At 45.2% G+C, this 124,677-nt stretch overlaps 1 protein-coding gene across 3 annotated transcripts; it reads right to left on the minus strand.

Moving 5' to 3' along the window:
- Positions 1-35,189: 35,189 nt before the first annotated feature.
- On the minus strand, positions 35,190-117,367 carry CRADD (CARD and death domain containing adaptor protein). 3 transcript variants are annotated; one of them, XM_075428527.1, is made up of 3 exons: positions 117,218-117,367; positions 113,464-113,769; positions 35,190-38,456 (listed from the first exon to the last, which is right to left on the minus strand). In XM_075428527.1, exons 2-3 carry the CDS (start codon positions 113,759-113,761, stop codon positions 38,161-38,163), a joined length of 594 nt encoding a protein of 197 aa, XP_075284642.1. In that variant the 5' UTR covers positions 113,762-113,769; positions 117,218-117,367; the 3' UTR covers positions 35,190-38,160. The 3 variants fall into 3 exon arrangements, with proteins under 3 accessions (XP_075284642.1, XP_075284643.1, XP_075284644.1); XM_075428528.1 differs by lacking the exon at positions 117,218-117,367 and adding an exon at positions 116,401-116,718; XM_075428529.1 differs by lacking the exon at positions 35,190-38,456 and adding an exon at positions 112,543-113,361.
- Between the last annotated feature and the right edge of the window lie 7,310 nt (positions 117,368-124,677).

The raw sequence follows: 124,677 nt of genomic DNA on the forward strand, positions 1-124,677 counted from the left end.
GGAACGGAGGAAGGGAGCAGACAGAGAGCTGCTGAGAGGGGAGGGACGTGGGCGGCAAGGTGAGGTGGGAGTGCAGGGAAAATGTGGATGAGGAGGAAGGGAATATGTGGAGCACATGATGCCATAAAGCAGCAGTTTCTGCAGAAGAGCTCACAAGTCTGGAAGGGCAAACAGAAGTAGATGAGTGACTCAGGAAGCTGGATTATAAGTGAAAATGCTGGGAACTCTGCTGAAAAGTTATTGAAGTTTAGGAACAAGTAAGCAGCCGCTGCTCTGATTCAGTATGGAAACCTTGTCATGTCCTCCATAAATTCTGGCAGCAGAGGCTTCTGGGGAAGGTGTAAGAGCTATAAGTGGGTGCAGAGGTAAATGCAGCTGTGCTCAGGTTGGGAGGAACAGCCTGACAGCATTGCCCTGGTATCATCGGTGGTCAGAAATGTGCCACACATGGGAGAGTTGATTTGGGGCTCAGAAAGCTTCCTTCGCTCCTGCATAACAGATACTCACCTTGGAAGGGTAAGCCACTATATCACCTCATGAGTCACCCTGGCATTGTATTGTTAGAGACCGGCATGAGTTTCGGAGAATGAGATTTAGCATCTTTATTCAACACTGTTTTCAGTACACATGCTGTGTGGAAATGTACTCTATCCACATCCACGCCCCATGAAGCTTTTTGAGTCTTACATCTCAGTTAAAAAGAGTTCCCATGGCAATGAATGGTCTAATGATAAGTCTGTGGAAGAAAAGGCTTCCTTTTATCCATCTCAAATTTCTTGTCTTTTACATGTCAGTCACCTATTATTAGAAGGGAGAAAGAACTACCCACATCTTCTACCTAACATAAACAATCCAGATCTCCCTTCTGCTTTCACAGTCATCAAGTTCGCAGAGTAAATAGAAAAGGAGAAGATTTACACAGGCATGAGCACAGCAGCATTTTGCAATAGCAGGAAGATCAGATGAATGCGACATTTTCTCAGCAACTTATAGAACCACCCAAAACATGAGACTTGGTATTAATGAGATTAACTCCTACACAGGAATTTGCTAGATGAGAAAAATAGCAGGGTAGAGACAGTCCACAAGATCTTGGGATGTGTTGTCAGCAGCATTGTTAATGCAGAGGGTGGAGAAAACATCTAGAAGTGATACTCTTCTTCATTTGATTCCATATAAGAACATTTAAGTGAAGGTGACCTCTACAAGTGTGACAGTGATATGACATATCCTAAAACTCTTGGAAAAAGCAGGAGGAGAAAAGATCAAAATAAAGAGAACTGACTTATGAAAGCAGTCCTCACCATACTCCAAGATCCAGCAGGCAAGATGAACACAGAAAACAGATGTAAGACAGAAAGGATTGAAGGAAAATGGAGAGTCCCTGAATGTTACAGTAAGGTCACAAGGATGATCCATCCCAGTGAGGAGGACAGCTAGAATTCTGTGTCAGAGGCAAACTTGGATACATCACAAGCCTAAAAAAAGGTCAGCATAGTTCTCATCATTATAAGGGAACAGGGGAATTACAAGGCAACCAGCTTTTCTTCAATTCATAGAAAAATGCTGGAGTAACAAATCAAAGAATTTGAGACATCTGGAAGATGAAAACCAGGTGAACGACACCTAACAAGGATCTGTCATGTCAAACTAATATATTTTAACCTCTGTGGCAGGGCAACAGCTCTTGTTGGTTAGAAGGAGGAATTTAATGGCACACACTTTTAGTTTATTAAGGCTTTCAACATTCCTTGTATGACATTCCCATAAGCATGGAAAAAAGAAGTAGATGAACGTTAGGAAGTACCATAACTGGTTAAAACAGTGTACGCAGAGAGTAGTGATCAACAGCTCATTCTCAAATTCGCAAAAAATATCTGCTGAGGTTCAGCAGTGTCTGTATTGTGTCCAGCACTATTCAAGACTTCCAACAGTTACTTACATGAGAGAGAAGGCATATGCTTTTTAATTACATGAATGACTAAACTTGGAGAAGCTGCAGCGATTGACAGAAGACAAGATGGGAAAGTAGAACAATCTTGACAAATTGAAGAAATGTCTTGGAAGAAATCGGATGCAACTGAAAAAGGATAAATAAAAAATTTAGTAATTAAATAGGAATAGAAAACTCCAGAAACATAGGAGGGGAATGACTGATTAGTGCAGGAGAGTTCATCTTGGGGCGTATAGTAGTCTGCAAATTCACTACTAGTGAAGAATTCAGACACAGAACAGGCAACAGCTGAAATATGATGTAATTCTTTTGTTATTTGTGGTGCTGGTAAAGTTGTGTCCCACTTAGGTCACAGTGATTCAAGAAAGATTTGTCCTGTGGGGGTTGGTAGTGAGAAGGGTTGGAGGAATTTGGCTGAGTGTGGAGGAGACTCCAGTGAGAGATAATGAGTCCTTAAATATCTCATTATGAGTCCTTAGACACACATAAGTCACTAAACATAAAAATAATTCTTTAAATATACAAAAGATGAGTCATAAGAAAGGAATAAACTCTTCTTGGTGTCTGCTGGGGGTTGGATAAAGAGTAATGTCAGGCATCACAGCAGAGAAGACAGGTTACTCATGAGGAAAATGTCTGCAGTAGTGAGGACTGTGCAGCACTGGAGCAGACTGGCAAAGAGGGACAGTGAAGTCTCCATCACTGCAGCTTTTAAAAAAAGAATTGGACAAGCATCAAAGGATTGGGCAAGCATCTGTCGAGAAAGTCATGTGTTTAATTAATCTTTCTCTACTTCCTTCTTTGAATCACCTGTAATTTTGTTACCTTACAAGCTGCCCTGATTTCCAAAACAGTGATAAATATGGTGAATAACACAGGCACCAGAATCTTCTGCCTTTCACCGTTTTGCTATAATGAAAATAAACCTTTAACTCTACCTTCTGCTTTCTGCCTCCTGCACAGTTTGGCTCATGATAACACTCTGACTCTCACTTTTTCACTATTTAGCTGCTTCAGATAAGACCTGACTAGATCCCTGTAGAAATCCAAACAACTTACTCTGCTTCCAGGCATCTTATTGCTCTAGTTTCAACGACAGTTTCAACAAGTTCTGAGGTACAAATGCAGCAATTAGTGATCATCACCAGATTTTTCCTTGTCTGTGGGTAAATACTGGATAAGCTTGCCACTTGAAGTTCTCAGGCACACAAAAAGCTTGCTTGCTTTCATCCCATCAGCCTCCTCGAAGAGTGGGGTGTCTTCCCAGTCTTGGATATACTAGCTGAATGTAGCAATGTACAACTTTTTCAGTGTGCTTCAATATCTCGTTTGTGGTATTTCCTCAGCAGCTTCATCTCATCCTTAGGAACACCATCAGTGGTAAAGACTTGCACCAAAAGATATATTTACTTCTGAAAAGCACTCTTGCCTTCCTTCAGTGCTCTCACAGCCCTGTGGATTCTTTCCTATGGCTATCATTTCTGACAGACTTCAGAAAACACCTTTTTATCTTCATTATTTTTTTAGCTGTAGTCCTTTCAAGCCTGTGTTGATGCTTCTGATTTCCTGATAATTTATCACCTATCATAATTTATAATCTTGTTTATTACCCTCAGTAGGGTCAGATTTCCAAATCTTGAAGGACTGACTCAAATTACCTCTTAAATCTTGCCACTCGGCATTCCTCTGCCCAGTCTGGTTCCCTTTTATTCAGCCCTAGGCATATCGTCTGACACTATATAACTGTTTTGAGTAGGTGACTTTCTAGGCATTTTATTTTAATTTAAATTTTAAAGCCTTTTAAACTAACCTGTTCATCTTATTTTTTAATGCTTATCAGAACCTTGTCACTTTCCAGTGTTTTATTTTCCCTTTGTGAGTCTAATTATACGGTTGTCTCTAATAATTTGATATTCACCTACTGTAATTTTCTTTGAATTAACTCCTGTGTGTTAATTAGGACTGAATCAGGAGTAGCTTTCCCTCTGATGTGCAAGCTTTTGGCCTAGTTACTCTGAGATCCAAAACTTACATCCAAGAAACTGTCTGTCTACGGTTGGTGCAAGCTGTCGAAGCTGCGGGTAGGATGACAAACGCCCTTGCCATCGCCTCTTCCCTGCTGCTGGGCTCATTTCTCTCTGCACTAACTTTCCTTCCTTTGATCTGGAAGCAATCGTGTGCAATTTTGCTGTGATTTTCCTATCAATCCAGCAATGCCATTTTTCTCTGCATTCATGATGACATTATAATCTTTCCCTTTCTTTCCAAAGGCTGTGCATATCTGGGTTTTGCTCAGGTTGGTGATTTATTAGTAACACCTACTGGTTGTGTCTGCATCGCCCACAACTATTAATACAAGAACACAGTGGCCATGGCGTGCTGCTGGGCAGGAGGAAAGCCCTGCTTCCCTTGTAAGCTCTGGAAAAGCTGCTGTTTAACACATTTGTCTTGCAGAGGCAAGGAGACCATGTGTGATGGTGGGAAAAATGACTTCTGTGGCAGAGTCCAGTCCTGGCGTATGAACAAGGAAGGACAATGGCTTGACTCACCGTGTTTCACTTGGCCAACAAAGAGTCCTTCAGAGAAACAGTTCACTGCTGTCAGCGGCGCTGGGGCTGCCTGGGCTGGTGTGCCTCTATTTCAGTCCTAGGCAGATGATCTGTCTCGTTAAGGGGAGAATACAGGTGACTATTACTACACTTCTCTTGAAGAGTTCTCATTTGGGGAGTTAATCTCATTAAATACATCTGCAGCAGTCTGGGCAGTCACAAGCATCTGCTCAAGAGGCTGTCATGATGAGGCAATGCTTTCTCCCCACTCAGCTGCCACCAGTGTGGCCTCACCGCCACGCATTGTCCACCACACGCCGTCGGCGACACACGTCCCTCTGTCTTTGGCAGGAACACGCTGCACAACATTCGGCACTAATCAGGAGGATGCGCTGGGTGCGTGGACACATAAACCCTCCCGGCGTCAGGTTACGTGTTACACAGCTGTTTAAATTGATGGGAGGCTTTCCCTCGGTGGTTCTTTTATATGGTTTATATGGTGTGAAGGGAGCATTAGTCTTGAAGGGACTTACAGATCTTGGCCCGGTTTGTCTGTGGTCTTTAAAGATCCCATGACGCTTTTTGCAAGAGCTGGAGAATTAATCTCGTTGTGCTGCTTAAATTTCAGCGGGGAGAATTATATTTTGCTTTTCTATCCGTTCTTTCTGTGCTCTGCTTTGTAGATTCAGGCATTATTAATACCTTTTATAGCATTTTAAACGTACACTGTGTGTGGCACTGTGAATCAAAATCTGAGGGGTTAAACTCAAAGGAAAATCTGAGCCTGAACAGTTTATGTGCTGAGAGAAGATCATGGTAACAGGCAAGAGGCAGCACTGGAAGCTGACATATGGGCACTGTGAATACTGAATAAGAAAGGACATCAAGTTAAAGTGCTGTTAAACATATAAAATATTTTTTAATTCTGATATGATTTTCAAAATACTTTTTTATTTTAAAAATTAGTATTTTCTTCAAAAGATTATTTCTTTGACATTATGATGGAGTTCAGAGGATAACGAACCTCACATCTGTAAATACAGAATACCATGACCAGATGGCAATAAAACAATTTGGTTTATGTCAGTGTGAATGAAAGCAGAATCTGTCCCGCAGCAGCACCTACATGGCAGAGTGTGTTAGCTGGTCGGTTGTCTCACACTTGGATTCTTTCTCAACATAAGAAACAACTGAATGCCAGATTTGAGGAAATAATTTGCTTTTGCGTAACAGGTACATAATATCCACTAAATCAAACGTGAAAAAATGAGGGGAAATGAAACAGAAAAAGTTCTTCAAAAATGCAGGAAGAAAAATGCGCCACAAGAAAGAAATAGCCTCAAAGACAGGATTTTAAAACTCTCAGTTAATTTCTAATAGCAATCATAGGACATGCCTGAAGGTTTCTACAGTAAATAACAACTGTGATTCTGTTACTGAGGACAGAAAGACTATCAACATCACAGACTGCGTCTGCCCCCAAAAATGGGTTTTCTACCGAAAGTGGTGGTGCCTTCCAGACCAGACTCTGGCTGCTGTCTATGCCAGTCCTAGCAATCACGATGTGCCCTCAACGGCACGTTGCAGAGCTTGTTTTCTTGCAGACATGCCAGCCAGCAAGCCATGAGCTGTCTGCCACCCACCTCTCCAGCCCCGCAGCACCCCAGCACGGGCTGCACCCCCGGCCAGGCTCTGCTCATCCCCACGGCCCCCTTCCCCACTGCCTCCTGCACGGCCGAGTTCGGGGAGCAGCGTGTGGCACCTCCCTTTACTGCAGCAGACGACGCAGGGGAGCGCAAGAGATGCGTTTGGGCAGAAGCCTGTGTGCCAAGCCATGGTGCGCGGGGACCCAGCTACACCGAGAATGGAAGTGCTCTTCTAAAAACACCAGCAAAGAGCCTTGAATGCAAACAGCATGTTCCCTCTCCTTCAGGAGAGACCCTGGTAGGAGCAGGGAGGTGGAATGCCAGAAATGTTATTGCTTCATGTCTAATAAGCAATAAATAGATTTTATTATTTGCATTAAATCATAACCCCTATGCTAGCTTTCAGAGCTGCTACAATCTGAGATAGCCCGTATATTAGATAATATTCTGTCATGGGGAAATATATGGCTTCCTGAGGTTCAAACTGCCAAATCACACCCAATCGCTATTGTTCGAAAATTGCATGAGTGTTATAACTGTAACAGATGACACGGAGAAGCCATGTTGAAGCGCTGTAGTCAAATATCATCAAGTATTAGTAATCGCACAGTGGGGCCATTCTGATTTAACGGAAGCTGGAATTCAGTTTTGAGCTGTATATCCTGATTTCTCTTCGATTTAACATGGGCCATGATATATGTCGTTAGTGTCTTCCAGGCTGCACAGAGGAAGCCTTCAATCTAGTCAGTGGGTTAAAAATCTAATATGATGCCGCCACAGGAAAACAGAAGCTTTTCAGCAAAGTTCAGGCTAAAGGCTGTTATTTATTCATAGTCTAAACACACAAGGCTAGTAATTATTCTAATACTTGTCCTATAACGCACAGAGGCCGTGTGGCTTACTCGGGCTGCCACGGGAATAGGGAAGGGAGATGTTCGTGCAGTTCAAGACTGTATTTTCCTGCAGGAACCAGTCAAAATCTAGAGAAACAAATAGATATGCTTGTTCCTAACTTTTGCTTTGCAAGTCCAGCTTCCCGACGCGCACATCTGACATGTGACGAGAGGTACGTAATTGCTGGCACCTAACGGAGCGGAAGAGGGTTTGCGGCAGACTTATTTGTCTAATACAGGGCATTTCCACTCGGTGTGAAAGAGACAAAGTATCAGTTCCCAACGACTTGAAAGGAAAGAAGGGGTTATTTCAATGTTTAGGAAACTTCCTTAGTTCACTGGAAAAATTTCACAACTATAAACCAAACACCTTCTTCGAGCCTTGCAAAGCGTGTAAGCCTTTCCTCCAGACACGCAGGCCAACTCCTACTTCTGTGCAGACCCAGCTTGCCGAGGGGAGGGGGCGGCTCTGGCTCCCCTGCCAGCAGTCCCAGAGCCCCCGGGGGCGGTGACCAGCAAGGCACCCCAAAATTTAATGTTCCTGCGCCACCGGACATACCCAGTGACGGTGGCCATGTGGTAGTGTCAGGGCTAGAACCGGCACTGAGCTTTTCTGTGTGACGTGCCGTTTGCTGCCTGCTCCCCCAAATGGGGCAATTTAAAGTGATTGGGTTGTTCCCTGTTAGGGTGAGGCACTGCCCCCAGCCCCTTATCCCAGCCTGCAGAGCAGTGCTATCGCCCCCACCACTAAAAGCGAGTCCCTTCACCAGGTATAAGCATTGATGGGACCCTTCCCTTGTCAGGGCCAGCAACCCAGGACAGGTCTGGTTCTGGGCGAAACATGGTGGACACGTGCCTTGCCACAATTGAAAAAGCCCCAGCATATCACTTTGGATACCTCTGAGCAGTTTTTCCTTTAGCTTTATTCTACCAATTACAACATCAATGACTCCCCCAGTGCTTCCTGCAGAAGTCAGTTTTTGAAACAGACTCAGGCTGTGCATTCAGTCTTCCCAAATTTTGTATCATTCATTTGATTTTGCTAAATGCATTTTCAAGTGAATGCTAAATACTATTTTCATCTTCTCACAAACACTGCAGACAGACACAGCTGAGTGTCTGTAACCTTTCCATTGCACACAAACCATAGATTATTAAAACCTCATTATCATGCATTTTGAAAAGCGTAGTTATTTTCTCCATCTTCCAAAAACTGAAACATTTATCCACAGCTGCTTTTAACAAACCCTGATTTGTGCACTTCATTGCATTTGAAAAATGTTTGCTCCAGATGAATATAAATGAAATGTGACTGTGAGGAGAAAACGGGCACTCGCGTGTCCCCCCTCCTACATGCACACAAACACACACATACCGACAGTTAGGAAACTGAGGAGCCCAGTGTCTGTTAAATAGTTTAATTTGCACTTCCTTGAGCCCCTGTGAATGTTGATAGATATTCTATGAACTATTAGTACAAGAAAAATTAAGCTCAAAATTATGGTACACCCCCCCCCCCCAACATACTCATACTCTGAATGCTAATAGCATTAGGTATTGTTTTTCATACCCTGCACTTTGTAATCAAAGAAGATAGCTAGGCATTGTAATTTTGAGTCTTGAAAGCATTTGGCTAAGGTCTGCTGCCAGTTGTAGCAGCACTAATCCAAAATAATTCTGTTACATGCAGTTGTTTCACATTTGCTCCACAATGTGGCCATTAATTTTATCATCAAGGAAGCTTACTCCTACTAGAATTTAATTGATAGTAGCAGAGCATTTACTGCACAAGGCTGTACATCAGCGCAAGGAAGCAAAATAATGAACTCTGCACTGCAGAGAACCGGGAAGGGCACACTTAAATAATCAAAAAGTGTCCAGACAACTAATGGCAGAAATCATTATCTATCCTAGGGTTTCTTTATCCGATGGAAATGAATGATCTCCATGCAATTTCACCCAGCAAAAGACTCTCCCAGGCTCCTGTAAAACTGCCTGGCAGAGCTCATTGCAGCCTCAGCAGAGGGGCAGCAGTGCCTGGATGGACAGACCTGGCCTGCGAGCCTGGGGGTGACGATTAGGGGGTGCTGCGGGGGGAAGAGTTACCTGGCTGCTCTTCAGGACAGCGCCCATCCTGAGACATATTTAGGGTTTCTAGCCTTGTAAGGTGACTTCACACCATGTGCTGTTTTGGGGTTTTTTTTCCTACAAACCTCTCCTTTTCTTCATGCAGAGAATCACATTTTCACACTTGTTTCAGTCCGCCAGAATCTGCGTTTCCATTTGCCTTTCGCTTAAAGTGAAATCCAAATGTGAAGCAACGTCCTCCCCTGCCCAGTGTGGTGTAAATTTGTTTGGTACATAGACCAGATCCTTGGATGTTAAAGACCCTTGGACCCTGTGGTTAGAGATAAAACTTGACACACAGTTTACCTGGTTCGCAGTCATCACCCCCCCAATGACGTGCTCAGCGATGGGCCCTGGGAACCAGGATTTTGGCCTTCTTGGCAATGCCCCAACCTGCCAGGTAACAGGGTTGCCATTGACAGTGATCGAACAAGCCATGGTTTGACAACGTGCTCCCTGCTCTCCACAGCTTGAGTGAGGCCAGCGGGTTGAAGATGTCAGGTTCTGCGAGACAATGGGAACATCTGACCAGTCCAAACTTATCTGGTAAAGGGAGAAACCCTCTTCAGATATCCATCACTCCAGCTGTGCTCCAGCAATCTGCATGTGGAACCGGCTGTATTTTAGGCTTGCTTTCGCTAATTCGTTATGAGGTCCTCCAGGCAGCGGTTCGCCTTTCTGCTTTGGGTTAGCTGTCTATGTATGACCAAAAACATCTCCTTTGGCTACCCCTTCCCCACCTTGCAGCTCTGGAAAGGGTGCTGCAGTTCAGATGGTCAGAGAGCTTAATGATGAAAAGCCACTAGTGTTATTCAGCCCTTATCCAGGCTTGGCTGACCTGATAACCTTAAGTGAGCAGTAATTACAGAGATTTTTACTACTTTGGCTAAAATTTGATGTGCCTTATGACTTATTTTTTACTAAGTTCTCTTTAAAAGCCCACACTGGAGTTACACAGTGTCTGTCCCACCTGCCAGGCGGCAGGGCAGCAGGAATGGGCAATGCCCACGCTGCCAAGCACCCTTCTTCCATCTCCCCTTGCAATTTCTCATCCTCCCCCCACCCATCCCCTCCTTCTCAGGCTCCTGCTGGGAGGCATTACCACACAGCGTTCTTACAACAATAAATTAACAGCTTTTCTTTTAATTTACCTTGGGCTCGATCAGGTTCAAAACCTCTTACTGTATTTCACAGAGTCTTTTGTAGCAGGATCAGATACGGCCGTGCAGTAGCAGCACCGTAAATATGTTATGACTACAGGGAAATTTTTTACTAGAACACCTGTCTTAGTGATCTGTCATAACTCAGGGTGAGCTGCCCTTCCTGACCCACACTGACTTCAGGCCATCAATAGCCTTGCAGCTTTACCTGTGTGGGCTGCAGTGTTTCTGCTTTCCGGTTACATCAGACCTTTCAGTTTAGCTTCCAATCCACTGCTGAGCTTAAAGCCCATTTTCAAAAATCACTTGAGCACCTGGGAAACCCAGACTTACCTCTACCTCTTACTAATTTTATGTCTGTGTACTCTTCATGGATTTTCAACTTTTGCTTCAATTTTCCCTGTTAAGACAGGAGGAACATCCCAGCTCGGGATTCAGAGTTGCACCTCAGAAGCAGAGATTTTCCATAATCAGTCTTAAGCTGGTGATTGCAGCAAAACCCTAAAGACAGGGTATAGTTGTACTGATATCAAAGTGCTAAAAAGGGACTGTTTCGCTGTAGGGCCAGCTAAACTAAGGTTTCCCAATTGAACTCTGCCCCTGCAAAACCTTTTACTGACATAAACATATATGAAGAAAAAAAAAAAAATCAAAACCATAGGAGATGCAATTTTATCAGGAAAGACTCCATTTCTTAAGGATTTCAGGCGTGTAATCTCTTTTGAAACAAATGCAAATTAAAGGCATTTAGATGCCCACCACTTACAGATTTTAAAGCTTATTACAGGCTTGCACACCTTTAAAGGGCTGCTTCTAGGATTATTTTTGGTCTCTCCTTGCTTTTATTTAAAGCCAACGGTACTGAAGTCGTGCTGAGGATTTTGCTGTAGCCTCTCTGCCGTAAGGTGAAAATCTACTTGCCGTTATTGGCATTGGCTGCCCAGTATCTGGCTCTTTAGGAATGAAAATATTGTTAGGGTCACTGTCATCAGTGCTACCTAGTTCGTTGGGTTGCCAAAAACTGAACAATGCTCACATCAATACAAATTAAAAAGAGGAAATCTTCAGGAACAGATGCAATTTTGACAACATTCAGTTTTTGATGAATTACCAGCACCAAGAGTATACCAGGGGACAGGTCTGGTGCCATTCCTGGTCCCACCAGAAGGGCATATGCCCAGGAGGAAGAAGGGCAAAGCATCCCATCACGTCCACATCCCTACACCCAGGGTCTCCAGCTGGCCCACGGTGCAGGAACCTATCAAGGTGGCTGCCCGGAGACACCTCAGGTGCCACGTAGCCCCATGTGGGGTGGTCCCTCTGCACAGAGCAATGCCCCATGCCATGTGTGGGGCATGATTCCACACAGGGGCAACAACCCCAAGCACCTTCCAACATTTGCAGGGACGCCTCTGCTACCCGGTGGGGGCTGCTGCCTCCTCTACACCCCATAGGGCAGGGCTGAGCATGGGTTTTTGGAAAGTGTGCTTCTGACAGGTCCCATACTCCTCCAAACAAGCCCTGTGACGCAGGACCCCGTGCTTCAGGGTTCTAGAAATACCACCTCACCGGTCTTTGCTGCTCTCCTTAACACGGCAGTCCTGATTTAGGGCCGCAGCTGGACTGGGAGGCAGTGGAACACTTCTCATCGTATTGTAGGACATGGGGACAGACTGCAAAGATGATCTCTGAATGACTACACACAGCAAGTTTATAGCATCAGACGCTTCTCTTAGTGCTTCTGGCATGCAGACCCGCTGCGGAGGGTAGCCAGAGCTGCAACGCGCTCACTGGAAAACCACACATGCAACCAGAAGAGGTGCACGCCCTCACTGACTAATGGGCAGAGCTTATAAATTATGTTGTCTATGGGAGTGGAAGGAGCTTTAGCTATTGAGAAATGGGTGGGGGATGCTTGAGCATCCCCAAGGGCGCAGGTGGGGTTGGACCTGTTGGAGCCCTGAAAGGGGCTGGGGGTCAGGCTTCTTGAGAGGGATGGTGATGGTCCTGCTGCCTGTCATGGCCACCAGCCTGGCTGTGGGCTGGGCAGGACAAAGGCAGGGTGGCACCCAGGGCTTGACAAAAGTTTGGCATTGGAAAACCGCACCCCATCTTTGCTGGGGAAAGAGGCAGCAGGGATACCTTGGGGCCAGGGGCAGGCTGCTGCGGCAGGCTGTTGCCTGCTTTGCCTCCCTAGTGCTAGCTTTAAATAGAGGAGCTTGCCTGGTGAAAGCATCAACTTTTACTGACTTCCTAAAGGAAAAATAGTTTATTGCGATTTTGCATAATCGATGGTGTTATCTGAGAGGATAATTGCTGGGTGTAATAGCAAACATTCCTGTTCTCCACACAGCCAGCAGGTTTTGGGAATGAATAGGGGATTCTTGTTCGAGCAGTTATCCCTGATGGGTTCCAGCTCCTTCCCTGAGACATGGCTCACTGCAAGCCGCACCAGCTTGGGACTCCCATGTCTCTCAAATGCAGCGTGTGTTTCAAGACTCTCCCAAAGATCAGCAAGCCCACAAGGCAGCGGTTGTGATCCTCACCCTCTCCTGTGTTTATTTTTAATTAATATGGATTATTTATTTGGTTGTGGCAAGGACCACAGTATAGAAAAGTCTAAAGATCACCCCACAAGTCAGCTACAAGACAGTCATCACAGGCTTTTTTCCAAACACTCAGGTGGCTCTTCAAGCCCTCTCTTATCCCTTGCTGCCTCCATAGGACAACCAAGGGGCGGCACTTTGCCACCACCATGCCAAGACCCAAACCAGCCCAGTCTGGGTGAAAGCAGAGTCAGGAGGGAAGGTAAATAAAAAGGCAGCGGTGGAACAAGAGAACAGGCCTATGCACTAGCAGTCCCACTGTCTATCAGGTTGTACGCCTGCTCCAGCCCAAGTGTGTCCGATGAGCCGGTCAGTGAGACTCCTGCTCCTCTGCCAATGTGCCATGGATGTGAGCCATCTTGGGATCAGTCCTGTGTTAGCAAGCACTGACTGCAACATATTAAGCTGGCAGGAGCACAGCGACACGCCATTTTGATAGCAGGGCTTTGGGACAAGGACTCGCATCTGTTTTCTCCTGATGGCAAAGACATGCTTGGAAGTGAGGGTGGGGACCACTCTGTGAGGTGAATTTTGCTTTTCTAAGATTCCCTCTTCTCTTGTCATTGTGTACTAGCGGCTTTCACAGATTTGCTGCAGATTTCCCTCCACCGCCTGTGGCCTTGGGCAGGTGTAGCCGGCTTGCCAGGCTAGCTCACCTGGTTGTTATTTTTTCCACAAGCTACCTTTCTTCCTTGTAGCATTGCAAAAGCTGGATGTGAGTGTGGACTTCTGGCTTCTTGCTTGACAAGGCTATCAAAACTGCTGTCTTCGCTTCCTGGTGGCAAAGAGCACGGGCAGCATGCCGAGCACGTGTGGGAACCAGCAATAAATGCTATAAAAAAACCTTTGTGCACGGTAGCTTCACATGTTCACGGGCATGCATAGCGCTGTCCTAAACTGTCGGCCGTACAAGACCCTTGAAAGTGTAAAGGCCTCTGGACAACCGCTTTGGTTTTGCAAAGTTGCCGCAGGCTACAGCTGACCCAGGGAAAGGGTCAGCTGCTGCAGGTGTAAGCGACCAGGCAGCTGCAGCCCAGCGTGTTCGCCTGCACGGTCTGTGCAGATCTGTAGAGTCTGTCCCTACACAGGGCTGGGAGGAGAGAGGGTGCACCCCCTGCTCGGCAGCAGGAAGGACTGTGAGTGAGCGAGACGCAAAGAGCCATCTGAGCAGAGAGTCTGCGAAAACTTCCTGCCTTCTCCCTATGCGTGTCTTCTTTGCTAAGGGAGCAGTTATTGCCTTTGCCTCCTGTGTTGTCTCTGTCTATCTTGTTTTAATTTCTCTTCTTCCATAACAAAGCCAAGAAAGACTTCATTGTGCTATGTTTACTGTGCTAGGTATCTGCTTCAGCAAGGCTTTTGACACTGTCTCCCATAACGTCATCCTAGGGAAGCTAAGGAAGTATGGGCTGGATGAGTGGTCGGTGAGGTGGATAGAGAACTGGCTGAATGGCAGAACTCAGAGGGTTGTCATCAGCAGCGCTGAGTCTAGTTGGAGGCCGGTAACTAGTGGTGTCCCCCAAGGGTCAGTACTGGGCCCAGTCTTGTTTAACTTCCTCATCAATGACCTCGATGAAGAGTTAGAATGTACCCTCAGCAAGTTTGCTGATGACACCAAACTGGGAGGTGTGGTAGACACACCAGAAGGCTGTGCTGCCATTCAGCGTGACCTGGACAGGCTGGAGAGTTGGGCAGAGAGGAACCTAATGAGGTTCAACAAAGGCAAGTGCAGGGTCCTGCACCTGGGGAGGAACAACCCCATGCATCAGTACAGGCTTGGGGTGGACCTGCTGGAGAGCAGCTCTGCGGAGAGGGACCTGGGTGTCCTGGTGGACGACAGGTTAACTATGAGCCAGCAGTGTGCCCTGGCTGTCAAGAAAGCCAATGGGATCCTAGGATGCATTAGGAGGAGTGTGGCCAGCAGGTCGAGGGAGGTTCTCCTTCCCCTCTACACTGCCCTAGTGAGGCCTCATCTGGTGTACTCTGTCCAGTTCTGGGCTCCCCAGTTCAAGAAAGATGAAGAGCTACTGGAGAGTGTCCAGCGGAGGGCTACAAGGATGGTGAGGGGACTGGAGCATCTCTCCTACAAGGAGAGGCTGAGGGAGCTGGGCTTGTTCAGCCTGAAGAAGAGAAGGCTGAGAGGGGACCTAATAAATGCTTATAAATATCTGAAGGGTGTGTGTCAGGAGGATGGGGCCAGACTCTTTTCAGTGGTGCCCAGTGACAGGACAAGGGGCAATGGGCACAAACTGAAGCACAGGAAGTTCCGTCTGAACATGAGGAAGAACTTCTTCCCTCTGAGGGTGATGGAGCACTGGAACAGGCTGCCCAGGGAGGCTGTGGAGTCTCCTTCTCTGGAGATATTCAAGACCCGCCTGGACAAGATCCTGTGTAGCCTGCTGTAGGTGACCCTGCTTCGGCAGAAGGGTTGGACTGGATGACCCACAGAGGTCCCTTCCAACCCCTGCCATTCTGTGATTTTGTGGTTCTGTGATTCAGTGAGTAAAGGTACAGATTTTGTAATTCCAGGACAAGTCAGCAGCGAGTCAACCAGTGTGAGCAATGGAAGAGAGAAACAGAAGAAACCTGTTAGTGGGGACTTGAGCATAGGAGACGGGGAGGAAGAGGTATTCTGGCTGTCAGTAGTTTGAAATGTGAAGGTGCCATCCTCTTGGGCCACAAAACACGAAAATCTCAAGGGGTGGAAAAGGAGAAAAAAAACCTTGTATTTTTCAGATAAGGTGTCTGTGATTTTCTGTGCCCATTTGCAGTACAACATGCTCACAAGCACACCACTCTCTGTAACATAGTTTCACAAGCAAGTCACTCTGGTAATGTGTTCTTCCAATAAGCAGGGAGCAAAGGTTTCAGGAGGCTCAGGAGTTGCCTCCAGCAGCCATCTCAGTGCAGCATCTTCTGCATCAAGCAGAGACAGCAGAGGCAGGCAGAGGGGCTCCAGCCCCTGGCAGCACACCTGGAGGGTTGCTCAGTGCTGGGGCCCCGGGCAGGACGTGTGCTCCCCGTGCCACCCGCCTTGCTCCAGCACTGCCCGTGGCCACCTGGTGCAAAGGGTGGCTGGGGTGAGACATCACATCACAGCATCTGCTCGGGCCCTTACGCTGCTCCAAAACACCAAGGGCTATGAAGCGCAGTGAAAGCTTGAAAACATTGCCCAGCGTTTTACCCCTGAAGCCTCCTGCGAGATCAAGTGCTCATTCCAGACTCAGACCTAGCCAGATGTGAGATGGCAAACATTGAAATGAATTTCAGATCTAAAGCACTTCTTTTTCTCATTCACACCATTCAAATCTCTCTGGTTTCAGGCCAAGGTTGTTTTTAAAAAACCCACCTTTTTATTATAAGCACATCTCTGCAATTCTTTCTAAGAGACTTCAAGCAGAAAATTCTTATATGAGTGTACTAGAAGAAAAATGATTTTCAAAATCACCCTTCAAACCAACTGCAAAAAAAAGGCAGAAAGAAAAAGGAAATCAGGAAGACAAAAATGAACCCTTGTTACACGAACAGGCATGAAGCTGCCATTTGCTCTGCAGTTCTTGGCTCTTATGTGAGCCCAGTATGTTCCAGCAGCACCTTCGACCCAAGCATTATTTGATTAGGAAGCCTGAATTGAGTGGCTACTACTTAAAAAGTAGCCTACCAGACTAAACTATGGGATTTTAATTAAGGCACTTCCTTAGGAGGTACAGTAAAGGGCGCTGGGAAGAGGAGCTGTTTAGTGGATTATCTCCCAGGTGGGAGCCATGTCTCTGAAGGGGCATCAGCTGGAGGTCCTTTGGTCTCGCCCTCTGCCCACCCCTGAGCTGTGCAAGCCTGCCGATGCTGCGCGCCTTTCTGCACCGCCATGTTGGCGCGAGCGTTTCGGAGAAGGAGCCCTGGCCACACCTGCTGCTGGTCTCGCTGCCTCACATGCAGCGTAGGCAAGCCTAGTCTTGATTGCAGCCCTACAGCAGCTCGCTCCCGCCTGTGCAGGCCCAGAAAGGAGCAGCAGCGCAGAGGGAAGTGTACTCTTTAACAGAAACAAGGAAAACTGCTAGACTGCATGAAGGGGACCTCTTTCATGTGGACCTAGAGGACTTCATGGACATCACAGTCTGCATGAAGAAGGGTAAAAAATTACATCCGTGGTCTACAGGATAGGGTGTACAGGTGATTTGTGGTCAATGGTAGCTAGGCAGAGGTGTTGAAAATAGCAGACTGTGCTAACAGGAGGTGAATAGACTGACTCTGACTCAGCGACAGGGCCCGTGGGCTGTTGCTGCTTGGTGGGCAGGAGATGAGGAGTGGAAGATTAGTGTAAGGGGTGTTAAAAACACGCTTTGTGCCAGGTCCAGCAGAGTGGAGGACATGCCGCTTCCTTGGGGATTTGCGTGCTTTGTTCCTTTCTTCCCCCACCTTTGTCCCCTTGCGCCACAGCAAATCTGGTTCCCATCTTCAAGCTGCAGTGACTGCTACTACTGCTACAAGACTTTCAATTCCTCCAACAGCTCCTTGATTCCTCGATCCCCTCATACCCTTATCCCCTTTCTGTATCAACTGCTTTCAATGTCTCTCAACTGCGACCTGGACAGGAGGCAGCACATACTATGCTATATACAGCTATAAACGTTAGATAAAATATTTGCTCCACTGTACAGAAGCTTTCCTCTCAGAAAGACCATGAATTTGGGTCTCCTTCCTCTCCAAAGCTGCCTGTTATCCCAAGACTTGGAGGATCTTTGAGATCTCTACCTCACTGTCAAATATGGTGGAATCTAGTCAATCTGGTCAAATTTATCAAGAAGAGGCTGACAGACACATAGGGACAGCACAGTTGCATTAATGAAATTACCTTAGGAAATCAGTCTACAAAAGAGCTCACTGCTACATATGAAATAAAATAAAGAGCTTGGTTTCATTTGCAAAGAATTTGCAATCTGGCATTTGTGGTTTTTGCAGAGAATACTCTGATAAAGGTTTGAATTCCAATCAGGGTGTAGGCAGGATATAAGAATTAGTCTTCTCTTTTAAATGATGGGAAATATCAAACTGGCTAGCCCAGCAGACTTGTACAATGAAACAATTTTCACATCTGTGCTCAGATAACAATGACCCAGTGTGTCCAGATCCCTCTGCAGAGCCTTCCTACCCTCAAGCAGATTGACTCTCCTGCACAACTTGGTGTCATAGCTGAATTTCGTACTCATGACTGTGGCACATGAATGACAGCCTCCACAATAAATTGCAATAGCTTTGCAACCCCCATCATGATTTTTGTCCATCAAAGGTCTTATTTCCCTTTGTCACTGGCACAGGCATGGTGATGATTGTCTTAACAGAGCTGAGATCTATCTATACACCTTGCAGCACACATACTTTGACAGGCATTTAGGTTTTCAGTTATTTACTGTATTTACTACCACTGGTTTCCAAACTCATCTAAGCTCCTGGTTATGCACTTCCAAAATTCATCCCAATTCATTGGGCTACACATAAACCTCTGTGTTATCCAAATAATATCTGTAGTTGTTACTCCTATGGCACCCCAAGCACTCAATGCTTGAAGTGTTTGTAAGTGACCTGCTTTGTTCTGTGCTCAGCTTAAACTGCTTGCACATAGCAACTAAAAGAGTTTCCGAGAGTCTCTGTCTATCTGGGAAAGTTGGCCTTCAAAACTACAGTCCCCTACTCCAACAGGATGTTCAACACCATTGCATTGCTAATGCAATGAGAATGGAGCCCTCTGGGGAACAAGAATGGTCAAAACCTGCCTGTGTTCAAAAGAGGGTCCTCAGGGCCGAACTCCTGCTCTTCCATCACATTTCAGCTCTCTGATTCTCACTTGCAGGTGCTAAAGCTCAAGGCTAGGTCCACACTGGATAGCTAGCAACTGTGCAACACAGAGGGAAGAGGTGGGGGCAAAACTTGGAGACCACTCAGATATAATGGTGCAAACTGATACCCACAATGAAGCCTCCTTACCGGGAAAACTGGAAGAACAAGCACTTAACTCAAGCCTTTCTAGCAGATACCGTGGCGGGTGAACTGGAGTCGCCCAGAAGGGCGCTGGCAAGTCAGCCAGCAGCTGCTCATGGTTTGGTTCATTCATTTAGTAAAGAAAGGACCTCAGCTCTTCTTTTAAAAGGACAATAAATTTAATAATAATATTTTAAAAACCCCAGAATTGGAGTGGCATTGCTAGCCATGCAACAAAGTGAAAGCTGTCACCTGTGACAAATGACTCTGTGGCAGACAACCCGCTGATGAAGAGCTGTCCTTGTAGATAAATTCCTTTATAGACCCCTGACACTCAGGTGGTGGCCTTTTCCACCACTCCCATTTCATACTGGAGTTTCATAGCATTCCTCCCTCCGCTCGCAGTCCCCTCTACCTTGTGTTGAAAGCGTCCACATGTAAGGTGGACTTAGCATCAAGCTCCGGGGCTCTTTGGAATCACCACAACAAATCACAAATGATGCGAACTGGTGGTGTGAAATGAATAATCTCTGCAAACGGCATGGTGTACTAGCCTGTTTGCTGCATTAGTCAGACACATACGCTTCAGTTCAGCAAAGAGCTGCCAAAAATTCTGACCACACCCAGAAAGACACATGAAAATATTCCTCCCAGGAAAACAGAAAGCTTCTTTTAGTTAATTTTTGAAATGAGATGGTGGCCAGCTAACTGGATTTGACACAGAAAGAGAAAAAAAGAAAGCAGAACAGCCTTCCTTCCTCACAAAGGAATTATAAATCATTCAAATGGTTTTCTAATTACCGGGTCATTACAAAAATGCAGACAAATGCTGAATATGTATGAACATATACAAGTGCATGTGTCAATTTAGGGGTAAAAGCACGCATAGATCCTAGACAAGTGCACTGCGTATCATTAAGGTCCCCTTTCAGAATGAGTGGGGAAGAAAAAAAAGAAAAAAGATCCCTGTTAGGTCAAACACAGGCCCAGCCAGCTCGGTGTCCTGACTCGGAAAGTCGCCAGTAACAAATGCTTCAGAAATACACGAAAGTAAGCAAATATGGAGCGATCCTACACTTCCAACAGCCAAGCAGGCGCTGTGGGGACTTTCTAAGCTGGAGGCTACATCTGGAGCCCAGTTTTTAACAGCTGAAGAGATGGTTACTGCTCAGGTGGTCTCTGCATGCTGGGGAGCTTCGCCTTGTAAACAGTGATGGAGGAACGGCCCCAGGGGCTGCGCTGCGCTGCTGCAGAAAGAGCCACCACCTGCCCCTGCTTCTCCAGGGATCCCCCCCCTCAGGGCACAATCAGTCCTGGGTTTCTTTGCTGATACAGCCAACAAAACTTATTGTAATTAATATAAATTGTGGTGATGGACTCCCTAATTCTGCTCAGAGAGGTTATTATATAGCTATTAGACTGCAACAAAATGTGGCCACTACTGATCTGGGCTGGTTTGAATTAATGACCCAGAAATGAAAGACTCGATATCCTATTAACAGTCTGCCAAGCCATGCCAGATCCCATTACTTGGGTTTATTTGTAACCCATCAGGAAGGACCCAATGCAAATCCAGATCTGGAGTGGATCCAGAGCAGCTCCAACAGGCACCTCTGCAGTCCCTCTCACACAGCAGAGCAGCGTCTGCCCGGTTTCGCCCAGCAGTGGGGAAATGTTCATTTCCATGGGGTTTTTTGCATGCAGACACATGTCAGAGGACAATGATGGGAAGGGACCGGTGAGGCATGAAGAGGGACTTGGACCCCCTTCTTGTAAAAGCCGTTTGCTGCACTGGTACTGCATTGTGATGTGTAAATATGAGATAACTACCTTAAATTTCAGCTCTGGTCAGTGCGTGACCCCGGTTTGTATTTTGCTGGTTCCAGTTGGCAGAAGAGGCAATGACAGGGGTGCAGGTCACGGCATGCACCGTGGAGACAGGGCCCAGCAGATACACCCCGTCACCTGCGACTTGGAAGCCCTCTCCCTGCTGGTCAATTGGAGCTGGTGGGACTCTCCAGCTGGCTTAGGGCCACCATGACAGGACCTTCCCAGGACACGTTTCAACCTCACTCCCCACTCTGTCACTCTCACAGGGAGTGAAACCTCGGTACCACAGCGATAACTTCAGGTTTACCATGTTAATTCCAGCAATAAAGCAGTAAGCGAATACCAAGAATACCGTGCTGGGAACGAGTTATGGTCACGGGGCCCTGTACTGGTCTTGGCAGCTGAGGCTAGTGATTGTCCATGGAATAGCCCAGGTCAGTTGTGCGCCGGGCTGACAGCCCAGTCGCGTGCAGCACTGCAGGTTTTCCGATCTGCTGACTGCTAGAGGCTGCGACGGAGGAGAAGCATACCAGGGAGCTGAGACGATCCGCAAAAAGAAATATCACCCCTTCCCTCCCTGTCATTCCCACCTGATGTGAGAGGAGGAGGAGAAGGGAGAGAAAACGCAGCCCCCCCCCTTCTCCCCAGCCCCCTGGCTGCCCAGCTCGTGACAGGGCTGCTGCAGCAGCGTCACCACCTCGGCGTCTGGCTGCAACCTCAATCCAGTCCAGGCTTTCGGCAGATCCCTACTGGAAGGAAGCCATTTTTCTTGAGTGTATTTCCAAGAAACAGTTGACAGGCTTGGCACAGCTATTCCTGGAAATGTTCAATAGGTCATCTTCTGGAAGAGAGTGCTGACTGATGGAATTGAACAGATCTTGTTCTGCACTGCGCGAAGGTGAATGCCAAGCTATTGAGAGGGCTCTCGCGACGGCTTGGCATTCGCCTGCGCACCGTGCCCAGGCCCCCCACCCCCCTTGGCCTCCTCTCCCTGGCACCGCACTTGCACCCATCCGGCTCTGCACCGCAGCAGCCCACGGGACTCGGCGCACTGCGAGCCGAATTCCCCTCCTGGCAGCGCTGCCATGGCTGCCCTGCGCTGCCAGAACCATTGCTGCATGCAGGCGAACGGCCCCGGACCGCAAACTGCAGCGCTGCCCCTCGGCACTCACACCCAGCGGTGCGGCGGAGCCCCTGCGCACACACGCACACGCACACACGTGTGGACGCGTGGTGAGGCGGGCTACCCGACAGCGCTGTCCCCGCTTGTCCCTGGCCGTCCCTCTGCGCTGGGGCACACGCCGGAGACGGGCTTGTCGCTTTTGCGGCGTGCTGCTGTTTGCCAGCAGCGAGGAAGCGCAGGATGAAGTCATGCTAGGAGAAAGTAGCTTAAGGTGAGGCACGCCAGCGAGTTAAAAAAAACGAGGATACATGTCAGGCGGTTTCTTCGGCGCTTCTCCTGCCTTTAACCTGTTCCTGGTTGTAATTGCCCTGGCAAGATCTGTTTCCTTCGCTGATTTTGGGGCAGATCCTGGCACCTCTTGCTAACTGAGGAAAAGGTCTGGGACAGTGATCCCAGCCGGAGCCAGGGCAGGTCAGGATGCCTGGCTGGCACTGCCACCCGGGGCGAGGGGCTGCTGCCATGGGCGGCAGTGGGGAGGGTCTGGAAGCAGGGGCAGTCATCCAGCCCCCCCCCAACCCATCATCTGCCTGCCAGCCTGGGCATGTGGGGAGTGCCGGGGGTGGTGTCCTCGGGGCACCAGCCAGGGAGGAGAGCTGCTCTGTCTCAGAAAAGCACACCGGTCTGCTCCCCAGAAGGTGCCACAGCCAGGCTCTGCCACCTCCCGCCCCAGCTCAGCTTCAGAGAGCTCGGGTCCCTCCCTGCACCTTAGCTCCAGGGTCAGGCTTGCCCTTCTGCCCACGACAGGCTTTTTCTCCCCATGTTCAGAGAGATTTAGCATGTCTGGCTGTGTTTAATTCTGGCCTAGACAGCTCTTTATCGCGTTCAAGGATCTTTGCTTGCATGGGTATATGCTGGTACCACCAGCAGCAGCCACGTAACACTCGCTGTCCCACGACAGGAGCACGAGCAGGGCTTGTCTTCATGTCCCTCCCCAGCAGCATGAGCTGGAGCAGGGCCAGGAGGGACAACCGAGGTTCTTGGCTGGGATGTGGTGCAAAGAGCTGCCCTTGCCTCTGCGCTTAGGCTCTTGCGATCCTGCAGGGTAAATATTGCCTCTGCCCTGAGTCCCACGAGATTTTTCTTTCTCTTCCACAGCCTGTGAACGCAACTGTCCACTGCAATTATTTTTAAATAATGCTCTGCAGGTTCTGTGTTGTCCTCCTTCAACTCTATCCACAAACAATATACTTGCTTTCTGCCAGGAATTAAATTTCATCCGTATCTGTAAGAGCATCGAGACAAAACACACTCGGCTCAAACAGTTGCCAGAGCTGGCACCAGACCTGCTGGGTCCCCAGGCAGAAGCTCGGAGAAGCCTGCCGTTTCCCCCTCTCACGCTGTGGATTCATTGCACTGCTGCTTCGTTTCCCCCCTGTTGCCCCCTCCTTGATTCCCAGTGGCCCAGAGCTCACCTTCTCTAGGCTGTGGGTTCCTAAAATTAGTTTAGCATACAACTGCAGAGGTACTTTAAGACAGGAAAAATAAGGACTGGAAGGCAGTCTTCGTGCTAGCAATGCAAACGGGGATGAACACGCAACGGCCACTCGGTCCCCGCACCTCTGGAGCACACCTGCTTCACAGCTTCCCACTCGCTCTTAGATGTTGCAAGTCTTCCTCAACTTAAAAATTCAAAGCATTTTTTTTCAAGGAGAAAGTAGAATCGCTGCCCCTGTTCCCCTGTGAGCGGAGGGGTCTGAAGAGGGGGCTACATTGAGCTCCCAGGCCAACGACTCCAAACTGGAACCCCCCAAGGAGGACCACGGCACTGGTGGCTGTTCCCCACACTGCAGACACAGAAACCAACCATGATGTTTAGCCCAAAACGAGGACTTCCCCCAGAGCTGGGGGAAGGCATGAAATGAAAGATTGACTTCAGAGAAACTCTCTCAAAGGGAGAAAGTTGCAAGCCCTCTGAGCGGTGAACAGGAACTGTTCAGGAACGCCTTCACTCTTTCGGCTTTTCTCTCTACCTGCAAAGCGTGAGACTGAGGAACGCTTCTCCCGTAGACACCCTCGTACGCGTGGGTGCGGGTGCCTGCTGCAGCACGCCGGGGTGAGGGCCGTGCCCGCGGCTTCCCTCCCTCCTCCCCTGGCCCCAGCCCCTGCGGGTCCCCTCCTCTGCCGAAGACAACCCCGGGCACGCACGCACGCACCGCAGACCTGCTGCCGTGTTTCTCTAAATTGAGCTTGCTCTGGGATGCACCTGCTCTGTTACACTGACAAAGCTGTGTTTTTCCAAATCTATGCCTTCCAGTCCTTTTTTTGTGCATTAATAAACATCTTAAATCATCATTTGTTACTGACTTAATTACCGGTTGTCACGACTCAGCAAATATTTCAAACAGCTGACAGGGGGAAATACCCTGTCATGCGCAGTACACAATACGAGTTCTTGAAAAAGATCTCTAAAACAAAAAAGGCATCGTTTATAGTGACACTTCTTCAGGGTCCTTGCCTCCTAGTGGGTGGACATACAGAAAAATGAGGTCCTTGCTTCCTATTGGGTGGACATACAGAAAAATTCATTCATTCAGAAACAGCTTTCCAGAGATTTTGCATATTTTTCAGAAGCTTGTGGATGCCGGTGGGACCAGCTGCTGTGCCATCCCTGGGGTCTGGGGCTTCCCCCGTGGCAGGGGGAGGCTGCGGCTCCGTGGTCCCCCAGGCTAGCGCAGGGTAGGGTGGTGTGGAGATGTCCTGGAGCTGGAGGCTTCGCAGGGCCATGTCAGGCCGAAGGACAGGCCTTTCACCTGATCTTCAAGAGACCACTTTCTTTAACGTGAGACTTGCCAAGTCTGCAGGAAAAGCAGTTTATGGCCAAATACAAGTAGGCTGGGGTAAGGGAGGGGAAGAGGTATAGTGGAGAGGACAAGTTGTGTTTTTTTGAATAGCTGCAGGAGAACTCATCCTCCTCTGACTGAGAAAGAAATCCTAGCTCACAGTTCAGGACAGGATTCACATTGAAGATAAATCTTTTAAATCATACAGTGTTTATTAATAGAATATGCTTTCCTTCCCTAAACTTAGATTCCCTATAGCTCGGTGTCTGCTGACAGGCAGCTAACAGTCAGTGTTGCTTTGTCATTTTTGTTCAGAGCTGTGGTTTCTTAAAAGCTATTTAGAAATGTCTCTTTCATTTTACTTGCCCATGTATCTCCCCGCTGTCTGGCCAGCTTGTGGCTGATAATTCTCAGTGACTCACAGATAAAAACTATTAAAAAAAACCCCTAAGCAGTGACGCACCAGATGTGCAGTGAAATTTTAAAAACATGCTATGACTTTTTAGGAATACATGCAATTAATATTAAACAGATGCCTGAAGTTTCCTGCACAGCTGTTTCTCTATTACGTGTCATGACTTTTAATGGCACGGAGGTGAGACACACAGACATGAGGAAATGCAAGACTATTCCAAATTCAAGCTTTTAAAATTCTAGCAACAAAGAGGGGGGGCAAAAAGAAAAAAGACAAACCACCAAACCTCTCGCAAGGCGCAAAATGGAACATTTTTGCTCTGGTGCTTCACAAAACAGAGACTGAAGTATCTCAGTAAAGGTAACATACAGGATCTGTTGCTTGGTAGTTTATCAGCTTTGTTAGGCACCCCTGTGTTTATTGGCTTCCTCTAATATAACCATTTTTGTAGTCGAGATCCACTCTGTGTTTATACACAGCTAGGACCAGAACTGGATTACAAGGCTGCGTTTTGTTCCAGAATCCCTCTTGCTGTGTGTGAGCTGTTTGTACAAACCGAGTAGGTCTTTTTCCAGGGAAGCCTGTCTACCAAGTTTCAATTTCCTTTTATTGGCTACACAAGCCATTTGTTACCCCCTGAAAGGCCTCCCTGAAACTCACGTTGTCAGGACCTCCACAGCTGGCAAGGTGGCAGCACTACCGCAGGGGCTGTCCACGTCGGCAGCCGGAACCATCAAGCTGCTGACGGACCACGTTGTCTGAAAAAAATCAGGGCTCTGGGGTGGGATTCATTTTATCTGACATGAGGGATGGGATTCATCTCAATTAATGCACATACCTGCAGCAGAGCTAGGCATCAATTATAGTCACTGGGGTGTGAGTTCATCTCGAGCTAGCAAAAACGTATGGAAAGGTAGATGAATTACACCCAAAAGGTGCCTGCTCCTCTCCCTTGATTCTAAAAGGATGTGACAGGGATCAGCTCTGATGTAGGTGTCTCTGCGGTAGATGCCTAAAGGCAGATGGATCCTTCTTCGGCTTTCTGATGCTAAATAGTTGGCCAGGTGAAAGCTAGAAGGGATGTCAGGTCTCCATCTCGTAGGGTTACTTTGCTTGAGAATCACACCCTCACCCATGGCCTCAGTAAGGCATCAGCTCACCTTTTGGCTAGCATAGTGCCAATGCATCCGTGCTCTCATGTTTCCTCGGGTGTCTTTTCTGGCTCCAGGGCTAAGCGGTTAAAGTGACACAGGAAAGCCTCCGGATGCGAAGCAGCTCCACCTCCGGCACCCTACAGGCCTTTACCCTTAGGGTGCAGTTCTGCCTCCCACCCACTGCCCTCCCTCCCGAGGGGATCGCCTGCAGCCCAGAATTCCTTTGGCAGCAGCTGCTGTCACTCCGTGTCCCTTTGGAAGCTCATTATAGTTCTGATATTTGCTCTCTTGCTATTCATCGTGCCTTCTGTGGGGAGTCACAGCCAGTTTATCAGCTACCAGAAGCATGCTTTCTGGGCTGAAAAGCAATTTCCTTTTCTCCTCTTATTGCAGGAGCCTAAGAAGGGTTTGATTTATGCCATTAGTTTAAGATTTAAAAATCTTCAGCTTCACCAAGGTACATTTCCTGGAGATCGGCAATGCTTAGTATAGTAAGCATTTAGTAATGCTTAACAGATGAGCAATTCTGTTATGCCATATGATCATCTCTTATGCATTAGGTCTGGATTTTTCCTACCATGTTAGTTATAGCCACCGTCCAATGGTGCCGTCCATCTTTTCCTGTTTCTTTTACCAAGCTCACGCTCCCAGGAGAACCCACAGCAGCGAACGCGGCAGCCCTTCGATGCTGCTTCTGATCTGCTGCACTTCTGCCTTACTTCTGTGCAGCACTCCTACTTTGTTGCTGTAATGGCCCTTAAAAAAACATGAGCATTTGCCAACATGCTCAAATGCAGGAGAACACAATGGCACTATTTGAGACACGCTGGCTTTTTGACGAAAAACACTGCTGTTTGCTGGGTGAAGCGGCATTCCCAACTGCATGGATAGCTCCAGCTGAAGGGGCAATGCTCCTCGTTGCTGGCTCGCCAGCAGCTTCCATGGCGTTAAATCAGTGAATCCCAGGCTGCCCGACAGCCAGCTGCCTTCAAGCCCTACTCGGAAGGCACCCTCCTGAAGGAAGGGGTTAAAAGGGATTTTAGTAGAAGTGGCATTACCTAATCGGTGCATTTAAAGAGAACTGATAGTGCCTATCTGTTGTCTAAGTTATCTGAAGCAGAGAGTCTTGCATCTCCATACAAAGGGGTCAGCTCCTGATAGGGGCTGGGAGTTGCCTAGAAGCAGCTAAGACCGACCCTGCTGTATGGATGGGAGCCAGGGGAGACTGAGTTTGCGCAGAAACAAAGGTCAATCAGCGAACACCGTGATGAAGAGGATGGGCCTTCATCTTGGGACCCCCAACGACCACCACTAGGACGCACTGCGCAAGCGCAGCTGGGAGGAGTCTGTGGAAATTATTTCTTGGAACTGATTTTGATATGCAATGAGGATAGATGCATATGTATAAGTGTATTGGGAAATCTAATGTATATGTAATATTTGATTGTATAAATTGAATAGACAAGTTGCTGCTCGGCATGCACGACTTTGGTGGGAATACCCCCCATGCTGCCCGGCGCCGAATAAACATACCTACTTTGCAATCTTACAGATTGTGGAGTCTGCTTTCCACACGTCACTCCTGTGCCCAGTGCGGCCGTGTGGTACCGCTGTGGGGTGGACTGCAACCTCAGAGCAGCAGGAGGGTTTCTCCGGCGAACGGAGCCTGGCCTTCTCGTGATGCTCTCCAGCTCCACCAAAGCTGCACCCAATGGTTTGGGTGGTTAAACACGCCCCAAAACTGGGGTCTAGAAGCCAGCAGGAGGCCTTGGATGGGGTGGCCAGGGCTTATCATCCAGCCTTGCCTGGCGCATGTCCCGACATTGGCCCGGTGCTCACCAGGGAGGCAGTGGTGGCCAGGCACCCCAGGGTGGGCAGCAGCTATGGCCAGGAGTGTTTGTTGTTGGCCATGATTGGCCAGGCGCCTGCTGGCGCTTCTTTCGGGTGACAACTTTGCTTCAGTCACTCATGGCTTGTCACCTTGCCAGGATGCACGCCTCGTGAGATTAGCTTTTGGAAATTGCAGCTGCGTGCCCTGTGAGCAATGTCCCTTCTAGGAAAGCATGTTAAACCTGGAGCCAGCCCGTCAGCTGGATTTCAGGGTGGAATCTGATGTGTTGGTTGTGTCTGCCTGGGAGAAGAAAAAAAAACTGAGAAAGAAAAATCCTACCTGCTATGGCATCTGCTGGCATCAGAGGACATGTCTCCCGGCACATGGCCTCGTGGCAGGGACTGGGAGCCACCAGGCAGGGACCTGGGGCACTGCCGAGGACAGGGCGGTGCTGGGACCGAGCCCTCCGGGAGCTCCGGAGCTCATTCCCTCCTCTCCCAGTTCCCTTTTTCTTGTCCTCTACACACTCACGCACACGTGTTCCTCTCTGACCCGTTTGCTATTCCCCATCTTTACCAGGTGCCCAGTGGCTGACTCACCAGAGCCCCGAGCTGACGTGGAAGCGGAGAAGACGACAACCCGTGACACGGAGCCTGGTCTGTGGCTGAAACAGAAAAATCACAGTCCTCAAATTCACAACAGGCTGGTCAGCCAGACTCAGGGCTTCATTTCCAGTTTTGTTTTCTTCAGATCTTTGCCATTACTCTCCCTGCTTCTACGGTGTGGCTCTTGCTTTAGATAGCTAGTTTCGCGGAGGGGGGGGGGGTTCAGAGTTCTGTGGGATTCAAATACTTGGTGCTGGGTGAGAAAAGCTGTGTGTATCAGAAGGAGGGAAACATTTGGTCACGTATTCAAGGCCCGCGTCGACACGCTTTGCACCATGGCTGAGCAGCACGGCCATGCTCCTCAGAGCTCTCTCGGCTCTGTGGAGGTTTCCGTGCTCCACCCTGCTCACCGTGTGATGGCCGCTTGCTCAGGCAGCAAACCCCAAGCGTGGATCAGGTAAATAATCTCGGGCCTGCTACGCCTCCATCAAGCTCTGCTCATCAGAAGTCTGCACCGCTCTAAGAGCTGCAGCCTGAAGTGGTTTCTCAAATGCTGCAAAGTCAGGACCAGCAATGAAGAGGAAGAATACGTAATTATTGAAGCTCATTTCACATGCAGACATCAGACCCGATGGCGTAGCAAGCCCAGCGCGAGGCAAGGAAAATTCCTTCAGAAGGCTTGATTTCCCAGGTCCCTACGTGGCTTGTTTGCTAATCGTGAGATTTTTCTCAGAAGTCTTTATTATCCGGAACAGGGGTGTGTGCTGATCACACACTGCTTCTTGGAAATTACTGGGAGGCGACTTACTGGGAGGTAATTCTAGATGGGAATCTGAACAAAAGGTGTTGCTTAAGCATTTTGAAGAATAATTGAGCACTTGCTATGCAGTTTGTTTAATAGCCTGAAAGACGGATCCTTATCAGGAGTCTCCACAAGCTCTAGTTTTTCAATCGCTTTCCTATGCCTGTACTTACAGCCTAGCAAATGTGTCCATAAAAATAAAATTACCTTATAAATGGCGGTATCACTGAGGTCTGCCTGCTCAGATAATTGAAAGTTATGTTCTCCTGTTAGTATGCCTTTATATCCTTTTTTTTACAGGGCTGTTGGGTGCCCGTTGGGCTTTCAAAGGCAATGACTGTGCCAGGCGTCCCCAGCACCATTCCTGTTAAGGGGCCACAAAGGCAAATGCGGTTGTGGGCTCGTCCCGACCGGCCTCAGCCAAGTGGGAACACTCCCAGCCCCTTCCTGGAGTCCACAGGGTTGTGAGCTGAGAAGCATCACCTTCCTGGCAGAGAAATTATCACTGAAAAATCCAAATGAACATCAAAGGAGTGCAAGAGTCTCTGCGTGTCTGCTTCCTAGGGAACGGTGTTCAGCTAGTGTGCAAAAAAGCACCCCCACTCTAGTTTGCAGTGATGCCCTTCAGGATATTCCAAAATCAACAGCGCGAAGAAGGAAGATTAGAGTCAATAAAAATAAAATAGCTAATGATTCTGTGAATGATTGAAATCACAGTGAGCAGCGACATGCAGATGTCCCAGGTGCTAGAAGAGTTCGCATATTTTGAAAGTCAGCAGGGCTAATTTTGAGGCCCGTGCCTGAGCTGCTTGCCATGGGGCAGGCTGACTCACAGCTGCGGAATGGCCAAGTGCAATCATCCCCTTCACGGGGCAAAACTCAGTCTACCAGCACAAAAATCAAACCAGGAAGCAAGCGCTGGACCAGCTCTGAATTTAAGAAGAAAAAAAAAAGGGCATTGTTAATCAGAAAGTAACTCTGACTCTGGAAACGTATCTTCAACTAGAATCACTGCTGGTGGGATCTGCTCTTGAGCAGTGCTCCCATCTAAGGTGTTGCCCTACCGCCCTGAGCCGGTTCATGGAGGAGACTCTGTCATGCAGAAACAGGACTTTGGACAGTTAAATATTATGCCTAGGCACACATGCCGCAAGAAGGGCTATGACAGCACTCACAGGAGAGTAATAACTACCCAGCAAGTGAAAACAGCCTCTGAGGGTATGCTGCAAGGAGTCGTTAAGGAGGTCTCTGCGTGTCCTCTCTCTGTGAACGAGCTTGCTGCCAGTGTGGAGGAGGTCTCGGTGACATCCCGGGAAGCTGATGGCCTCTCTGCACTCACCACGTGGACATTAACACTGGCCGCGGCAATTCACATTGTCTACTTTGCCCTCCCAGGGCCTAACGCGGTTTGTCCCTCTTCTGGGCAGAGGACAGTTCAAGTACTTGGCTCATTCAATCCTTTGTGCCCTTTTCTACGTCTGATAGCAAGGGCTGGTGCTGTGTAGGGAGAAATGAAAGTCCTAAAGATAGAAGAAAATGTGTACTTCATTTTGCACAGACTTCCACTAGGTTGCCTTTCTTTTGGGTCAATGTGAGTCTGGATCCTTGATCTCAAGGTGGAAAACTCCATGACTCTATTAACAATCTCCTGAGCCATCAAATCCCAGCTCTTAGGGTATTATCCACATTCCAGAACTCAAGACAATCTCGGTTTTGGAAACATACCGATATCCTTTGCTGAATGGCTCCACTCGTCTGTTCTTATTCCTTTCTCATGATGCTTATTTTGAAGTGAATAGCGCAAAGTAGCACTTCAGGCAGTGAAAAGAGGACCCCATAACCTAGAGTGCTTACTACACCTACGAAAACCCCTTTCTTTTTTATTGCCCCAAATCCATAAAGACTGCTTTTCAAAAGGAGGTAGTAAAAGTACCACGCTTCAGCAGGTTCCAATTAAAGAAGGTCTAATCCAAAGAGCATTGAAGTTAAGAAGAGACTTTTTGTATCTTTGCTGTTGGGGCTTGGACCAGACATCCGTGACAGAAATGGTATCTGCAACACGTGCAGACATTTTAATGCAGTCACTGCTGCGGGACTGCCAAGAGTCTTCCTGCGCCATTCTCAGCTACACTGATCATTCAGCTCTCCCCAACAGCTTCAAAGGGAAATTGCCAATTCATCTTTTTTCACAACTAAAATGCTGGTTCAGAAGTGAATTCTGGTAAAACACATACTTCTTTTTTTTAATCACAGAATCACAGAATAGTAGGGGTTGGAAGGGACCTCTGTGGGTCATCTAGTCCAACCCTCCTGCCGAAGCAGGGTCACCTACAGCAGGCTGCACAGGACCTTGTCCAGGCACATCTTGAATATCTCCAGAGAAGGAGACTCCACAACCTCCCTGGGCAGCCTGTTCCAGTGCTCCGTCACGCTCAGAGGGAAGAAGTTCTTCCTCATGTTCAGACAGAACTTCCTGTGCTTCAGTTTGTGCCCATTGCCCCTTGTCCTGTCACTGGGCACCACTGAAAAGAGCTTGGCCCCATCCTCCTGACACCCACCCTGCAGATATTTGTAGGCATTTATAAGGTCCCCTCGCAGCCTTCTCTTCTTCAGGCTGAACAAGCCCAGTTCCCTCAACCTCTCCTCGTAGGGCAGATGTTCCAGTCCCCTCATCATCCTCGTAGCCCTCCGCTGGACTCTCTCCAGTAGCTCTTCATCTTTCTTGAACTGGGGAGCCCAGAACTGGACAGAGTACTCTAGATGAGGCCTCACCAGGGCAGTGTAGAGGGGAAGGAGAACCTCCCTTGTCCTGCTGGCCACACTCTTCTTGATGCACCCCAGGATCCCATTGGCTTTCTTTTCAGCCAGGGCACACTGCTGGCTCATGGTTAACCTGTCGTCCACCAGGACACCCAGGTCCCTCTCCACAGAGCTGCTCTCCAGCAGGTCCACCCCAAGCCTGTACTGGTGCATGAGGTTGTTCCTCACCAGGTGCAGGACCCTGCATTTGCCTTTGTTGAACCTCATCAGGTTCCTCTCTGCCCAGCTTTCCAGCCTATCCAGGTCACGCTGAATGGCAGCACAGCCTTCTGGTGTATCTACCACACCTCCCAGTTTGGTGTCATCAGCAAATTTGCTGAGGGTACATTCTAAATCTTCATCCAGGTCGTTGATGAAGAAGTTAAACAAGACTGGGCCCAGTACTGACCCCTGGGGGACACCACTTGTCACCAGCCTCCAACTAGACTCAGCGCCGCTGATGACAACCCTCTGAGTTCTGCCATTCAGCCAGTTCTCTATCCACTTCACCGACCACTCATCCAGCCCACACTTCCTCAGCTTCCCTAGGAGGATATCATGGGAGACTGTGTCGAAAGCCTTGCTGAAGTCAAGGTAGACAACATCCACGGCTCTCCCTTCGTCTACCCAGCCAGTCATGTCATTGTAGAAAGCTATCAGATTGGTCAGGCATGATTTCCCCTTGGTGAATCCATGCTGACCTCTCCTGATAACCTTCTTTTCTTCCACTTGCTTCATGATGGCCTCCAGGATAAGCTGCTCCATCACTTTTCCCGGGATGGAGGTGAGGCTGACCGGCCTGTAGTTCCCTGGGTCCTCCTTCTTGCCCTTTTTGAATATCCGGGAAGATATTTTGAAAGATTGTTTCTGTTTCAGGCAAATGTTCCTTTTTCTCAGGAAATTAGTTAAAAAAGACATGGTATCCAGGCCAAGAAAAGCCAAATCACTGGATTTATTTTTAGGTCTATTTATCAAGTGATAGAAAGACACCTTGAAAGTCAAAATTTTTTTCATTTAGTGAAATCTGGACAAAGCTTTTAGGAACTGCCTTTTCAGCACTACTTCTGTTCTGCTTTGACATTGATCTATGGCTATGGAGAATGTGGAAGCTTATAAACAGATCAGCCGTCAGAGATTGTTTTTATTTCCAGTAAGAAACAAAACTGGCAGCATGACCACATTTAGCATCAGATGAGCGTGCCTTTTATGTTCTTTGAATACAATATGACTTTGTTTATTTTTCCAGCCTTCTGCAAAATATTTTATTCCATAGATCAATGACTGTCATAACATATGACTCAAGATGGAAATTTCCCCCGCATCATCTGGGAGAAGCAGCTCAAAGATGACTGCATTTTCATTTTACTCTACACTCCAGCCACTGCACAATGCCGCCTGAAGCCTCCTTGACATGGTTCTGCCCTGAGATCCCTCCTTTGTGATCATCCACCCAGCTTTATACAGGCGGGAAGTAGTGCTCTTAGACCTTGCCTATTGCTATGCTAAGAGTCCACATGTACTCGCAGAGCAAAAAACAGCTTTTACAAAGCCTACTTACCACTTAGGAGAGTTAAATGGGATCTCCAACTCTCCTTTACAGACCGAGGAAGAAAATCAATGACTACTTCTTCCAAGGACTAGAAGCTAAGCCATCCATTTCAGTGGAAGGTCCAGCAGGGGCCACCTTTATGCTCTCCTCTCTCAGGCCTCCTGAACACTGCCACAAATAAGTAGATAGCAATAACACCACTTTCACTAGAAAGGCTTCTTCACCATCGGTTAAGACACCCAAACACATCAGCCAGCAGTTGCTGCTGGCTAACCTTCGCCCCTGAGCCCACGTGTGAGCTGGAAGCCTGGAGCGGCCATGGGCCTCGCTGTGAGTGATGAGCGGTGGCAGAGGGACACGTCCTCGCTGGGGGCTGCCCGTGGCCCTCAGCCTGCCCCGTGCACCGGTCCCGGGGGCATGGAGGGCAGGGAGGACAGGAGCCCCTGTCATCACACAAACCGGTGGTGCAAGGAAGCAAGGTGAAGGGAGAGATGGGGAAATTCACTCACCGAGTTGCCTCACTTCTGAACAATACTCCAGTCGCAGGCTTGTCTGTGACTGAGATTTAAATAAATAACATTTGCTCCCAAATTAGCCAGAGAAGAATAAACATTTTAAGACCTTTTGGCTGTCCTAAGAGAGAATAAGAGGCCTTGCTATACATCTGAAGAACTAAATTGTCTTAATTGCATCCTTGTGCAAAATAAAGCATTACACACAGTAGAAAAATATTTTCAAGTGGATGGAAAAATCCACTGTGCTAAAGGAATACTACTGTCACGTTAAATGTGTCCCTGCATTTGTGTGGTGCAAAAACAAGCTTTAATAAAACTGAAGAGTCTAATAGGAACATTTCCATGAATTTAAAAATAACAGCAATGGAAACAACCTTATAAAATAAGTAAACCTCTCCCTTCAATATTTGCAACTCAAGTATTACAGCATTAATTTAGGGAATGGGAATGTAAAATAAATTATGAATTAAGTGCTTTGTTCTACAATACGAAAGGCCAGATTTTAAATTCCCTGTCTAGCTGTGGCTCCTGTAATTTCAGTACCACTGCTGGGATGTAGAATTTAGCCCACTGAAAGACCAATTTAAATGCAGAAACTACCTGGTATGATACTCACCCATTAGGTTTCCAGGTCTATAGCAGATACACAGAAGGATACCTGACTTCTAAGGAAGGCTTCTTTGGCATGACACTTTACACCTACTCAAGGCTGTTTTCTGAACCATAGACCACTCTTAGACTCTATATACGTTAGTTATGGATGACCTGACATTGGTCTTACAAATGAATAACATGAAATGCAAAGCTCACCCAAAGAAAAAGGTACCAGGGCCCCGCGATTGTGCCCATTACACTGCTCTACGGGTCGCCTTCCTGGAGTGCTGCACTCGTGCTGGGTTAACTGGGGACGACTCCCTTGGAGACCAGTCTGTGTTAAGACTTGGTCCATGCTGGCTCAGAACAAAATAAGGTACTTGCATTTATGTCACCAGGAGCCAGCTTCTTCCTCTAAATCATGCTTTCAGTAGTTTCTCCTGCTCCCCATCTCCAGCTTTTGTTCCTCCAAACTGCTACCAGGGACACTGCTTTGCCCCTCTTCCTTAGCATGAAGGCCCCAGTCCTGCCCATCTTGCAGGCAGAACTGCTTCAGAGTGCTGGGCCATGCTCACATGAATTTGCCAGATGTCTGTATACATGCTCGAAGATGAATTCCAACCAAAAAAAAGAATATCCTGGCATTAAAGCATCAGGGAACAGAAAAAAAAAAAAATCCCAAGGCCTACACTGATTTACATTGTTTATTTGGGACTTGTTGATAGACTCAGATTCTGTAAGTAGCCACCACAGGATATGATTAGTTCAGATCTGAGTGAGGTATAACAAGATCATGATTTACTGAAGGTCAGAACTGTACACAGAAGATTAAAACAAAAATACCATCAGATTGCTCTAGGACCTGCAGGAGCTGATCCTGCCAGGATATGTTTTCTGTTTCCATGCTTCTGAAAATCAAGGCAGACAGGATTTCCTTAAAATCTCTTTGTCATTCCTAATTTCCCACGTCGTCCAAAATCTGTGTATAGGAAGAATTAAAAGAAAATAAAAGCCAGTAAAGTTCATTCTTGCCCCAATAAAGACTTCTGACAAGACTGTTAAGCTGTTAAATTATACAGGGCAGATCCTGTAGGATGGGAAGTTAGTTGGCAATGACTCTGTAGATGAAACAGTCTTAACACCTTAACTTGCTCATAAATAGAGCTGGAAACTCTGCATCCATCAGCGGTTTCTTCTAGCAGGAAGAAAATCTCCTTGACAGGAGGGAAGGAGAACAGCCCAAGTTTTACTGTTCTTCTGGATAAAATCTAATCATCACTGGTGGTACAGAATCACAGAATCACAGAATGGTAGGGGTTGGAAGGGACCTCTGTGGGTCATCTAGTCCAACCCTCCTGCCGAAGCACGGTCACCTACAGCAGGCTGCATAGGATCTTGTCCAGGCACATCTTGAATATCTCCAGAGAAGGAGACTCCATAACCTCTCTGGGCAGCCTGTTCCAGTGCTCTGTCACCCTCAGAGGGAAGAAATTCTTCCTCATGTTCAGACGGAACTTCCTGTGCTTCAGTTTGTGCCCATTGCCCCTTGTCCTGTCACTGGGCACCACTGAAAAGAGCTTGGCCCCATCCTCCTGACACCCACCCTGCAGATATTTGTAAGTATATATTAGGTCTCCGTGCAGCCTTCTCTTCTTCAGGCTGAACAAGCCCAGCTCCCTCAGCCTCTCCTCGTAGGGCAGATGTTCCAGTCCCCTCATCATCCTCGTAGCCCTCCGCTGGACTCTCTCCAGTAGCTCTTCATCTTTCTTGAACTGGGGAGCCCAGAACTGGACAGAGTACTCCAGATGAGGCCTCACTAGGGCAATGTAGAGGGGAAGGACAACCTCCCTCGTCCTGCTGGCCACACTCTTCTTGATGCACCCCAGCATGTCATTGGCTTTCTTGGCAGCCAAGGCACACTGCTGGCTCATGGTTAACCTGTCGTCCACCAGGACACCCAGGTCCCTCTCCACAGAGCTGCTCTCCAGCAGGTCTACCCCAAGCCTGTACTGGTGCATGGGGTTATTCCTCCCCAGGTGCAGGACTCTGCATTTGCCTTTGTTGAACCTCATCAGGTTCCTCTCTGCCCAACAATTACAGTTTTCAAAGAACTGGGGACAGGAGTGTCTAAGTTGCCCGCATTAGGCGCAGAAAGCCGGTAGAAATCACACGAGCCTGGTTGATGGCACAAACTGGAAGGAGAGCAGCGGAGAGTTCATCTTGACCAGAAAGTACCTTCGGTACCTGTTGGGCATGCGGTGATCAGAGAAAGGTGCCTGTGGACACTTGACCTAAGAGCAAAACTTCTGTAAAACAAGATTGCCTGGATCCAGAGCACAGTACAAATACTCATCAGGCACCGGGTTGTCTCCCAGCTTGTTAGCGGAGACAAACACGGACAACTTAGAAACCGTCTCATATTTTTGGCCCCTTCTCGCTCTGTCTGCCTGTTCCTGCCTATCTTCTGGTCGCTTTTCTGCTGCCTGTTTTCCCCAAGAACTCCCCACCCGTGCTACGCTAAGAGATGGCATATGCACATGGTGCCTGTCTTCTTGCAGAAACCTACCCCCATTAATTAATAATGGGAGAAAACCTCACAGGCACACTAGGTTCTTGTTACTTCCACTTAGGGCCAGTTTCAAAGGCAGACTAAGGTGGCAGCCATCTATCCTAGCAAGAAACTCAATGTGCTAAACTTTTATACATGTGAAATTAGCCACCTGCAATAACGGTTGTAAAATTGTTAAATTAGTAACAGCGATTATTCTCATTTCTTGCTGGGATATCAGAGAACTAGCACGGAACAGCAGTAAAAAAGGCTCCTACATAGCCCAGAAAATAGGCTAAACCAAGTGTTGCTCCCGCAATGAAACCAGAAACCTTGCTGAACTCACTGCAGGGCCTCCTGCTTTCAAGGACTTCAAGTGTCACTCTATATCCCCCCTGGAATATTACAAAAGCGAACAGGAAAGAATGATCCATTTTTTAATGCCTGCTAGAAATTAATCTGGCATGAAAAGAATTACAAGTCACAAGATGCCACAGAAAACTGGAATGTCAAAGCTTAATAAAACCACAGTTCCCAACCCCATTTTCTTCCAGTTTGGGGTGTCCGATCTTCAACGTACGTTTCAGTGAATCCTCTTCATCTAACTTAACGAAGTACTCGAAAGCCCCCAGCCGACAAGCAAGGCTTCACTCGAGCATGTACTGTATCACAGAAGGATCCACTTCTTCCGCCACCAGACTGTCTTGCAGATTTTGGATCGTTGCTTTTTTCCCCAGACGCTGTCTCCAGAGGACAAACGCGGCCACGATCTGCGACTGCACGTTGTGAGGGTGATTGACTTTACATCGATAGATGTCAGTGTGGGACAAACCCAAGCACAGAACTATGTGCTCCCATTCCGCTCCCAGTCTCCTCGCAAGCCTGTTCAGCTGCTGATCTGTTGGGGAAGCCTTCAAAATACATGGTGCAATTTCAGTTGTACCTGTGAAAAACGAAAAAGAAAATGCATATGCATGTCACTAGGCAATGCTGCAAATATGCATGTAAGATCTTGACAAAGGAGGGAATAAGCAAAGCTGAGGTTAAAGAATTAATTAAACAGAATACATACTCACCTAGAAAAATTAATTACATAATCAACCAGAAGATTAATTAGAGGAAAACTAGTGCTCAGTGGACCATACAAGGGAGCCTTGAGGTTTTGGATGTCAGTAATCCAGGTATCAGAATTCTACTCCAAAGCCAAGACTTCCAAAAGTAATTATAGATTTTGGGGTAGTGAACAAGAAAGGTTTTCAAGGAACCCATTTCCAGCAGCCTTCACCCTCCGAAAATCAGTCTGCTTGCATCAGTATGATATAGTGACAAATGACAAACATGGGACCAAGAATACCTTATTACTCCTGTTCTGTGACTCTGTTTATATACTTCAGAAATAACTTTGATTCCTTAGATACTAGGTATTACTCTATTTTTTTTTGCTGAGGGCTGTTCACAGGAAATTATTCTGTTTCCTAAGATGCTACTTACCCTTGGTGCCCTGTCATATATGTCAAACTCACCTTGAAGAGACCAGCTTTTGGGGCTTTTCTTCTGTTTGAATGAACCCATAAGCATGGTTCAGGTGAACCCAAATGAACAGGGCATCAACACTGTTCCCCAGTGCAAATTATGTTTCCCTATCCCTCATCCCAGTTGCAGTAACACTCCTGAAAACAGGCATGTATGTGCTACAGCCCCATTCATCTGGCCTCCTTGAAGCTGTTTTCAGGAGTGCAAGGAGGTCTCAGCAATTTCTGCCCTGTGTCCCTTAGTGCTGCCCAAGCACCCAGCATGCCCCAGAGTGCACTCTTCATCCGAGACATGTTTAGCATTGAACTGGTACCCGAGTCACGGAGGATGGGATCAATACAACTGCCAAAATAGCTTTCACAGGAAGCATTAAGGTAGCTGTAATTATCAGCAGTAAAAATCTCTTAGAGACTGAACCGAGTATTTCTTACAAACACACATTCTGGCCAAGCCTGCAAATCTAAAAGCTCATGTGAATCTAAATCATTAGCGTAGTAGTGACAGGAGAGGCTGAGGGAGCTGGGCTTGTTCAGCCTGAAGAAGAGAAGGCTGAGAGGGGACCTCATAAATACTTTTAAATATCTCAAGGGTGGGTGTCAGGAGGATGGGGCCAAACTCTTTTCAGTGGTGCCCAGCGACAGGACAAGGGGCAATGGGCACAAACTGAAGCACAGGAAGTTCCGTCTGAACATGAGGAAGAATTTCTTTCCTCTGAGCGTGACGGAGCACTGGAACAGGCTGCCCGGGGAGGTTATGGAGTCTCCTTCTCTGGAGATATTCAAGATGTGCCTGGACAAGATCCTATGCAGCCTGCTGTAGGTGACCCTGCTTAGGCAGGGGGGTTGGACTAGATGACCCACAGAGGTCCCTTCCAACCCCTACTATTCTGTGATTCTGTGATTCTGTGATATCTGTGTATTACCCATGGTAATTTGATCATTTAAAAACAATAAAGAAAAGCATTATAACAAACAGTGTGAGTAGCAGTGTCAGAATACAGTGCTATCCAGAAACATGCTGTATGGTATCCATCCCACCTAACTACAGACAGCCCCTCCTGATTTAATTATACTAGGATTAATTACCACTAAGGAGAAAAATAGGCTTTTCTGGAATACAGTCCATCTCACTGGAAAGAAGATGTCTAAAATGACCAGATTAATTACTCCTCTAAAAGTGCACATTTCTCTGCATTGACTGTAAAACGAGTGCTGGGTATGAGCTCAGATGTTGAGATTGACGCTGTAAACAGCCAGTGCTGGTGAAACGATTCTCTGCCTGTAAATTCAAACCACACACCAGTTGCTTTTAAAAGGTACATTTAGAAAAGCTGCGTAAAATATCTATAAAGCATATTTGCCCTCCAATACCCTTTGTGATCACAAGCTGAAATGATGGGTCAATGCAGCCTGCAATTGCTGCTCTACTTTTGTTGCTGAAGATACTGCGTCAAAACAGAGCAAAAATATCCCCAAGAAAATGCTAATTATAGCCTGCCGGTCTGAAGCAGCAGACTCCCTACAGAAGAGCTGCTTTGCAAAATCTAATTTATAGCTCCAATATCATGCTCGCAGTCTCGACTACAGCAGAACAGCAACCCTAGAAAGCACTACTCCTTCATTTTATCAAAACTAATTGTTTTTACATAGAATATCCAGAGCCTGCAAACGTTTGTACAATTTAAGCCAAATCAGACATAAGTACTATACAAAGCTGCTTTAGTAAAGGGAGAACTGCTTTCTGAAGAGTATTTAGGTCCCTTTGATCTTTCTGTCTCCAGATTGCCGAAGGAACTGGGGCAAGTGGCTGGTCTGGGGACAGGGCAGAGGATGTGTGGCTCCTGGGGAAGGCTGAGCAATACTGGTGGGGCTGCCCTGCGCTGTCACATCACACATGATTCCAGCTCCACAGGTAAGTCAAGACAAGGGAGTACCTTTCATGAATGCAAATATCTGATAATAACTACAATTTCAAACAAACATAGCTACTTTGTGCTGTTGCCAAAACTACTTTTTGACATTAAACCCTTGCATTGGCTTATGGTCAGCATAAAGCAGCGTACCAAAGGAGCGCGACCTGCCAGCCTGGGCTTTTGGCTCTCAAGCTGGAATTTTTATACTTTATGTTCACCAGCAGAATGATTTTATGATACTGCAATGTGATCAAGCAGGCAGGCCTAACGATAATACATGTCAGCTTGTCCATCCAGCCTTTGATATTAGGCAGATTTTTCTTACTATAACAAGTATCTTGCCTTCAGCCTGTTATCAGCCCTTTAATAAGAATAAGAATAAAACCCATCCAGGAAATCTTTCCATCTTACGCTACCATCTGATTCTAATATGGATGTGGAAAATTCTGGGACAGAAGCCAAATGTTAAATTTAATACAAAGGGCTGTTATTTTAGTCTCATTTTCTGTGATAGCTCTTTTTCAGCTCTGATACAAAGTCACTGAGGAAAACCTGAGACAAGTATTACATGACGGGCAATACTATTTAGAGGTATAGAGAAATATTTAGTGAGATCCTATAGTTATGACAAATTCAAAACCACAAAAAGATTTGGATATCCTCTAGGATTAACGCCACTCTTCACTTTATAAACATAATGGCATCTCAGGTAAAAGGGAAATGAGTTATCTGTGCTCAGCACCCAAGCTGCTTTGAACACACTGCAAAAACATTAAAGATGCCTTTTTTTAGTTATGTTTACTACAGAACCTCACTTATAATCTCCATTTGTCAGGAACTGCCCGAGGGAGGTAATAAGATTAAGCAAAAAAATTTAAATTATGCAGATACATGCGGGAACTACAGGCCTGTCAGCCTGACCTCGGTGCTGGGCAAGATTATGGAGCAGTTCATCTTGAGTGCGCTCACTGGGCATGTGAAGGACAACCAGGGGATCAGGCCCAGCCAGCATGGGTTCATGAAAGGCAGGTCCTGCTTGACCATCCTGATCTCCTTCTATGACAAGGTGCCCCTCCTAGTGGATGAGGGAAAGGCTGTGGTCTTCATCTGCCTGGACTTTCGTAAGGCCTTTGACACTGTTCCCCACAGCATCCTCCTGGAGAAACCAGCTGCCCATAGTTTGGATGGGTGTACTCTTTGCTGGATAAAGAACTGGCTGAATGGCCAAGCTCAGAGAGTGGTAGTGAATGGAGTTAAATCCAGCTGCTGGCTGGTCACGAGTGGTGTTCCCCAAGGCTCAGTTTTGGGTTCGGTCTTGTTTAACATCTTTATCAATGATCTGGATGAGGGGATTGAGTGCTCCCTCAGTAAGTTTGCAGATGACACCAAGTTGGGTGGGAGTGTCGATCTGCTGGAGGGTAGGAAGGCTCTGCAGAGGGATCTGGAGAGACTGGATTGATGGGCTGAGGCCAACTGTGTAAGTTTCAACAAGGCCAAATGCCACGTCCTGCACTTGCTTGGGACCGAGAAAATCCCCTTTCTCTGGGCTGGAGGTGGGGAGGACACTCTCCACCCTGGTTTTGGAGCTGAAACCAAACCGGAGAAAGACCCACAGCTCCTTCTATTCAAAGTCGCAGCACAAGGGAACGCGCTTCTCTCTGTCTCCAGCTCTCACTGGTCAAGGAAGCTCATCCACCCTAAGCCTCTCCTGGCCATCTCAGTTAAAAAAAATGGAAGATGTCGACAACTTCTGGCCTGTATGTACACGCGTGCTTCCAGATCACTGCACAGACTGGGAGATACGACGGTGCTGGTGAGCGTGGACAGGAAACAGAACTGCATATAAATAGACAGAATCACAGATACGTACCAGACAAAACAGAGGAACCCAGATACCAAACCTATATATGGGCCAAAGGCAGATGGTCACTACTTCTGCATTTCTTTTTCTTTAGGACCTCTCCAGCTTTAAGTAGAAGACTCCAAGAAGATGTTGCAACAATCAGAGGGATGGAAAATAAACTCACACGAGCTCTGTCCCACCTGGCACAAGTGGGAGGATGCAAGATAAAGTCCAGTGAAAATGGACTTTGAATCACTTAAAGACTTTTTTTTGCTTTTGCTTTCTCATCACTATCTCTAGGTGATGAAAAAAGCTGAGATCATCTCTTAGGCTGTCTTGCGTCATGGGAAAATCTTTTTCAGCATGAAGGAACTGACCTCCCACCCTCCATGCTGCTGGAACACAGTGGGGAGCAAGCGAGCTTGGCTCCAACACAGGACACAGCAGCAAAACGAGCGGAGGCATTTTGGGTGATCTGCAAAGTACCCAGCTGATTCCTCAGAACTGCCAGCAGCCCAAAGTGCCTTACGGTTTTGTCTAAAGGACCCTTCTCCACCTAAGTGTGACTTCTCTGTGCATGAACAGAAGCATCTCTTGGAGTTTCGGGGAGCCTTCTCCCTTATGCCGTCAATACATTTTTACATGATGCAACACATACCCAACATTTTGGCTTTCGCTCTTTGCTGTGTAAAAGGGACTTCGATGGAAATGATGTACCTGAATCCAAAGTGCTGCAAAAATCTCAATCAGCTGCTGCCTAATCCTGCAAGGACCACTCCACAGGCAGTTCAGGAGAGAGTTTGGGAGCCAGGGATACAATGGTCCACCTCTTATCTAATAACTATCTAATAAATCTGCCCTTTGGGAAAGGATGTGCTGAGGACTGGTCTCTTCTTCCAGCACTGCCTCTGTATTTTATCCATTTAAATGACTACGTATATACTCACTGGATAAGAAGACAGAAGCAGCCCTGGAAGAGGAAATGGGAATCCAGGTCTCTGAGCTGCACATCCTAACGCTGAGGCGCACAGTCATGCTCCTCTTTATTCCCTTTCTCCTGATAAATCATTCCAGCAAAAAATACAGAAATTTCCCCATGAAGGGTCAGGAATGCTTCCCAGGCTCTAGAATGGAGTCTGGTGGAGAGAAAACTCACCTGGGAACCAAGGGGTATGCTGAAACAGAGCAAAACTGAATGCAAGAGGCCTTTGGCACCAAGAATGTTAGGCAAACGCTCCAGTTCTTACATAATCACATCAGAAACAGGTAGGTGATTCTGGGCTTCAGAATCTGCGTATCTGGAATGGGACTGTAAAAAGGAGTCATTTCTTAGGCATGTATCTGGCCTCAGCATCTCCTACTGACAGCTGTACAGAGTCCTTCAGTACCTGGACTCAAGTCACTTAACTGTTGTTCACTTGACCCTCTTACCAGATCCTGCTTGTAATTTCTGAAGAGTTCAAAGCAAGCATTTCAGAGTCCTCTTTCCTGGCATCTGGAGTACAGTTCTTCCCTGAGAAGTGCTAAACTTGGATCAAGCAGTTCCACAAGCAGCAAACCAAAGCAGCCTTGTTTTCCCCCAGCTGTGAGTCCTACAGCTGACTGGTGCTTCAGGACTTCTCCAGCTGCTTACCCGTTCTCAAGACACTGATGAAATTGGTGCTCTCCCCAACAGCAACTAGGCAGGTTTCTTGAAGATGGCCAACAGGTTCAGAAGCTACTAGGGGAAGATGCATACATACAACGGCCCACAGTGGGGGAGCGCACGGCCTCGGTTACTATAGGAAATTATGCTAAAAGGGACTTTGAAGCTCCACAGAACCATCGTGGCTAACGTGCCAGCAGCCAGTGACATTCAGGGCACTTCAGCTAAAGGGAAACATATATAATAAAGAATCTAGTGGAAGGCTCTGCTTCCCTCCAGCCCCCTCGGAGTGCAGTGCACTTGTTCAACTAGCCTGAGCCACAGACCCAGTAGTGGGTACTGAACAGGCACAGTCATGGTTGCCACACTGTGTGCTGTGTGTTTTGGCAGCTGTGTTATGTTCCAGAAATTCTTTAGTGACTGAATGTCACAACAGCAAACAACTTGCACATAACCAGGTATATTTGCTTTAAAGTGAAATCCCCTTGGCCTGAGCACAACGGTAGAAGTGGGTCATGAAGCAGAACAGCATTTGACAGATCAGGTTGGGACAGGCTTTGAAGAGCAGTGAGGTGGGGCTGCAGAACCTGAATTGGAAGGTAAGTATGCAACACTCCCACTAACGGAGAAGTCGGAGACTTTGGAGAGCTGCAGCCCCCCTTGAGCCGCCAGAGATGCTGGATGAAAGGGAAAGCAGAGAGCAAGTGTTTTGAGGGATCCCAGTGGGTGCTGTAGATCACTGAAGCTGAAGACCAGGTCATGGTGGAGGTCCTGGTGAAAAGGGTGGAATAAACAGAAGGTGCTGGGTAACTGCAAGCTGTGGCTTAGCTCAACTTGTTAGAATAGGGGATGGGAGGTGACGGTAGGCCTCCATTTGTACAGCTGGTCTCCTGCTTTCTCATTTAGCTCTTCTCTCCCAACCATGTCCTAACAGGCGGAACTGCAGGGAAATCCCTGCCCTCTTCCTACAGCACATCCAAATTCACGAGCTCCAAGCCAACCTGCAGCAATGAACGACTGGAGTGCCAGATGGGAAAGTATCATGCTGGATATACGACACTTGGCAGGCCTGCATGGAGAACGCAGAGCTTACTTAAAAATGATCATGAAGGTTATTTCGTTGCCATGAACTTTAGAAGGGTCTGATTCAGGACCCGTTTAAATGCAAGAAACAAGCTCAAATTGCTGATCACTGAAAAAAGTAGAACAGACTATCCAGAAACCAACCCCTACTATATAATTTGGGTGTTGTATTTTTTCTTTGTCGTTGTTGCTAATTAAACACCAGACTGATTCAAAGGCTGGGAAGGGAACATTAGCATTTTGCAACAGCTCCAAATAATCATGCTCCAGGGAACATGGAAAAATATTTCTCTTCTATGTATCACCATATACATATCTTTTCTATACATCTGCAAACAGCACAGACCACGCAGCCCATCCAAGGTGTATTCAAAACCACTGTGTCCACCTCCTGGTGTCAGTGGGTTTCAAAAAGTGTTTGACCAAGGAGCAAGAAAAATTGAACTGTAAATCCTGTGCTATTTGAAGATGGATAGCTGACCCCATTAAAGATATCTTCCCATACATAAAGCTAATACATTCAGATTAAAATAACTTACAGAAGAAGGTTAAAATAACTTGGAAGATGTATAGCTGCCTCTTGGCTTTTAGCATGTGCATAGCTGTTTGTCTCTCCTGCCAAATGTGAGTGCTGAGTTACATGGGTAGCTGCGAAGTGGAAGACTGGTAGCTGTTCCACTTCTCTGCACTGTGCCTCCTCTGTAGGCTTCCGCTCACTACCAAAGAGGTGCCCACCTCCTTCATCCCATCTGAGGCTACCAGAGGACACCATGTAACGATGACTGCCAAGCACGTGCTGATCGCCGATCTCTTCTCGGGAACTCCCGCTTCTTCCTCCCATAGAGCTGACTCAGCACGGGGAAATCCCGTTGATGGAAAACCTGCACCTTTATAGGAACAACAAGCCCAGATACCTACCTAAGAATAAATATTATCTTCTATAATGTGATCAAAATCAAATCTTGGTCAGTTAAATACTCAGACTAGACTGCAGAATGGAATCTGTACCACAAGCACATTAAATGAAAAACACCTAAAACAAGGGTTTCAAAAGCAGCACATTTTTTTTAACCGACCACATTACAGTAACGCATATTTGACAGAGAATTTTACGTTCATCTGAGTATATGCTGCAGTTATGCTTCACAAACGCAGGACTGTAAAGTTTCTGCATCTTGATAGTTTCTGATCTGATGAATGCAAACAGTCATTAATACACAGAGTAAGTATGAATAAAACTAACCTCTGTCAATTAGTGATCATAAAACACTTACATGTAAGCATACTTCTATCATGGTAATTTACATTTCCATGTCTTGTAATTAAATTATGAAAGGAACTAATCAAAATGAAAGCAAATATGAAATTAATTTTTAAGACTGGCTGCACTCCTTCACATCGTGCTGGTTGTTTAAGACTTGTATTAGAGGACAGAAAGTTCTCTGTTTTATTTTACCTAAATTGGAATCTAATACTATGACAGCCAACTTGCAGAATGAATTGTGGCCATGATCCCGTGGGGCAGCTTTAAACAGTCTCCCTCAAGTGAAGCAGAATCCACCCATAGTACCAGATTCAACTCCTTCCTGCCAAAAGCTTGTGAGGACTCTGCGCTACTGGTGTAATTAGAAAGCACATAGATCTTCATTCATTGGCAATCTCTTCTCCCGTGTGAGCTCTTAAGCATCATGCTTTGTGACATTAAATACATTTTAGGTATTAGGGTGGGAAAAAAAGAGAGCATAAATTTTTGTAAATCTACAGGCAATTCAAGAACGCAGATGTTTCTATTTTGGCTCAACACCAGCAGCTAATTCGTATATTCTTTACCACTTGCTAATGACTGTCTAGTAGCTGTGGATGTGGCAGCAGACTGCTAAAACCTGAAACATAAACAATCAGATTTCATGACAAAGGTTTTCAGTTGTATTCCCACTATTCAGTCCCAGCAGCTATGCAGGATTCCTATGCATTTTTTTAATCTGTTTTACCGGTTTTGTACCTCCACAGATCTCTGCTGTACTGATGGTGTTCAGCAGTATTCCATGTTAAACAGACTGACACAGAATTCCCTAAATAAATTCACGTTGTCTGAAGTTTTCACCCTTTTCAAGCCACAGGGAGCAATCCCTGGGTTTAAGGAGTTGAAAGAGATATTGGGTTTTCATTTGTTCATTCACTTTTTATTGGGAAGAGAAGGGAGGAAGTTTCAGCAGTTAATAGTGTGGATGTTATTCTGTTTCTCACGCCAAAAAAATGAATTACAACCCTACCTAGTATTTCTCTGCTGCTGCATACCATGTAATCGAATAATTAATTTCATAAATAAAATGGCGACTACAGAGGCATGCAAGGAAAAGAACACCCATGCAAAGAAAACACAAACGCAACACGTATCTGCTCTCTTTTCAAGCAGGATTACATAAGCATTACAGACAGGATTGGAATTAGTCATTCTGTGGTTTTACAGTTTTATATTTTCAGCAGCATTTGATGCTGCTGTAGACACTGAAGTGGAATTAAAATTTGCTTGGTATTTCCCACAAATTTCTACATTGTTATACGTAAATAAGCTGTACCCATCAGCACTGAAGCCACAGCTGACAACGGCATCCTTGCAGTGATACCTTTGGTATAAACGCATGAACAGGTTCAGCATGCAGCATTACACTAAGGAAAAAAGAAATATCTGCTCAGTTGGGAGGTTCTGAGGAACACCTGAGCTTTTAGGAATTCTTTGGAGGAACTGCTAAAATACAGATACCGAGCATTCAGACTTTGGCCAGAGATTTTTTTCCAAATGAACAAATATGACTTGCAAAGTTACATGGCAAGAAGACATACGACCATCTTTTTTGGAAGCCAGGTGCAATTAGTTGTTAGCCAGCACAAAGCTACCTGGTAGCCTGACAGAGCAGAGATGAGAGTCTCTGCTTTACATACCAGCAGTCACACCAAGAGTCAACTCTAGAAATAATGCTGAAAAAATCAAATTCTGAAGTATGCCAGTGGATTTCTATATATATTTGAATGCTCTGCAGTTCTTCGTGAATTCAATGGAGTTTGATAATACTCACGGCACTTTCAACCATTAATTATTGGTCTGAAGTGCACAGAGCCGTCACTTCCCTCAGTGAATTTTCTTCTCCACGCTATCAGAAATGATGATTAACAATCAGGGGATGGCTGTACGAAGTCATGATGATCATAAAGCACATTCATATTTACAGCAGACTTCTTACGGTTTCATAGGAGGCAAATGTTTACCCGGGTGGGCCGGGCAGCTCTGACAGAGTAATTCACCCACTCTAAGTGCAAAACAAAGACAACTGGAGCAATTAATGACTATTTTGTCAGCTAGGCGACAAACTCATCATGCAACTTTTGTCAGGGGATTGGAAGTTAACTTCTTTCGACAGACGCTACTTGAATGCTTATTTCAAATAGCCTGAGCTGTCTTTCAAAGAGCTGAGGCAAGCAGTAATCCTGCTGCTCCTTTGCATGCAAGAATCATGGCAGACTCCTTGGGCTTTTTATCTTTTGAGTACAATGAGTACATTTTTTACTAGCAATGTTCCTACCGAGAAATCTTTCTAAAGGCTGCAGTGTTTCAACAATAAAATCATGTGCCTGGACTTCAGCTACCGATGTTCCTTTCACACAACAACAAAAATCATACTGCCAGTATGAAGGACTGCTTTCTTATATAACACAACTTGTCATACGTGTTTTCCTTACAGGACTTAAACCATGTATGACAACAAGCCATTATATTTAGCCTTGATAAAACTGTTCATTCCTCCTAGAGATATTTTGCTTCAAGTTGGCTCTTCTTTTTGCTTTGTCTCGAATAGTTAGAAATATCAGAGTCGAAGATCTGTGCAACAGATGGAGCTCGGCTGAGAAGAATGCTTTTGGCTGGTGAGGATCTTTGCCTGGCAGGTGTCAAACCAAAATTAATACTGTACATATTATGCTTTACCAAGTTTCAGATTTTAGCAAAGTAAGACTGCGTTCCTTCCTGACCACAAACATATATTAATAGAACAAGCCATGCAGAGCAAGCTAAAACAGTGCTATCATTATGCTGAATCCTCCACTGCCTGGCATTTTATTTAATCACTTACACCCATGCAAAGCAAGTAAAGAAAATGCAACAGGTTAGCTTAGTGTCTTTTTACAGGCATTTTGCTCAGGTGTAAAAGGCTTCATGAAATGTGATAAGCAACACAGACTTAGACCCCTCTTGCTTTCTTTTTCCCTCCTTTTCTTGTGTCAGTGCCTTAAATGCTTAGGAACTTCAGTAGACTTTTCGACATTTCAAAATCCACAGGAAAAAACAGGTACTGGTGTTGAAATACGCTGCTCAGCTATGGCCGGTCGCTACGCCTGGCTTGCCAAGCCTGCAACTCCACGGCCCGAGTCAGAAGGCAGGGCTTCCCATCGGGGTCGGGAAGGAGAGCTGCAGGTGGTATCATCTGCTTCTCTGCATTTCCAGACTCGTGGGAGGCTCAGCATCGCAACCAGCCCCCTCTCGCGCCAAGTCACTTGAAGATCCGAAAGAAAACTGTTTGGAATCTCATGGCTGGTTTGACAGATAGGTACCATCCAAAAGCAGTTTTAGCTGACTGACACGGCAGTAATTTTAGGTCACAGTCACAGGACTTTTAATTATCTGTAAAGCAAATGTGAGATTATATTCATGTGTGTATAAATATATCTACATTTATTTATACATACATTTTCAAATTCTGAATTAACAAAATGAAAGTCTTTGGTATCTGCAAGTCAAATTCATCTCCGTTTTCATTCCACTCCCACAAATTCAGGTTAGGGAACTGCCACACCACCCTCTGAGAAAAAGGATGAAAATGGGAGCGTGGGTGAAGTCATTTCATAAACAGAGCTCCTAATTCACAGAGCACTTTCCACTGCCAGGGGTTCGATGAGTCCTCCTTTCCCCTCTGAGTCAGGACTGACCTAACATCCCGCGCGATGTGCTCACTCGTGGCTGCCCTGTGACACGGCTCGTAGCGGGTGACATGCCACGCTGACCAGCTGCCATCGTTAGAGATCCCAAGACAGTACTGGAGGCAATGAGGTGACTCACAGCTGCAGCCACGCACTTGAAGGCTGCGGACCCAATTAGCCTCTTACTCAGGAACAGTATTTCGCCAAAGCAACTGAAGCAAGCTCAAAATCAAACGAGCTACTAGCAAACATCTGTATTTCTTACGGTATCCACAGAAGATTTATGCTAGTATTAGTGGGACATTTCATACGTAAAACCTATACATCCAAAAAAACCCTTTTGCTTAAACAATTCATTTTCATGTCTGATGCATACAGAACAATGTTTTCCATCATAGTTTTGCACTGTTAGCTGCCAGATTTTGATCCAGAATTGAAATTTCAGTCATTTTGTCTTTCGTACATCGTAAATCAGAAATAAAAATGTGTTAACATCAGAAATGAAAAGGCTGGAAGATCAGACAGACCATAAAGGATTTCTTCTACTTGGTTGGGGATTTTTACACAGCTATGCCTAACCTAAGTAAGACTGAAACAAAAACAAAAGGCAAAACAAAAAATTAGACAAATCTGTTCTGTCCTAGAGATGCAGAAACATTAACGATGCTTGTGTCCCTAGGGGAGCCAAATCTGAAATCCTGCTACGAATGAGAGATAAGGGCTGTTATTTCCTCGACAACTGCTCCTGACATCACAGCTACCTCCTAGAGGCAGTAACGGAAAAGCAATCTTTAAAAAGGATTTTTTTTTTTTCCTTAGGCAAATGTCTTTTTAGTTCTACAAACTCATAAACAAAGTAAACAAGGTTTTTTTTATAATGCTGAAAAATTTAGTGCCAGAACTGTAAATATCAACATCTTTCTCCTCCTTCCTTCTTCAGATGTAACTGCTATGCGTTGGTTGACTTTAATAAAGAAATCACGCATGCCCTGTAAAGAACCTTCTAATTGATTTCGGTGTCAGACAGGGCTAAATATTTTGAGCTTGACATTCAACGTGTTACCTAATTTTGCGTGTGCGCTCCTCAGCGAAGAGCTGAATGATCTGGCAACATGAGGTTAATACACTCTGAGAAAGTGGCCTCAAATTTCCATTTGCGGAAACCTACCATACCACATCAACCTATGCAGACCCAACTTTGCTGTGTACATACCACACAAACAGTGCCCAGCTACCTAACCTGACTTTCCTCTTGCACTTTAGTGTGTGTAAATATGCTAATGACAGGCACAGAGAGTTCATGTGCAAGTTCACAAGTTCAAGTGCAGAGGACAGAGGAAAATGCAGCTGCCACGCTTTGGTTTTCCCTCATCTGGGGAGATTCCAGCTTTCTAAGTCTGTTATACAGCCTCGGAGTTGCATCCTAAAGCCACAGGACTGAAGTATTTAAATACCTTATTCAATTTTTTTGATCGAAAATGAGACCTTCTTGTCTACCTGAAAGAGGCTGATAAGAACATGACGGTACCTCTACGACTCAGGCTTTTCAAGACACATTATTTACTAGACATTAGTTACTGATATTGATACTGTATCTGGGTCATTTGAGAACTCTGGGCACCCCATGGAAAATCCTTGCTTAGGGAATCTTGAAGTCTAAAGATTTATGAAGATTTTCACTTCCAAAATTGCCAAGTGAATGGGGCTAGTCAAGCTGAAAACTGTGAAGAGCCTCATCAGGAGGCTCCGTGCAGGTGGATTGTGAGACTCGAGACAAGAACCCCTGGACCACCACAAGCCACTAGTCCTTTTTAAGCAGCCCAGGTCCAAAGCATTCGACAAAGAGACTCAACAGACCCCTCCTGTAAACTGAGCAAGGAAAGCAGAAGCCGTTTTTAATACCGCTCTTTGTGTCATGCTGTTATTTCCATGTGCAAGTAGAGAAACTTGGCCAACCAAGGACACCTGTGTCTGGAAGCGTCACAGGAGCACACCTTTTACAGGGACCAGAAGTATGCCTGGAACAGCTGAACATAAGCTTTATGGAGTAATTTCAAACAACATATAAAATTGTCTCAAATACACAACTGTTAAAAATTTGTAGCTCTGTAAACCCATGGACTGCTACTTTAAAGACAGTTTCATTAAGAAACACAGCTTGAGAATATCACAGAATCACAGAATCACAGAATCACAGAATCACAGAATAGTAGGGGTTGGAAGGGACCTCTGTGGGTCATCTAGTCCAACCCCCCCGCCGAAGCAGGGTCACCTACAGCAGGCTGCACAGGACCTTGTCCAGGCGGGTCTTGAATATCTCCAGAGAAGGAGACTCCACAACCTCCCTGGGCAGCCTGTTCCAGTGCTCCGTCACCCTCAGAGGGAAGAAGTTCCTCCTCATGTTCAGACGGAACTTCCTGTGCCTCAGTTTGTGCCCATTGCCCCTTGTCCTGTCACTGGGCACCACTGAAAAGAGCTTGGCCCCATCCTCCTGACACCCACCCTTCAGATATTTGTAGGCATTTATAAGGTCCCCTCGCAGCCTTCTCTTCTTCAGGCTGAACAAGCCCAGTTCCCTCAACCTCTCCTCGTAGGGGAGATGCTCCAGTCCCCTCACCATCCTTGTAGCCCTCCGCTGGACTCTCTCCAGTAGCTCTTCATCCTTCTTGAACTGGGGAGCCCAGAACTGGACACAGTACTCCAGATGAGGCCTCACCAGGGCAGTGTAGAGGGGAAGGAGAACCTCCCTTGTCCTGCTGGCCACACTCTTCTTGATGCACCCCAGGATCCCATTGGCCTTCTTGGCAGCCAGGGCACACTGCTGGCTCATAGTTAACCTGTCGTCCACCAGGACACCCAGGTCCCTCTCCGCAGAGCTGCTCTCCAGCAGGTCCACCCCAAGCCTGTACTGGTGCATGAGGTTGTTCCTCCCCAGGTGCAGGACCCTGCACTTGCCCTTGTTGAACCTCATCAGGTTCCTCTCTGCCCAGCTCTCCAGCCTATCCAGGTCACGCTGAATGGCAGCACAGCCTTCTGGTGTATCTACCACACCTCCCAGTTTGGTGTCGTCAGCAAACTTGCTGAGGGTACATTCTAACTCTTCATCCAGGTCGTTGATGAAGAAGTTAAACAAGACTGGGCCCAGTACTGACCCCTGAGGGACACCACTTGTCACCAGCCTCCAACTAGACTCAGCGCCGCTGATGACAACCCTCTGAGTTCTGCCATTCAGCCAGTTCTCTATCCACTTCACTGACCACTCATCCAGCCCACACTTCCTCAGCTTCCCCAGGAGGATATCATGGGAGACTGTGTCGAAAGCCTTGCTGAAGTCAAGGTAGATAACATCCACAGCTCTCCCTTCGTCTACCCAGCCAGTCATGTCATCGTAGAAAGCTATCAGATTGGTCAGGCATGATTTCCCCTTGGTGAATCCATGCTGACTACTCCTGATAACCTTCTTTTCTTCCACTTGCTTCATGATGGCCTCCAGGATAAGGTGCTCCATCACCTTTCCCGGGATGGAGGTGAGGCTGACCGGCCTGTAGTTCCCTGGGTCCTCCTTCTTGCCCTTTTTGAAGATTGGAGTGACATTGGCCTTTCTCCAGTCCTCGGGCACCTCTCCTGTCTTCCAGGACCTCTCAAAGATGATGGAGAGTGGCTCAGCAATGACATCCGCCAGCTCCCTCAGCACTCGTGGGTGCATTCCATCGGGGCCCATGGATTTGTGGACATCCAGATCGCTTAAGCGATCCCTCACACAGTCCTCCTCGACCAAGGGAAAGTCGTCCTCTCTGTAGGCTTCCTCTCTTACCTCCGGGGCCTGGGATTCCTGAGGGCCAGTCTTAGCACTGAAGACTGAAGCAAAGAAGGCATTCATTAGCTCTGCCTTCTCCGCATCCTCCGTCACCAGGACACCCGCCTCATTCAGCAGCGGCCCCACATTGTCCCTAGCCTTCCTTTTGCTGCTGATGTAGTTGAAGAAGCCCTTCTTGTTGTTTTTGACATCCCTTGCCAGCTTCAATTCCAGGTGAGCCTTGGCCTTCCTCGTCGCATCCCTGCATGCTCTCACTACGTTTCTGTACTCTTCCCAAGTGGCCTGTCCCTCTTTCCACATGCCATGCACCTTTCTCTTCTGCCTGATCTCTGCTAGAAGCTCCTTGTTTAACCTAATATCTATCAAATAAGATCAGAGCTACACACGGGGACAGCAGGAGGCAGCTGAAGCAATCTGCAGCACAGCTCTTCTGCTCATCGGTCTCTGACCCTGAGAAAAAGTCTAACTACTGCATGAATGCACATATTAGACCAAAACAGAAAGCCTAGGAAAAGACAAAACTCTACTAGAAAGAGATGGCCCAACCTGAAAAACTTTGTTAGACTGACAACACGGCTTTGAAGCCCACATTTTTCTATGGGAATCATTAAATATGAAACACTTGTCTTGTTCAACAGAAAAACAAGTCTGCCTCTACTTCTTATTCCTCTGAAGCCATAATTTAGTTGTGCAACATTTGATTCAGAAACATATTTGAAGATGGTTTAGGTATTACCTCACTTGTACACCATCCCAGGCTTTCCAGGAACTTTGAACCAATAGTCTTCCAGCCTTTCTTTTATATGAACTACTGTATTTTATGGCTTCCACACTGTACTGTCTGGAAACTCCCCATGAGACTGGCCTTGTTGTGTTAAATATAAACATGTAGGGAGGAGAGACATTGCGCTGGAGAGTTTGCAATCTTGGGCCCACATTACGAAAAAGGCTTTGCATGTGTTGGTTTATGTACACAGAGATTGCCATGACTATGTTCAAATAACTCCAAAGAGCTGGGCCTACACAGGCGAAAAAGGAAAAGCACCAAAGGAGCCAACAGCCCAGCAGCTCAGCCATACTGATTTCCGACTCCTGACCACTGCTTGGAATGATGCCCGTCTTCAGATGCCGATGGAGCCCTGCTACGCCTCTGCAGTTTTAATCAGAGAACTTAATTTACCCGGTCCCAGAAATGTAAATAATAAATTGTCCCAAATAATCTCAAGTGTGGAACTGAGCATACTGGAATCTGAAAATCCACTGAGGTATTGATAACTAAAGGGGGCAGATAACCAATGGTGTCCGTAGCTATTTGAGTCAGAAAGGCTGAAATGTTACGGAGACAAACATGTGGTCGGGACAAGGCTGGGGCTCTGACCGCACAGCTCTGTGCGGTGCAGATCCTCCTGAAACTTTTGACCCGCGGAGCTAGGGAGGCTCTGCACAGAGGAGCTCCCATGCATTTAAGATGGAGACAGCAAGGTTCGAATCTGTGCTGTTTTCAGTCATCCAGCGGTCACCGGTAACTCATGAAAATATCTCCTATCGGCGCTCTTCGTGCATGCAGCTGCCGTCATGACAATTCCTTGAAAATTCGTGAGAAGCTAGACCAAGACCATCACTGTTGCACTGCTGCTGCTGCTTACCAAAGCACCCTCCAGCGTCTGCACCCCACCTCTGTTCTCCAAGTTGCTTTACATGGAACTTAAGACATTGGGTTTAATCTGGAAAAAAACACCTTTGAGTCAAAATTCCAATGTCTGCATGTCATAGAATCATAGAATAGCTTGGGTTTGAAGGGACCCTTAAGGGTCACCTAGTCCAACCCCACTGCAATGAGCAGGGACATCTTCATCCAGATCAGGTTGCTCAGAGGCCCATCCAACCTGACCTTAAGTATGTCCAGGGATGGGGCATATGCCACCTCTCTGAGCAACCTGTTCCAGCGTTTCACCACTCTCATTGTAAAAGATTTCTTCCTTAAATTTAGTCTGAATCTACCCTCTTTTAGTTTAAAACCATTACTCCTTGTCCTGTCGCAATAGGCCTTGCTAAAAAGTCTGTCGCTGTCTGCACTTTACACAAAGAGATTTTCCCAGACAGTTCACAGTGCGGATTCCTTCTGGTCTCCCACTCTTGGCACTGACTTCAGTCTGTTCCCACCTCTTGCCGTCTTCTTCTTCTCTCCGCTCTTCCCTGCCTTGTTCTGCGGCTGCTGGAGGACCCTGGAGCTGGGCAGGGTGCTACCACCGAGCCCATGACAGAAAGGCAATCGGTCTGTCTCCCAGCCCACGCCGGCCAGGCACGCAGCCTTCCACCGGATGGGTGGACCCAGCTGCGTCAAAAGTATGTTGCAAGTTTTTCCGCAACAAAAATCCCCTCCTACTTTCAAATAATGAATTTGGTTTTTTCTGTTTTTCTTCCTTCTCCAGCTTTTTCTCTCCTTCCCCGCCTACTTTTTCCCGCAGCAAGGAGAGTGACAGGGAGAATAATGATTTCCTCAGCTTCTGTTGGAAAAAAAAACACAAAAAAATTTTCCACCAAGACAGAAATTTTTTCTGTTTTGTTTTGGGTTTTTTTTTTCCAGTGAGGTTCAGAAGCCATTTTTTAATTTAAAATTTCCTAAATAAGTGTCCGGTTAATACTGGCATTTGGTGTGGAAGGTAGCAGAGAGCTGTTACCTCTGTTTCATTTAGCACAGATCCCAGCCTTTAGCGTGGCAAGAGGACAGCTTCAATTTTTGTCTTGAATTCTGTCTTTGCAAACTGCTTTTCAGGGTTTCGGCTGTATAAATCAAACCCCACAGCCCAGCGTGGATGCACAGCTTGTGATGCTTTCCTTCTGCCAGTTGGCTCTGCATTCCCCCGGTGTTAATGCCCACTGCCTCCACGTGTTCGGGAAGGAGGGAGGAAAGCACTGGTGAGCAAGGAGAGGACTGGAGTGGACATAAGCCGGGGCAGCCTTCCCATGCACGGAGAGAGAGGCAGAGACTGGAGCGGCCGGTAAAGGAGAAGAGAAAGGCACTGAGGCTATTGATTTTCCAGTGGCGTTGGTGGGCAGAGGTCTGAGCAGGTTTGGGACTCTACAGTCACCGGTGAGGACGGAGCGCGTGTCTACATCGTGCGCTGTCTCTGTTCCCGCTCAGGAGTCAACCTTGTTTAAGGCGCGCTTTGTCTGAGCAGATGGCAAAGCACGACGGCTGTTGGGTTAAGATTTCGCTGCCAAACCAGCCCCCGGCTGTTTTCAAAAATAAAGACTGTTGCTCTCTTTACCGATGCAAAAATAGCTGTCTCTCCAATTCCCTCCTTCAAACTATTATTTTATGTATTACAGGCACACACACCTAGCCAGACTATATAATTAACATTGCACAATTTTTAATTAACTACCTATAACAATCTTCCTGCTTTAACTGGTGGTGGTGTTGGAGGGGTTTTTTTTTTTTGAGGCTACAAGGAAAATCTGAATTCCCAGCCAGAAATTCACATGGTTCAGAGCAGAGCCTGCCCACCAGCTGCAGAAGGCGATCCGTCGCTCAGGCTATACCATGTCTCTCACGGAAAAAACTCACTTGTGACACAGGAACAAGCCCAGCTTGTGCCCGGCAGCAGAGCTGCCTTTGGGTATCCCTTCCTTCTGACGGCGCAGCAGAGCTCGCCAGCACAGTGAGATGTAACTCAGTGCTGCCCTGACCCAGCAGCATGGCATGGGCCACCTGAAACCCAACAACAACCTACAGAACACAAAATAAGGGGAAGTCCAGCGACCTTCACTGGCACAAGGAAGTTCCATGCCAATTAACACAAACAACAGCTCTTGGAAACGTGTTGAGTTCTGGGGACAAACAATGATCATTCTCCTTCCTCCGTGACTCCCGAGTCTGCTTGCACCTGGAAAAAGGGGTGGAAGAAACACCCCAGCCACACACACACACACGCAGTTTCTCAGCAGACCACCAGCAAGTGTTGATCCAGCAACTGCAGCTGGAACACAGCAACTCTACACCAGCAATAAAGCACCGATGGGTCAGATTTTATGGTGTCAGCCCAAATTCAGCATCACGGAGCACTCACCGGCCAAGCCAGCTGTTCTCCTTAGCTTCAGCGAGCCTTGAGCTGCGCTGCGTGGAATTGCTGCTTTCCACATGGAATGTCTCATTAAGAGCAGTGTCTGCCACGGCAACTGCAATAGAACAGTGCATTTTTGGTGTGATAAGCTGTATTTAGAGTGGAAAAGTATTGCTTTGTGAGCTGAAAAGCAAACCAAACAATGAAGTCCAGAGCTTCAGGCCAAAGGTTTTAATATCTGTCGGTCCTGTTTCCCAAAACAAAGGATAGCTCATGCACACTGTAGCTATTTTGTGTCTGTAGGAAGGCGAACACATTATCTCTTTCTCTACACTGCACATGAAGTGTCCTGTACCCTCACCCACATGATGGCCTGAATCTAGATCCACCCTGTTGTTCGTGGGAGGAATTCTAGGTGTGCTGCAGAGTCAATGGCTCCTGACATTCTGCAACATCAGGAAGCAAAGACAACATGGGTCCTTCCTCATCAGGCTCCAGGGTCCTCTCAGAATGATTTTATTATCCCCTGTGGCAAGGAGAGGGGGGAATGGTGGACAGACATGTGGTAGAGCTAAAAATCTCAGGATTTCTGGAGTCTCCGTCATACTCCGTAATTGCAAAAGCACGCTTCTCACCTTCCACGTACACAGCAAATCTTTTTCCTCCCTTCATCCTGCAGCAGATGAGATGATTAGGACTTTCCCTAAGATTCCCTTCCCTTAGTTTCTTTCCTCAGAACCTGACTTCAGAACAAGATCAGGCCATTGAATGCAGCCTGGACTTTTGCTTCCAAATACTTCTTTCAGCATGTACAGGACCAACCATAGAATAACCAAGCAAGTCACTCTGTTATGCAACAGACGGGAAAACTATTTGTGCCGATACACTGTGGTTTTCATGCCTCTGAAGGCTGCCTTCCTCCAGGGAATTCCAGTAACTGGACTAATTGAAGTGTGTTTTGACAAGTTATAACAGCCCAGAAAATCCACCTATGAAATTACATCCTGGTAGCACCTTCCAAAGTAAACTGAAATCTTTGTATCACAGCTCATTTGGGAAAACTACTATGCCATAGTGTTCACTTGTTATGAGAACACAGTTTGAGTATTTGTTGTAGATAACAGGTGGTGTTACACCTACTGACGTGGCTTAATCTTCCCTCGTACCAGGTTTTTATACTGGCAGGGGCCCCATGGATCATCTCCTGAAACTCTAACCAGAATAAAACACATAGTCTTCATTTATTCTCATTTCATCTACTTTCTTCCACTTCAGGCAACTCCCTCACAAAGTCATCAGCTCACCCCTAAGGTTGTCTGTCTGTCCTCAACAGACAAAGTAATCGAAGAAAATCAGAACAAGCTGCCAGCACAGATGGCAGCCTGCTGGGAAGACAGGGACGCTGGCAGACCCCAAGGACCAGGCAATGTCATTCTGAGACAGCCTTCTTACTACTAACAGCAGCGGTGCTCGTGAGCCACAGCCACATGCCACATGCTAGGCACAGCACACAGTTCCCATCACTTGTGTTTTCTTGGTTTATCCCACCACTCCACAAGCCGACCAGTCTCATGCTGCCTTTTGCTTGCCACTGCTACGGAAAGGAAATATTTGGCTTGGGGGGGAAGCTCTTATATACTAATAATTTAGGATTCAGAGGGCAGAAGTATTAAAATGCTAGAGGTTTGGATATTTTGGAAGTGAGCCACAAGAAGTATGGAGGGATGAACTCCATTCTGGCTCCTAGGCTCAGCTGCAGCCCGGAAGAGTTAGCGCATCCTGGAGATATCTACCGGGAAGGCAAAGGAGACAGAAGCAGTGAAAAGGAAGGAAGTCCCAGACTAAAACATTTCATTTTTCCATATTTTTCTTCCTGAATATCCCAAAACAGAAAGCAGACAGACTTTTTGCACAAGTGACCAGGATTTATTAAAGACAGGATATTGATACGAAACATTCATGACCCTCAGCTTAGCAATATTTCTCTTGGATGGGGTAATGAAGTGAATTTATTACATATCAGTGCCAAGAAGCTCATAATAAAAATACAGATTATAGTTCTCAGATTCATCAACTCAAACCAGATATTTCTGAAAAAACACTCTAGCAGGAAGAATGTAAGTCTCATAAGACACTTGGGCTACCAAAGCAGCATATGAAATACATATTTTACCGAACAATAGGCTACATAGTAAATGATTTGATTTAAAAACCCTGAAACAAAGGCAGCCTGTGAAGACACAAGAAAGAGCCCTCCTGTCATGTTATCCCAGGTGTGGGGCATGCAGAGGGAGACAGAGATATATATTAGACATAAATAAAGCAAGTAGAGATTTTATTGCATTGCGAGTTGATGATTTTATGAGACTTGAAATAAAATAATAACGCACGGATAAAGCAAGATAGAGAAATACTGCAGCTTCGTGGGAAGCCAGGCTTCAGCAAGGGTTCAGACAGACCACAGCCACAGCAAACTTTCACATCAATTTCACCCTGACCATTTGGTCCTCTCTTCCCTTCCATTTCTGACTTTCATTTCTTGCTTTACTGGGACGTATCTAGCAGAGAATCAGCCAAGGAGGATCCATTTATTAAATTCCCAATACTGAGCTTTGATAATTTCATTCTGCTTCTGCCACGCTCCCTGAAAAAAAGAAAGACCTCTCTTCCAAATGCTCCCAGACCTTGCCTGTGTCGCATCTGCACAGTCTGCAGGGCTTCAGGAAGACCTAGCATGTCAGCATGCTGTGAAAGAAGGAACTTGCATGCTCCTAGGTAGGACTGAAGGCATTGTGACTACCCAAAGTTTCCATAAATCAGAGTGTAATGGACCAAGTCTTTAACAACTCATCTCTCCTCATTTCCAGACATACTACCGAGGGGAAAAATTTGTTTTGATTTTAGTGCCAAGGATTTCCAGAGTTTCCAATTCCTCTCTTCTCCCAGCCCATCCTTAGGAAAAACAAAGCAAAAAAAAAAAATCCCTCCAAAATCTCCAAAACCCTTAAGCAAAGAAAAATAAAACATTTCGAACAAGTAAGTACCATCGTGTTTCTAATTGCCTTCTGAAATACAACAAACCAAAAAGCATTTAAAATTGCTTTACTTTGGGGAAATTAGTAATCATGAGATCTCTAGTGCATGTCTGTGTTTAATAGAGAATGTAATGGAAAAGAAAACAAAGCATTAGTGACCATCCAAGAAAGATTTCATGAAAAACAGGGTGGAAAGGAGTTTGTTTGGATTTAATGTTTCCCCTGAAGCATCTCTAGTCCAAACATTACACCACAGGTCAAATGGAGGGGAGCCAGAAAGTGAAACATTTTAAAAATAGCCCTTTAAAAGGAAAGTGAAAGTGGCCTGTCTAGTTCCACCTTTCGTGACCATGAAATGCAAATTCCATGATGAAAACCAAATCTGGGCTTTGGTACCATCACTGAATGTCAGTAAATACTGACAACCCACACATGGGAAGTCCAGCAGAGAAATATAGGTCCAACTTCTAAAATTCTTCCAGACTTTGCAATCCAAGCTGGTACTACTGCCTATAAGTAAACTTACATTAAAATATTTCACTTCAGAACTGAGATTTTAAAATACAACGAACTGTCCTCAGCCCTCTGTCCTAGCACTTCTAAGCCGCCTCCTCGCAAACGGAGAAGCTCTCCCATCAGACTGACTCCCACGAAGATCGGAAAACCGGCACAGGGTGGCTGCCTTGCTAATAATTTATAGACATCAGGTTAGTCTTGCCAGCCTGTTTCACACATTGCAATACTCACTTGAGATGTTCCTTCCAACTGAAGTAGCCTTTCTAATGTTTGATAATGCTCAGACTTTACACCCTGATGCTGATGAGGGCTCACTTCTCATTTATAGCATTTCCGTAGGCCTCACGGTTGTGAAGATGCTGAGCGAAGAGAGAAGGCTGGTGATGAGCGTTAGGGCAATGGAAAGCAGTCACGTTGTCCTTAGTAGATTCCTGCAGACAATCCCCACAATCCCCCTCGATGCCTCTCAAATTGGCAAGATCGCAAAGTGCCTGTAAGGCAATTTTTCTCTCTTCTCCAGCTGCTCTTTGAGCAAGAGTAGTGTGGCATTAAACAAGGAACTGGAGGGTTAAGCATTAAATTGCCTGAAAGACAGAGCACTTGAGGGCCAAACAACCTAAACGTCTTAGTCAAAGAAAAGGTAATTCCAACCTTCTTGTCAAGTGTCATTGAGAAAGAAGTGATCTTACTCACGGATGACCAGCAGCTTGCAGTACTGAAGCAAGAAATACAAGCTTTGGGAGAAAAGTCTGGCACATTCCCAGAGGATGATGACAAGAGCTTTGAAAAGCTAATGTCTCTCAGGCTCACAAGGCTGCAGGGAAACCCGCTGAGAAGGCAGGGGAGGTGGCATCTATCTACTCTGATATGTCATCTTCCAGGAAAAGCCGTAGCCCGATAAAAGTAGCAAAGGAGAAAACCAGAAAAGACAAGTTCTGTATTTTGGAATGGACCCAGAGGGGGAGACCTGCTCCAATGCTGCAAGCTGAGCACTTCAGGCTTCTGAAGAAGCAAGTTCTGCATTTCTTAAGAGGAACAGGCAAACGTAAACAACACTCCAGGGAGAAGATGCTCATGAAAGGTATTGTGCTGTGTGCTTAAAAAGAGAACACTGCTCCAAACAGCTGAGGGCTCGACAGAGGTCTGAACAAACGGAAAGTGGGAAGTGCATACTTGCAAGATTTCAAAGACTGTACTTTCATGGGATCTTTAGATGCCTTCCCGAAGGCTGAGAATCCCTCTGTGCTGTGCATGGGGTGAGTGAGCACGATCCACAATAACTGGCAGACTGAATGAAAAACAACTTAAAGAAATGAGAAATGCTGAGACATTCTCCCCTCGAGAACAACCTAACACAGGGCCTCAAGGAGGTACATCTCCGTTCAAGGCTCTCTGTCTAGAATCCTCTTACAGAGCTAGACGAATCCTTTATTTCAAAAGCAAGCACTGCCACAGTCCTCTCAAGCAGATCTGAGGACCGGTGCTGTCGCTGACCCATTTCACCCAACATCCCTAGGCAGCCACAATTCATTTCTAAGGAGCTTTGAATCCACACCTCTCAGTTCCCAGAAGAATGCTCTGGTCCCTTCATCCCTCCTAGCAGAGCTGTGTTTCTGGATGACCTCTGGCACCGAAAGCACACACAGCTTTCTAGCCTCCTGTCTAGGTGTTCAGGAGCAGCAGTCGCTCAAGGGTCTGCAAGTGACAGCAGAACTTTGGGCCTGAGCTGCAAAAGCAGATGAGTCTTGAGCAGGGGGCAGCAGAGCTTCCCGTCCCAGCGCAGCCAGCGGAAGCCAGGGAGGAAGTGGGAAAATTGAGTCAGTTGAGGAAGCAGTCCTGGCCAGGAACGGCTTCAATTTCTAAACTGCCTGACTTCAAAACTAAAAAAAAAAAAAAGGGGGGGGGGAAGAAAAAAGAAAGAGGGAAAAAAAAATAAGGCTGTGGTAGAAAAAGCCCAGTCAATCAATTAGTCAGTCATTTCCAGTTCAAATATTTCCATAAGTGCTTGGCAGTGTTTTCTACATAAGGGATGTCTACTGCTGCTGAAAGATTTCTGAGATGGCAGAGAATTCCCCTTGATGAGAAACTCTCCTCAGACAAGCTCCTGTCTGGGCAATTTCCCTTTGGAAGCCCTCACAACTTGTTAATTTGCTCAAGCATTAGGAGTCTTCTTAAAATAAAAGCCAGTTGGCTATCAGCTGTATTTCCAGATCTGATACACTGAGAGAGACGGTGTTGAAGTGTAGGAAAATTCCTAAATTTAAGACACCAGGAGCATATTCTGTACCTGACCTGAATACCTTCACGGAAAACATTTACACAGGTCCTAGATGTGTCTCAAACAGGTCTACAAACAAGCTGTGTTTAAGAATAATTTTGTCTGCTACTGAAATTCAGCATCATCTGAATTATAACTTGGCAGCTGAAAGCTGGCAGTTCTTACACAGAAAAGTATATAGCTAAAAGTAAATAGAAATACTGCAACCTTTTATATTCTGATAACCCAAACTCCCACTGAAGTTCTAACATCTAAATAATTTGATATTTGGCTGTGGTTTTGAATTTAGTTATCTTTTCTTGCAGTAAGTATTGTGGGTTTTTAGTCAGCTCCACAAGCTCAGCAGAGATGTGCAAGATAAGGAGTTCACAGTCTGCAAGCAGGCAGCAGTATGTTCTGCTTATTAAAGCCATTAAAGCACACATGGATGTCACGGCTGTTCTGCCATCTTCCACTCTGCTGCTGAAGGGCTATGTCCTTTGAGATCGCCTTCTATGCTTTGTGCATTAACCAGATTGGTCTTGCAGGCTCGCTGAAAAACTAGAAGGCTTTGCCAAGCATCTAGAAGCTGTTCCCTCCGATCCACATCTTCCCTCCGATTCTTCATTGCAGTCAGCCAGCTGCCTGACAAGTCAAGCGATGCACGTACGAACACAACATGCCCGAGTCCAGACTGGAGAGTAGGGCACAGTCAAACTCCAATTATTAATCCCAGACCAGAGCATACTCACACAAATGGATGTACAGGCCAGCCAGCAAGCAAGTAGGATTATGAACACTAATGACACAAAAGCAAATTTTATTTATGGTACATAAGTGTCTCCATTAGGTAACAATATCTAAAAATATCTGCTCATTTATTCCCAAACTTCAGAAAGTGGTTACAATGCCAGCAACAGAGGACCTACAATCACAGCATTTGGTGGCTTTGTCTTATTTTTCTTTATTGGTTATGCCAGCAAATCACATATGAAGACAGATGTTAAATATTGCTCATACTGGAGATTGCTCTAATGCGTTCTTATATAGAGATCTAAATTATGCCATTTCTCCCCTTTTTTTTTGTTGTTGTTGTCGAGGTTTTTTTAGGCTTGAAATGGGAGGTAAAGTGCTCATCAGTTGCAAAGTGCTCCTTTAATATCAGCCATGCAACAATTACCTCTGCAACAACCTTCATTATATTAAATTACATGTTATCCTTCCTCAGCTCAGTGTGAAGAGTAGCTGAAGAATAAAACAAGAAAAAAACCCAACCCACTGAAAAGCCATTGTACAGCACTGTGCCTACACAACGAAGGTGAATATATTTCCTGCAGGGAAACTAAGTATCACATGAGAACTGCCTGCTTTTGTTTGAAGTCTTAAATAAAACCTAAGTGAAGTCCTCTCACCTATTCCAATCTTCATTTCACTGTAATGATGTGGTGCTATTGCTGAGAGTGCATACCTAAGACTGCGTAATTCAAGAGTATTGCAACACGCAGTCATGAGGAGTTCAATAGTGAAGACAATTTCGCTTTCAGCATTTTCTTAATTTTTAATAATTCTCTTAGCAACCCATATATTGTCATGAGGTCTCTTTCAGTACAGAGCAGAGGTTTATACATTCCATTATTTTCTCTGAATAGCCAGTACTAGTTTGTTTCTTTCTATTCCATTCTAAAGACATATCTGTCTGTACTTGCTGGCTTTTGACAAATATATTTACCTATTAAAATTTTAAGTTTTTAAAGAGAATTTTTTTCTGAAAAGTGACTTATCGAAATTACATTAAAATTCTGCACTTTTATGTCTCAGTGACTTCCAGGTAAAATTACCTCCATTTACAAATTGCAGGCTTGGGTGGATTTTTTGGTGGTGTCTTTTCTTAACTCTCAGTCTTATCGACTGCCCAGGAGTTGAAAACTCAGAGTCACTCTTTTTTGATTCAGTGATTAACACTGGCAGTAACGACTGTGCAGGACAAGACATGCATTCAAGGGAACGGGGCAGTGTAAGTAAAGGCAGAATGCAGTAACTCAAGAAAAGAGTTAATTCGGTGACACCGAATAGAGAACAGTTCATAGCTATACAAAAACATTAGCATTCTGAAAAAAAAATAAAAAGGAAAAAGAAACAAAAGAGGAACTCGTGAGTTTCAAAATGTTGTGGGCAAAGCACGTTCCTTGCTGATGGACAACTCTGTAGCAAGGCCACCGTGAGCTGAGGCAGAAACTGCGCAACAGAGGTGGACTCCCACGGAGCCGAGCGGAAAGACAAAGAGTTCTGCTCCGAGATCCGCAGCCCCAGAGCACAGCTTGAATACCGAAGGACAAATCTCCTCCGTGTCCTTGGACAGAGAAGGTTGCTGGAGCGCAGATGCCTCGGGGCTCTCCAAGGCGTGTGGTACCCTCCTGCCCCACGCCGGGATCTGCGCTGCCGGAGCCTTCAGCTCGGACCACCTATCCCATTGTAACTTCTTGAAGTCCTGGCTAAGTTGGACCAGTAATAACGATCATGTGTATAACCAGTATGTTCACTGGAAAGAACGAGGACTTGTTTATGCTCTTTGACAGATATTTTTGCCGTGAAGCAAGAACCAGCTGCTGAAGTCTCAACGGAGAGAGGGTATTGTCGACTCCATCCCAGCCAGTTTTGATCTCTGAAAACGGTTGTGGTGTTCTCTCTTCAGCCTTTAGAAATCTTGCTGGAAATTGGGGGAACTGGGTGAGAAAGAAAATGAGACCACAAGCAACAAGACAATGATCAGTGCCCCAGAACTCATGCTCCTGGAATTAAAATGTTGCTATTGTTAACAGCTTTGGCAGCAATGAGATCCATCACAGGAAGCCTCACTGATGTTTATCAGTTCTCTATCAGTTTCTCATGAATTGCCCTTCTGCTCTGCAAGTTCACAAATATATTTTTACCTCCTGAAAGCGAAGAGCTAACAGAGATACTCTATACAGAGAGCATCATTCTGGGAGTTTGAGAGCTCCTTGGTTTCCAGAGAAACAATGAATGGGCATCTACTAGATTCTCTTATCAGACATCACAGAGATAACGTCCTTTGGGGTCTGCACTGCGGATTTTTTATAAAAGTGAGAATACAGTACCATATTTATGGTTCAGAGTTCCAAAGCATTCATATGCTGTCATGTCTTCTAAACATCATGTCTGAAACTATATATTCCACTAGGCTTACCAAATCATTCTGGAAACATCAATGACTAAATCCTCTCCTGGGAGGCTGGTGAGCTGAGAAGAAAAACCTGCTGTGGGAGTTTAACTCATCTGTCAACTGGGAGGACACGACCCAGCATGACACCTTTTCTGTATGCCTGCTGTTAAAATAAGGAACGGGTGCACTGAAGCCAGAGCTTTACGAAACACAGACAAAGCCCAGCAAACAGCAGCACATTCATGATTGTCAAGGTATCTCATAGCGCAACAAAGCATATCTAAATTGTCATAACTGGATTTTATTTCAGGCCATGTAGCACTAACAGCAACAATCCTTAACAAGAATTCTTTTTAATCTTCATGTTTATCATAGCTTCTACAAACTTTTTCATCATTGGTTACATCAGGGATGACATTACTGCATTTTTTTACGACACAGAACATACAACAAAACAAGAACATATTCTAGACGATTTGCAGTTTCTTTTCTTTCTCTTGCTCAGAACGTCCAACTACTAGCTTGCAGGACAGTAGGAATTTAATTCCATTACATTTGCAACCATGTTGAGCAATCATACACAAAAGTGTACTGTGGAGAAGTTGATTAGTACTTTCATTTATTTGTTTGTAACATCCAAAAATAAGCAGATGAAAGTAGAAAAGAGGATAATCTTTATTCACCAAACAATCTAGAAAGGACTAATTTGAAGTCTGATAAAAATAACTGCTTGGACACATTTCAAGGTCCATCTCACTACTACAGAAAGAAAAGGGGGGCTGCAGTAGGACCACACTTGCTTTATTCTTTCATATCCTCATTGGAAAGACAAGCAGACACACAGAACAGGAGTGACTCTGACAAGCAACACCACTAAAAAAACCTTTCCCAAGTTGACACACACCTACTGCAGAATGGGACGCTGACACATACCTAAAGAAAAAACAGTCTGGAATCCGTCTTGTAATGGAGCACACGTCTTTATGCAATCCACATACTACTGATGCTAACTGCCCTTAACACACACCAGGCTTGCCACTGACTGGCATAGACAAATGCACCCTGGGTGAAATCTTGGCATAATTGAAGGATCCTATGATCGTAGAATAATTTTGATGGGAAGGGACCTCAGAAAACCTCCAGTCCAACCTCCTGCTCTAAGCAGGATCATCTGTGAGATCAGATCAGGACTTTATCCAGGTCTTGAAAACCTCCAAGGATGGAGACTGCACAGCCTCTCTGGGCAACCACTGCTTGACCGTCCTGGTGGAGAAAAAGTTTCTCCCTACACTCAGTCTGAACCCCTCTTGTTTCAACTTATGCCTGTTGACACTTAACCTACCACAGTGGACAGCCTGGTTCCCTCTCCTCAGTTATTTCCACATAAGCAGTAAGTGGCAGCTATCAAGTCCCTCTGAAGCCATCTTTCCTCCAGACTGAACGAGCCCTGGTCCCTCAGCCTCTTCTCACATGGCACGTGCACCTGTCCCCAGCCATCTTGGTGGGCCTTTGCTGAACCCATTCCAGTTTATCGATGTCTTTCCTGTACTGAATGGGCCAAAACTAGCTGCAGTATCTAGATGTGCTCTCATGAGTGCTGAGGGAGATAATCACGTCCCTTGATCTACTAGCTCTGCTCCTCTCAGAAGAGCCCAGGATGCTGTTGGCCCTCTCTGTTGCTAGGGCACAGTTGGCTCACATTTGGTTGCTGTTTATCACATCCCTATGTTCCCCTCCAGCACAGCTGCTCCCCACAGTCAGTCCCCAGCCTGTATTACTTCTTCCCTGGTTCAGCAATTTGCAATTGTCCCTACTGAATTTCCTAAGGTTCCTGTTGGCCCATTTCTCCAGTCTGCCCACGTCCCTCTGAATGGCAGCCTTGTGCTTTAGCATACTGACTGGTTCCCCCAGTCTGATGATTAAACCTGGTGAATGCACGCTTGATCTCCTCCCCCAGGTCACTGATGTTAAACAGGGCATGTCCCAGCACAGACCCTGTGCTGCTCCCCTTGTCCCAGGCCTCCAGGTTGACTATGACACATTAATCACTAAAAGAGTCCATTTCAACCTTATACCACCACAGAACAACAAGAGCTTGCATCACCTACGCAAAATGTTGTTCTCACAACAGCAATCTCACAAACGGCTTTGTGGGCTACAGTAAGTTTCAAAAGATCATTAAAAAGTATGTTCCTATCTTATTTGAAAGCAAGACTGTGAACACTAAGAAGCCACCATCTGTGCAGAGAATATATAATCTTCTTGAAGAGATTATTTGTCCTCTTACTTCCCATTTGGTAATCATTTTTTATATTTAGTACCTATCACCATGTCAGCAACACTCACTGAATACAAAGGAACAGAAAGACAGATGCAAGCCACCCTTGAGCACAAGTGCTTACCATACATACCTTAACAGGCTGCTTAAAACTAAAAAACCAGTAAGGAGAAAAATAGCTTTCAGAGAAGCAACACTGTGCTAGGCAGGCTCTTTTTCCAAGCCAGTCCACAGCTTTTATCAGGCCTCTCTAACAATGAGAAATGCTTAAAAATAGAGCCTCCCATTAAAAAACAAACTTCCCATCAACTGCCTCAGAGTTTCACCTTAAGCTCTAGCAGAAAGATGGTACCATTTCGTCCCAGCTGCCACGGGACTCCAGGCTAGTGCTAAATACCAGGCTATCATGTGATATTAGGCACTGTGGTGCAAGAAACAAATCAATCCAGAGATCCAAGTCCGGATTATCTGAATACCTGGAGTAATCTTAAGAACGCTTGCAGAACATCTAGAAATTGCTACCTCCACTAACAGGTTGTGTCAACATCTTCTACCAGACAGTATCCATTCTTCAAGGAGCTGCCTAACCATGAGAGAAAATCTGTCATTTGCTTCAGATAATCTTCTTTCAGCTCCCTTTTCAAAATTCTCCTTTGCTATATCGCCTACAAAACCTCAGCAACACTCAGAACACAGAGATGCTGAGCTCCATACACACCATCTTGCTGACAAATATCACTTTATAACGCTTTGTGGACTGCGGTGGTTTATTTGTTTGCTAAGTAACTGCAGTGGTGTAAATAAAGGCTGAGATTTCTGAGAGGCCCAGCAGATTAAGATCTCTGTTGGCTGGCCTGAAAGATGAATAATTTCTTTTTCCATAACTCAGAAGAAGGAGCTGTTTCCTGCTAAATTAGGTAAGAGGCAATGAAATGTGTGATGTGCTAATTGGGCAGCTTGGAATGTACTGAGAAGGTGGGAAAGATGATGTGATACAGGACGATGAGAGCATTGTCATTTGTGTATGACATTATGAGATACAAAGTTTGGATAAGATATTTGTAAGGTCATTGTGACACATATTCAAAATTCAGAGCAGTGGGGTAAATGTAATAAATGCAGGGTTCATATAATAAAAAAAATCAAATCTAATGGCTTGATTTATATGGTCTATAAAAGGTCACATAAGTGGAGTTTCCTCCAAAATGGTGACTTTGCCTCTTCATTCAACAGAACAAGATGACCAACGTGTAAGTATGAAAGTGATCTCAAACCGCTGGTGGAGTTCTGCATTTTAATACCCCCTTGACTTTAGTAACCAAGAATGTTTCTGCTTACACAAACCAACAAATTTCCTTTAAGTATCAATTGATTTATTCTATGCTATGACAATTTATGTCCAGTACAACTTAGAGCATGAACCATCTGTAAAATGAAGATGACACTTTGCATTTGCATAATGGTCCTTGGTCAGTCCCTAAGCCTGTAATAAAATGCACGTAATAAAAACAACAACAAAACTACACCAATTAAAGCAATGTTTCACAGTCAAAAGATAAATCTCACAACAAATACCAATTTCCCAACAACTTATTACTTCCTATCATCCTCTCAGCCCAACGCAGAAGGATCAGAGCTGTTCCTGTGTTCTGAACACAAGTTCCTGGGAATTCTAATTGACTGATTTCTGAAATGTATTATAAATGCTGTTTTTATTTTCAGGCCAGTTACTTGCATAAACAACTTTTCTCCCAGCTGGAGTTTCCATAGGTGGGTCAGATAACAGCAGGTAATCTCCTTGGAAAGTCAAGTCGTGCCTGTGATTTCTAGAGGAGGCAAGTGGAGTTCAGTGGGAGCTTAGCCCCAGTGCACGTAGATGCTTTTGGAAGTCTCAGACTCGGTTCATAGCAGCCTGTTATTTTTGATACACGGGACTCAGGACACAATCCAGCACGATGTCAAACACTGTCACTGCCACACTGATTTCAGTGGGAGGATCACAGGCAGTGACAGAACTATGACCGAGCTACAGGAGTCTCAGTGTACTTTCCACTGCTGTTAGAAGATAATTTCACTAAATTATATGGGTTTCTTAATTGCTCCAAATATTATTAATTCATAGGTGACTCATCTTCAAGGCCTTACACACGCCCAGGATCACAAGAAAAATACAACACGTTGTATTTGTTGTACCTTCCATCCACGGATCAGAGAGTACGCTATACACACAGCTACACCTTTGAGAATTAGCCAAATGTTTTCTCCATTTTATAAATGGGCATGTTGAGCTACAGTACTTTTGCTTCCTGCCCCTCCTTGCCTTGCATCTATTGTTCCAGAAAAGTCTGACTGATTTCACCAGAAGTTATGATGTTTACAGTATTTTTATGTTCTATGTTTCCTTCCCAGTTCTCAATCACAGGACCATTTTCCTCTTCGTAAGGGGAGTTACGGGGTTCCTCAGCTCCATTCCCGTATCGTTACACTATCCGGTGATGACAGCTTTCCTGGGGCAGTTGCTATGGGTTTCCCCCAGATTTTCCAATTTTTGAATTTTTACTGTGGGTAGATCATCTCATCTTTCTGTACCCACGTCTGCCCTCTTCAACCTTTTCCGCCTATCTAATCCCAGGCTTCAAGCAGACATTTCGCAAGCGTGGCACTAGCTGAAATTCAAGGGCTACTGCTCGGGTGACTTCGCAGTGGTACAGCCAGGCTCCTCCATGCTCCTGACTCTCTTGAGACAGAGGGACCTGGGGACAGGGACCACCACCAGAACAGTCTCTCTGGTGAAACCTCAGGAGCAGATGCAAAGTGGTCCACGGGCTGGGCAACTGCGTGTGTTAGCAGAAGTAGGTGGTAGCCACCACCTTCCCAGAGGCATGCTACTGTTCACCCCATCTCACGACGGATGAGTGCTACAGCAACAGGGAGTGGCAGGCTGGATAAGGGGCCACGTGTGGTCTAGAGTTAGATGCCAAACCTCTGTTGTCTCATCTAACCTTTTGCATTATCACATACCGGTTTATTCCAGATTGTTGCTCTTGCACCAAGTTCACCTGTGTTTGAATACAGGACAAAGTTATGTTTGGCTACAGCTCATCTTCCAGAAAATCTTCTAGGCTCCACTTGCAGATATTAAGAAATATTTAATCTGTCAACCAGCAGTTTCCTCCAAAGGTTAGCCACCTCTCTTATTAAAAATATGAACCCTGCTTCTAATTTGAAATTTTCTGGCCTCAGCTTCCAGCCACTGATTCCTGTTTTGCCTCCTGTTCCTGTTAAAGTGACCTTTTAGTAACCCACTATTTTAACATCAAGTATTTTCTCCCCATGAAAGTACTCACACATTACAAATGACCCAACGCTCTAGTTTCTTTTTAACAGAAGAACTTAAACTGTTAAGTTTAATGCTCTCCTTAAGCAATTGGAGGTCTTGTAAAAAAAAAAATCTTGTTTTCCCTCATTTTTTTTCATTCTCCTAATTAGAGCCGAATGTTAGAAATATCCTTAGAAAGACAGAAATAGGCAAGACATCCCTGCTTGGCCTAGTTACACAGCATGACTCAACAGTGGCCACAGAGTTGCAACACATTAAAACTTTCAAGAAACAAAAAAAAAGAAAAAGCACTACTTATGCAGGCAGTGAGCCAAAGTCACTCCCTGTAAATCTAGTATAGTATTGAACACTTTATAAATTATTAACTAGCACAGAAGTTAGAATGTTAAATTATGACAAGAGGAAAAAAAAGACTCTAACTGGAATAGCAGAACAGGACACAAAATCACAAACTCCAGATTTTACTCTGATTTAGCTTACAGTATGAAAAAATTTAGTCACATTTGAAAAGCCGTAATATTGCAGTGTTATGTGGCCTTCTTGCCTCTAATACCTAAAGAAGTCATAAATTATTACTGCTAACTTGCTTGATCCAAAGTTCAAGAATAATTTTTTGCAATGAATTTATGTCATTTTTCTGCAACCGGAATTAAAAAAAAAAAACAACAGCTTGAAAAGCTTTACTAGTTTTTTGTTAAATTAAATTAAAATATATTTTTCCATCTTTATGCCAGCTTCAGGCATCTGAATTTCACAGTTTATTGAGATTTGAACAGCTAGCTAGCAAATTCACTGGCTGAGAAAGTAACGCAACAGTGTATTAGCTGCTGCTTCTATCCTCAATCCCTTCATGGCAGCCTTTGGCTCCGATACGCCCAGCCTGGCAGCCTTTTACAATGTGATGACTGCTCGGTGACAAGGTGATGTGCCCTTGTGGCAAAGCAGGCCGACTGCCTCCTGGCTGCGCCAGGCAGAGCATGGCCGTCAGGTCGAGGGAGGTGATCCTTCCCCTCTGCTCAGCCCTCCGGAGATACGGCTGGGGGGCTGGGTGCGGTGCTGAGCTCCCCAGGAAAAGAAAGGCACGGACATGCTGGACTGAGTCCACCAAGGGTTCGGGAAGTTGATGAAAGGGCTTGGAGCATCTCACATGAGGAGAAGCTGAGACAGCTGGGTGTTCTGCCTGGAGAAGATAAACTCATGGGGATCTTAACTGTATGTGTAAATACCTGATGGGGTGAAGTAAAAGAGATGGAGGCAGGCTCTTCTCAGTGGTGCCAGTGACAGGATGACAGGCAATGGGCATAAATTCAAACACAAGAAATTCAACTTCAACACAAGAAAAATATTTTTTACTGAGAGTGTGATCAAGCACTGGACCAGGTTGCCAAGGGAGGTTGTGGAGTCTCCATTCAAAACCTGATGGGTCACAGTCCTGAGCAACCTGCCACAGATGACCCTACTCTCAACTGAAGGGTTGGAGGAGATGATGTCCAAGGGTCTCTGTCAGCCTCAACCAGCCTGTGACACTGTGACTGTGCATTTGAAAGCAGATGTTCTTTTCATTAGGGATATCATTTTGCCACTCTGAGAAGTCGCTTGCCACTCACTGCAAACTAATGTGTTTTGAAACTTCCATGCTCTGTAGAATTTTGTTCTCTTGGCCTTTTTTTGAAACATTTCTTTTTCCATGCCTCATCCACTCCATTAAGAGGAATGAAATCCTCCCAGTCTGAAAGAGCCTAATGTGTTTTGGAGATGAAAAAGCAGGAAGAGGAAGATAATACAGGAAGAATGGTCAAATATCACTTCTTATGGTAGCAGAAAATACAACAGACTATATTCTGAAGAGTCAGCAAATGGACTCTTGGAGATGACTTTGTCAACACCCATGATAGGTGGGACTATCCATATGCTTGAAATTAGGCTTGTGATTAAGAACTCCGTTGAATAAGGGCCAGAGTATCAAACAAGAAGCCTCCTGAATTCTGCTCAGCATATGGACAAAGTTTAGAGCAATAAAATCAGCCAAATAAGCCAGACTAACTCAAATGCAGCTGTATCCCTTGCTGATTTTCCCCTAGTTGTCCCTAGTAATGAGGATCTAACCATCAGCCCTTGACGTTTCATCCAATTTACTTACAGGGTTTCCGTGCCACAAACGCCGATTCACAATCAGTTTGGTCTGTTCACAAAGCTGCGAAGAAATTATTTCCATTCCAAACTCCTAAACACAAGTGATTACAAAAAGACACTCGGGTTCCTGGACATGTCCACGTAGAGCTGGAATGGCAAAATAGCTTTGCTACCAGGAAACCGAGGTCATTCTCCAACACACACAGACACATGCCTTACAATGCAAACCATCCTAAGAGATCCACTGATGTGCGCTGCAGTCATATGACAGAACAGGTCATGTAAGTACAGCATGCACAACTAGAAGTACGACATGTAGTTTTGTTCATTATAGGGACATTTTAGTAGAAACAGGGCACCAGGGGATCACAAACATAAGATACTCTCATCTCCATTGCACTTTAACATAAAATTGGCCCTTAAGGTCAAGAGGACTGCGAGAAGAAGGACAGGAGATTTCTAACCAGCTTTACCATTGATCACTAAGAAATCAGCTTGGCAACTTGTTCTCATTTTAATTTAGATATTCTGGAGGGAAAATAAAATGGTAATTTGGGGATAGAAAATTTCAGAACAGGTAGTTGTGTTGCTAGGGAGTCCCACTCTGGCTGCCGTTTGGTTTGGGGAGGTGGTTGTTTTGGGTTTGTTGGGTTGTTTTGGGTGTGCAGGTTGCTATTCTTGTAACTCTGAGAGAAGTACCTGACAGCTGTGTGTTTTCATGCTGCACAGAAAATACCACTTCCTATGGGGCTGGTGAACAAATACGTCCTAACCACACTCTGAGAGCTCTTTTTTATTATCTTGAACCATACTCAAAAGGCTCTTTTTTATTTCTGACCTTGAATAAAAGAAATATGGGAGGAATCAGTTTCTCTCTTGCTTGTTTTCTCTCCTTCACATGAAAAAATAAGACAGCCCCAAGACTAATTTTACCATTTAACACACAAATTCAAAAGTGTAGCTCAGGTTCCTTATCAAATGCCATTAAAATTTCTAAAGAAAGGACTGATCAGCTTTCCCCACCTTCCACAGGCATCAACGGGCCCCAGGGGGCCTTCAGTTCCCCTTATATTCTGGTAAAAACAAACTCCAGTTCAGAGAGGAAAAAGAGAGATATTCAGTATTTTGGCCTTGATACACAGATTCTATTAAAAGGAGCAAACAAACCTCAGGGAGAAAAGAATAACAGGAATGCAGGAGATGCTCTGAACTCTGCTCTAGTCTAACCTCAATCACTGCACCTAAGTTTCAAGGATTTCTTTACTAATGCTGGCTTTAGAAAGCTCTGATTGACCACAGACAGAAAGTACTTCAAGTCACTTTAAAAGCCTAACAGTATAATAAAAATAAAGCAGCAACTACAGCTGACAGTCCCTGGTTCCTGAGAGCTCCTCTGCTATTTGTATCACTCCACCAAGCAAAGCTCACACCAAATGGATGTTCTGGCAGAGGTCCCAGATATGCAGGCCACCAAGTCACAAGCAGCTCACCATCCCACCACTCTTACTAACGAGAAGGAGCGAGCTACAGCAGCAGTTCAACATCTCTTCCTCTCTGCTCTCCTGGGATACATTCCTTATGCCCTCTCCTGCCTTCCCCCGCCAGCTGGAGAACTGCTGACACTGGGAGAAATCAGGAAGGGAGGGATGGGGAACTGCAGGCTGTCCCCTTCGAGGAAGGGGCTGCTCTTACTAGGAAAACCACCGGGGGGGGCAGCTAGCAGTGACCAGGCAGGGATAGCTGGAGGTAGGCCCCCAAAACTGCCCACAGCAGGAGGTGGGTAGGTTGGTAGCCTTCCATGACGGAAAACTGATGCTGCACTGTTAGTACTAGTTACCACATGCTCCTGCTTCTCCTGCTCGCTGTGTTGTCTGCCCTCCTCCTTCAACTTCCCCAAACACCTGCAGACTCCCCCAGCCCCGTACCAGCCACTTCTTGCCAGGTACCCCTGCTCGCTGAAGTACACCATGGTGCAACCCACCCCGGCCCCCCTGGTATATTCCACATTCCCCGTCAGACAGAGGTGTGTCCCGGCTTGGCAAGCCACCGTGCTGCATCGCTGTGGAAGGAGAACAGCAAAACATTATATGGTGTGAAAAGCTGCTTGGATGGGAGGGTAGGCAGCTGGTATGCGAGAGTAGGAAGAGTCAGAGGGAAATGTTGCAGAGCAAAGCCAAGCCGAGATGAGACACTGAGTGGTAGGCACAGTAACAGCAGGCGGGAGAAAAAGTCAAGACAAAGACCTTCCTTCAAAAGAGCTGGAAAGGATTATGTGGGATTGTGACCGCATCTTTCCTCAACCATCCAGGCCTACCTTTCAGCTAAGCAGAAAAAATGAGAACTCATTTTTTATTACGCACAAGGAAGCTCCGGGAAGCTTCTTTTGAGAAGAGTGGCTATTCCTCATTCAGGGGAAAAGAAACAGATTCTTCTTTTGCAGATTGCTTCAAGCACTGAGGTAATCCAGGTGCTGGTTTCTTCCGGAGGCATGGGAAGAGCCCTAAGTGTGTACAAAATATTCATGAGCAGAATAGTTAGCTCTTTGCAGAAAGCAATGGGAAGGAAAAGCAAGCAGACCCATTTACCATTCTGCTAAATCAATGCAATTTACACTACGTACAAGGCAAAGACAAAGGAGGAGGAAGGCAGATTCTCCATGCTGTTTCGGGGTGCGACATGAGCCACGCGATACAGCCTTGAATCAGCTGCTCTCCTTCTGCAGGAAAGAGGTCCCCCTTCCCTACAGGCCCACTAGCAAAGGGACTGGCAGACAAACTTGCTGGCACAGTCTCGAGGTGGGGGGCAGCCATTCAGAAGATAGGCACCTCTGGATTACAAGATTTTGGATGGTTTATCCTACCCACCTCCATGGTCAACATTGCTGAATGGGACAAAAGGTGGTGGTGTGTTCCAAGAAAAGGAAGGCTCCAGCAGGAGAAGGGGACGACAAGCTGGACACAGACCTTGTAGGTGCCAGCAGAGGCCCTGTCTGCAGAGGGACATCGCAAGGGTAGCGATCTGCTGCCTCTTCATGACTGACGTGCGAGCCCAGCAGAGCTGTGGTGATGGCAGCCAGCACCAAGTCCTGTACAAGGCGCTCAGGAGTGGCATGGCTTCAAGGATCCAGCACAGTCCTCCCTTGAAAGGTGCTGGGCAGGTTACATCACATGTAAAACACATTTCATCACCGGGACATACACTCCCCTTTCTTATTTTCAGCTGTCTACCAGTAAGTCATTCAAATGAAAAGTTACTCTCCAAGACAGCACAGGCATTCACCACACCCAATTTCAACGCCTGCTCTCTGCAGCACAAGCACAGAGACATTTTATGGAGGGATCTTCTTTTTTTTTTTTCTTGTCATTTTTATGTATTTCAGCTAGCCAGAGACTTCTGACCAACAGAAGCATGACGTGAGAAAATTCTTAAGGTTTAAATAATTCATCTTAAATATTAGAAGTTTCGTACTCAAACAGAACCTGATGGGAAAAGCAAAAACCACAACTGATACCAGCATTATAAGTAAGTCTGCAATAAAAGGCCAACTCTGCTGCTCCTTGTCAGGGTGAAAATTGCAGGTTAGGAAGAAGAAATGCCTTGCAAATATAGAGCTTCACTGAAGTTACCTGTTACAATGAAGTGAGAAAATGGATGTTACTCCTGTCACCTCTAACTGCTACAGAGTGGACTCAAGCCAGTCTCTACACACAACTACAAGCGCCAACATGTCAAACAAAAGCATGCATATCAACGGGAACATAGTTTTCTCAGCACTGAGAAAACTATAATTTAATTTACTGTGGTCGACATCAAGCAAACACCAGCTATTGGAAAGGAGATTGCCTGTATCATTAGAATCTACTGAAGAAACTCAGCTGGACAAAAGGAAAATATTTCACCCAGGCAGATACAAGGGAAGAAAAAGCAGAGCAAGGCTCTTACAAGGCAGCAAGTCTTAGCTTTTTGAGGGCCGTTTTAGGGAGGCGAGATAAGGGCTCAAACGAGCGGCCCATGCTTGTTGGAGGAGGAGCTGCCGGGACCCGGGTCTGATGCGAAGGGAAAGTGCGGAGCTGTGGAAGAGCCGGTTTTGCTACCAGTCGTCTGTTTCGGACCTGCTTTCCCCTTGCAGCCAGCAAAGGTCCTCTTTGCACACATCAGTAATTCTTACTCTTAAAATAAACCTGGGCTGTGATAAATGAAGTATTGTCGCCATGAACTGACTGATTACTGGGAGAGCACCTGTACTCTTGATTGACAACTCAATTAAGCCGAGCTCAGAGTCTTTCACCAAAGACATTATTCACCTCCCTTGGATGGCAGAAACTGTTGTAATCCCAAGAAGGATTAGTGGAGCTATATCATTTTACACCATGTGGGAACCCGCCTGTTTACCTTAAACTGCATTTAACTTCATAGGCCATTTATTTCATCTTTTCCCAGGAGTGATTATCATGATCCTGAAAAGAGCAGAGCTACACTGGATATTAAAACCCAACAAGATAGGTCTGGCAGCTGAGAGACACATTCTGAGATAACAAGGCAAGCGAGTTTCAGTTCCTAAAACCAAGCTTGAATTCTGCTGATGCGCTACCTGCTTGTGTTTCACATTTACTAGCCCTGTGCTTCCTTCCCTCTCCTCTCGTTTTTTTCCTTTGAAAATAATTTTTAAAATAGTAGGCATCAATAATAGACTTCTGCTTGCAGCCTCCCGTGCTGGTGACTGAGGGAGGGATGTCTTCTACTCTTCCTCACTAAGAACCGGATGGGACCTGCAAGTGTAAGGACAATACTGCCACGGTTTCCTCTGAATACTGAGCATCACTGGGCTTGGGCCCTGAGAAAAGAAGGATGAGGGTGGAGAAAATAGGAAAAATGCAGAAAATGGCTAAAGATAGAATACTTCTGAGGAAACAGCTGGAAAAGGAAAAGAATAAAATGAGAGAAAGGTCAAGTTTTGGCATATTTAATGTGAAAAATAATAGGAAAATGATAGGAAAGAAGGAACTTCCTACTTCCACAGAAGCCAGGGAGAATAAAAAGCAGATATGTTTAATTCAAGTGCAGAGGAGAATGGCAACAAGCTATTATATAATTTCTGTATATAAAAAAATTCAATTTTTATTATTTAGTTACTTACCCCTTCCTTCCTTTTTTTGCTTTGTTATTAAAAACACTCTCTTTCAGAGGGCAATGTTTGTTTGTTTAATGTAGCAAGAATGTATCTGCAATTACTGTTTGTGGTTTTTTTGATCCATGAAGTGTAACTAAATTATACTAAACAAGTTTACAAGATAGCACATAGAGTAACAAATTTGAAACCTCTATTACACTGCTTTCCAAACTTAAAACCAAACTCACTGAATTGAAGGCTTTACGTTTTCAAATTCTAAGTAGAACGTTTCTCAGTTCCAGAATTCCTGGAAAACAGTAAGAGAACTGAGAAAAAAACTAGGAATGGCAAAAGCTCAACAAATAGCAACTGTAACAATTAAAATTTACTTAATTTCATACTCAGCTGCAGGAAACACCTGCAATTGTAACAGAAATGTTGGTCCCTTTTTCAACTATCAGACTGAAATAATTCATCAGTATTCTATACTTTAATATGTTTTTAACACAGGTTTTGCTGAAGAAGGAGGATCATCCACTAATTTTTCTGAAGCTTTAAACTATGCTGTTCTATAGTAAAAAAAATTCCTCAGTCTTAGGAAAGAATAAAAATGTAAAGCTCTGACTGTGACTCCAGTGACAAACAAGCTTTAATAATTTCCCAATTACTGTAAAAGATTTGTGTGAATGGTAAGAAATTATTCTGAACATTGCCTGAGCTTATTTCAGGCTCAAACATACAATGAGAATTTATTTTATTAGAATCAGTCATATTAAAGAAATATGCTGCTTTCATCTATTACTTTGGCTTTTCAGCAGCTTCAACCAGAAAAAAGTTAATTTACAGAAGCATCTTCATTTTTTCAGGAAAATAAAACATTCTTTGAAGTTGCAGCTTCAAAGTATCTCTGTTAATACATACAGTCAAATATTAAAACGCTTTCCTGCAATGCTGCTATGCTGGGGTTTTTTGTATCCATTGTAGTCAGGTGTTCTTTTAATACAATAACAAGCAATATTAAATTCATCAACTTTTACTGTGCTGTGTGCAACTCCTCAATGTAAGTCCTTCTATTAAGCAATTCACCAGCGGATTACGGTATGTATTTTCTCGAGAAAGAAGCCAGTAACCGTGGACCAGACCCAGCAGCCTTGGAGCCAGCACAGGAGAGCAGGAAAGAGGGCAGGCTGCTCAGGAGCTTGGAAGGGGAAGGGTTTTCTCATTGGTTTTGTTGTTACAAGTTCAGGGCAAGGATGAGAAAACAGTGACGGTGACGACGGCAGCCGTGAGGCAGACCCACATGACTACAGAGACAACAGAGATGACTGGACATAGAAAGTGGGGTGTCCCGCATCCTTGATGGGGTATTTGACAGATGCTTTTTGACGCGGGGAGACAACCAGTACAGCCCAATACCACAGCAGGGACTTGGCACAGATTTGCCAAAATAAAACAAAACAAATATCCCCTAGATAAGGGTGATCGTGTAAGCGGAGGATGAGACCTACCAGCAGTGGAGGGAAATGGAACATGAGGAAAACAGCATTACAAGCAGAGAAAAGAACAGAAACATCGAGGGACTGGTTCCTGATAGTGTACTGCAGACTGCAGCTAACACAGCAAGCAGGATGCTCCACCGACAGGAGAAAGGGCGGAAGAGAAAGGAGTCAGATTCATACCAACACCGGGCAGAAGAAGACACACACGATGGGAGACTGTCCTTAGCAAGAGCTGAAAACCTGTCATCTGACCGAATCTACAAATAAGAATTGCATATCAAACGGATATAGGGTATGGAGTTAGGTTTAAAAATGATCCTGAAAAATCTTGTGCTTAAAAGATATGGCAATGGGCAAAGGAATGTCAGTGAGTAAAAAAAGAGAAAAAAAAAAGATTCAATACTGCAGAGTGCAGTAATTGAGAGGAAACACAGGATTATGCCTAATCCAGTAAGGGAAATGGATGTGGTTAGTGAGAAACAAGTAAAATGTTTGTGTACTACTACTTAGGCCACGGACCAGAAAAGAAAAAGCGGAATTTTAATTGCTGGTGCAAAATGTGAAGCAATGCATTGCAGGAATAAGAGAAAATGCAATCAGGACTAGAACATGACTGTGTTCAGGGAAAGGTAAAAACAGAAGTAAAAATGATGGACAAGAACTGAACATGAATAATACCAACGGCAATGTGATAAGAATGTATAACATCAAAAACACAAAATCCATTTAGGAGAAAGACATTTTGCAATAGATTCTCCATTTCTCTGCACCATATTTCTTCCATTTTTCCCCAAAGAAATTTTTACCTGACACTCAAAAGACACAATTCCTTGTAGAAAACAAGATTTTAAATTATGAGTTACAGATAGCAGAACAAATGGATCTAGTAACTGCAGGGGCCCAGTTATTTCTGGATGTGAGAACCTATGTTCTTTACCAAACAATGGTTAAACAAGAGGGTCTGTGGGCATTCTTCGGGTTGATTTTTGGAGTAGCAAAGATATCTGTAACACCACTGAATTAAGAAAGTAATCAAGAGTTGTGAGACCATTATTTGCTTTTGTTTAAACTAAACAGAGAGATAAGCAAAATGCCTATAATAAAAGTTCAGGACTTCAAAGGGGCAAGTTTGATAAACTAAAAGAAACTAATTTATTAAATAATCATCTGACCTGAGGAGATATCAAATAGGAAGAACCATCTGAGGTCGTGAAGCCCTGCTATAGAAATGCAACTGTAAAAGCAAGATTATGAACAAAAGGACTGAAAGCAAAATTTCTCCTATAAAATGGAAACTCATCAGCCAGAAGCATCAAAGATGACAAAGCCATAAAATCACACAGTCACCCTGATATAATCATAAAAGACAAAGACACTGCTAAAGTGTATTCGATGTGCTTCTGCAAGATAAAGATCACTGCAGTGCTCTTGCTCTACGAAGCAAAAGGTCACCTGGAACACTGAGCAAAGGTTTTCACTACCCACATTGAAGGAAACTGGTCTCCAACTGGTGCAGAGCACGTTTATTGGAGTGGTCAAGAGAACAGACAAGTTTCTCCTAGATGAGAAGAGGACCTGAGGAGCTTGGCTTAGTTAGCCTTGGAAGACGTAGACTGAGAGGGCTACAAGATTTGTTTCTATAAATACACTGCAGAGGAAGTAAAAGAGATATTTAAGCAAAATGACAATGTTAACTCAAGAACAAGTGGATATAAACAGGCCACAATGAAATTCAGGCTGAAGTTAGAAGGCGGCTTCTAGCCTGACCGCACTGAGGTTTTGGAACATATTTTTAATGACAGTAGTGAAGACAAAGAACTTAACGGGATTTTGATCACTTTGCAAATGGCTTAGCAAGAGGAGGTTGCCTGGAACAGTAAGAGAATGAATACTAGGTTCACGAAATCTTTTCCACTCTTAATTTAAATAAAAATTTGTTCACTGAAACTTGGCAGAAGTTACTCAATGCTGTCTTTAGTTATTCAAATGGATGCCTTTGTTACTTCATGAAATGTACTTAAAAGAATTGTTAAAAGGAAAACCTTTCTGTTGAAAGACAGCACGGTGTTTTTATGATGTACAAATAATAAGTATCCTGGAATCCTAGCCAGCACACTGAAAGACATTAAAATAAGTTGCTGCAAATTCATTAGGAATAGTGATAACTACAAAATGAGGAATTATTGAAACAGCTCACAGTTCATGCATTCTGGAGTTATGTATTTTGGTAAAATTCCCCAAACCCGATTCCAGATTCCAAGTGAAAATTCAATGCAAATAATCTGATACCTATTCTTCATGCCCTTTGGAAACTAATGTTCAGACATGTACAACTGTACTGCAAAAGAATTTCTCTTTTTTTAACACATTCATCTCTGTGCCACCTAATCTCCAGAGCAGAAGTAAACCCCAGAATTTACAAGGAAGGGAGGAAGAATGATAGGAAAAAGATATTTAGAGCTAATATAGGGTTGTAATCTTTCAGGAATTCAAAGAATTATTTTACCAGGTTTTCTAGAAAACATACACACTGATGGTTTTGAAATACTACCTCAAGTAATTCTCTACAGGGGAAACAGCAATTTCTCTTTTCTTTTGGGGCTACGGAAGAATTCAAAAGTGAGCTAGCAGGGGACTTTAATCTCAGAAGTTAAACTCCTGCAAATTTTTAAGTAAAATGCATACCAGACATTAAAACACTCACAGGTTAAGATGGACTGGCGCCATCAGCTCTCAGGTACCCCTGAAAAATAGCCTTGAAAGCTTTCAAATTATTCCACTTAATTGATGATAGGAAAAACCATCTGTGGTTAGGACAGTGGACTGGGACTTAATAGTTCAGTTCCTGAATCTGCCATAAACTTCAGGGAAACCATTCATTCTCCTGTTTAATTTGTTAGCTATAAAAGTAAAACAACCATCTTTTTTTCCCTTGTCCTACATATTGAGGCCTCCACACCTGGAGACGGTGACTGCCGAGAACAACGGGGCCGTTTCTCATTTTACATTTCTCATGTTACTGTGACCAGCGAGTCAATCACGCAGGACGACTTTGGCTCCGTCCGCTTTATTCCCACTGTGCCAGCTTCTAGCGACTGACCGGGCTGCGCTTTCAGAAGCAAAATCGTGCAACGACCTGGAACCCAATCATGGCAGAAGTCGACATATCAACCCCACCAGGTCTATATCAACCTGAAAGATCAAAGCTCTGGCTTGTAAATGAATTATACGCAAATGAAAGGCAATGCAGTTATAAGCACACTTCACATGGTCGGCCACAAACCCTCATATTAATAACCTCTAGTCTTCAAGTTCAAAGGTCAAACTCAGTAATACTGTTAATATTTAAGTAAAAACACAATGTACGTTTTAACTTCACTTTTAATATCTTCTCTCTTCACAGAATATACTCTACATTTTAAGGGGTCTCTGAAAACGCTAGTTTTATTCAGCTTCAGTACCTCCCAACAATGTACCAAAAGGAACCGACATAAAAACCAGGTATCTCAGTGTGAGCAGAAAACCCGACTGCATGTCTGCATGTCTGAAGAAGTTTTTGTGAAAGCAAGGATTATCACATTTGCATAAAAGTTGACTTGTATTAATCCATATTTTATAATAGAAGGCCTTTCATAAATTTCTTGCTGATTATTATTACTATTAACAGCTATAGGGCAATTTGGAAATCCATTCTACCTCCTCTGAATTAAACTCCTACAAACCTGCATCTTCATTAAAAAAAACTACAGCAGCTATGAATTAATAAGCACCACTTAATATGACGCAGGACAAATTCTATCTGTCTGGTATGCAGAGTGCAGAGTTTTATTATCTTCCTCCTGACTGCCAAGAAATCCAGCGAAGAGACGAAGCAGCAGAGTAGAAGCAGTGGCTCTTTCCATAGATCTGGAAGACCACCCGTGCTAAGCAACTTTCACATCATGGCACATATTATGTTGCATTACTGCCAAATGACTACACAAACAGCGGAGATTAATCCTATGCAGAAAAGAAATAATCAATGCTGAAAGTTGCATCAGCCAGAAGGCAGCCATTCATAGTAACACTGCTGGGGTCTATTTTATACAGAGGAGACAGACAGACAGACAGACAGACACTGCCCTTTCACCCGCAAACCCGGTTTGTGGTGCATCACACACCGACAAAAGGAAAGGCTTCAAGTCTAAGCTGTATGTAAATAACACCAAACTGACATCCTCATGCAGTCGGGTGCCGTTATTCTTCTTCAGAAGCATTTGTCAGACTAAACCAGCCTCACTACGTAACTTTACAGAGCCAATCCTAAAAGCAAAAAAGGCTCACTTTGGTCTCCTGAGCCTGGGAAGAGCCCTGGTGAATGAAGAGGAGAGGAAGGCCAGCAAGAAAGGGTCTTCCTGCCTGTATCTCTTTGTAGAACTGGAACTTGCCTTTGTGCTTGAAGGTAGATGTTTTTATTGCATGGTCATCACAGGCAACATCCTTAGTGAGAGTATACTGCTTTCTCTCCTTCAAGTCAACCATGTTTGGGGAACAAAACATTAAATATAATCAATAACATCAAATGCAGCCAAATGGGAGAGTAGGTCAAAAGTTAAAACCTGTCTCAATCTCCAGGCATGAGATTTCAACAAGCCCTTCTCAAACTAAGGGAGAAAAAGCCCCATGAAGATACAAATCCACCGAGACACAAATCGCAGCTCATGAAGCCTCCAAGCCCCAGCCTGTGGAAAGAGCCTGGCAGGTGCCTACTGTGATGGCCAGGTCCTGTTCTTGCAGCTTTCCCTCGGCTGCTGGGCTACTGATCCGAATCGGAAACACGTTGCTGAGACAGATGGACCTTGGTCTGACTTCATACGACCACTCTTAGAATATTTTTATGTTCATGTTTTCTCAAAGTCTGTTCAGGCAAAAAATACACGCACACAAAATACGCTGTTTCAAAGAGTTAATATGTGGAGTAGAAGAAATTGGTGATACTTTGTACAACACTGCCAACCCTGAGCGGCTTACACACCAGGCACCAGGATGACAAAACAAAAGAAAAATCTGGAAATGGCAGGGACGGGAGAGGAAGTTTATTTTGCAAATTTTTGACAGGGTAGTCAATTTGTTTTTCAAATTCTGTTTCCATAATTGGTAGGGGCAACATTTTGACATCATCAAGAATTCTTTGTAGGGTTCAAGTAATTTGCAAAATGAAATGAGAAGCTCTAAAATTGCTACAAATCTGAGCAGCAAGTATTCAGCATGTTAACACTCTCTAAAATCAGAACTTCCTTGTCCTTTTTTGTCTCCCAGCACTCCTCAATACTAGCTCATCTAATGCACATTGCAAGCATAAGCTGAACTTGCTGATAAAACGGATGCAGAGCTCTCCCTCCTATATAAAACCCAGGGAAGCAGGTTTAGGAAGAAAGTCAAGGCAATGCTTTATCTACGGCAGCACGAGATTTGTCTCCCTCTGCTTACATGGGAGTAACAGCTGTCCCTGAAGAGGTTTCCCAAGATATTTCCTTGCTCTTGGGAAAGCTCTAGGGCACCAGGACATCCCACTTGAGCGCTGATCCCACCAGCTACTGCATTCGCAGCCTTAAGCCTAAACCATGAATGTGACTCCAGGGGAGCTGCACCTGCCCTGGCTTGGCAGCAGGATGCTCGACAGTACACCTACCACTGTTTGCTAAATTTTCTTTCCTAAGCTGTGTCACACCAGAGGTGGGCTGGGACCAAGACCATACGATACAGGGCAGTGCTCTTCCCTTCTGCCAAATCTCTGCTCCCGCCGCGCGAACCCGAGGCCCTGGCAGAAGATACAGCTCGGCCTCCGATATTCCCCCTGTCTTCACCTAGCAATGAAAATACCAACGAGCAGAGGGGAAGTATCAGTCCATCAGGATGTTCTGCATCACAGCAACAGCAAAGTTCCTGAAAATCTCCTCCCATGCCAGGCAAACTACAGCCAAGGACAGAAGGGCCTGCTGGTTATATAAAGCATGCTGTTAGTTTTTGCTTTTCCCTCCCTCTTGCGGGCAAAACAGTCTCAACTCTGGGAATTTTCCTTCATTTGCTTTATTGCCAATTAGCACAAAGTTTTAATTACTGGTTCAGATGTTGGGGGGGCGGGGAGACATGAACGCCTCCCCCGCGCTAGCCTCCACGTCCCTGGTTTTCCTCCGTGCCAGGCTGGGTCCGCGGGAGGCCCGGCAGCTGGGGCCCGCAGCTGGGCCTCCCTGCTGTGCCTCCCTGCTTCCTCCCCCTCCACGCACCTCGCCCTCCCCGGCCCCTCCGAGGCCCGGCAGCGGGTCCCCAGCCGTGTCCCCGGCGATGGTCCCCTCCCAGACGTCTCCTCCCGCTCGTCCCCCAGGGCAGGGCGGCGGGGGCTGCGCAGGGACGGGCCGCGGGCAGCTCCCCGCCACCCACCCGGAGGGCACCCCACGGCCCCCTCTGCCCAGACCCCGCCACCCAGCCCCAAACCCACGCTGCCAACCAAACCCCAGGGCTGCGGCCATTTCAGAAATCGCACCGCGAACCCTTTTCCCGAACCAGCAACACAAGGGAAAGGAAGAGCGAGAGGCCGAGGCGCGTGTTGCCCAGGCATCTCCGACCGCCGCCGCAGCAGGGCTGCTCACCGGCACGCCGCTGACATCGGCCAGGCTCGGGTTTTTCGAGCAGCTCGTCCTACTTTTTTTTCCCCAGACCAAATCAGTTTTAGCCGCAAAATCCAGCTGTCCAGGTGGGGAGGGAAGGGGTGTTTCAAGCACGGGGAAGACGTGCTGGCAGGGTTTGGGAAGGGGCTGGCGTTGCTTCTGCCGGGGTTGCAGCTGGCACGGCCACACCGGCGGGAGCGTGGATTTTTGTGCCAGCAAAACTTTCAGGGTAACGCTCCAAAAGTAATAGCTGTAAATATTTGTCTTTTATGCTTGAAAAACCTGACTGCGCAGAACTGCTAGATGCTGGTGCGTGCACCGGAGGGACGGGAGAAGGGGAGGAGGAGAGTCAAGGCCCTGAAGGTTGCCTGCTAAGCTCCTTCTAAGGTAAATTTTCTGTAGTCTGTTAGCAAGAAATCATCTGCTTTAGAGAGTAGCACGCATTGGCGTGTTTTGTTTTCTCAGAGAAGTGTGGAATTTGAAGCCAGGTCCTTTGGCTTATCTGTTGTAAACCATGACTGCTTCTCAGCGCCACACCACTCAGTGTTTCCTAGAGAAGGGATTCTGAGAAAAAAGAAAGAGCCCCAGTTCCCTAGAAGCATTAAATTAACACAAGGGATCTGTAAACGAAACAGCAGAGGTTTGAAAGCCTTACCCTTTACTGTTTCCTGCTTTCTTGGAAAAATCTCAGTATTAAAACAGATTGGATTACATTACAGGACTAGTTGCTGCTGAAGAATTTTATTTTGGGTTATAAAACACAATGTTTGCTGTTTTTCTAATTCAATTTGCTTTTACCTTCGTTATGTCACACTGTTACTAAGGTTCCTGTGAGAAAATGCAGGTTGTTATTGCCTGCAAACTACCCCAATTATCATCTGCTCTCACTTTGCAAAGTAATCGTGGGTAGAAACTGTGTAGTAAGTATAATGCTGACCTAAAGAAGTATGTCGAAATTTCAAATCCATTTACAGCTTTTGCTTTGGGCATGTAAAAAAAAATTACATTAATAACTTGTTTCCCCCCGCCCCCCCCCCCCCCCCCCCAAAACCTTAAAAGGTTAACACATCTCTAAATTAAAACAAACGCTGACCATAACACTACCAATCAGTTTACATCTCTGAATTACAAAATGTAAACAAGTGGTCTTGCAAACTTTATTTTCAAGGGCTTGTGCCTTTGTAGTGAAGTTTTCGGCTAGAGTAACACCACCAGCAGCCTCGCGTGGGCTCCGAATAAAATCGCCACAAAGGGCTGACTGTAACTCCAGCCCTACGCCTGCAGTCCTGACACAAGGAAGACTCGCATTTAATACAGTGGGATTTTTTGCCAGGTGATAGCCACAGGATCAAGCTTCCTGGGTAGGATAAAAATCTAAAGCAAATTTTTATATTCACGTTTAAATGTTTTAAGTAGGTGAAGCGAAAATTCTTGGCACTCCTGAATGACATCAAAGATTGAAGGAGGAAAAAACCCAGGAGATTCTTGGTAGCAATATATTTAGCACCTTTCTTGGAATGTAATTGTTACTGGAAACTTTGGGGGTGTATCCATACGCGTTAACCACTCTTGTACAGTAAAGTCCGGTCTCTGAACTCATAAAAGTATTACACAATATTCTAACTACCTCAAGAGGCCTGATAATAATCATAAACTCATAGCGTTCCACAATAATCCTAAAGATAAAGGGAATAATTAATTTGCAGCTGGAAAAAAATATGCTACTTCATATTTTACTGCAATTACAATTTCTTTGCATACTGCAGTGATGCTTCTCACGTAGCAAGTAAGAACAGAGTTAAAAATATAAAAGCAGCAGGTCCAGGCAAGTAGACTCTGCCAAATTTATAGATGTATGTAAAAATTTGATTTAACAATGCTTTCTTCCAAGTATTCACGGGCTATGTGAGAAATGGGGAGTCGGGGGGAAGTTGCACTGAAAACAAGCGATGCAGGTCAGGATCAGATTGTTTCTCCTGTCGTCTTTTAGTAATATTCATCTGCTTGGTTTAATCTTCCTACTGCCACCTGTATGCTAAAACAGTGAAGTTTTAATGAAGAGCATTTAATGATACTATAATGCTGTAACCAATATTCCTTCTTGAAATGGCACAGCACAGTACTATCACATTTGAAAAAAGAGGAATTGTGTGAGTGAAAATCTATAGCCACTGCCCAATCTGTGTCCTTGTTCTTGACTGTTTGTAAGCAGTTTTGTTTAAAGGTAGGAGAACAACAGGACAGTCCATCAAAATCCCCTACACATACCTCTTGGCAAATATTTTACCACCACCACCTCTATATTTAGAGAAGACATACACCAGTCCAAAACCAGACCGTAGAGCCATTTTTAAGGTAGGCATGAAGAAAATATAAATAACATGAACTAACTAATGAAAATGACATGAGAGCCCTACAGATTTTTAAATTATTTATTCTTGTTCCCTTTTACATACTAATGTAGTTTCTAATACCACGAGAATACAGACATCAAAACATACAATTACTACAATATTAAACAAGTACCTAGAATGCAAAATATTCTGCATTTCAAACTGAAATATTGAGATTTTTTTCAAAAAGTTAAATCCAAAAAATATGATTCAGACCTGCCTACAATTTGCAGGTGACTTCAAATGACTTGAAAAATAAACTAAGATACTATTCACCCAAATGAATTTCTAGGTGAGTATTCAGACCAAATAGCAACAAGGACAGTAACTCATATCATCCTTAGGATGTAATTTTTAAAACCAAGCCACAGAATTACAGCAATTTTGACAGCACAGGGAATAGAATTGTGGTTCATACAGAAGCCTTTCTGTCGACCAACTTCACATGTATCTATTAAACTATAATAAGGTAAAAAGGTACTTGCTGAAGGAAAAAAATATTTTAGTTTTTGTTGTTCCATACACAATATTCCTGTTCAGCTCTCCATACTTTCAGAATTATTTTCTTTTACCTCATGTCCTTTGGAGTACACTTACCACTGACCATCAGATCTTTCTAAGTGCTGCCACTGTCTGCCTCGGGACACGAGGGGTGCTCCTTGTTCTAACAATCAAGCCCCAACAGTATAAAAAAAGCATGTAAAATATTAGTGGACTAAAAAATATTCTAGGCTGTCACAACCAATAAATATCCATGTCTGAATGTTGTTAAAGTAAGTCAGTGTTAAATCTAGGTACTGTATTTGAGTCACAAACATACCCAATATCGTGCAATTCAAGTAGCAAGGAAACAGCCCAACTTCTGCCCTCTCTTCTACAATGCAATCCCTACCAACTTCCGGGAAACTTCGGGTTTCAGGAAAATCAGAGCAATGTTACATGAGCACACTGAATTTTATGGAAATAAAACAAACTCCTTGTAAGATTCTACACCCATTTCTTCTTTATATATATATATATATATATATATATGTAGACAGGTGTGTATACACATCTATTTTAGACATCTGCATGCATCTGACTTCTTCAAAAATCTTAAATACTGATCACATATTGTGTGATAACCATGAAGTGCTAAGCTACCCACACCCAACAACAATAACACAACTCTTCTCAGAAAATATTTTTCTTAGGCTCTTGTAATATTTGCAGAAACAGCTCCATATTATTAATATTTATAACTAAAAATTATTTCACTAGCAGATTTGTGGGAAAAATACAGACATACTTAATATTTGGTACAAGTCTTCAGAATAAATATAATTAATGAATATGGTATAGTATCAGTTATTTTATACAAACATTCAATTTTTGAGATTAAGATACAGTTTTGAGAGGCTATGCTAGCAAGTAGGTTTTAAGAACTTACCAAGTATACAAATGCATTTATCATGAAAATTATATGCTTGGAGGAATATACTGCTGATCTAAATGTGGATGATATGACAGAATATTTGCTTTGAGGAGAGAGAGGAACAGAATTATAAAAGCAAACTCATTCTGTCTGAAATATTTAAACAATTTAGTGAACTTCCTACTCTAAATCTTACTCACGATACTCAAAATAAAACCAAGTCAATATAGCTTGATAATAAAACCAGAGGTGGGGCTGTAACTGGTAGCCTTGGGTGCAAAGGAATAAGCTGCTTAAATGCAGAACGTGGGACAGGTTCTCAGTTGATGGTCCACTGGTTTAGCTGCTTTCAGTGGGACTATGACAATTTAAGCCAGCTGAAGGGCTATCCCACCATTTTGTTGTTCAAACAATTCACTATGATCCCTGCTTCAGGGAGAAAAGGAGGGCAGGATTTCTGATAAAATGAATACCACCACCTGATTTTGTGTTTTCTTTATTTTTAAAATAGACAGAGCTCTAAAAGTCAATAATACTATCACATTGTAGATGTGGGACTGAAGTCAGTAAGACACAGTAAATTCAGTTATGGGAAACAGCTTTGAATGGTTTTAATTATATTTTCCTAGAAAGGCTTATAGAATGTTATTGATATTTGACCTGGATAGTTCTGTTTTCTATTACAAAGTACATTATATCAATACAGCACCATATATGTCTGCATTCAGCAGTCCTTAACCCTTTGCAGGCCCCAAATGAAAGGAGAGGCAGGTGGATATATATTTTTTTTTAATCTGAGAAAAGCAGATGACATCAAACCTATCACCTGTCATAAAGCATTAAACCTCAGTCAGAATAAAGAAGTAATGAGGTCTGAAACACCATCACATTCTAGCATGATGCAGAAAGAGAGCAGACCATTTTGTGTACGGTTATGTTAACTGCATTAGACATCTTTTATTTTACAGTTGCCTTATTCTCTCTCTCCTAAAGCCGGCTTATGCACCTGGCCTCCCCTGGAAGCCTCTGCTGTCTGTCACTTTCCAAGGTGCACATTCCAGCTGATTGAATCCTTTATTAAATTAGATACCCCTGCACGGTGGGGGGAAGAGACAAAAAAAAAAGGAGGGGGGAAATAAAGAAAGCCATGCAGTATGAGCAAAGGAATCCAGTTTCTCAGAACTGTAAATTTCAAATCCATCTGGCCTGGGAGGGGGACAATAAAAATATACAGAAAGTGATTAAGAAGTACTCCACGATACCCACTGCAGTTAGTTACCACCGGTCCTGTGGGTCCATCCACCCTGTGCATTCACAGCACCGCTGAGCAGCTCCAGGAAATGCATAAACGAGTATCACTGCCTCCAGTGAAGGTCCGGGAAAGCAGACCAGCAGTCACTTGCCCAGGGTCACGCTTTAAATCAGTGCTAGAGCTGGGAATAAAATTCCCAAATCATTCTGCTTTCCTGGTTCAGGCACCATTCAGTAGATTGCAGCACAAAAAAACAAACAAGCACGCAGGCAAAATTAACAGTTTAGGGTAAAGGGAAAATTATTTCAAGATAGGAGCACTGTGACAAGGCTAACAGCAGCTGGCCAACATGCCTTCGGGCTCAATCAGAGCACCTACCTGAAATGGAAGTGCTGATAAACCTCAAAGAAAAGTGGGTAATTTTAAGAGGCCTGGGCATTACCAGCACACTGGTTCAGGAAAAAAAAGCTGGATTTTTACATGCTGCGGGCCAACGGTAACCACCCTACTACTTACACTATACATACTGTATGTATACTTGTAGATACATATATATGCATCCATGTAGACACAGAAGACAGTTCTCCACGCTGACTGAGTAAGGTTAGAAGTGAAAAGGAGCTGCACAGCACTTGAGGTGACAACAGAAACGAGGAGAGACAGTAAGGTTCAGATGTATGCCCCAGTCAGACATCGGTAGGATACAGAAAATCAGAGCTACAAGTTTGACAGCATATATAGGTTAGAAATACACAGGAGTGACTGCTGGAATAGGGCAGGGGAGTTGTGTCAACACCCTGGCATGCTGCTCAGAATGATCTTTAAAACCCATTAAAAAGAGAATATACAGCGAGAGTGAAAAGGCAGCAAATGTAAAGATTAAAGAAAACAATCTCCTGCCCAGTTAACGCTCTGCTAGCCTGTGTCCCGCACCGACAGCACCAAACCGAAACCAAGGGGGCACCAACACACACAGCAATTTTTCTTCCCGTTTTCTGTTTTGTTTTAAATACCAAAACAAGCTATCTTGCGCTCCACAACTTAAATGGAACCGTTAACCCTAAGGAGGCAGGGAAGGATTTTTTCATGGGAGAAGTTTTATTCAGAACTCAGTAACACGGGGATTCTTTCACGTTTCTCAAGAAGCTCTAAAACTAACCAGCCCGATATTATTTGGATGGGATGGCACATCTGGGAGTGGTTTGAAGAAGCCATCTGCTGCAAATGTAAGCAAAAGGCTCTTAGGGCAGTTTTCTGATGCTCGAGGAGGAGGTCTTTGGAGCGACCACAGTGATTACAAGGGCAGGGTGTAAATTCAGCAGTCTTACAGGGGGAAGGGAGCTTGCTGCCCTCAAACTACGACAGGATCAGTCTTTGGAAGTGTAAAACGTACGGCATTCAGGTAAGCGCACCAGAGCAGGCCAAGACACTCCTTGCTCTTTTGCCTAAATGCCCAGCTCGTGGCATCGTTTTGCCAAACCAGCTGCCCTTGGTTGTCATGAAGAAAAAACCCCTATATTCTTCATGATGGAGGGAGAGCAGGAGACTTGAAAATGTTAACCCTCAACAGCTAGAAACGAAAGCCACGTGTTGGCCCTTTGCCATGCCCATGGCTGGGGGTGGGACGCTCCAGATACCCCCCGAGACGCCCAGGTGGAGAGGCAAGCGGTGCCATCCAAAGCCTCAGGAGACAGCAGATTTCTGGGATCTTGGTTTGGCATCCAGACAAAGCTTAGTCATGGTCCAGATCGAGACCAGAATCCCCCACTGAAATATCTCTTCTCCAGGCGCAACTGTCATCTAAACAACCATCTAAAACTCATTTTCTTTGGTAACATTTTTTAGAAGGAGAACAATAAGATGGCATGTGTGACTGCAGCCCATCTCAGCCACCCACGGGAGCGGAGCAGACAGTTACATTAACCTTTTTACATCATTTTTTGCTATTCAGTTAAAAGGGGAAATTCCTTTTCCAAATAATTTTTATGGGTAGTCAGCGTGTCCTGGACAAAGATTAAGATCCACATAGCATAAATTACAGAATAGTTTGAGAAGTTCACGTGCCTTAAATCACTTCAGAAATTCTGAAAAAATAGCATAAAGCTGCAAAGACACTTGCTGATAGAGCAAAGTGAACCCTTTAAAACAGCAACTATTCCTGAAAAGTCAATTGCGCAGTGCCATTTCTAAAAGTAGTCAAGTCGAGGCAGAACACCACAATTAACACCCCAGACGTTACCAGCAGCAAACCTTATCTCAGTCCCCAGGGAGTGGGGTGAGACAAAAACATTCAGTTACGCATAATATCTTTCAGTCAAATCAAAACAGGTTGAGTAAAGGAAAATTGAGGTTTGCGCAGCTACTGAAACCATGAGCTCAGCTGAATGACAATGTACACTTCAGACCCATTTCCTCTTCTCTTCCAGACGCAATTGAAGGTGCTGATCACAATCTGCTGTAACCCTAAAAAAACCATGCTGTAGTTAGCAAAGATGTCTACCATGGTAGCTTATGAATACCTGGCACCTCCAGGCTTCAGCCCTGGTATCATAATCACCTCCAGCAGCAAGAGATGCCTTGCAAGAAAAGTTCAAACTTTTGGAAACTGCATCCTCAGAAACATCATGCTACGGGGCCCCTGGGCCCTACGGATCTTCAGCATCATACCAGTCAGCTGTATCTTCTTTTATGGGTTTTAAACATGAACTACTGTAAAAGCTTCAGGGCCTAAGAGTAAAGCACCTACGCAAGATCAAGCCTTTCAAGGTTTTTTTTAATTTACTTATGTGCTTCTTAATAACAAAAAAGATGTCATTGCTAGCCTTTAAGAAGCTTGTGCGCTCTGTCCCTTTTAACAAGAGCTCTCTCGCTAGTCTCACTGCCTGGTGGGCATATGAGATGCTTCTGCTCTGAGGTGTTACCTCATACTGACTCGGTTTGAAGTTCAGATTTCCTCTGCATATTCCTTAGGGCAGGTCACAGAGTAGACCTGAAATCTAGCACCTTCCACTTGAGATGTATATTATGAACATTAGCAGGTGATGCAGTGACTTCTACTCCATAAGCAGGTTATTTACAGCAATTTACATAAATTGTTAGCAAATTAAATGATTTTTCACGTCACTGGCTAAAGGTCCTACCACATATTCTTCTTTACAGACTACAATCCAATTGTTCAAACACAGTAAGAACAGAAACCACAAAAACAGATGATGGAAAGACAAAGGAGCAACAAAAAGACAGCACTGCCTTGTTCCCAGAAGTCTACTGGTTTACCAAAAACTTTGATAAAAAAATATGTTCTATGTGTGGCTCATGTTTCTCATGGTCCACAAGAAAAAAGAACTACTAAGAAACATGATGAAAAAACACAGAATGGACAGGACTTCATACCTCAAGAGCACCTTCTCCTTAACCTTTCCTGATATTCGAAGAGTTCGTGTTCAGAACAAAACCAAAAAAACAAATGAAAACTTGAATCTTCAACTTGTAGCAGAATGAGTTTTGACTAGCTTTAGCTCCAAACAGGAATGATTCTTTAAAGTTCCATTTCAAGACTTCCTAATGAAACCAGACCAATTACTAGGCTTTGAAGATTAACTGAAACTCTACAAAACAGCTGTAGACAAAAGGCGAATTTCAGCTTTTCCTCTGGCTTCAGTCATGAAGAAAACTACCCTGAAATTAAGTTCTGGTGTATTTTACAGTATAAATGTAACACACACACACTTTCTGTACTGGGGCAAAGCTCCAGCTGCTACGTACTGTTTGTTCAAAGTGCAAGATGCTTTGCTGAGGAGACTCCGCTCAGCTGGGCGCTGCCTAGAACATAACACGCCCAACTTGTACACAGAGAAAAAAGTGATATAAAACAATTCTAAAGACAAGCCATTTAGCTTTCTTCTGTACTGAACATAACTCAATCATGCAGATTTCCCCACGAGAAAACACCAAGAATAGCAACAGATTCAGCTGCTTTTCCTCCCAAGGCCAAAGATTTACCAGCCAGCCTCGGTACACCACAAGGTAAGAGAACTGCGGTCTGTCAGAAGAATCAATTCTCTTGAACAACCTCTTTTCAGCTACTTACATTCATTTCCCGCAGGAAATAAACTAGTTAGGTATGTATGTATATTCTGAATTCAAGCTACCAAAACAGGGTGACCCACTCAAAGCTGAGGACAGCTCTCAACACTTTCTCATAACCTGTAGGCAAAAACAAGCTTAGAATTGGTTGTAGTTCTGTCAAAGAGCTACATCCTCTTTGGCATTCCTCAAGCACCAACCACCTTTGTGTGCAGATGCCAATACTTATTTTATAAACCTGGAATGGTGGGGGAAGATTATCTAATAGCGCGTTTCCCGTATCTTGATCCTAAATCATATCTTGTTTTGAGTGATTGCCTTCTGCCTCAGCGTCTGAGGTAATTAATTTTGGTGTTCCAGACATGGCATATGCACTTCTTCAGGTATGTGTTGTGTTATCACTTTGCATGAAAATAATGACAACCGTGGTGTTAAAAGACAGAACTTTGATTAGCTACCTCCAGTCAAATAAAAAAGTCAAACTGAGTACGAGAACCTATGCCTAAAAAGGCAGTCACTGAAAACCCTGGGATTAAATGCTCACCCTCAGCTTATCCTTTCCTTGACCACTGTCCTGACTGGCTTTCCTACCTGGGGCAGGCATCAGAGGGCTAGATGTGGGGAAACCAAGCAAATGATTGCTTGTGACGATCAAGGAAAAAAGAAAGAGGTTTGAGGGTCAAGGGTTCAAAAAATATAAGAACAGGGGGCCAAAGGGGAACCTCAAACAAGGCATCCCTGACACCGTTTCCCAAAGACACATAAGAAACCAGAAGATGCCACCTGGCACCTCTCTGTCTGGAGACAGGACAGCAACAGGGAGTGGTAAGAGGTCCCACCCTGCTGTTAGGATTCTCCCAGTCAAGCTTCCTTCTCATGGTGCTGTGGGCGTCTGGCCTGACAGAGCCTGGCAAAGGTTAATGGTGAGTTCCCCGACGCAGTGGGTGTACTGAGCAAGACAGACCCAGCATGGCTGTCCTTTCATCATTTCTTATCCCAGTGGCTGTAACATGGAAATGCTGAATAAAACCTCAGGCATCTTTGCTTTCACAGCTAAGACTTCATGAGTAAGCAACTTTTATGAGCAACTGCAAGACTGCTAGAGGTGAAGGAATGTTACTAACAACGGATCCCACAGGTGAAAAAAACTCCATCAAAGCCTGTATGCCCCTACAGGTCAAAGGCAAGACAAAGAACACTGGTAAGTCTGTAATGTAGGCTATGCAAGGATAGGGTAGGATTATGATTAAGTCTTGAGAAAGCCCCTGTTTCAAAACAAAGGTGAGGAAATCTACAAAACATCGTATGAGGAGTAAGCCCATCAGCTGTGGTCAGTGGGTGTCTGCTACACAGCTGCAATGATTTAAGGCCAAAGCAGTAATCACAACTGTACATTAGCATTTATATCAGGTATATCACATTCCGGAAAAGACAAAAGACCATGATGGCAAGCATGAATGTTACCACTGAAAAAGAAAGATGAACAGCTTTTGTAGAATGAGGATACTTCAGGGTCATTTTGGTGTTGACAATTTTTAACACAAGTAAGAAATTACATCTAAAACCCCAAAAGCGATATCCACTTTCAGTGTCCTGCAGAAGATAAGCACGTAGACAACTCACACAGTTCCCTATCATGAGGCAAAGCAGACAATTCTTCATACTTTGTATATTCTGACTGCCAAGGACTTTTTTTTTAACCTTGTGATTCCATTGGACTCAGAAGCTGATAAGAAAGGACATGAAATAACAATGTAGCCACTCCAAACATCCTGACAAAGGCAGAACATGCAATCCTAGAGAAAGATCCAAGTAATAACTTTGCTTTTAGATCTTTAAAGAAGACGCAATACAATGTTATTTGGTTTGTTCACAGAAATGCTATTCGACTCTACTCTCATATGCGCTTTACGTCTCAGAATTAAATCAACTATATGTTATAAAGTTAACTGATCTGCAAAAGGGTTATGCATACGGAAATACTAAACTGAGAAGAAAAAAGCTATCCAGAATGAGGAAAAGGCTCAAAAGTTGTGGCTCAGACATGACTGGAACCAGATTAGGAGAAAGGCAGCCATTTCAAAGTGGGCGTACATGGAAGGGGTGTAGGATCACAAGTGGCTTTCCAGGGTATTTTATACCCTGCTCCTGTATTAGCTTACTCAATAAACCAAAGGACTTAATCTATTCAAAGAGTAACTCTTCATTAATAATATGACAATATACATGCTTTTCTTGATGACAAGATTAAATTAGCAGTATGAGTAACTAAATGGTGGTAGCTCTATGGGAGGAAAAAGGGCTACAGCAACGACTTGCACAGTCAGTAGGAACTGAGCAATAAAAAAAAAGCAAAAAGCCACACTTTAAGGCACAGAATAGGAGAAGAGGACTTTGTTTATCAGCGCAAATGTGTACAAACGTTGGCTGATGCCAAATCAGAAGGCTAATTAATGCCTGACAGCACAGAAACTCTTACCACCTCGCTCTCCCCACCAGGAACAGGCATGCTTTTGGACTGTGTGCCTGCTCTGATGCTCCAGGAGGAACAGTTATTAGATCCCCAGTTCCAGGACTTCTGGTATTCTCCAGCCTTGTGTGGAAAGAATTCATAATTACCCCACAGGCAGTAATGCAAGGCAGTGATACAGCCTGAAGAGCTCCAGACTTGTCTGGATACGTGTATCTCAGACAATGTTGTTGCTATGATGACAGTTTCCCAGAATGAATCTACAAGGTAAGGGCAGCACATATAAAAAATAGCACCTGTCTTTACATAAACTGGAGGGGTTGCGATTTTAACTGGACACCATATTGTTTGGTACAAGAAGCAGTAGTAATGCTATATCCTGCATGAGTAATTCGTAACCCTTCCTCAACTCATACCAGAAGGAATCAGTTGGCATGAAAGTAGTATCAAGACGGGGACATCCTATATATTTCCTTAAGTTAGACCTCTGAAGCTTTATGGACAAAAGTTACCCAATACTTAACAGTATTCAACAAAAGAAAGCAAAAAAACTAAAAGCTAGTTCTGCCTTTCCTAACATTTGCAGATGATTACAGAAGACTTGCAGAGAATCTCATGGGATTACTGTTGCTATCATTATCAAGATTGTTTTTCTTAAAAAGCAAAAGTCCCAAAGTGATTTTGGCACTTACCAAAGAGGTTTCGAATGGGAAGAAGTAGTACATTTGCGCAGGCAGAACAAGAGGAGGAAAACCGAGCACACTGCTTTCTTAATCAGAACATAATCCCTGTCAACAAAACCACTCCTTGATACAGGAGGAATTTTACCAAGTGCATGGGCTACTGAGCAGCAGAGGTGAAAGCTGTTAAATCATAAATTCAAGGCTGTAAATCACAGTTCCCTTCTCATCTGGCTTCACAAAACAAACAGGGAGAAATCTTCTAAACCAGAGCCTGCTATGTCAAGAATTTTGTAAGAGGGTGCACATACCAAAGGCAAAATGAACACTGCAGTGGACATGTAATCACACTAGGAATGCCTCTGATCAGCATTAGCCAGGAAAACACCTTGTCATGCAGCAGGCCAGAGCATGAACCTCAGGTGAACAGCAGAGTTTACATTCCAATTCTTCCTGATATTAGTCTCAATGTAAAGGCACCACAGTACTGAGATTCACTGTTTCTCTAAATGACTTGATGTTTATTCTTTACACTACTGTAGGTGGCAAATTGAAAAACAGAAGAGAAAAGCTAACAGAACTCCAACAAGACACATAACAACCCTGTAACATCCCCCGGGACTCCCTGTGCGTCAGTGGAAGCACAGTTGTTTTCACTCTTACAGACTTTGTTTATACATTATGGCCCAATCCTGTGGATAATTAAAGAAAATTTAGAGCAAGTAATCAGACTGAAGCCAAGGAGCACGCTAACATGCATACAGTCACATAAACCAATGTCTTCAGGTTGGGTTTGACAACAAAAATGTGTTAGCTCGGACCTCCTACCTAGCTATTCCAATTAAACTTTCGCAACGCACATGTTTCCACTAATCGGGATATGGACACCGTGTGAGATGACCACCGCCTTCTGCAGACTGAGGAGCTCCTTTCAGACCTTAGTCTTGTGCGAGGTATCAGATCAACGCAGTGCCATGCCAGCAGCTGGCCAACTTAATTTTATGAAACAGAAGTATGGTAACGGCCTTCTAATAAAACGGTAGATATTTATGCTAAACAGGTATTATGCATTTCTTTCTTACCTATGTTTTACCCACTGGCCACACTGCAGGCTGCAAAATCCCTAACATAGGTAACAATATTAAACAGACAAGTAAATTGTATGTACCTATCCTGTGCATAGGAAAATGAAGGTCATGCACTTAGTTGAACAATTTAAAGATATTGCATTGCTATACCTGAGAATTGGGATAAATGAAATATATAAACCAACAGTGATAAATGAAAATGAGACTCTCAGTTACAGGGTCAGTTCTCATGGATTCAGATGCAAGGCAGAGACACAGGTTTTACATCAACCCCCTTCCCTCAGAACAGGTCTGAATTATTTCGCTACATTCCGCGCACAATCTCTGGGGAAAGTTAGGGGCATCAAGAAGGGGATTCACAAAGGCCAGCGTGCCAGCTGAGAAGCTGCCTCAGTTAGCCCAGATGAAGCAAGGATACAAACTCCAGCTCTGTCTTCTCTTTTTCTGGGACTTTGATACGTTTCTTTCAACTACGGGGAAGGACTTCATTCTAGTCAAAATTCAAGATTTGAGCTCTCTCTTGGAGCGACGCCTCCACCAAAGGTGTACAAAACACAGCTGAGGGGGCACCGCTCACATGAACGCACAGACGCGCTCACTCGGGAAGCGCTGAAGACGTCAAGTCACCAGGTGGTGCCCTGCCTGTTACACTGCGGGGTCATAGTCACATGGAGCTATTCCGCGTGAAGAGCTGCAGCCCCGGCAGGGACGCAGCCCCGGCAGGGACGCAGCCCCATCGGACTGGTGCATGCCGCTGCCGGGAGGAAGGCCTGGCCGTGCGTCCCATCGCCGACGCCGGCTGCGAGCGAGGCACTGTTGAGAGGCGGGTGGCCTGGGACCTGCCCCGAGCAGGCTTTGAAAGGCGCGCGGAGCTCCGACAACGGCAAAAGCTGTGGGTGGGGAAAGATTTAAGGCTTCCCGCTTTGGATCCCGGTGCCTGCAAGAGGAATGTCCCAAGAATCCCGAGTTAACTTCTACTGCAAACAGCCGGCTAGCATTGCTAGCTATGACCTGACATTGATTTTAAAATGATTGATTTGCAGGTGAACTCGTCAGATTCAGCACGAGCACACGAACCAAGGGGATGATGAGAGCATTCTGCAACCCTGTCTGCAGCAATTGCTGTTCAAGGGTATGAAGCTGAAACTAATCTCATGTGGGATGTGGCAGAACCGGATCACAGAGAACTGCATGACTTTTTAATTAAACAGAAGAGGATTAAGAATAAAGAACACATCTTGTCTCTTTGAAAAGCTGAGCAAACACAGCCATCGCCTACAGTAACTAAAAACATATTTAAAGAAATACTTCCTTCACATAGAAATACTAGAAAGCACTGTTTTTCCTTTTCATTCCAGCTTTCCTTTCTCTGCAGTTATTTTGCTGAGGATTCATATGCCCCTGCTCAAAGGCAGCACTGGCTGCCCGTGGAGGAAGCCCACCTCCCACTAGCGCCAGCCAGACACCCCCAGGGCTGGCAAGGGGGTCAGTCAGCCCTTTACCTTTGTAAAGTCCTTTCACTCAACCATAGCATGTGTATTATTAGGAGGGCTCAACACATTATTAACTACAAATGAAAGGTAAGGCTTTCAAAAGCATCATCACAGGACTAAAATTGCCTTCTTTAAAGCCAAGGGGGGCTTACCCTTGACCTTGATGGGGGGAGGGCTGGGTGAGCTCGGGTTAACTATGAGTCCTTTTGAAAATGCCAGGCGAGGTGCTGAAACACGAAGATTAAGAAGGCTGCCAGAAGAAGTGGTGGACTAATGGCAATTTATTCCCCTTGACCTGATGCATTAAGGCTTATTTCCTGCACACACAAACTGTATGGTATAAATCAAATCGGCTCCTTCTCTAAATGCAGATTGGAAGCAACTCCGAAGCTTCACTTCAGTTGGCAGCAGAGGTGTTTGTCAAAACATGTGTACAGCTCCTTGCCAATACATCAGTATACGAGGGAACACAAATCTATTCACAGACGCAGCAAGAGCAGGAAGAAAACTTAAAATTAAGATCTGACACAATACTGGAACAATGGTCCAATGGCTAAAAGAAGCAACAAGACTGGTTTTCTGTTTACACAGACAACTGCCAAATAGATAAAAACTGGCTTTAACAGTCTTATTTACAAAACCTTAAATCTTCTAACAAGATAAACTGCAGCTGTACCACTCTGAGGTACAATGAGTGATACTTGGGTGCTCTAGTTCTCATTCATATAAACACATATATGACCACAAACAAATCTGGAATGAAAGCTTAGCTGCATATGGCAATGCAGGGAGGGCTTCAAGATACAATAACCATGCATAATTAACTGTATCCTAGAGGAACTTCCTAACCTTTGCCATATAAGTGACATTTCCCAGCGAGAAGTCACGTCACTGCTGATATTCTCAGTTGACAGGCAAAAGGAGTGCGGGGTCTGAACTAATAGCTTTTCAGCTGCAGAAATTATTTTTATTTGAAGGTTGAGACATGCTGCCATGTCAGCGCAGGGAAGACAGCACAGCACCCATGCCTTCACCAGAGAGAACATTTCAGTCATCAGTGGCAAGACCTTTATCCTGCTCTGGTCAATGGGAGTCTGACCTCTGGCTTCACTGGAGTCAGACTTCCACTGTGAGAAACTAGTTAACATTTTTACTGACTTGGAATGGCTATGCAGGCTCCACAACACATGCAAGCTATGGTGGGTGTGTTTGCTGCTAGTTTGGTTTTTTTAAGAAAACAGCATTCACAGACTTAGTTTATGAAAGACCATAGATTTTCCTCATGCAACGGGAATACAAAAATTAAACAAACACTTTCAGATGGAGCTCCAAGGAAATTCTGCAGGTACGAAACGAAGAGCTGGCCAGCTCTGAAGGAAAATACTAATGAAGAAAAATTGCTTTAAAAGAAGTCTACAAAGTCCTAGGTAGGAAGTTCTCTGAGTTCCTCTGATTAGTGTACATCTATGGGCCACAAGCGCCATTAATTAGCATCAACAGAATACCTATACTGATGACATAATGCAAAAATAACAACTGCATCTTGCTTTTTCATTTTACAAGTGACTTTATCAAGCTACAGGATCAGGTCCTTACAAGAAAGTCTCCCATCTGTTCTAGAACACAATTATTACCGTCTGTACAAAGCTTTTTCAGTGGTTCCATTGCCACAGTCTGTGACAAGACCAATAGTGGGAAGCTGGCAACAATTAACAAAAGATCTCAAGGATCAATAGAGGGCTGCAACTATGAGTGTTTTTGGAAATACTAGACACGGGCATGATTTCATCACACTGTGATGCAAGCTGAGGAGAAAAATGGACAGAGAATTCAGATACTTTGTCTAATGGAAAACTACAGGTAGTGAACTCTGTAAGCCATTTAGAATGGACATACCCCAAGATGCAAAACAGTACTATAAACTCTGGTAAACAGACAGACTTAAATAGTGAAAGAAAAAAAAAACATTTATTTGCATGCAGCAGCATCCCTGACATGATGCACATCTACACCTATATGTGTGTATGAATACAAAATATGGGAAAGAAAGGATTCCAAGACTGCAGGCATTTACGGATAAAACCACCTCATCCACTGGCCAGAAAAGGCTACGTCTATATTAGCAAGCAGTATAGAGTTATCAGAGAGGACCCATAGAGTGATACAGATCATGCTGAGGATCTGGCGTTCAGACTGTACACAGCTGGAAAGTTTCACTTCTGACTGGCTCCAGTCTGGTCCTGTGGATTCTGTGAACACCTGGAGCACATCTTCCAGTTTAAATTCACCTGAAAGAAATCTAATTCAAACACTCCAATTCACTTAAAAAGCACATTTCTAATCTGAACCAGAAGTCATGCATACATATCCAGGGTGTCCTATGTCAGCACCAGTTATATTTGGATTAAAATCCCACATACTGAGTACACAGAGTGTGACGCCAAGCTTACAGAATCACAGAAAAATCTAGGTTGGGAGGGACCTTTGGAGGTCATCTAGTCCAACCTCTTGCTCAAAGCAACACCAGCTTCATAGTCTGATCACGTTGCTCAGGGTATTCTACTGTCGAGTGTTGACTGTCTCCAAGGATGGAGATTCCACAGCCTCTCTGGGAAGCCCTACTTGGGCCACAACCTCTGGTGGCCAGTGTTTAACCTGTCTTGTGAAGTTTTTTTCCTTACATTCAATCAGAATTTCCCTTGTGATAACTTATGGCTGCCACTTCTTTTCCTTTTGCTACGCACCTGCAGGAAGAATCTGACTCCACCTTTTCTGAGTCTACTTGGCCTTCTCTTCTCCGACAACAAACTCGGTTGTCTCAGCCTTTCCCCATACTTCTTGTTAAACTAACCACCTTAGTGGTGTTCCACAGGACTCTTTAGTTTGTCAGTCCCTCTCTTGTACTGGTGGCATAAAGCTAGACACAGTATTTTAAATACAACCTCCTATTACCACATACAGGGGAATAAGCACTTCCCTCAGCCTGCTGGCTTTGCTCCTGCTGATGCAGTCCTGTGCATGGTTAGTCTTCATCATCATACTTGCTGTCTATTGAGACATCCAGCTTCTTTTCTGCAGAGTTGCAACTAGCCAGACAGTGCTCATCTTGTGTTATTTTGGGGGAATTTTGTATCGCAGGTGCAGGACGTTACACTTACTTCTACTGAACTTCATGAGTTCTTGCTGGCCCTTTCATCCAGCTTGCTGGGATCCCTCTGAGAGGCAGTCCCGCTCTCCTGTGCCAAATGATTCCCAGGGCCTGGAGTCATCCTGTCTTCCTGCTTTAGGCACAGTTCAGAAGATCCCAGAACACAAACTCACAAGTGTGCAAACAACGTTAATTCATGTACAGACTTCTTGAAAATGCAGTCCCTCACATTACCCAGGTCACTGACAAAGAGGCTAAACAGTATTGGTCCCATTGTCAGCCCTAAGGAACACTACTTGTCACTAGCCTCCAGTTAGCTGGATATTGAAACACTGAACACCACCCTTTGAGCCTGGGGGTCCAGCCATTTTCTCACCCACTGTGCAGCTCACCCGTTCAGTCCATACCTTCCCAGCTAGCCACAAGAAGGCTGCTTTGAGACTGTGCTGAAAGCCTTGCTGAAGTCAAGTAAATGAAATCTATTGCTGTCATCCACAGAGGCAGTCATTTTATCACAGAAGGCAAGAATCAAGTTGGTCAAGCTTGATTTATCTATGGTAAACCCAAGCTGGCTGTTCCCAGTCACTCTGTGCTTTGTGCATTTGGCTTACCACAGCCTACCAAACATGACAGAAAATGGCCTCTGAGAGACATTAGGCTGGCTTCCTCAGCACTCTCAGACACATCCCATCCAGCTCTGTGTTCCACTTCTTGACTGCCCTTACAATGAAAAACTCCCCTTATAGCCAGTCAGAACTGCCCATTTTCAACTAACACCCTTCACATCTCATCTTCCCACCACACATTGCTGTGTAGAGCCTATCCTTGTCTTCTCTTGGTATCCTCTTTGTAGGTACCGGAAAGCTGCTATCAGGTCCCCCAGGAAGCCTTCCCTTCTCCAGGCGCTGCCTCCTTTTGATCGAGAAGCCCTACAGAAGATGCCACCACAATGCCTCTCTTACTGAGCTCCCTGAGCTCCCTTCTGATCCTAGCCCATCAGCTCTTGACCAGCCTGTCACCCAGGCAACAGCTAAACTCTGTGCATTGAATACAGTCCTTTGAAGAGACTGCAATGGCATCCTTGTCTAAGAATCTGAGGCCATGCACCACGGCACTGCAGTTGTGTGAACCATCCCACCACGTCTCCGCTAATCCAACGACATCACAGCGCTGAGACTGCGCGGACTGCCACTTCCTCCCAGCGCGCCCGCTGGGAAAGACACTTTTGCCCCATGCTGCCAAGTCAATCCCATCTGTCCCCAGCAGTCCCCATCTCTTGAAGAGGGCCCCGTAGAGTCCAAAGTGCTGCCACAACACCACGTGCACAGAGAGGTGTGAATATGCAGGATGCATCCACCCCTGCCCAGGTTTTTCACCCTGAATGGCAAAGCGCAGAACACTGCTTGGGCCCCATCCCTTCACATGGGATCTCTGCGCCCCGCAGTCAGCCTTAATCTGCTCAAGTATTACTAGTGCCCACATGAAAGAGCAGCAAAGTCTGACGACGGGCCAGGCCTTGGCAATCTCTGTGATGTCCTGGATCCAGTCTCAGGGGAAGCAGCAAACCTTGGAAGTGATCAGGTCTGGTCAGCAGATGGACACCTCCATTCCAGCACCAGGGAGTCTTCAATCCCATTACCCATTGCTGCTTCTTAGTGGCACCAGTTACGAATAGTTGATCAGGCACAGCTGGCCCAAACACCTTTCTTGCCAGAACTCACTCCTCCTCTCCTGCTTCCAGGGACTATACGTTTTATTAAATCCGTATTATTTTCAGCCTCACATATTTGTGTTATTGAGGATGACACCAAGTATGGTTATCTCTTTCCATTAACTTACCTGAAAGAAACTGTTTGAGACTGGACAGGAAACACTATAGTTCTCAACAGCGATGCCCAAGATTTAGGCTTCTCAAAGTGAAAAACATAGATGTAAGCAGCATAAACACAGCTGCTTATTAACATGGGAAAAAAGCAACACAGCAAATATTCCTTAAACTGATAAAAAAAAAGAAAGAAAATAAAATCTTACATTCATATGCACATTAAAACCAAAACATATACACAGAACTCTCTGTAGAACCAGGGAAGGTGATTACTTGTCCATATCATGATGCATGCTGTTAATATTGAGTGTGTGCACAGACCTTTAATGCCAGACTTCACAGATCTCGCTGCGGTCAGGAGCAACGCCAAAGCCGTAAATGTAACACTCGATTTTCAGGGGAGATGGGAATGTGGAAAAGAGTTTGGGAAATTCTCCTACTATGATGCCTTTGAATCTCTCCAGAGAACATTTTCTACAGCCTCCAGGCATTGGGATGTGGCACAAGGGCATTCCTTCATCTCCAGGTCAGCACAGTGCGGCCAAGGCTGCTAAGCCCATCCCTTTCCTTCAGACATACGTGGGAAGAAACTCCCCCTTCTGTCACTGGACTACACAAGAGAGGGGAGGGAAAGCGGAGAAAGCAAAACACCACCGTCTTCTGTCCACCATTTTAGAGAGAGAAAAGGAATTCATCAGCTGCTCTCCTCTTTGACATCCAAATGGAAAAGGCAAGACACCAGGCTGTTTCCTCCCTGCATTAGACGTGAGAGGAAGCAGGAGAGGAAGAGGGCAGGAAGCAGCCAACAAAAGGTAAGAAGAGATGCTAAACTTCCCCATGTGCTAATGCTGTTGCATTTGAATCCGAATTCTTAGAAACCTACAACCCAGCTGTGGAAAAAGGACTTTGGGAAAGCTGGGGGGGAAGGGGGGAGGGAAGGATGGCTTTCTCAGCAGCAGTACATGTTTTGTTTCGGTTTGTATTTGCATGCTTCATCCAAAGTGTTACACAACATGAAGCTTTATATAGCTATACGAGAGCACACGTCCAGGGAAAAACCCCAACCACACCAAAATCTGTTCAGGTGCGAAAACCTCACCCAAGTCTAACAGGACCCTAATGCAGACTGCTGACGAGGTACCACAACAACAACAACAACAAAATCGTACATTAGAAAATATTTCTTGCTTAGCTGTGAGAGAACAGCTTTCCCAAGACGACTCTGCGTAACTCCATGCCCCAAATTCACTAGCATTTGCCAGACAGCAACGGCTGCTGCAGGGCTCCTTTGGCAAACGCTGCATCTCAGATTTTTCTCTTTCTCAATATGCTGCCATTTCCTGTGGAATGGAGAAATCATCTATACTACAAAGAGGTGCAGTACTAACACTTTCAAAAGTAAATAATTTTATAGCAATGTAAAGTATAGAGAGAAATATAACACTTGGGCACAGAAATTCCTGAGCGGATAGAAATTAGAAAAACATTCTGATAAACAAACGCCGTCAAAGCTTATATTTTTTATTCAGTGCAAAAAATGTTGGGTAACTGTCTGCTTTTCCTAGAAAGAATGGAATTCTGTTGCCAACAGCTGTAGTTTTTCAGAGGAATTATAATACCATATTGAAGATTTATGTTCCTGACAAAGGCATAAAGTTATCCAAACCAGGGCAGAAAAACCAGAATAGTCTTTTCCCAACAAAACCCACATTATTTTTGTTAACTCTTCCTATGACAGAAGTTTTGATCTTCAAAACCAGGAACTCATGTTGTGGTTGATGTTTATAATGATTAAGTCTTGCAGTGCTACTCTGCACAGGGTGAACTGTTTGATCACAGGCTCTTACACAAGCAAGAAACACACCACCCTGAAATCAATTAAAGTTGTAGATATTTACCTCCAAAAGCACATGACTTTAAACTGTTTTCTTGAGATTTTGGGGGTTTACAATGATGCTTGCCCTACCTTACGAACAAGTTTCCCCAAAGCTGTGGCCATCTGACAGATCCATACCAGAGAGGAGAAAGGCAACCCTAGGCAAAAATCTGTCCTGTGCATAAAGCAAAAACGCAAGAGGAAGGAATCTTGGGCCTCTTTGCTCCAACTATCGAGATGCAAGTGGCCCTACCTGCCTGCACGTCACTCTCCTGATTCCCATGGAAAAGCTATTCCTCGTGTTCTGCAGGATTACAGTCTTCTGTGTTCCTTGGAACCACAGCAGACAACAGTAAACAGAAGTATCATTTTTAAATCAACTGACGTTCAGCAATAAAACTCAGGATATCACAGGTTTTGAAGTTCATTTATTTGCAAGCAGCTAAACGGCATACTCTGGGTTGAATCCTGCGCCGATTTGCGGTTACAGTCTATGCTGCTCCATGAACATTACACCGAGTCACACAACTTGGGAACCAAGACATCCACTGCCTTGGAAGCACTGGCCCAAAGGCTCCCGGTGGGTCAGCAGCACTGTCTTGTTTAGGTCTCACACTTTGCCTTCCATTTTGTAGCTGCTCGATGCACCAGATCATATTTACACTACGTCACCAAAGAAAGTTTTTATTTCTGTCCTTCTGAAACTGCTATTTGTTTGGTTCGGTTGGTTTGTTATTTTTGGGTTTTTTTCACTAGGGGAAGAAAATAAATTAAAAGCTTCTTAACAACTACAGTTGTGATTTTTTTTTTTTTTTAACTTGGAACCAACAAACTGTATTTCTCAGCTGAAGCGCAGATAGAAAGCCTGATCTCCTAGAACACAATGCACAATAATCCAAAGGCCTACATAGAAAAATCACTGTGTGTGTGCCACAGTTTTTACGTATAGATGGAGAAAACCTAATAGTCTACTTTTACTGATTTCAAAATCCTACGTGTAGTCAGTGAGAAGTGAAAGACTATAAAATAAAACTTTCTTTCAAGGAACAACTTGCCACCTGTCCTTCGTCCTGCAAAAGATCTGCAAAAACTGAGGATATTTTGCTTGAGTAAACAGAATTTTAATTGAGCATAAACAAGTGAACAGCAGGCATGTGATTTCCATAAGTATGCATGATTCAAAATAAAAAAAGGTTTAAAAATCTGGGGCCATAAAACCAACCTCAATTTTAAAAGGTTTAGGGTCTAAAAAAAGGTAGTGCGTATATGGCAGGCTTTTTTCATCACAAATGGATTCTTTAAAAGAAATTGCCACTGACAATTCATCATTTATAAGAACTGTTTCCAGTATGGCAGAAGTTATCTAGCACGGCACTAAGGAACACATTTAATTTTCAGTATGCTTATAGCTTTATTAGAGCCAATGGCTTTTTCCATGCTTAAGGCCAAGCATATGCTCAAGTACTCTGCCAAGACAAAAGCTTACAAGTTTGTCGTTTGGATTGCAAAGCGCAGCTTTTTATCCCAGACCACTTTTTCTTGCATGTCATCAGCACTGGTGATGCCACCACGGTTTCCAATGCATTCCAGGGTGCACTCAGCATTTATTGGGGCACAGATGGTGCTCCTTTCCTTGGCTTCTAAAGATCATTTAAAACAAACTTGGCTATCTGCCTCTTACCCTGTTCTTATACTTGGTATTGCCACTGTAAAAATAATAATAAACTCTGATCTAATCTGGAAGCCTTTTCTAACTCACACACAAAATTTGGCAATATGATTATCAAGTACAGTCAGCTCACTCGAAACCAGAGAACCCGATAACGCATGAATGCAGCACGTTAGGCACAAGCGATCAAGAACAGGAACAAGCAATCCACAAAACAATCAAAAGAACAAAAATGAGAAACAATTTTTCTAGTAACAAACTATTCAATCCTGACTGTATTTGATGGCTCTGTGGGTGTTTCTAGAACTGTAAGGATTATTCAACAGCTTAACCAGCAATTAGCAAACAAACAGGCTGATTTGTAAGGCAAATAAAGAGCATTAGCATGACAGGATTTGTCATAACAGTGAGCAAGGTTTTTTCCAACAGACTCAATGCCTCAAGTTTGCATTGTGCTGAGAATTTGCAGTGTTTTCCCCTATGGGCAGCACAGGACATTTATTTCCCAAATTCTGAAAATTATTTACTAACTTCCGAGCAAGCACAAAGCAACCTCTACAGACACCCAACAGACAGACAATCTGTGATGATATTCCAGTAAAAATGTCCTAAGGCAAGATAATGTCAGATTTCTCCAGCAGATCTTGACAAAAAAAGTTCTTGAAGGTGCAGCTAACCAGGCCGCAGGTGCACATGGCGGTCAATGGGTCTTAGTCACCCACCCTCACAGGCTTTCAGCCTCACGCAAAGCACGTGGACGCTGGAAAAATCACATGTCGTGTGCATCAAAATATGTACGACCGAACTCAGATGGGGCTTGGGGGGGGTGTGGAGGGCTTGGAGAAAGGTTAATCAGACCGCTTGGAAACGATGTGCCTGAGTCAGGACTATTTTGCTGCCCCACTGGTAACACAAGGTGAGCAGCCAGAGCATGCTGCCAGGATCCGGGGCCAGAAACGGGCATTTTAAGCAGTCGCCATGACTTCAAAACAACTCAACAAGAGCATGCACGGATTGCTAAAGAAATCACTTCTGAACAACCACCAAGTCCAGACAACTAGTTTTAGAAGTACATTTAAATGTCAGAAAGCCAGAGATTTGACCAAATAAGATTATAAAACATGCCCTAAATCGGTTAGCTCCTTAATTTGTTTTAAAACTGAGCAATGGCTAGTAATTTTGGAAGTAATTATCCTAGATATTTGGACTACAGTGAACTTAATAAACTAAATAAATCTAAATTAGCATATGGTACTAAATCAATATGACACTAAAATCATAATAAAAGTAATAAAAGTTCTGTCAATACGAACAATCCAGAAAAAAAACACTGTAAAACCTATATAAACAATAATCAGGTGTGGATGGTGAAGAGACTGCTCTGCAGCTAGCCAAAACTACTTTTTGTAGTTCGTTCCCTTTGAGGTAACGGAGTCTGGAGCCTCCTACGTCCCAGCCTCTCCTGCTGTCTCCTGGTCTTCTGAAACTCAGCCCTGCACACTCCTGAAACTTTGCAGTACCTCCTGGCGTGTCGTTGGCTTCCAGGAAATCCAAGCTGTCCCCTTTCGTTGGTATCATGCTCTGTATCTACACGACGCATAACTTGAAACTACTGGTATACTCAACACTTTCAAAATTACAGTTTGAGAACAAACTCCAAAGCATCAGCAACAACAATCCTGGCCTTACCTGCAGGATCTTGTACTGTCATTTCCTTGCGCTTCACCAGCAGCTTGTCTTTCACCCACGGGAACTCCTGTAAGGAATCCAAGAACGCATCAAAAGCCTTGGGTCCTCTGGTGGGGAGAATATCAAGGAGCATCATGGTCTTCCTCTGACTGGTGGTTTGGGATTTTATTTCTTGAACGTGACTGTCCGTGAGAAACCCTTCTTGGTAGAGATACTGAATAACAACTCCATCCACCAGCACCTCTGTGCAGAGCTCCAGGCGGAGGGAGCGTAAAAGCTGCTTGTCTCTGGCATCCATCTGGCAGCCTAGAGCATGAGAAAAGAGGTAGGGAAGTGCGTGAAGATTAAAATACTTCAACATTTTAACATCCAGAAGTGATGTCTGATACCTGGCAGCCTTTAGAAAGCATGATGCACTCAGAATCACCAGCCTTGGAAAACTGTTAATGACTCCCACCACCTTCTTTCCGCTCAGATTTCACTGTCTCACGAGCTAAAATGCAGCCTTATCTGGGAAACACTAGATGGGAAGAGAACCTTTGGCATTGTCAATACCAGTCCTTCAGTGGAATAAAACCCACGCCAAATAATCCCGCTCACTGACCAGTCAAGGTCCACGCTGAAGGCAGCTAGAGCATTTCCCAGTCCTTAAGAGACTCTACCTGCACAAAGTTCGAGAGACGTCACAGCTGACCGCTGCCACCCACGCCTCTGACGCTACTGCTGCTGCGGCACTTTCGCTGTTGCAGCAGTGCAAAGGCAGCAGCGGGGCTGGCAGAGGCACTACCGGCAGGCAGCAGCGGCAGCAGGGACCGAGCCAGCAGGTAGCTCTGGGCTACGCAACAGGTCTGAATGTCAGGAGGGGTGGAAATGCATGTGATGCACCAGGTCGTTCCTCCCCCTGGCTCATCCCGGAAGGCTGCTCTGGTGCTCAACTGATCTGATGATGAGAAACTTTCTTCAAATTTCCACCTCAAATTTATCCACCTTCTATTTATAGCTATTTGTTCTGCCAAAACTGCTCTTTAGCTTAAGCAGTTTTTCTCCCTCCCTGGTATTGACCCTTCCAACATGCTCACAGAAAGCAATCGGATGCCCTCTGCCAGCTTCCATTTCACTTGACTAATGCTCTGACTAGACAAAAGCTGGCAAAGATGCATTTTATAGTCACTCTACAGATGAGGAATCAAGGTCCTGCGAGACCAAGCAGCTCATCCAAGATCACACCAGGAGTCCGTGCCAGACCTATGAACCGAATCAAGATGTCTGCTCTAGTCCTTAACGACAAACATATCCCTACGCCCATTAATGGCACTTGAAAAGGAAAATTATAGAGTAATACAACGAAATACTTTTTCATGACTAAATCATGAAGTCAAAAAACTGCAACAGGTGTTGAGTGTGAATACCAAGAGAGTTCCTGATAATTGAACTAGAAGCTGCTGTTTGAAGAGCCAGCCTTCGCAGAAACTGTACTTCACTCAGCCTGGGGACACAAGGCGAGGCAGAGATTTTCAAAGCTTTTGTAAGAAACCTGCTAAATCAGGTTATATCACCTGAGGTGCCTGCTGACTGCCAAGGCCCCGTCAAAGGTCAGTTGGTTGGCCTGGTTGTTAAAATCTAGGACAGGCAATCACCAAAACATACGGGGACACAAATGGCATCTGGGCAGGATGTAAGAGCATAGGACCACGAGAGAGTGACGCGAAAACCCTGTCTGTGACACCCTCTGATAAAGCCACTTCCCGAAAACACTTCCTCCGAGTGCCAAAAGCATTGCTGGATGGCACCTTCCCAGGAGGACTCCATCTTTCCTGGGCTACCCCACACATTTCTCATATACTGAAGTGAGTTTTGAGGTGCCCACTGCCTTCTGTCTAGGGGTCATTTGGGAATTAAACAACAGCTATCCTGGCTCGCATCCTTAAAAAATGCCAGCTTGCTCAGCATAGCTCAAACATCAGACTCCACCATGGAGTGAGACGATGGTGCAAGCAAGGAGATGGAAAAAGAGCAGGCAAGAAAGAGAACTGGATTTCCCCATCTGATGTTAGGATGCTCATTTTGGACGGGTGAAGCTGAAGATTCTGGTCCCTAACACACACTACCTTTACAGTACCAGGAGCAATTACTGGACTAAAGCAAACCAAGATCAAAATTGGGCAGCAGATCCCGGCCATTTCTCCCTTCCAGGATTCCCTGACCGTCCCTGAGCTCATGAAGCGCTTGCAGAGTTCAGGACAGGCACCCAGCAGCAGCTCCAAGGGCGTTATCTCAACCCAGACACAAAAGTGCTTCAGATGCTGCGAAGCTCTTGTGCCCAGGCCACCAAGAGTCCCTGTCCAGGAGCCTCCTTGCCCACGTGTCAGATGAGGAACATCGGCTTCCCTAGCCATGGCACAGCACTTCATGAGTTTTCCTTCTTCATAATGAAAGCGGCCAATGCTATTCAAAAACAAAGCCCTTTCAAACCACCTCAGTTTGCACCCTCATGCACCGAAAAACGCCTGCCGAGCCATGAATCTGAAGTGGGAACTTCTGCTGAAAAAGGCCTTTGGCTTGCTGACTGCAGAGTGAGCACGAATGCGGTTTTAAAGCCCTTAACGTCAAGGGCCCTTAACACCAAGGGCGCTGGCCCAGTAAACGTCCAGGATGGGGTGTATCGATTCTTAAGGTCTTTTTTAGAGATTCAGTATTTCTTTGTGTGTGTTTATTGTGAGAAGGAAAGTCTGAGTCAGGAACTAAGCAGCCAGATAAGGAAATATATCAGGATTTTGGTGCGTAAGGCATAGAGATGGAGTTTAGCGCAAGATGAAATCAATTTAAATTAATTTTAATCACAGCCTATTTCTAGGGATTGAAAGTAAACTCTAAAATAAATTTTCTCTGGTAATTCTGGTGCTAGAGGGAAAGTAAGAAGATGACAAGTCCGTTTACCCAACTGATGACACGGCTCAAAGCTTCCCGAGACACTTCACAACCCACATCTTCACCACCGCAGAGCCAAATTTTCAGAACTAGACCCCCACGCCCTGCTGAGTGAGCGCGGGCCTCGGCTGACCACCGCACCAACACGAGCAGGTTTGCTTTCCCCTGGATCTGACACAAAACCTGCCCACAGCAGGGGTAAAACTTTTGCAAACCTTGACCCTAAAAAAAGAAAAAGAAAATAAAACAAACCAGCAACCCTTTCTGCTTCTGAACCGAACCTTCGCCTAGGTCTGGGCTGGGAACCCCCGGGCACCCTCCCGAACGCCGCCGGCCCCGGGCAGCTCAGGACTCGGAGTGCGCCCTCGCCTGCCCCCTTCGCTCAGGACAAGGCCCCCGCCCCCCCCCCCTCACCCTCCAGCGGTTCCGGGCGCCCGCAGCACGCCTCCCCCCCTTAAAATGAAGTTTCGCTTTTAACCCCTCCCTGTAACGCAGGCCCGGCAGCCGCCGCTCCGCCCGCCCGAGCCCCCAGCCCCCGTCGCGGCCCCTCCCTCCGGCTCGGCGGCTGCGGCAGGGGCGGGCGCTGCCTCCGGCCCGCAGCCCCGGCCGCCCCGGCCCGCCCCGCGGAAGCCCGGCCCCGCAGCGCGGGGGGCCGCTGCCGCCGCCCGGCCCCTCGGCGCCGCCCGGACTCCCGCGTCCCCCCCGGCGGCGCCCGGGGCAGGGGGAGCCGGGCCGGACCGAGCGGGAACTCCGGCACCGCAGGGCGGAGCGGGCGAGAGAGCGCCGTGAGGGGGGAGGCCCCCCCCACCCCTCGCCCCGTACTCACGAGAGGGGAGCGGGGAACTACCCACGGCGCCCCGGCGCCCGCGGAGCCTGCGCGGGGAGCACCATCTTTGTTGAAGGCAAGCGGGCTCCGCCGGAAGCCGCCGCCGCCTCCCTGCTGCGGGCCGGCCGAGGAAGGGCCGCCGCCGCCAGCCCCGCTGGGGGGGGGGGGGGGGGGGGGGCGCCGCCGCGGCCGCCATGTCAGCTGCGGGCAGCGGGTCGGGAGGCGCGGCCGCGTCCCACTCCCGCCATGTGCCCGGCCGGGAAGGTGGGCGGGGGGGCGCCGGGAGCGCGGAGCGGGGCTGGCTGCAGCGCCCGGCCGCGGCGAGCGGCGCCAGTGGGCGCCCGGGAGGGGCCGCCGGCCCCCGCGAGCCCGCGGCGGGCTGAGGGAGCGGGGCCGCCCCGCCGCGGGGGCCGGGCCGGGCCGGGTCCCCGCCGAGGAGCCGCCGCGCTCTTGGCACCCGCGTGGCGTGGAGTTTCGTGGGGAGCGGGAGGGCTGTGTCTGAAATTAAATTAGAAGCGACAAGAGCGGGGTTTCCGTGGCGCTGGGAGCAGCGGGGCCCGTTGCGCTCTGGGGACGCTGGTTCCAGTCCGCCCGCGCACGCTGGGCCGGGCTTCGTGCAGGTGCTGGTCCATCGCGGCAGGCGCGCGGCGGTGCTGTGCTGGTGCCTTCGTTACTTTCGCCTGAACGGCCGAAAAAAGGAGAAACTTCCACAGATGAAAACCATTCAGTCAGATCCAGCCTGTGCCTGCCACATTCTGAGCGCTGTGCACATTCCTGTAGTTGTATTCATCTGTCACTGAATACAAAAACATCTCTTCCGCGTCTTTTTATATGAATATTTGAAACCAGAGTGCGGTAGAAGAGAGAAAACTCTGATTCACAGAGCTATAAAAATGAGGCGGTGTCAGTCCCTGTCATGTATCATCCAAGAACTTTCTTCCGCCTTGGCGTAGGTGTAAGGTGTCGCACGGGCTCGCGCACTCTCAGCCCTTTGCTTTCACCCCGGGACTGCAATAGCGATGAAAGGGAAAGAAAAAACAACAACAAAAAGATCCTGCAGAGCTGGAATGCGCTACCGGGACACTGCGGGCAGCCACGGGAGAGCGGGAGAGGCGGCTGCTGCGCCTGCTGCTGCTGGAGATGTTGCCACCGCGCAAATCCCACTTGCGCAGTCCGTTCGGGCGAATCGGACGGAGTTAAGGGTATTCGGAAGCTTTGAGGGGATTTGGAAGTTAGTGGTGGAAACCTTTACGTGGCTTTCCTAGACAGGGTACCCAGGAAGTATTTGCCGTGGAAGGATGCGACTGAACGTGTTGCTCATAGAGCTGACAGACTGCACATGCTTAGCGTGACGCGTATCTGCGGAAGGACACGCGCTTGGTCACACTCAGAAAGCTGAGATCCTTCTCCTTTGAATTTCCTGTGGCTGACAGCAAAGTTAAGAATTTGTGTTTTGGGAATTTTGGACACAGAATGTAAATCACAGTCTGAAAGGACAAGTTTGTACGCTGGGTTTAAGAAATGCTTAAAAAATTATATGCATTTACTATGTGGCCAGTTTCTGCAGAGGTGCTATTAATTTGGAAATTTTAAAGCAGCATTTTGGTTTCATTGATATTATACTTTTATCTAGGATTATTTCCAGACAGCAGATGTGATACAAAGGATTTAAATTGCTTTTAAACACTTGATAAGTACTATCTTATTCCAATACATGTGCTAAACCAAGGTAAATGTTTCTTGTCTCAGGCACACGTGTTGGTCTTCTAGGAACACAGATGTAAAAAATTTAAATACTCCTATGGTGATGCATTAACATGTTTAACATATTTCAGGGTGATGCATTAACATATTTACTATGACCTTGACAACACTGGAAACCACACAAGTAAGTTGTCGTTGGTAACTCCGAGACAAGAAGCGTGCTGCTGTTGTAGTCCAAGTACAGCCGAGGTGGTTTTAAATTTCTGTGTCATGGGCAGTTTGTAATACCGGCTGTGAGGGAATACATCTGTAAACAACACAGTCGGGCACCAGGGAGCAGAGAGCGCCGCAAACCATCTATATGATTGTTGCTCAGCGCCGCGCTGCGCAGCTACCAAAAGCTCCCTTCCTCAGCTGCTTGTGTCAGAAGACTGCCAGCTAGGTTTTTTTTTCGGTCACGATCCAAGGAACTGTATTGTATCCGGAATTGGAGTGACCAAACTTGGAGACCTAAAATATCACATCATTGTAATCCTGACAGCTGCATTTGATTGCAGATAATATGCCTGCATTTTAAAATAGAAAACGAAGGCAAGCAGTTACATCACTTGCATTTACTGTATCTTTTTGCCAGATGAAGCAATTAGGATTATTTATTTTATACTGTCCAAGAATATCTTAAAAAGTTAGCAAGACATATGGATAGGTGCAGAACAGCTCCAGTTCCCGCTGGAGTGGATGGTAGCAGGCGCACAGCCAGCGTTGAGCCACGTCTCTGCTTACAGTCTAAACAGATGCGAAGGAGGAAAGCGGTGAAGGGAAGCAGAGAAGCCTAGGGAGGAGGAGGATGGCAGCAGAGGTCTGAGTCTGGATGAAGGCAAAATCCGGTGTTTCCTTTTGCTTCCGTGAGTTTATAACTTGCGCTGCAAATGCACTGGCGGAAACTGTAAATGCGCTGCTGGTGTTTGGGGTTCGTCTTTGGCCGTGCAGCCCAGGCACTGGTTGGACCCTGCGGTTACGGAGCGAGGATGCGCAAAGGTAATGTTCGGAAGTCCAAGGAGAGAAGCCCTTGAACTTTGCACTTCACTTCTGCTGGGGTTCATCCCTGGCTAAAGTCCTTCCGGTTCAGTTCTGGTCCAAGTTCAACAAAACTTCGGCAGGATGATTCGCCTCTATTCCAGTTTTAGGCACGAATATATATATATACATATATATATGTGTATATATGTATATATATATAAATTTGAGCTGGTTTGGGTTCAGCTCACCTCCCCACTGACTCTGCTGGGATCTCAAAGCTAACCGTGCAGATTAAAAAAGCATTTCCTAGGCTTTGTAGGTCAGTGGACCACGGTCAGTCCTGCACATCACTATTGTCAGACTTTTAGACTTGGAACCTCGTTCTCTCTGGTTCTATGGGTTGGGGAAGCGCCGGAGGCCGTCAGGCTGCGCTTCTGAGGATCACTGAATTTGGGGTAGCAAGTCCAAGTCTCTGGGGACAAAGCTAAGCAGCATCTCTTCTGGCAACGCTGTTCTCTTTGCATGTGGGTTATTCCAGGTCAGAATACCAGATTTTTAAATTTACCGTATGCTTTTATAAAGCTCACTTAAGAGTCCCAAATCTTTTTAGAAACGCTGTAGAAGTATAATGAGATTTAAAAAAAAAAAAATATTTTTAGAGGATCCTTTATGCTAATTAGAGTCAAGCTGTATCCTAGCATGTACATATTTTCTTTGTTTTCTACAGACTGATTTGTTTCTGCTGATAACAAGAGCCAAAATGTGTTTTCAAAACTAGTGCAAGCAGATTTAATCTATTAGGACTACGCTGTTTTCAATTGTCTGTAGGACAGCAGTCCAACTTTAAGGACAAAAGAAAAGAAATGAGCCTCTAGATTTGTTTATGAAAAACACATCTAATTGGCTAAATCTCTCACAAAACCTCTGAAATGAAGATGGAAAAAAAGAAACATGTATTGCATGGTTGCCTGTCATTTTTAGGAAGAAGAGGGCAGAAAACATTGCTGAATGTGATGCGTCTCAAAAACACAGTTCAAATACAAGTCAGGGTGGCCCAGGCTCGGTGGCCTGAAGAGTGGATGAGGGTCTTGGGAGCCATTGCTGTCCGCTGCCAGCCCACGCAACGATCCCTTCCTCCCTCTCCTCTTCCTCCCCACCCTGGTCCCCGTTGCACTCCCCTTGGCGAGTGGCTCTCCCTAATGCCACCACCCAGGTCTCCTGCCAGCCACTGAAAGCCAGGCTGCGGCCGCGGAGGGGAAGGTTCTGGTGGGGAAGGGCAGCCCAGCCTGCAGAGCGGGTTCAGGTGCGTGGCGCTGGGTGCCGGCAGGCTGGGGGGCTGGCAGGGGGCAGAGGGCATTTGCTGCTCCGAAAGTGGTTCCTTACCACTCCGGAGAGGGGGTGACGGCAGGACTGAAGTGCGTCGCTGAAGGGGATCAGCCCCTGGACTGCTGCTATACTTCATAACTTCCCATTCATTTAAATAATAAAGGCTTTAAATTAATTGCAGTTGAAAGAGAGCGGTGAGTATAAAATGTAGGTGACACGTCATGAACTTCCTTAAAAGTATTATTTTATTAAAAGGCATATCCAGCATGTAGGTAAAATATAGCACAGAAAGTTTCAGAACAGCTTAAACCATGGGGTTTGAAGTGACCATGTGTTGTCTCCACGTTTACATTAGTTTCAATAATAAAAATGTTTATTAACAGTATTGCAATGAATTAATTCTGACTGCTGTTTGCTTTGACAGAAATAATCTCTAGCCAGAAGTTGAATGCAAAGTAGTTAAAAGAAGCAGGCATCAGATGTGAAACTTCTGTATTCATTCCAGAAAAAAAATGAAAGAATCTCTGCAGTGAATTGTAATAAAAAACTTGCAGTTAATATTTGCAAAATGTGACTCAGTATTTCTCAGAATTTTTAGTCCATTTTCTACAACTATATGAATTAATGTAGTTCTCTGTTTGTTTTTGAAGTTTAATTTAAAGATGTTTTGAGGAGACAGATGGAATGCTGCAAGCCTCTAAATATTTACTCCAGACTTATGAAACTTGTTTTTAAATGTAAAGCAACCATTTTAATAATGTGAGAACAAAGAAAGAAAATTCACAGATTACCCCTAAAATCAAACATGGACAAATAAGTAGAAGAAATTTAAGATTCAAGTCTGAAACCTTTTCGCAAAACCAACTTCTTTTGTTTGCGTATTGCAGCATGTGAAATGGCTGACCAGCATTTTAGATAAAGACTGGAAGGTTGGTTTTATTTAGGAGGAGAATAACTACTGCTCTTTGTAGTCTTCTCTTTCTCTCCCAGGCTTTGAACTGGACAAACTCATACACAGTAACTACTTTTTTAAAGGTTCTTACTTTCAGGTTCAGCTTTTCAGGAGCTAGTAATGGTCTGTGGAAAGTTTTTATAGGTAGCCTGGCAAGAGATTTACCGCTGCGTATACTTTTTCCATACGTCCTGTTTTCAAACAAAAAATGCCCTTTGATTAAAAATTCATTTACTGTATTTTGTTCCCTTTCAAAGTGAAAGCTGTCTGCATGCACGGTTACAGGGGCTGTTTCAGCAGCCTGCAGCCAGCACTTCGTCCTCCAGCAGGGGAGTTAAAAGGAGCAGACGATTTTCCAGAAACCGGTTATCTGCTCACAGGCAGTTTCCCTCGCAGACAACACACGTCCGAAGTGCTTCAGCTCCCGAAGGAGCTGTGATGCCACGTCCACTGCAGTCTAGTTTCTAACTAGAATCTCACTTTCCTAACTTATTTTATTTTCTTCCCAGCAATGCAGCCATTCAAAGATATTACCATCCCTGCAGCTTAAGTTCCTGTCAATTGAAATATAGGTCACTTTTCACCCCACGCTGATAAATTACAAAATGTTAAGCCCACCGCCGACTTTACAGATGGGCAAAGCGCAGCTAATATATGCTCAGTCTTGCTTAATATTGCTTGTCCTAAAAGGAAATGAACTGGCTAAGAATCCCATAAACGATAACAGTTCATCCACAGCTTACTCTGTCCTCCACGCTGTGCCACTAAGCAGCACGCCGGGTAAGAAAAAAGCAAATGTGTGACGTGTGTCACAGGTGTGTCCGGAGCAACCCCTCAGAGCTGGAGATTCCCCCTGAGACGAGCTGAGTGTGGGTGCAGTCGGCCGGACAGATCCTGTTGCAGGGCTGCAACCTGCAGAGGTGCAACCGAATGGCAACAAGGTGTTCTGAAGAGGGGTTTTGCAGCCTGCAGATTACCAGTCTTACAACGGTTTCTCATATAATTCTTGCTGTCAAGCCTGATCCAAATAACCTCGGTGAAGTCAGAAGAATTTTCACTGGGCTTTGAATCTTTCCCCACATTTAACGTACCTCTGCATTTACTATGTGTTAACCAACAGTGCACCAAATTGCAATCCTCAGCTATGAAACATCAGTTATGGAACAATTTGACTGCAAACAAAAGGGTTTACTTATATAAACCCTGCCTGCCAGGGAAAGAAAAATTAGGGCAGGCACATTGAATTTAGGGATTTTTTTTTAGTATATTTTGTTCTTTGCAGCACTGAGCACTGAACTTTTCCTGGGTATTACCTGTTTTAATTTTTCCTATTAGATGTCAGCTTGTTGCTTATCCTAACGTAAATAGCTTTTGCTCCTGCATTTTTGTACTTCTGAATATCATAGAAAGTAATGATATTATTCTGGCATTTCAGTTCCTGGACAGTTAATGGCTCCAACTCCGGAAGAAGAAAACAAAACACAGGTGCTATCCTTTTTTTAAATAGGATTTAAGTAGAATAAAATCCACAGCTTAACCAGGGAGATTAAACACCGTAATTGTGCTGAGGTGTTTTTACATTTCCCTGGACTTTCTGAGAGGCGCTGGCTACTTCAGAGCCCTGTTCAACAACCTGATTAATAAACACAGTTAATCCCTCCTCCCCTTGGCAGCCCTGACACCAGGACAGACTGATTTTGCTGTAAGTGAATTATTTCCCTGGAGTGCGGTTACCTAGCCAGGCTTTGTGTGGTTTCAGGCTGCGCTGATACCAGTTACTCCCCTGGACCCTGACGCTCTGCTAAGACACCTGTCGGCATCGTGCCAGTCCTGATGGTCAGTTATTTGAAACACCTTGTAAGAAGGACCACCTCCTGTAGGAGCTGCTGCCTTGTCCGTGTTCTTTCCCTTCCGTCCCTCCTCAGCCACCAAAAGCCAGCCAGACGATTCCCTCCTCAGCAAGCGCTGCAGCTTCTCCTCGGGTTTCCTGCTGGCTGTGTTTTACCTGCCTTGCAGCGTGCCCTCTGTCTGAGACAGCAGAGGAGGACCAGCGATGGTCGGCACCGATGCCCCTCGGCCCTCGGCAGAAACGCCTCTGCCTCCCAGCTGCTTTGACTGATTTTCAGCCCGTTGTAGAAATTACCCAATTTCAGCCGTACTGTGGCGAACCGCCATGTTGTTGTAAAGCGAGCTCAGACCTTGGTGATCTGAAGTTATGTGTCGGTGGAATGTTGTTTCCAGGCATTTTCAGTCATGCTAAGGGCTTAGCAAAACACCGAGACCTGCCGAAGTGAACGCTAATAAAGAAGTGGTTTTCAGGAGCTAGGCTGAGATACCAAAGCAGCTTGTCATCCCCACTGCCTTTGTGTGTACAGCACTAACCAGCTCAGACCTTTTAAGCAATTTATAGTTATTCTACTTGGAAATGTTATGGATTATGTGTTAAAGGTTTCCTTTA

This window comes from Opisthocomus hoazin, chromosome 8 (genome assembly GCF_030867145.1).
Source record: "Opisthocomus hoazin isolate bOpiHoa1 chromosome 8, bOpiHoa1.hap1, whole genome shotgun sequence".
Classification (NCBI taxonomy): Eukaryota; Metazoa; Chordata; class Aves; order Opisthocomiformes; family Opisthocomidae; genus Opisthocomus; species Opisthocomus hoazin.

What these genes read in the sequence shown, in the direction of transcription:
- CRADD (XM_075428527.1), bottom strand. Translation starts at nt 113,761, where the DNA reads ATGGATGCCAGAGACAAGCAGCTTTTACGCTCCCTCCGCCTGGAGCTC. An exon ending in GACAGTACAAGATCCTGCAG is followed by an intron (nt 38,457 to 113,463) that starts GTAAGGCCAGGA and finishes CGTTTTTCACAG; the next exon opens with GTACAACTGAAATTGCACCA.